This window comes from Amblyomma mixtum, chromosome 1 (assembly GCF_055824585.1).
Source record: "Amblyomma mixtum isolate Tamu chromosome 1, ASM5582458v1, whole genome shotgun sequence".
Taxonomy (NCBI): domain Eukaryota; kingdom Metazoa; phylum Arthropoda; class Arachnida; order Ixodida; family Ixodidae; genus Amblyomma; species Amblyomma mixtum.
Genome location: NC_143012.1, coordinates 23,361,081 through 23,503,101, shown reverse-complemented (window position 1 = coordinate 23,503,101; position 142,021 = coordinate 23,361,081). Strand labels below are relative to the sequence as shown.

Sequence of the window (142,021 nt, the reverse complement as noted above, 5' to 3'; positions counted from 1 at the left end):
ATTTCTGCGTTGTCTATGGATACCTGAATTTCGTATGACAGCCAGGTATCATTAACAAACACGATCACACCTCCTCCTTTTCTGTTTTCTCGACACCAAGTGTAATGAGAGTAACCAACAAGGCTGTAAATGTTTTGTTGTGTTGCGTCTAGATTAACCTCGGTTAGGACAATTACATCTTCTTTCTTCTGCCGGCTATTCACATAAGCACATAGCTGATCCCAGTTTTTTTTTATGCTACGTATGTTTACATGCAATAAACTTAGTTCCTGAATCAACCCTTCTTCTTTTGCAACCTGTTTTACATGAGAATCCCACTCAAAAAAAGACATGAACTCAGCCATTAATTCATTTTTTCCAAATCACTTTCCGTTGCAATGTTGATAGCAGTACTTCCTTCTTCCCGCCTTGCAAAGATTTTGCCATTGCGCATCCAGACAAACTTGTAGCCCTGCTGTTTGCCCCTCTGTTTACTCTGCCAAAATAACTTCTTTTGTGCTCGTGTCAGATTTTCATTTATGTAAATGTCATCAGACTTCAGTGCATACTTCTTCGAAATCCAAAGGTCACGATCAGCCAAGTCCTTAAATCTGACAATGATTGGGGGTATCTTATCTTTCTGCTCTTTTAACCTGTGAACGGCTTCTAGTGAGTGACGCTCGACTGTCGCTATTTCTAGCTTTGCGCTCAGTTCCGCTAGAACTTTGTACAGATCTTCGCCCTGCTTATAGGGAACGCCATGCAGCTCGACGTTTTTCCGCCTTGAGTACTGTTCAGCACTCTCAACGTTTTCCTTCAGTCGTGCGATTTCAGTGTCCTTTTCTGAAATCCTTTGCATCAGCTCTGCTGAAGTGGTTTTTAGTTCAGCAATATCCTTTTCTTGCCTTGCCATGGTGGCGATAACTTCGTCATATTTATGCGACAGGAGTTCCATCGATGCTTCTATTCCTGCTGTTGTCGTGCACTGGCTGTCTACCTTTGTTTCCAGCGCTTCCAGCCGAACCAAGACTGCAGCCATCTTTTGGCTAATCTCCTCAATCAGTTTTGCTACATGACTCATTCATGAGGAGCACGAGTCTTGGGATCTGGTTCTTTGGCGCGTTACGCGCCCTTGGTGCAAGCTTTGCCACATGCACATTTCAATTCAATGCAAGATCGGCTTTGAAAGATTTTTAATGCTAAAGCATTTTTTTGTTTCATGAGTGGCGATTACAAGACCTGTGGGCAGAGCATGTCGACAAAGCGTGTCGACAAAGCTTGTCGGCAGAACGTGTCCGCACGAAAATGATCATTCGAAAAAATTGCGGCTCGAACCCAGGCCCCCTGTATGCCAGGCGGGCACGCAACGCATAAAGGGGTTATCTCACAGCACTGTCATTTGGTGAACCTTCAGACATGTTCTTTGTGATTGCACTACACAGCCTGTGGAAAGCGTCAATTATGGACCGACACTGTGAATCTGTTGTTTGCACAAAAAACCGCTTCAAGCGAATGATTGTTCATCTGAAGGAATTGTACGCCCAGACTGAATTTGAACCAGTGTGACAACCACTCCTAGTGCTGTGCTCTTCATTGCCCTTCTCGTGCTTGTTCGTTTAGGTGTGTCGTATTATGCACTGTGTTGATTTGCCATTGTTTTCTTCGTGGTTTGTACATAGTTCATGTACGCAGAACATTGCTTCACTGTAGTAAATACCATGTTTAAAAAAACGCGACGCATACGTCACGAAGGGTCGTTGGTTAAAGCGTGTCAGAGGGGCACGAGGTGAACGCGTTGTGGTGTGTATGACGGTAAAGTGTGTTGGAGATGTGTAGTGATGTTAGACAACCATGACTAACGAAAGTTGCCGACGTCATCCAAGGGTCACGTGATAAGTGTCATGTGGCAACGATGACTTGCAAAAAAAACTTGCTGACGTTCAAACGCAAACGCCCTGGCATTTCTCCAATGCAGCAGACTGCAGTGCTGTCCAATTTTTTTTCTTTTTCAAACCATGTCGCTCCGGGCCAACTAAATGTACATGGGCTACATTACGCAGTCCGCATACGAAATATGGTTTTGAACCAGAACACTGGATGGTTTTCGACGCATTACGCAGACGAAGAAAAGGAGCAGCATCACATCCAGAGAGGTCTTTCACGGAAAACAGAAACAGTGACTTGCACGTGTTTATGCCTTCCGCGTCCTAATCTGGTTGACGCCAGAGCCCTTCGATCTTTCTAGTCGAGGAAACTTTTCCGTAACTCTACGGAAAAGCTTCATATGCTGCTCAATGTTCATTTTCTATGATTCAGGTTTGTATCATGAGAAATACATTGCGACACTTTACATCGCAAACGTTCTCGTCTTTTGTGTGTATCTTCATCTCTGGGTGCGCTTGAGCTCCTTGGTTGGGCCCATGCAAGGGGCATAACATGTAGTCTGTCTGTGTGTCGAATAGACTGTACAGGTTCCGGGACGAGTACTTCATCTCTGGGTGTTACTTGAGCTCCTTGCTTGTGCCGATGCAAGAGGCATAACAGCGTGAGTCTGCGTATCGGAGACAAGATTGAAACAAACCTTTCTTCATTTTTTTTATTTTCGTTCACATTTAGAGGAGCACGACTACGAATCTTTTCTCTTGCACTGAATTGAACTCGGCTGACGGTAGCAATGGTGGGGTTGATAGTGACGACGACGACGATGAAGGTGGTGGTGACTTCTGATTTTTTTTTTTATATATTAAGCGAGTACGCCGTTGCTCACAATAAAGGGAGGTTAGGATGTAGGACGCAAAGTTATAGCAATGGGTTTAGTTCTGTTTCATGAGGAAATCCGCTATGAGAGTGCTTTAATAATTGTTTGTAAAGTAGTGACTTATTATAGTGAGACGCATAATCCCACCGCAGACTCGCCGCCTTCCCGACGATGCGCATGCGCGCAGAAGCCGTCCACAACGGGTCGCCTATCACAACTGTCCGATGATGCGTTACAGCGGAGGCACTGGTCAGCCGACCACTAGCTCTAAAACATTTCAGCTGTGTCACGGTGTAAAAGTGAAATTTATGAGGATCTTGGCTACGGCTCACGAATCTAGTAAATGGGCGTAAGACAGGGAAAGGTGTACAAAGTGCAAGAATGGACTGCGTAATATGGAATGTGTGACGCACCGCCTTACGCGGTTTAAGGCGGTCTACATATAGCTGGTGAGGTAGCGAGCGTAAAAGAAGCAGGGGCATTGCCGATCACAAGAGTTGAGGTGAGGATGTGAGGAAATATAGACAGCAGTAACTAGTTCCCCGCTGGGCTATGTGTGACGCAACGGTATAAAGTAACCAGGCTGCACGGTTTGCTTCTCTGCCGTATATTAAAGCTATTATGCCAGCCCTCAAGCTCTAAATCTCTTTGTGGTGAGGAGAACCCCTGTCCTTACCTTCAAAGAACTTTTTGAACTTGAAGGAAGCCATGAGGACTCTACTATACGGATGAGAAGCAAACCATGCAGCCTGGTTACTTTTGGCAAAGAGTGTACATCTCGAGCAGTGGCGAGGATGACAAGACCGGTCGATGGCTCGTAGTATTGGTTTGGGGAACCCTCGAACTTGACCTGGCTGCACGAGACATGCAGCGCCTTCTATGTAGCGTCTGCAAGTTTTATACAAAAACGTATGCAAGCGTCTTGTGGAAGATTGTCTGTGCAGTGCCTACGTTACCTCTAATGGCGACAATATACTCCGACGTAGCGCGCGCGCGGTACGGCGACGTTACGTCGGCGAAACGCGACCCTCTGTACTCCAGCGGCGCCCGATCGCCGGCGTGTTCGGCGGCTTCCGGCGCGGTCTGACGGCGCCCGGCGCGGAATGCAACCGGCTGCATTTCGCGCGGGCCGCGCCGAGAGCGCGCCGAAGCCGCCCACCCAGAATGCACCGCGCGCGCCTCCCACGCCACTCCTCCCCTCTACCCCCTTCGCCACTCGCCTCCTCTCCCAGCCGGTTTTCGAACGAAGAACGTTCTGCGCATGCGCTGCCTCGCGTCGGAGCGGCTTGAGTGTAGAGCTCCCGAACTGAGCCTGGCGTACCGTCGCCGATCTGACGTATCCGACCACAACCGGCTCTCGCCTGCGCGCGCGCTACGTCGGAGTATAACCGCGCCTTAAGTGACTTCAAACCAAGTCCTTAAAAGCGTCGCATATTCACGATCTCATCGCTGGTAAATGCAGAATCTCTTATCTTGCGTGTACCGGCGCTGGTATATTTTACCTTTTCAATTCCACACCCATACTGGGGCCACTCTACATCCGGTACCTCATACCAGCTAGTGCAATACAGTACAAGCTGCTTTAACAGCGTTGTTTCTTCTTACGACCAAACCTTCTTCCTACGGTCAAACCTTGAGCATCTGTACGAGCTCGTCGTCGTCCTCTGTGGGACACTTTGCAAAGGCCACACAGGCAACGCTATTTTTAGCTGGGCGACTGTCAGTACCCTAAAGCGGAAAGAGGCAGGCACTGGTATGGGTAGAACGCTAAAAAAAACCCTATTGACGACGAAACTATAGCACCGATTTTGAGTGCATGTGTGTGCGTGAGTGCGTGTGTGTGCGTGTGTGTGTGTGTGTGTGTGTGTGTGTGTGCGTGCGTGTGTGTGTGTGTGTGTGTGTGTGCGTGTGTGTGTGTGTGTGTGTGTGTGTGTGTGTGTGTGTGTGTGTGTGTGTGTGTGTGTGTGTGTGTGTGCGTGTGTGTGTTAATTTCGAAACAATCTTTGACTTCAAGGGAAGCGCTTTACTTCTTCAGATTGTAAGGTTCGTTGCTAAGCAGACAGGCTGCAGGCAAAAGATAGAAAAGATATTTGCTGCTGTTTCATGTAGCACAGAAAAACTGTGGCACACATTCCAACACGGTGATCCCCCTTTTCCTCGTTCGCTGGTCTCCTATAGCTCCAGCCCGAAACACATGAAGCAATGGGAAATTTGAGACATTTTTTGCACTAAACGCAGCCAAGGCAGTGAAGATAAGTAAACGGGAAACAGCTAGGACTAGAAAACACAAAGGCGCGTATAGAACAGATTAGCACATTTTTTGCACTAAACGCAGCCAAGGCAGTGAAGACAAGTAAATGGGAAACAGCTAGGACTAGAAAACACAAAGGCGCGTATAGAACAGATTAGCACATTTTTTGCACTAAACGCAGCCAAAGCAGTGAAGACAAGTAAACGGGAAACAGTTAGGACTAGAAAACACAAAGGCGCGTATAGAACAGATTAGCGTGAGGGAACAATGAAATTTCCATGGGGAGAAAATACTGGCCCTTGTGCACTTAACGCCAAAGTAACAACTGCCACCGCCTAGATGCGGGATTGTTAACCTTGAGAGCTGAAAGGTACAACCTATGAACTGGTCCCACGCAGTGAAAAAGCGTCCTTCTCGACTGCCCAGTCCATGCCTTGCATAATTCGTTAAGTTGGCTTAGGTTCATAACGCTTTGCCCCAAACAGGACAACATTGGTCTTCAATAAGTCGAGGATAAAAAGCTGAGCACGCAGTGCTCTACAGGAGCACGTGTTGTTGTCGCGGCAACCACCTAGACGCACTCCGCTTCACAGAGCACGCAGATCACGCCTAGGTATTCTGGTTTCAAAATTGGCAGTTCCGCCATTAGAGGGGCACGCAACATCGAGGAACGCTGACAAAAGCTAACATTCCAACATGGTGAACACCAATGGACAATTTGAAGAAGCTTCTTGATCTTTCTTTTTTTTTCCCCGCAGGCGATAATTCCCATTCATTCTGGCGAATCGGCGGGAGATGTAATGTTTCGTCACTGGATTCAAAGCGAGTTGATTTTGCGCTTGCGAAGCGAGCAAATCACTGTGCGCCGAACCCAATTGGCCAGCACAGTTCTTATGCGTGTAGCGACAAGGAGTTGCGCCTACACGAGTGAAATTAGATAAGGATAGGTCATGTCATAAAGAAAGGGATGGCGCGGTAGTTGTCCTATCCTAGGCGGACATCTCACCCATTGCGTGAGGGACAGGTTGGAAAGGGTCAAAATTTCGTAGAGAGAAAACGCATGCCCTTGAGAACAGACCTGAGGGGTGACCAATGAAATTCACGTCAACAATGGCCAATATCATTGGTAAGCGCTCAGGTTACTCAGGTTTCTCTGGTCGTGTTTATGACCCATGACGCTTCTACATCGAAGCACTCAAAAACCTCGTCGGGCAAGGTTACATGTTATGGCTTCGGCCATCCTGGGCGCTCTTGAGGCAAATCACATTCACCCCGACCGTTTGTTCCTCTCACACCATTTCCAGGAATTGTATTCCGCACAGTCACTGCAATTAGGACGGTGTAATGGACTTGGCCGTAGGGGCTGATGCTACCAGGGCCACATCCCGCTCACGCACTCCTACATCGCGAGGACTCTGGGCGACGTGAATTGTTTCGGGGCGTGGCACTGAAACAGGCAGAGGTTGCGGGTTGTCGTGACGTCGCGTCTCATCGGCAGAAGTCTATGCGCCAGACATGCGGGAGGCGCCGCAAGGTCAGCAAGCCAAGGTCGTCTGAAAAACTTCTTATGCGCGCTGCGTACTTCTAGAGCGCTGACACGAGGTCAGCTTCTTTTCGTTGAACTGAATTAACATACCGCAGAGATATTTCATTTGCTTGGCCGGAAAGAGCACTCCAGGAAGAAGGTAAGGCTATGAAAGGGACAGAAGGTGTACAGTACACCCATCGATGTCACCTCTTCGCCGTGAGAGAAGGCAAAAACCCGAACAAATATTGTAATTTCATTCCCTTGGCCACCCGATTTTCTGCCGACCCCATCTACGTTTACCATCCCTTGGAATTCATACGCCATCGCTCATCTGCGCTTTGCTCATATACAACCCATATCACCCTGCTTATTTCCCCCAGGATGCGAATGAGTATAGCAGAGGTTTTCAAACTTTTTTGCATCAAGGAAACTCAACAGCCTTCACTATGTGCCAAGAAACCAAAATAGACCGGTGCTGCCTGTTAATGGACCTGCCGTATTTATTTTTTCGCTTCGTTCACTTTTGCAAACATTTATTTGTTTTCTTACTTTCAGCGATCAGTTTTCTCTATTAAATGTCCATGTGTCACTACTGCTCAGACCTGTAACGCTAAGACGAGGTCGCAAAAAACTGGACACAAGACAAATGTTCCATCGCATTGGCCCGCTTGGCCAGCTGCACTCCATACAAAATCACGTGACAGCTCACCCGGTTTTCATTGGCTATCAACCGCCCTCCGCTCCAGCGGCAGCTCAACGTCGACGTTTTTATCTGGTTCTTCGGTGTAAACGGGCTCGCTGGCGGTAAAACTCCGTTCCAGCATCGCCGACTGCAAAAGCACCCCACGCTGGCCAACTTTTTGTTATTGTTGTCTTGGCTTGGCTCGGCTAGCTCAACGGTGCGCCCCACGCCTGCAGTCGCCACACGTTAGAGTTACTGTATATATATAGGGTTATTCGTTTTCGGGTTTTATATTTCTTCGAATTCGGGGGGTAAAAATCGGGCGTTATTTTTCGGCTTCATAATAGGGGAGAAATCGGGTTTTTCGTGGAAAAACTCGGAAGTTCGGGTTTTATCGGGTTAAATTTACAAACTAATAATTTATTCGATTTGCTCTAACCGGTGGGTAATATTTAGGGCTATATTTTGGGCTGCCTTCAAGAAAGTACTGCAATGTTTGGCGTTTCTTTGGTAATTATTACTCGCAGTGAGAGGCAACGGTAGGTTTTGAGAAAAAAAAAACATTTTATTCACGAGGGCTGGTCATCGACGTTCTAAACGTCCTTATTAACATACATAATCATCTGCATGCGCAACATCTAGGTTTCCATCCGAGACCTGTCTGGTCTCTGCAAGTACCTTAGCTGAGAGAAAGTTCGCTCAACATCACAGCTGCCATTAGCTAGGCACAACAATGACAACGCTGCATTTGCTAGCCGCCTTGTCGGCCGCCTTGGCCGCCTCTATCCTCCGCGCCAGCTGGAGGCACAGCAATTCTGTGGGCACAATTGTTTCAGAAATCGGGAAAAATCGGGTTTTACCCGATATTTTAGGAACACGTTCGGGGTGCAAAAATCGGGTAAAATCGGGTTTTACCCGAAAACGAACAACCCTATATATATACAGGAACTCTAGCCACACGTGTGCGTGCGGCGCCATCTTCCGACGACGAACAGAAACGCAAGAAAGGGACAGAGGGGGAGGGGAATTGGCCAGTGTGAGTGCTCCCTGAACCCCCAAAGGCGGCCCTTGGAACCAATTTTGAGAAGTCATGGAGCAGAGGTAGAGCATTCGCCTCGCGTGAAAGAGAACCGTGGTTCGAATCCCGGTGCCGCGCAGTTCTCCATCGGATAAAAAAAAAAAAACGAGTGTCGACGGAATTGAAGAATCACATCTGGGGTGCGACCCGTAGTGAGCAACGCACCCTTACACCAGAGCAAGATTTGGATCCACGCTTGGAAGCTTCTTGAAAGGGAACGAGAGCTTACGATAAGCAGCGAAGTTGTCAAGAGATACATCTACTTAGGGCAGGTCTTAGTGACCGCAGGTCCGGAGCGAGGGAGTGAAATAAACAGGAGATTAAGAATAGGGTGGAGTGCTTTTGGCCAGCACTCACAGGTCGGGAATAGCATCTTACCAGTACCCCTCAAGAAGAAGGTGCATCTACGACAGTGGTATCTTGTCAGTGCTTCCCTAAGGGGCTGAAACTTGGAAGGTAACGAAAAGTCTTGAAATTAAATTGAAGATATCGCAGCGAGCTATGGAAAAGAAAATAATAGGTGCAACGTTAACAGCAGAGTGGGTTAGAGAACAAACGCGCGATATCCAAGTCGAAATCAAGTATAAATCGTCATGGGCAGGGCAAGTAAAGCGATGGCCAGGTAATTAATGATTCCGAATGGATTCCAAGAGAGGGCAAGCGTAGCAGGGTGCGTAGAGAGAGGCCTTTGCCCTGCAGTGTAGTTAGGTTGAAGATAATGGAGATTTCCTCTATATTTAACTCTAGGAAGCCTGGGTACTGGACTTAGGCTCATAAAGATACTTCTTGCCGTCAAATGCCGTGATGGATACTGTGCCTGTGGGCTGGGGGGCGTCTTCGGTAGACGGCATTGCTCGTCGACCACTGGTAGTGTCGTCCAAGCGACATTTCGTTCACGGAGCGGCTTCCTGGCTTGGTGCTACCGGCAATTGTTTTCACAGCGTCTGCTGTTATAAACGGACATCAGCTCTTATGCAGAAAATTGGATTAGGGAAGCACCCTACATCGTACGCCGCATGCACATATCCCAGCGCACTGGTCATCCGCTTCAAGTTGTTCGTCCACGCTCCCGTACCACTGCATTCTCGGCCTCGTTTTTTTGTCCGAGCAGCATCCGACTGGAACGGCCTTTCCCACCAAGTCGCATCCATTACCTGTCCATCAAGATTCCACCAAGAGTTAACGCAGCTGATGTTAGATTTAACCAAACCTCATGTTATATCTGTAGCCCCACTCCTTATGTAATACCCCTGAATAGGGGTCTTTAAGGAAATAAACTGAAACGCGAGTTTATGATTTAGTTGGTGAAATGAAGACGCAGTTAACATGGGCAGGATATTGCGGGGAACTGAATAGCAATGGTCTCTCAGGGTAACGGAGTGGATTCCAACAGGAGGCAAACTTGGGGGAGCCTACAGTCAAACTGGCGGACGATATGAATAACTGAAGTTTGGAACCGAAGTTTGAGGGAATAGGAGGCCGTACTCGGAGCAGGCCAGACTTAATTGGAGGTCAGTGGAAAGGCTTTTGTCCTGCAGTAGACATAAGCTGACCATGACGTCCAGAAGGGGCTAAAAATGCGTAGACCATAATGAGATCCTGGGTAGAGTGTATCCCCTCTATTTTTCTTTTATTCCGTAGAATTACTACTGCCGCCGCAGTGGCTCAGTAATTATGGTGTTCAGCTGCTGACCCGAAAGGCGCAGGTTCGATCCCGACCGCCACGGTCGCATTTCGATGGAGGAGAAACGCTAGGTGCCCGTGTACTGTGCGGTGTCAGTGCAGGTTAAAGAACCCCAGTGGTAGAAAATATCCGGAGCCCTCCACTACGGCGTCCCACATCCCTTTAACGTCCCTTTGGGACGTTAAAACCCCATAAACCAAACCAAACCAGAATTCCTACTAGAAGTGTTGATAATACTACTACTGCTACTGCTGCTGCTACTCTTGTTCATTTATCAAAATACCTCACAGGGTCCAAAAGTGCAAGATTACAAGGCGGAATAAAAGCGACATAAGTACAAGATGAACAAGTAGTGAGATAAAACGCGAAATACACTACCACACATTCGCGTTCCAGCGTGCACCAGTTCCCCAGGAGTAGTTTCATTCAAATGGTAAGTTAAAAGCAAAGAAGCTGCCAAGACGACAACCGCTGCTCTGTCTATCCAGTGCAGTTCTAGGGCACCTACAGCGAAGCTGCGACTGATTCAGGGCACCTGTCTAACTAGTACCAGTCGCGGTCAGGTCACAGTCTCACGCGTGTCAGGGGCGCACAAAATGGGTGAGGACTGTCAGTCCCGGCGGGTCCCACGATCGCGTTTCTTCTGTCAGCAAGTGCGTTCTTCCATTTTTTTTCCCCTACTCCCTCGTCTTTCCGCGGGAAGCGAAAGAAAAAGACAGAGAAGCAAACAGGTTAACTTCGTCTCGCCGTTCAGATTTAGGTTGATGTGTGGCGTCGCGCCGTGCCTACGACGTCACTGAATAGACGCCGGTGGAGAGTGCGGATGACGCAAGAGGGGGGAGGGAACGGGGAAAGAGTGTGTTGACTCAGCAGGCAGGAGCATGCGGGGCAAATATAGAAACGCTCCCAAAGCGGAGGAGAGGGGAGAGAGTGAGAGAAAGAGATGGACAGACGTGAAGAGCAACTGTTTGTCACGGACTCGCTAGCGGCACAGGCAGGTCTCGGTGGCTGCTCTCGTGCGTTATCAAAGACTGGGGAGCAAATAAACAGAGAGGACGAGATGATGATGACGGCCGCTGCTGCCGCATAGCTGTTCGTTGAGCCCTGGTGCCCCGGGGAGAGCGCTGCTGGCACACTGTTTTTGTGGCGGAACCAGCGGCATTCTCGCGCCGTTGACTCATGGAAGGTGGGCCACACGGAGATACGTGCTCTGGTTGGCATCGCTTTGGGGAAAGAACGGCTGTAATTAAGAAGGCAGCGGCTTTTCCCCGTCAAAGCATCCCCTTCCATCCAATGGCGTCGGACAATTCTCATGACCCTGCCACTGTAACCCTCCTTGGGTGACAATGCAGGGAGCGGTGCCACAATAGAGAGAGGGGTCTATCCCTGACTATGGAGGGAGAGGACTATCACCTTTTATCGACCACTCCCTGCTTTGTGACACAGCATGGTCATGAGAATCGGCTGACGCCATTGGCTGGAAGGGATTCCTTTGACGAGGAAAAGCCGCTGCCTGCTTAAGTTGTATCCGACCATAGAACATACCGCCATAAAAATTGCCATAGCACATAGCTTGTTTTTCCGCAAATTTACATGCATGACGTTCAGCTTTTGCTTTTTCTTTTTCCTTTACTGACCCCTTCCTGCTCGGGGATGTTACGTAGGCGGTGCCATGTCCTTACCAGCCAGCCCATGATGAACCAACAGAATCTGTTCACGTGGTCAGCTCACACGGAGACAGCGCCATTGAGAATATTCACCGAGTTTAGCGGCGTTATTGGTGCACGATTATATGTACCGGATGCAGATTATTTGGTGAAACCCGAAGCAGAACTGAGCCGGGAGCCAGAAATGAGCCGTGTGGACTAACACTATACTCACGGGCTGTGTACCCGAAATTTTGGTACACTATTAACGAACTGCTTCAAAGCATAGCTAAAGTAAAAGAGAGTAAATGAAAAATATATAAGTCAAGTGCATGGCTGAGGAGAAGGCTCACTTGAAAAAACACGCCGTTCCACATGCCTCTGTAGCCACAATAAAATTGCATGAATCAGGCTTCGAGTATGTTCCTCCCTCCCTTTTGTTCCTGACCCCAAGTTATATTTTCTTGCATACGAACTTGAAAATCTGGCTCGGTGGGAAGCAGTTCTCTTCCAACGGAGATGGCATCGCCGCCGTGAATGCACGCCTCGCATCCTTTATAACAATCCGTACTTTACAGGCAGTACGGTAAGCTTGTAAATTAGGAGAACATATAGACGGCAGCCCTCAGCTAGAGTAGACTACCTATGTCGAGAAATACCATAAATATTTCTTCGGGAAAAAAATGCGGATCTTGCATTTTCACCGGACCTATAAGTCTACTTTAGAAAAAAGTCCGCCGCGGTGGCTCAGTGGTTATGGCGCTCGGCTGCTGACCCGAAAGACGCGGGTTCGATCCCGGCCGGGGCAGCCGAATTTCCATGAAGGCGAAATTCTAGAGGCCCGTCTGCTGTGCGATGTCAGTGCACGTTGAAGAATCCCCAGGTGATCGAAATTTCCGGAGCCCTTCTCTACGGCGTCTCTCATAGCCTGAGTTGCTTTGGGACGTTGAACCCCAATAAACCAAACCAAACTTTAGAAAAGCGTTTTGTCGATTCCTGTCTTATCGTCCGCCATGCTGACTACGAGATCTCGCGACATCTCACGAGACGGCGCGAGTGTGCGTCGCTTGACACCGTGACGAAGAGCAAGAACAACGAAAGTAGGAAGTGGGAGATATCTGTTATATCATACCGACCCCGGTCTACGGTTGCCTGACAATTAATATGCATTTTTCGGACTCTCCGCACACGTCTCTTGCGCATTCAGTAGCAGCCTGCAAAGATATATATTACACACAAAGATTGGTCCAAAAAGCCACCGACGGCCACGATATTTTCACCGCTCGGCTGACCACGGATCTCTCCAATGGTCCTCTCGACCCAGCCGGCCGTGTCGCAGGCTATTGACAAAAGCGAACCAACGGCGCGCGCGCATAGCCGCGCGGCCGTGACCGGCAAAAAGACCAAACCCGAAGAAGAAGCCCCTCATGTCTTCACCAAAGGTGCCCCATGAAGCCATAACTCTCGAAGGCGCCCGAGAGCTGGGTGAAGGTCGGAGCCCTCGCAGAAAAACCGTGCAGCACTTGGAAGCTGAGCAGCCGGCGTCTGCCATTGGCGGGTCGAGCTCCGCAAACAGGTTTGGGCTCGAAAACGACTCCCTATTGGCTGCAGCGCCTTGGCCATTGGACGCATACTGACCAATCACAACCGGCTAGCTTTCACTTGTACGAGCGAACTGTATGTGACTTCGATCGTTTCATTGGCTTGACGCCTGGATGTACAAGTTTCAGCCATGCTGCACACTTTTGAGTGGAGCGGGGTAAAGAAAACCAGCAAGATCGACCGTTGCGCCCTGAAGCCGACAAGAAACAGCGACGCCGTGCACCTCAGGCGGTGGGCGTTCGTCTAACGGCGTGCTAGGCGCGGGCGTCACTCACCTACTGCTCGGCACTGAGGTAAGAAAGGACAGAAAGAAAGAACGAAATGAACAAAAAAGAAAAGAGAAAAACGAAAGATATAGATCGGGGTGTAGTGAATAAAAAAAAAACCGTCTAAGCGGGTTGCACCCGCAGCTCAAAAAACGTTACCGTCCTCCTCCTCCACGAACTAGACGTCGAAATAGAGAGAGAGAACGTGGCTTTCTATTTGAAGCTGGGCCAAGGGGTTTCCAGCTCCGGTTCTCGCGTCTGCTTTTGGAAACACTGCCCCCCATTTTCTTCTTTTTCCTCCTCTATACACCACCCGCATTCTTTCCTTTCTTCTTTCACTTTCTCCGCCTGCTGTTCTGCCAACAAGTGGTGAAACAGGCCGGCAAGCGGGGAGCAATATGCGTATGCATACGTCGGCTATCCCTCACCGTGACGTCACAGCGGCTGCTGAAGCGGGAAGGGGGGTTTGCTCTTGCGGGCCACGAAACGTCAGCCTATTGTGACCGCGAGATTTCAAGCTTCGGCGCCTCGTTTTTGCAATGGACGCCCAGTAACGAACGGATGAGTCTGGTGTCTGCAAGGTCTGCATGCTTCTCTTCTAGAGGATTGCGGAGTCCGTGTTGTTCTGGTCTGGGGTGGCTTTTTCGGCGGCCTCGGAATAGTGCAAAACAGGGGTCGTATTGCGGTCCAACAGGAGATGTTGTCATGGTGTGGTTGGTACGCTGTTTGCTGCATGTTACTACAAAGTGGGCAGAGACATCGAGGAAAGAACAAGAAGACGTGAAGCAGAGGACGACTGAACCTCTCGGATACAACACATGGCGCTGAACGCGGTTAGTCGGCGCTGTGTTGTGTCTTAGCTATGCGCCAACGCTGAGCTGCGTCTATTCGCAGGTTCCGCCTCCGCCCTTCCCGTGGTACAGGTCTGCACTCAAGGGCGTCCGCAGAACTTTTTCCAGGGGGGTGCACCCGATGGCCGGTTATGGGGGAGGCGGCAGCTATGTAGTTGTTTTCTACTAGTGCATAAATATCCGTAATTCCAAGGGGGGGCAACCGCCCCCCCTTGCCCCCCCTTCCGGACGCCCATGTCTTCACTGTATACTGGGCTCATGAAACACGAAATGAAATAAACGCGAACTGTTGCCAGTTAAAGCAACGAAAGCATGGAATTGCAGCTCTTCAACTCTAGTTGAGAAATTATTGCGGATGTTACTTGTTAGAAAGTGCGCATTGAAAAAAAAAAGAGTTGGAATAAAACGGGTCACCGGCTGGGAACCAAACGAGAGACCTCCATTAGTCCCGTACGGCGGTCTTCTTTTCTTCTTTAGTTAGGTGGTGTAACAAAAAACACCACTCCATTATATTTGCACGCTATTCAAAACTATACCGTTTCAAGTAGCCATTCACACCCGCTGAAAGGAGGGGGGGGGGGTACACACCCTCTCGTTTTTCTAAAGGCAGCCCCTTAATTCGTAACGATTTTTTTTTATTTCCACACGATCTGGCTTGTAGTAGACGAAACCACGAAATAACAGATTAAAAATGACTACCGCCTCTCCTCTACCCTCAATGTCAACCTCCTAGAAATTTTTACCTCTCCCCCTCCCTAATTCCAGTTCCTCGGGAAACCCCCGTCCTTATAAAAATGGTCTATAGACAGTCTATAGACTTCTTAAAGACTCTACTGACTTTCAATAGATATTGCTTTTTTTCTATTATAGTCTATAGACAAAAGTCTACTAAAAGTGTATGGCCATAAATCTATAGATTGTCTATAAACTGTCTATGGCATTTGTCTATAGACAGTCTACAGACTTTATAGACAGAAGTCTATAGACATTATATAGACTGTCTAAAACTTTTTTGTAAGGGCGGTTGCAAAAAAAATTTCCTTGCCGCCAATCACCGCAAGAGTACCTTTGGCACAAGAAGCCAGGTGTAGTGTTTGTTGATCAGTTCCGCACTAGCTACAGAGTTAAACTTGATGTTCCCAAGCACAACTCTAGATTCTAATCTTAGCGGCATGCAGTAAAAAAAAGACGGCAATGCTTCTGGCCGCGTGACGCAAAATATTGCTGCACCGTTACTTGCATCCGAGTGGCGAAGTCTCGCAAACCGTTACACCGTCACGCATCACACGCGTCAGCTAAATCGGTGCCGGGAAAATAAGCGTAACCTGTTTTCGGGCCTCCCAAGAGATAAACTGCGAAACAAAGCGCGCGCATCGCAAGTTTCCCCGCTACCAAAGGCGCGCGGCGCCTAAACTTAGGCCAGAAGTTTCCTGCCCCACCACTTCCCACGCCCGTTGTGCGATCATCGCCAACGCGACCCGCCTCGGCTAGCTGGGCAAAGACGGCTGAAACGCGAGCTCTTTAATCATTCCGGTTGCGAGAACATCGCACAACATTCAAGCGACGCGTCCACTGGGCCAGAACGTGGCCTTCCGCAGACAGTGCTGCCACCTGTGGGCAAAAGGGCGAAATGCTCAGTCTCTGCTAATATTAGCGTACAGGTATTAGTGTCAACGTTTTCAAACAATCGAGTGGCCACAGTTCAAGTCGCATGATTTAAAGACTTTAGACCATGCCAAACTGGCCTCTCGATTACGAGAGGAGCGCACGTCGCTAGTGCATAAAAAAATTGTATTGAAATAAACTGACAGTGGCTTAGCTCGGCTATGCCAGGATATATGTAGCGAAAGCGAGCGCAACGACGAGGCAAGCGGTGTGACGTCATACCAAACGGTGGCGGCGGCTCCGCGGCGAGGCGCGCGGAGTGACGTGATGCCAGATGGCGCGGCGAGCGCGCGGTGTCTGCCAGCTGCGGCGGTTGCTAGGCAACGGCTCAAGGTCGGTCTCTGTGCCTCCTCGGAGCACCGCCACAGCGAAATCGCAACTGCGTGGCCAATGTAGCTTTCGCTACAAAAAATGGCGAATTTATGGACCAATTTACACATAATTAAAACCGTTAAATAAATGGGAAAAAAAAGCCGAATATGGTGGCAACTGTCACCACCCCATTTCAAAGGGTATGCTCCTACCTCTCATCCATGCACCCATCCACGATGATAAGGAATTAGGAAGTGCGCCACAGTGGGCAGCTCGTATGGTAACCGAAATTTGTAGCTTTAGACGACAGCATTTATATTGAGAGACTGGGAACGCCCGAAGCAGGCTTTTTTGCCACCGGCAGAAATGGAGTACGCCACGAAGACGACGATTGGAGATGATGAATATATACAAATGAAGATAAGGATCACGCACAATGCTTACACTAATGCCCCCCCCCCCCCTCGGCCAAAAACGACCATCCTGGTCGCGAATTAAGAGGATGAGCGACGGGGACGTGCGTTCAAGCGCTGTATAGGGACCAATATAGCGGCTCATAAATTTTTCGCATGACCTTAGGGTGCGCACGGGTGTCCAGAGCAGAACCTGTAATTATGTCCAATTGGAACAATGAATTCTTGCTTCAAGCATGTTAGCTCCAGCTGAAAAATGTCACTCCAGCTCGAAAACAAGCTACAAAAGTGTTTTTCCAGTTGAAATGGGTACCCCTAAAGAATGTCTGCTGAGTCTTCATTTTCATCTATGCTTTTAATTTTTTTTTTTGGGGGGGGGGGGGGAGGAAATGGCGTGGCATCTGTCTCACATCTGGGTAGACACCTGAACCGCGCCGCAAGGGAAGTGTTAAAGGAGGGAGGGAAAGAAAGGAAGAGAAGAAAGGGAGAAATAGGTGCCGTAGTGGAGGTCTAGGGAATAATTTCTACCACCTGGGGTTCTTTAACGTGCACTGACATCGCACAGCACGCATTTTGTGCTTCGCCTCCATCGAAATGCAGCCGGGTTCGAACTCGAACTCCGGCTCAGTAACCCAGCGCCCTAAACACTGAGCCATCGCGGCGGGTTACTTATCATCGTTTTCTTTTAAAGGAGTTTTCAGTTGTCTCGCCTGTCTGCCTTTTGTCCGTTAATAATTTGGTGCTGCTGTTTCTAGGGAGCTCGCCCATTGTATACACAAGCCACGGAAGCGGCGACCCTGACAAAGAAGAACCTGCGAGTGGGCAGGGAGGAGCTCGCTCGCAGCGTCAAAAAAAGAAAAATCAAATAAAAAGCTGGCCACAAAGACGACGAGTGGGTAAATTACCATTTCACAACGGACGGCCCTTCCAACGCACACACACACACACGCTCAATGAACTGCCTTCCGGGTTTTTTTTTTCTCTCTCCACATTCCAAAGCAGACACTTGTTCTTCTCGAACCCACGCGCCTTCATCTTCTCGCCTTTCGGTTAACTGTCGCCTCTCGCCTACTTACTAGGCCTCCGCACTTTTGCAATAACGACGCCGAAGCACTAGCTGGGAGCGGACAGCCGATATGCAAAGCAGCCATACTGCGAGTGTAAACCTTTATAGTACTTCATAGCTCCTTCTGGCGCCATCTCGAGGAAACAAACGCATGCTCTTTCTCTGGAGTACCGGTTATGTAAAGTCTATAGCTGGCGCATGCTAATATAAAGTGGTGTATGTATAGCAAGCACGTTCGCACGTACAAACCACAATGTGTCTGGGCGCGGTCATGCCGAATGTACCGTTGGATCGATTCGTGGTGCGGAACTGGATGCGTACCTGTTACGGCCGCCGCCTGATGGACCGGCTTGTTCGAGTGCGGTTCTGTCATGCGGAGTCCCTGAGTGCTAACGGACATGGAGCCGACCCTCCATGAATTAGAGCTGTTCTATGGGTGCCATGAATTAACGTCAAGCGCCAAACAGAACACTGTTCAGTGAAACAGCCCGAGAGGGCAAATGAAAATTGATTTGTCTCACTCCTCTGTGGACACCTCAACCGCGCCGTGAAGGACGCGATGGAGTGAACGAAGAAAGAGAGAAAGAGGCACCGTAGCGGTTGGCTACGGATTAATTTGGACCACATGGGATTCTTTGAGGTGCACTGACATGGCGCAAATAAACGGGCGTATTTTGCACATCTATAGCCGCTAATGAGACGCGGATGCCGCTGCCGAAATTTGACAATGATGTTCCATGACGTGACCAAAAATTCCGTCATTTAGACCCAGAAATCTCTATTTCATCATCATCATCATCATTTATTTGACCCTTAAAGGCCCCTGGGGGGGTATTACATAAGGGGGGGGGGGGGGAGTAGTACATTCAACATGACTCACATTGGTGGGAAAAAAAAGAATTAAAAAAAGAACAAACAAGAAAACACACACACAACAAAAGCATAAAGAGAAATAAAGTCACGAAAGGGAAATGAAACAATTTATACAGCAAGATAACACATCAGACGTTCTTTAAACCTTAATGGATCGCATTCAATGACAACCGATTCTAGAAGCCGATTCTGGAGCTTCTTACCAGCAGCAGCTTGAAATCTCCCACAGTTTATAAAAAGCGAGCCAAAAAATTCCCTGAAACTCCGCAAAATTCTCTTGTCGCCAACTTTTAGGTCTAAAATTCTCTCAAAAGGGAAAAATTCCCCGAATGGAACAGCCCTTATATTTGACCCCGCGTACTCGCGCTCAGTAGCCGGACAATGTATACCCACTGAGCCACCGCGACAGGTGAAAGCGAATAAGTGAGAAAAGATCGAGATCGCAGCATGACACCAACCTACTCCTTAACGCCTCAACTTCTCGCACATACCATGCAGCAGGAAGCGCTATAGTTGTTAAGCACGTACAGGCGCGGACAAAAGTAAACGGAGCACGCAACTGTCTTCGAATATTTTTCACTCGTCACCTAGTTGAAATTTCCAGCAGTGGTACACGCATGCTGGTAGCGGAGGTTGGTGGGCTTTCTTGTAGACAAACAACGCTTCTTCATTACCAATGGAGAAAGCGTGATTGCACTACGAACGCAATAGCGCGCTCCGTTTACTTATGGCCGCGCCTGTACAGCCTCTCTCGAAAGTTAAGAGACCAGGGGGGTTTTGCATATGGTTCACATTGTGTCGTTATTCGTGCACTGCGTTCCAAACATCTCGGAAGTAAGAGGAACTTTGATTCTACACCCTTACAAAGTCAGCACTTCGACAGATGCTACAAAAGTTCCACAACGCGGTAGAAGCAAAGCCTTCTAGGCTCTAACTTTTGACAAAGGCTGTACTTTACGCCTGTTCTGCTTTCATGTAGCACTAGACTATAAGATCCATATTAGCCCTCTCTCTGAAAGCTTACGTTCGTGCCCTACAGGACGGAAGATGCTATATGGGTCGGTGAAGGAGAAACCCAGCTCAGGGGAACACGGAGAGAGTGAGAGGGGTGGCTGAAAAAAATGAGCAGGCCGAAAAGTTGTCCTTGTTGGCGATGGTTAATGGCGAGTCCTATATGTTCCTTTCTTAAGTGTCCTGTATTCGTTGTGCTGTACCCGTCATGAGAAAATAAGGGTGTCGGGTATTTGCGACAGACCACGCAAACCCGACTATACACTGAACTGTGGGGTCAGCCGCTAAAAAAAATAGTGAAGATTAATTATTACGTGAAGCCACGCCAGCGATGGCGTTCAGAATAGCAAACTGTGCGCTAGCTAAACACGCCGCTTACTCTGCAAGCAGGTATATATTCACGTGGCCGTAAAGCTAATGTGCAGGATTCAACATCGAGGGAGAGGAACACATTGAATTCTAGCTTAATTCTGTTCTTTTTCGTTCTTCCTCCCTGATTAATGACGCGCCGACACAACTCCGCTGCCAGATCCAGGTGAAAAAAGTTTCCCTTTAAAGCTGCATGGTTACATTCAACTGGAAATCATGCCCTACCAGCTGGGAACCATTCAATTCCAGCTGGAATGGCTCTTACCTTCAGATGAAAAAAAGTCATTTCCAGTTGGATTATTGAACCGGAAACCGCGTCCAGCAGGAACAGATTTTATATCGGGCTGAAAAAATATATTCACTTTGAGCTACCTCTCTGTTCATAATTTTCACTTCCAGTTAACTTTAGCTGGAATCTATTTCACTTCCAGCCGGAAAGCTGCCCGTTCGTCAAGACTTTTGTGGCACTGCAGCGGTGGCAAAAGTGGTTTGAGCGTCCGCCTCGCATGCGGGAGGAGGGGGGTTCGATCCCCGGTGACGCCGGGCACCCACCGGTGATACAATGGGTACAAGCTTTCCCTGGCCTGGTGCTCGGCTTATTTAGGATGAAATACTTGGGAAATGAATCTCTGACCCCACCTTGAGCAAACGAAAATACCTTGTGCCATGGCGCTCTTTAGCCACAGATGCACTTGCACCATAAAAATTCACTGTCATCAAGACCTCTGTGGCTTTTAAAACAGCCGTTGCATGAAGGAATCGGACGTATGTCACGCAGGCTGTGCTAGGAGCCGGGAAAGCCGCGTCCTGCTTGTTTCGTCACATTAAAGGCACGGGAGTACATGTGTGAACGCGACCTCAGTAGAATCCGAATAAAATTTTAGCCGCTTGTGTCGTAATGCTGCTTTTATACTACTGCACCATTCACCCGCGTCCGATGCTGGTTGTTTTGTTTTTTTTTGTACGCTTTTTTTCCCCCTGGTACGCATAAACCACTCAATGCATCCAGATGCTACGTGTGCTGTTTCTTTTGGATTTGCTCTTTTGTTGAACATGTTGTTGTTGTTAGTGGCTATTGATTATTAACAAAAATAAAAGTGGAAGCAAAAGATGTTGCTAGCCGAAACATCAGAAATTCAAAGCATCGAAATATGAAGCATCTGAGCTGCGGCTAGCGGGAATAAAAAGACAAGGAGAGGGAAAGAAAGGGGACAGCGGTAGAAGAAAGGATAAGGGTAGGGTGGCAATGTAATAAAGGGTATTTTTTGGTGTTGCGTCTTTTCATTTACGCGGCGGCAGCGGGCGTTGGCGCCAACATCAAGCTTGCAGCGCGCAGCGCGCAGCTGGGATATATTGTGTTTATATGTACTGGGTTATGCGCGCATATTGCAGCGTGTTTTATGGTTTATGGGGGTTTAACGTCCCAAAGCAACTCAGGCTATGAGGGACGCCGTAGTGAAGGGCTCCGGAAATTTCCACCACCTGGGGTTCTATACCGTGCATTGACATAGCACAGTACACGGGCCTCTAGAATTTCGCCTCCATAGAAATTCCACCGCCGCGGCCGGGATCGAACCCGCGTCTTTCGGGTCAGAAGTCGAGCGTCATAACCACTGAGCCACCGCGGCGGTTATTCGCTGGTACAAAATGGATGCTTGAAATCATATTGTAAACGTCTTCTAAATTACCGGCAATCCAGGAAAGGTCTTGCTGTAGTTGATTTCTAAACGTTTTCTGACGACACCTCAATAGGTCCTCCTCTAGCCCATTTCTAAATGTTTTCTGACAACGCCTGTGGTAGGTCCAGCTCTAGCCCATTTATAAACGTTTTCTGACGACGCCTTGTCGTGATTCGAGGCCCAGCCAGCGGAAACAGGCGAGCCAGTCAGGCGCCATCAGGCCACTGCGGCCGAAAGCGCTGTTGTTCGGGGGAGACGAAAGAGGCAGCAACTGGCGACGGCGTCGGCGTGCACAAAGGCGTCTAATCCCCTTCGCCGGGGAGGCTGAGTGCCGTGTTTCTCCCGGACTGCCCGTGGACCGACGGAAGAGACCCAGTGGCGGCGACGGCGGAGGCGACGGCGCCGCCAATTCATTGCCCGCGTGCGCCCTGAGCCGCCGACAAAGCGGAGGGGCGACACGGCTGATTTGTCCCTGAAGAGGTCACCGGTGTGAGCCGTCAGCACTCGCGTCTCCATCGATCAGGATCATCACACAGCAGCAACGACCTTTGGGCCTGGTCGGCCCGCGGCAAACCAAACAGTTCGCGACTGAGAGACGTCAAGTTCCTCCTTGCCCGTGTGTGTCTGTGCGGTGCGCGCGGTCACGTGGGCAGGGTGGAGCCTAAGAAGACGCTAGCGGCCCATTGGACGCTCAACCAGAGATCAGATTCCCTAGCTGGGTGCCTGGGGAATGTGAACTGCATTTAAGCAGCAATCTGCGGTGTGCCAGATCATCCTCCCCCATTTTCTGACTTTGGTCTACTTGTTGTTTTGTAAATATGTAAAATAAACCTTCAAGCTTGCTATTCCTCCCGAAGGCTTCCCTTCGTAGTCTGCTGCTTCGTCCTAATGCGGTGAAGACCCTGGTCCCGATCCCCGAGCATATCAGCCTGCAATAGGTTCAGCCCTAGCCCATTTCTAGAAGTTTTTGACAGTGCCTTTAAAGGGCGGATTCGGCATCGTCTTTCCACCCGGACCTTAGACAAGTTATATAACCCATTTAAGACGTTCGAGATCTGAAAACGGAATTTCCCCACTCGTTTTCAAGTCGTTCGTTTCAAATAGTTCCTTTGGAGACGTCTTTTTTTCATTTTATGCTACCTAGGGTGTGACGGGGCAATCAATAGGCAGATGTACTGGAATTCGTAGAACAATATCGATCCTTCTATCAGGTCCGTTTGTTGTTCGTGTCAGCTATAAAGCGACGCCACATACGTAACAATTAAGGACGAAAAAAAGGTCGGTGCAAGGTCTCACGGGAGTGATAATTTTGGCGTACCCCTTTCGGCATGTGTCAGGTGAAATGTGGGAAGATAGCTGGCGACGCCTCTCATTCACAAGTCATCCAAACCTACCATTGAATTTAGCGTCTGTACTCTGGCACGTGGGTTCAAAGTGCGGGCGGGAATGTACGCGGCATAGCGTAGCGAACTGCGTAGCAATTTTTTTCTTTTCGCGTCGACCGGAGACGTACACGGGCGGACTACCGAGGTCATTGCCGCGCAACGTGGGACTTACACGTTCTATCTAAGGTGACGTATGTCTGCTCAACGAGCTGTGTAATTGCAATCCCGTAATGAACACCCCTCAAGAGCGAGGCGAGTTAATAAACGGAGTGTAGGCGCCGTACCGTATCCGTTCCATTTTTCTTCCATACGACAACTTCGCTCTGTGGCGCCACCGTGAAAGATACGGCAACCGCCGAAAACATGCAAATGTATGCCGCTGGCTCACAAGGCTGGCTGTGCGCAATTCGTGTAGGCCGAGGAGCTAGTTACAACACGACGAAGAGAAAAAAAAGAGACAATTCTTGCGAGGAATGTTTGGATAACAGCCAATGGCAGGAAATATATGCGCACAAGAAAACGAAGCTCCCGTCAGGTATTTGAACGTAAGTTGCTATCTCGAACGATGATCGTTTGAGGGACGGAGGAGTCTGGAGATTATGGCAGCAAATTAAAAAGGATAAGGAAAGGTTGCCGCGCAAGCTCTGTTTTTCCTTGACAGCCTTGTTATCGTCTCTCTTTTTTTGCAAATTATTGCTGACAAAATTCAATTTAATACTATCATTTCTTCGTTATTTCTTTCCGACCCACCACATTTTTTAGATCATTCCCGCAATACAAATAAAGCAAACAAAAGAAAATGGAATACTTGGTATCGCAGGGCCACTGGCTTGGTCAGAAATGCTTGTAAAAAAATATTGGAAGCCAGAGCGCAGCGTAACTAATTCCAAGTGATTTTTGCAATCAGTTCCGTGAGTGTCAGAGCGTGGCTTCTGCGAGACGTCACACTCAGCAGGCTGCAGTTATTTACTCCATGGATGTAGCCACGAAGGAAGAAACATTCAGGAAGGAGCGCCGCGTGTCAGTTTTGAAGCCTAGTTGTAAAAATTAAGAGAGAGAAATTCGGTCCCCACGTGGCCGCCTGTGGCGCGTTTTATTGGCCAGGGCCGGGTATCGGCCCCCACGTGGGACCGACCTTGGCGTGCCTGGGCCATGGAGGAAAAAAAACTAAGGAGGGAGCGTCCGGCGACAACCTTGAAGCCTAGTCTAAACAAGTAAAGATATAGCAAAAAAAAGAGTGTGTCCCCCTGTGATCGCACCACGTGATAACGTGCGGTAAAGTCTAGCCCCGCTGAGCGCGCGCATGCGCCGATTAGCGCGGCAGACTAACTGTAGATCAACTTCCTTGCTGTAGACGCCCGCGCCGCGGGTTGCGCATACGCGCGCACTAAAACATACCAGAACCAAAACATAAAGGACTGCCTCGGAGAGCGAAAAACTGAGGGAGAAAACGACTTCAAAACAACTCGGCTTGCGAACGCTGGCCGCGTGACGTCACGCTCCCTCCTTAGTTTTTTTTCCTCCATGGCCTGGGCATGGCCAGGGGCAAAAGAATGAGGAAAGGGAATGGCTTCAAGAGGTTTGGCTTGCGTATGCCGGCTACACTGACGTATCGCTCCTTCTCGAGCTTTCTTCTATGGGTGCTATAGTACTATAAAGAGTAGGTGATCATGTGGGCTAGGAAATCTCTGAGATGAGAACTTCGTCAGCTCTTGTCTAGAACACGCGCCGGCATGCAGACTGTCAGTTTCCACTTCACCGTTTTTTTTTTTACAGACACAGAGAAGTCCAGACAGTTGTTTTGCTAGGAATGCACGTCACTCAATCGATTCCACGTCGATTTCATTATGAATGGAAATGCCGAAGCTGCTGTACGGCCTAGACTAGAAATTGCAAATGATATTCAATGATGCTTCATCTACTCAACGCCTGCGAACGAAACTTGCTTTGTGACATCAGTAACAATCGAGGAAACAAATCACTGCTGCTGATAATTAACCCTTTGACAGTCGCTGCCGTAAGATTGGATTGCGGAGCATTTATTTCGTCAGAAAAGGCAAAATGCAGATGATCCGTGCTAGGTGGCTATCAGTCCACGGCCGACTGGTGTGCGGCGGTGTTCGTGTGGTCAAATGTTCGCGCCATACTGAAAGTAGACGGTCACGGGGAGGTAGCACCCTCTCTTGAGAATTACTAAAATCATTTTGTTTTCGCTACTTTCTTGCAGAAAACTAATTTTTGCCATGCACGGCGTTTCGCGCGGTTTACGATCCAACTCTCGCGTAATCTTGGTTTCATCGCGTGCTTTGTGCACTTTCCATCCCTCCATCGTGACCCACGCACCTCGACGGAGGAGTACTCTCGGTACACATGCGACAAGCTCCTCCAGTCGAGAGCGGTTCTGTTCGTGCGGCTCCGCATCGCTACGCCTGGACGCCTTCAAGGATGTACGTACGTCTCCGCCCGGTCTGCTTCCCCTTGCCTGTCCCTACTGCAGTGAAACTGTAGCTTTGGGGCATCTGCTGTGCGCGTCCAGTCCATACTCCGGGCTCTTGGACTCTCTGCGGACACAGAGGCAAACCTGCTGCCCGCTGTCGGCCAACCTAGAGTCTCTTATCCAGTAATTATATAGCCTCTCCCCTATCAAGGCCCCCTATTATGGCCGGCAGACGTAGCAGCATGTATCAACCCCCACCCTCTCCAGAATACCCCGTATGCACCACCACCACCCTGCGTTCAAAAGTTCGCGCCATACTGAGATACGCGAATTAAAGCCCCTAACGCGAATGAGGAGGTGGCGCCCTCTCCCGAGATTTACTAAAACCATTTTGTTTGTGCTGCTTTCTTGAGCGTGGCCTCCGCGATCGAAGCGCGCCGCCGGAGCAGATCGCGGCGGCCACGTCTTGAGGAAGGAAAGCCCGGCACTCGCGTAGTTTCGGTTTCTCCGGGCGCGTCGTCTGCTTAATGAAGGCGCGTAATAGCTGTGCCAGTGTGATAAACGATTCTGCAACAGATTTCATGCCTCGACCCACGACGTTATTATTATATTTTTTTTTGCACACGACGGGAACTTCTTGTCATCCTTCTCATGGGTATCGGGCACCGAAGGCGCTAGCGCTACGCGACACGTCAACGAGACAAATAAAAATAAAAATTAACTCCTGTACCTTCAAATTTCAATCCCTGGGAAACCCCTGGCCGCGGGAAATGTCTAGTGGCCAGGCAAACTCGCCTATTCTTTGTCACACTAATCGAGTGAGCGAATGCGCAAGCATTCGTGAAGCTGTCCAGAACAACAGGTGGGAGTAGGCTTCCCATTTTCACGCAGGCTGGCATGTGGCCACTCCCACAGCTATAACGAGAACGCCTCCCCCCCCCCCCCCCCCCCGCGCGCACGCACACACACACAAACAAACAAAATACGCTATCACTCCCCATAACGTTTGCGCTGCATGGCATGCCACGTAGAAAATGAGTTTGATAGCCTAAAAGCATTACCTTCAACGACAAATGTGTAGGCCTGTGCGTTCGGTGAACTGTTCCTCAAGTTGCATTCAATACACAAGGCGGAGTGCAGTACCTACTTCTTAGCCTAATAGCGTACAACTCGCCTTTTCTAAACAATTTGGGACACCACGGCAAAAAAGCAATGGAAATTTGGGCCTTTTCCTCGCTGGTTTTAAGCTAGCGCTACAAGTTACTTTTCTTCATTTTTATCATAACGCACTGGGTCTGTTACGAACTGCACTGCGCCAGAGCTGGCGGAAACAGAAGAAAATAAATTAGCGGCAGTCTCTTACCTTCAGCTTTTCATCGTCAAATAGTGAATATCTGCTTCAGTGACAGCGTCCAGTGATTGTCTACACAAACAGCAACGTTGTGAGCCAAAATCGAGGAGAACGAGAGCGAAATGCAACCGCGACGAGTAGCAGACGATCCGCAACCGAGCGCCGGGCAGAGAACAGCAGCGCCAGGTTTGTTGTCATGAGGCGGAGGAGCGCGGAACTACGCTTCGTCTCATGCCGGTAGGCACGGGTCCTTAGTCCTTAGCACGGGGTTGGGCGTTTGGGTTGACGGCGGCTAAGTAGACGTTTTCAGTCTGCATGCTTAGCCGATCTTGCACGCACGCTTTGAATATAGTACTCATGTGATGCGGTGAGGCCATCAAAGCGCTCGAGGTGCTGCCCTTCAGCGCACTTTTGCGCAGTCTTTCGCGCCATCATGAGCGCAAACTGATGTACCGTTTGGTAGGCTAGGTTTGAGGGCATGCGACTTGTAACGCTTGGAACGTTAGCATTTACGCGCAAGATCTACTACGCAAAAACTAATGGAGGTGGCACTGATGTGAAGGCTTCATTGCACGCGCTTAGCGAAGTTTTGAGCCATCATGAGCGTGCTTCCGACGTCAGTACGGACGAATGACTTGAGCCGCCTCCCGCGGCTGTCGGCGGACTTTGTTCATCTCGAGTATACGACTGGGGCAAAGAAGGGAGGACGACCCAACTACAAGCTGGTTACGGAGAGCTACGTTGTCGCATCGACTGTTTGCGCCAACTACTATCAAGCAGCGTGATTAGGCGACAGGTGGCTTAGGAGGTCATGGCTTGGGAGAAACGCGCCTACTTCTGAGCCAAAGCCACACTAATACATATGCAGCATGAGAAAGCCACGCAGAAGCAAAGGCACACAACAGACACAACCCAATGCCATAGGGGCTCGGATATCCTTTCGGGTCGAATAACCTGATCAACAGGTGCGCGGTAGCGGCAAGATCTCGAATCTGCTGCCCTGGACTAGGGGCCCATCCACCCTCATCAGCCGAAGACAACCCGTTTGTTACTGAGCAATAAATGTTTTCAACCATTACTGGACACTGCGTTTACTTTTAGGCCCGACTGGACTCGACACAGAAAAAGGCAAAGTACAGTGGCGGGCAGAGAAATATATGGACCCTGCTTAGGCGGTTCAAGCCTTCTGACGCGTTGCATAGCTAAAATTAAGGGGTGTCTAATGCATATGCCACTAAAATTTACTTTTTGCACATTCACATCAAGGCAGTAAACATACCTATTTCTTTTATGATATGCGACAGAAAAGTTTGAAAGCCAAAGGATGATCCACATTCTGTCAACGACTGTACAAGGTCTGCTGTTCTTGCATTCATTCATTTAAGAAGCCGTAATTTTATGAGGCACAGTAGAACATTAGCAGCACGCCTTCTTGTCATCCTTATCGCGGTAGCCACGCTGCTTACACAAGGGCATGCAACATGTTTCAATCATGTCTGTAGCAAACTCAACATCCACTCTACAGAACATCCGCGGCTGCGAGGTGTCAAAAGCAGGCGAACAGCTATATGGGCAGCGCTCACTATGCGCAGCAGACGACAAAGCACGTGTCTTCTGCTTTTTCAGCGGCTGCTGTCCTCACGAAGCTATAACGAAGCCGTTGCAGGCTGATGATGATGACGATAGAATGACATTCGTGATTTTGTGAATTTAGTGATATCAAATGAAAAGTTCCTGACCCGACAGGCATATGGGATGCCCAACCAAGCAATTTTTCCGGCCTCAATAATTCCAGGTGTGCCCACATCTTTGATTAAAAACAATTAATGGATGAGGGGCTTACGTTTATGCTGCACATTTCAATGCAAAAAATCGGGTCTTTCACCCTTTCGTTCACATTTTTTTGCACCGTTCCCGTGTAATGTATGCTGTTACATCAAATGAATAAGCAAGCTGAATAGAAGAAATGTGAGCATTTTAGGAGAACCCTGTAATTTCAAAGAAACCGAAAAAAACAGGCACACATAATCCAGTATGCTATACGTGAAGGTCTCGCCCCGCCGCAAAGGGGTATGTGCATAAAACACTATGTTCTTAGCTGGTCCTTGTCTTCCGAGGCTAGTTAAAACCGAATTTTAGTGCAGCAAAGAAAAGGTGAACGATGGCATGGAAATCCCGATGCTCAAAGAGCCACTCATTCTACAGCTGCTGCAGTTTCAGCTTGGAGGCTGCCAATGTCTCGTCTCCTCGATAGCGGGCGATGCTTATTGCTTTAGGGTGTCATTTACCTTCCAGACGTGTTTTTAACCTAACACAATAGCACAGCCATATTTCAGTTGCACAGCGCAAGAGAAACGACTGGCGAGAAAGACGAATGCTACAGCGCTCGTGACAGGTGCTGTTAGAAATCAACTGCACCAAGCATCAAGAATAAAAGTCCGTTCAGGCATAATTTGGTACAGCTACGAAACAGTACTTGATACACTCCCATCAAAAAAGCAGTACCATACCTTTGGAGGCGCTAATGTGAACCAGCAGAACACTGTCGGCACCTCAGCAAATAGTAGCCTCGCAGCCGTTCTGGTTCGGTCGTAATACAATTCGGTAAAATGGTCACTGCAAAGTCGGCTGAAGGTTTCGAACTATTCTTTCTTAAATTATTACTTTACTATCAATTATTACTTTACCCAATTATAGCTTGAACTTTTCTTTCTTAACAAACCAAACTGTGCTCAATTAAAAAAGAGCCTCCTTCAGGAAGCAAAAGCTGGACTCCCAGCTCCACTTCTTTTATTGAGGCCCTTGAATTGTTCTTCAGGTCCCCCTCTTTCAGGGAATCGACACTGTACATACATTAAAATAACATGTGTTCACTTCTCTCCCCATACTTTTCGGCTGCTACATTAAGATAAAACATATACAACCCTACTAGAGCACCACGTCCCAACTTCAAATATGAAACAGAATAGTTTTTGGAGCAAGTTGGCTTTGGTTTCCCCATCAAGCCAAAACCCAAAACAGTGACTTGGATATTAGCCCAGTTCACACTGGCACTCAGACCAGGCACACGTAAGTAGTTGGATGGGAGCACTCAACACACGTTGCAACTTTAGAGATTGTGCTTGGAACTTTAAAGCCTTTTTTTGTTTATTTGTAAATAAATCTACACGTGCGCATAATGCTCCCTATCTTGGACCTTTTTCAGGGCAAGTACCTTACACCAGGAGTTGGGATCTTCGTCGCCCTGTGAAAGAATAACACAAATGCCCAATAAGCAAGGGTGTTGGCAGTGTTTTTACTCAAGCAAGAGTCATGCCTTCACTTCCTTCAATACAAAGCACACTTTCAAAGATAACTGCATTGGCACATGCAGTGTGGTTGGATGGCTTTTGAGACACATTTGCATTGCTTTTTTTAAAAGCTGTCTTAAAAGCAGCTTTTAAGGACATATTTGCTCCTCTTTCTGTGAGCACTAAAAGAGACACTGAGGAGAGCTTCATCCAATTTTTGTTTTTTGTTAAAATCAGATTCTTTGGCTCCCTGTGGCCGTTCTGATGTCTGTTTGGCAGCAAAAGATGCATTTATTGCTGAGAAAATTGGATTTGAAATTAAACTTTCTTCTTCTTAGCACTCGATTTGAACTCATGAAAACAAGACCAAAAAGGGCCTCGTGAACACAGTTTTAAAATTAATGGTAGTATAGCCTAGCTTCAAGGATCCATACACAAAAAACTGTCTTTTCATTATCACTGTTAGCTTGTGAAGATGGTCGGTGGTGGAAATACCAGCATTTTCAATCAATGTAGCTTCTTTGTCATTAGAACACGGTAATCTATACATACACGCCAGCTTCAATTTGTTCACACTGTCCCTTGTATACTACGATGCTTCCTGAACTTATGGTGAAACATGCACCATGGCACAAAACCCTTTCCTTAAAAGCCAATAGAACAGAAATCGGTTCAAATATTTGCAAGGCTGTCCCAATTACTTCATGACCTGCATCAGCATCTCACAGATGGGAAAGCACCAGACAGGCTACTGCTACAAGGAAAAAACGACGACTGGACTTTGCATTCCATCTGTCAGCGCAATGCACAGCATAAGATGATACAACTTGGTTGAGATGATGCGATATGTTTCCTTGCCATATTCAAAGCATGCTTCTGGAGCACTGTAACACGTGCACACACAAAATAGGTGCCAATGCTAGTTGCTTTATACTTTACCCTTTGCTAGCATCAGCAATCTGCTTCAGCGGTACCGTGCCATCGGCAATGACTTTCGGGGGTGCAACCTCCCTCCTGGCGTCTCTGGTGTAGTAGTAGTTATCGGCAAGCTTGCAAGCTGGTCCCGGTGGCAGGTTAGGTGGCGGCGGGTTCCTTTAAAAGTAAAAGAAAGATGGTCGAGAAAAGCACATCTTTCGGACAGCGTCAATTAGGAAAAAAAAAAATGTACCTGTATGCAAACAAGGACAGCCAACAGCACAAAACACAAGCTGCATTTTCAAGCCTACTTGCTTGCTACACAGATGAGCTGCTACTAAACTTGTGATTGCGTACTAGCCATGACACAAATGAGTATTCAGTAGTTTTTTTTCTATATACGCCAAGCCGTTCTCCTACGAAATGCCTTCGGCTGTATGAGCACAAGCTTGAACAAGGGTGGGGACGTCCACTGACCATTTCAACAAGAGGACTTGGCTTCACACCTTATCAAAAGTCCTCTTGTTTCTGTCAGATATGAAATCCGAGACGTGTCCCCTTTCCGTAATGTTGCTCAGTGTTTTCTCTTCCCCCTTTTCTTTCAAGTTGGTGGTTTGAGAACCACCTTCCTTCAATTATCTATTCTACTTCTTGTGTGCAAGTCGAGCTAGATGCAAATGGCAAAGCACACTGGCGCTGAAGTTTGTAAAATACGAAACTCATACTACATGCATCAGCAAGCACACCAATGCCACCCTGGTGAGCACATACTACGCCCTCGAATACACAATACTCTGGTCAGTGTTGTAGTGGACGACATGCAGCAATTCCTTCTGCCGAGTCCATGTTCTCCTGACGAGTGTCAAACAGGGTTGTGCAACCTGTCATGCTAGGATTGCCATTGGACAGCGGCGTTCGGGTTCCATTTCGTAAGAGATCGCGTAACAAAAGCTGCCCACAGGACAGTGGTCTTTCGGGGTTGTGGTAGGAAATGCAATATTTCTTTGACGATGAGACATAGGCGGCGAGACTGCCGACATATTTATTGCAAACGCATAACTACCACCGCTGACACGGCGCAGTTAAACCGCGAAACCGTGCAAAGGACCGGATATCAAGGCTCTCCGATTGTTAAAAACAGCAAGCGAAGGCGAGGATCGAACGTGCTTCCTACCTAGTAGAAACAGCGTCGGGATACCTCAGCTGACCGTTCCACTGGCGCTGTAAAAGAAAATGTTTTAGTAACCAAGATGAAATAAAGTTCGCAGAGCAGAACCAAGTATCAGTCAATCTCGCTGTGCGAAGCCATGATTCAACAAACACCGGTCATCTCAGTGTACGTAACAGGAGCTATGCAAGCGCATAGATATGTTTCCTTACTCCGAGCAAAAACTCCCGGATCATTGCCACCGCCGGCGATACACTGCGCCTTGTAGCCATCGCAGGGTCGTCCTTCTGCGATCACCTCGCAACGTGGATTCATTCGGATCGCTAGAATTTTTGACTTGGATTGCAGTGACATTTTTGCGTTGTCTTACAAACAAACGTAAATCAATAATTTGAGCATAAAATTAATTTCATCTAAAATATTTTTGTTATTAAGGTTTATTATAATTTTAAATTAATCAGTTGGTTATGTACTAAGAAGTTTAACCTTTTCATTAAGTGGCTAGATCTCGAGCTACCTTGTTTTGGTCGAATCTTCGGCCGAGGCTACGTCGCTGTCTTCCTTTCGCTTCCAGCCGCCGACATGGAGAAAGTCAAATTGGCACGTGTGAGTACAACTATGCTTATTATTGCATGAATACGTCTGAAAACTGAATACGATAAGACTCGTATGTTCAGTTAGGTCGTCTGCGGTCTGTTCGTGCGTTATTTGGCTTTTCTAATTGATTTTTGGCGTCTTGGCGTCAAGCGTTCGGTTAGGCTTAATTCAGAGAGTGCTCAACGTGCGTGTTTCGCGCCGCATGCTTCGTGCAACTGTCTGACAGGCTTGTTCCGTCTCACTTTGCAGGTGACCAAAGTGCTGGGCCGTACCGGATCCCAGGGACAGTGTACCCAGGTAAGTCTGTGCGCAGCCTATTGTCGGCGCCGTACGAGCCATTCACATAGCTTCGTCTCACGTTGACACCCTTACAGCCCTGTAGGCATCTTGGCTTCAGGCGCAAATGCGTTCGAAGCTGCACTGAGCGCGTGTGCAAGATCCCTTGTATAATCGTGCCTTTGTTGTTTTCGTGACTTGAGTGTTTACGGGTGTCGGCATTGTTCAGAATGTTCTCGTTGCATGCCCAGACGCTAGGCAATATATGCCTTTCGTAGAGTAAAGCCGGTAAGCATCCTCTGCACATGGTTCAGTCTTTGCTTACGGGAAAACTTTAACTGGAGCACGCTTTTGAAGGAAACGAGGCCTTTTGTAGAGTAAAGCCGGTAAGCATCCTCTGCACATGGTTCAGTCTTTGCTTACGGGAAAACTTTAACTGGAGCACGCTTTTGAAGGAAACGAGGTTTTTTTTTTGTAAGCGCAGCATTACCCATTACCACCTAGGGTGGTGCAAGAGTTGGCCCACTGTAAAGTGCAATCCTTTTGCTAATGGTAGTTGTGCCGGTTAGGAGTTATTTCAGCAGCCGCCATCGCTACAGGGACAGTACGTGGAAGTGTTCTGGGCAAGCTTAGTAGGCGGCCTGACCAGTTTCCGTGTTGTGCTGGTGTATTGAACTTGCCGGTCTCCACGCAGGTCCGCGTCGAGTTCTTGGACGAGTCCAACCGGTCCATCATCCGGAACGTCAAGGGCCCCGTGCGCGAGGGCGACATCCTCACCCTGCTCGAATCTGAGAGGGAAGCCAGGAGGTTAAGATGATGTGAGTTGCATCTGGTTCTCCCTCAGTGTGTCGTCACTAGTTTTAATGTTTTCAAGGCAGCTAGTCGTGTAACGTCTACGCGTATTTGAATTCACAGCTGTGTACCTGTAGAGCATTCGGAACTATGCACTGCTCAGCAAACAGCAACACCGTCCTGCAGGTTCTATAGACATGCACGAGAGCAAGGTGTACAATCATGATTGGCATGCTATCTGTAAAATCGTGGGAGGTATGCACTCTTCAGCTCTGCTCAAATTTGATGCCAGCCGTCAGTCATTGTGATGGTGCTTTTGCGGTCTGCAGTTGTGGGCAGTCTGACAGCATGTGGTTGATTGAAATGTATGTGCGTGGCCAATGAGGCATGCTATCATTGCTAAGGGAGTCGTGGCTTGTGGACAGACAGGCAATCATATTGACGAGGTATTCCATGTGTTTGTCAGTGTTGTAGACGATTGTGAGCGTGTTGAGCACCGGTAGCACCACTTCTTGGAAACTGCAAAATTTTGCTAAGGTGAAAGTGTTTCAAGTTGCTTATATTGTGTCTAGTTTGACCAATGCACATAGATTCTAATTGGGACAGTAATTTTAGCAAACCACCTTTTTTTGTCAATTTTATGTTGCCTTCTCTTATGTTGTTTACTTTTTTCTATGGCTTATTACCCTTGCCCTGTTTTGATTGTTTGTATTGAATTGGGAAGCAGAAAGCTTTCAGAATTTTTCTTGTACTTAGGTCTGTTGTGTAGTTGGTAGTGTAGCACCACATTTATGTATTGCTGGTTGAACTGCAGGCATTCAAAGTCGACTGTCTAATCCCTAAAAATATCTTACTGTTCTGCCATTGTCTCCCAGTTTTTCCAAGTGATGAGGTAGGCTTAGTTGGCATGGATTGAGATGATAGTGCACACATCAGTTGTGCCTTTCCCAATCCTCTTCTTTTGAAATACAGGATCTAAATTTAGGGGTGTTTCGCACGTGCTTAATCAAAAAGAGACTGCTTTGCCTTTTGTTAGTGTTCTTTTGCTCTTGCTGCAAATATTTTGAAATTGCACGTAAGTTCGGTGCTGGAAATGAGTTTTGGTTATATTGGTAGAGATAGTCATTTGGTGTTTGTTAGCGAGCTCATGAGTTATATTGGTCTTGTGTGGTTCAATTTGTCATGTTTTGCTTTCAGACCGTGGCGCTGGAGAATGACAGGATGACCTCAGGCTTCTTTGGCGACCACAAATAAACATGCTACACCCCTGCCCCTGCCTTATGGGCCATTCTGTGGAGCAGCTTTTGCTGCCTCTTCGCAGCTTTGGTGTAGTTGTAGTTGGAAAAGCCCCAAAGACGATGTGGAGGTTTTCGGAAAGGTGTGAAGTAATATAAGATGGTAAGGTGTCAGATTAGCTTAGACTTGCAAGAGGGAATGGAAGAAACTAGGGAGGAAGCCCATCGACGAGTTCGCAGTTAGAGGGAAAGTTGAATTCAGGATCTCTGCCGAACAGATATTTGGCTTGAATTGAGGAAGACGGCCTTAATATTCAAGTAGTGAACAATATCTCTACAATTATGGAGCGCATAGTAGTAGGCGGTAGGATGGTTGCACGAGAGACCGACAAGCTCTCTCGAGAGATGATTGATCGGATTAAGAACCTCCTGAGCACGAAAGTGTCTAACCTCAAAGACAACTCGCAGAGCTATCAAAGCTGATAAGGGCAAGGTTACCGACGTGAGAAAGTTCAATAGAAAATCGAGCGTGCTGCAAGATCGGAGGTAGCCTAAAGGCGGTCGAGAGGAAAGTGGGTATAGGCAGAAATCTGGTGAATGCACCGAGAGACAAGGAGGGCAATGTTGTTAATATGAATATAAATGTGTGTTGGCAGGGGGGAAGCACTTTCATGGCCAGATTTTGAATCCAATGGTGTTGCATGCAGGGAATCTTCACAAGCCCTCCCAAGCTGACATACTAAACAAAAATAGGAACAAAAAAAATTTCACAATTCATTCACCTGCTTTTGGACTGGACGCCCATTGTATGGCACCACCGTCGCCTCAGCTGAAGAGTGCCGCCTGTGGCAAAGTGCTCGTCAGCGGAATGCCAAGGTAGCGGAGCAGCGTAGCCAGTTGCATTCGAGGTGGTGTACTCGAGCATGGATGTACGCACCGTTCTGGAGTTGGCATTGAAAGCTTAGGTAATCACACGGAGTTTTTTCGATCAGGCAATGGTGAAAAAGGGAAGAGGCATTTGCGAGGCAAGCCACGTATGTCATGCGAAAGTGTCAAGGAGTGGTTGCGCACATAATAAATGCATACTACAGACGAAGCTGAATGCGCCAAGCTACGATGCGGACCTGGAAGTAAGTGCAACTTCATTCCTTTGGGTAAATGTTGAATCGTCGAATGAAGCTTGCTGGTTTGCCATTTGTTCATGGAAGTCCAGCATTAGCAATGAAGATAAGCTGTTAGGACATAACATTTGTACATGAGAACAAAGCAACTGCAGATATGGCTGGATGACAACTCTCTTTTTATTTTTCAGATACTGTGATTAATACGTCCTTTGTACAAGGAGTAAACGAAACGAACAATTGGTCTAGCTGTCTCATAATTCAGTTTACCTTTAGGTCTACAGATTCTTTTGCAGAGCACCTGGAGATGCCCTGTATGCAGGGTTTTTGTTAAATATCGTGGTTTCTCTCTTGCATGCGAAAACAAATCTGGAAATATTTCTGCAGCTCACTGTCGCGGGGTTCTTTACAAGCTGCAAATTTATTTTGAGAGCACGGAAAATCAGCTGACGCAAGCTTGTTCGTACAGATTTTGTGGTTGAGGTTTATTAACTATAAACGAAATGTGAAGAATACCTCGAACAGAATATCGCACTTCCTTTTTTTTTTTTACTGTAAACCTACACATCTTTCAGAAGCAAGCTTTTTTTGTAAACAATGCGAAATAAGGTACTGTTACATCAAGAAAACTTATCGCCCAACTTTTATCCGGCTGAGAATCTTGTTTCGAAAATGTCTTTTAAGAACACAGAAATCCCGCGTAATCGAGCTTTTGTTGGTAAACACTGACTAAGGTATTAGTACATCTAATAAAAGCATGAAAGTTTCCTTCAGCTGATATTAGTACATCTAATAAAAGCATGAAAGCTTCCTTCAGCTGACTGTCATACTTTTTTTGAAACTGAAACAACCAGCTTTGTTACTCTGTCTGCAGTTAACAAATAAGATTACTTAGGATGCACGCCTCTCTCGCAGGAGTATAGACACCTAATTATAGTGGCATGTTTTCTTCTCTATAATTATGCGGAAGACTACTATGCATGGATCACCATGTGGCATTCGCCTATGACCGCTAAATAATTCATAATGAATTTTTCTGTCATGCTGTTTCGGTTTCAACAGCCGAACGATGGCTGTGATGTCAAAGAGGCTACAGGTCATGTGAGGCATGAAAAAACTGATATAATCACTACTTCATTATATTGATTCACTACAGCGCTGAAGCCAGCCTTCAAGAGCTGGAATGACAACGAATGTAGAAGCAGTGGTTATATTGCAGTTTTTCATGCCTCACGTGACCTATAACCTCTCTTAAACGTCACAGTCATTGTTAGGCTGTTGAAACCAAAACAGCACGAGAAAGAAATTTTATTATAAATTATTTAGCAGTCATAGGAGGATACTGCGTGGTAATCTATGTATAATAATGCCTTACGCATCATTACAAAGGAGAAAACACGCACCCAAAAGTTACGTGTCTATATTCCTTTAAGCTCCCAGATGTTTCTACCACCTATGGTTCAATAAATGATAGCTCCGTTGCTTGCGCTGCAGAGAAACCAAGTTGTACTGTGCGTTTAAGAGAAGCACTGGACGTAAAAAAAAACTGGTTGACGTTCATCAACGCACTACTGTTACCTTTCGTAACGCCCTTGGCAATTATACATGCTGGCCTTTTCTTTAATACAGGCGGGAAAATGCTAGGGTTGTAACATGGGCTGTTCGATTCTTCCGATTTCCGATTGCCAATAAAACGACTACAGATGCAGGAGTGTGGCTTCGGCTCCCTTGCCATCACTCCTGGGGAATAGAAGGCACAAAGCTTTCAGTTATAGCAAAATTTTTAAAACTGCTGCAAAGTTTCTACGACCAAATAGTAACCAACCCCGTGCATACTTCTTCGAACCAATTGTATCCAGGTGACCCGCTGTTCATGCTGGTGCAAAAACCGGTAGAAATGAATCGGCTTACAAGCATCAGATGAGTTTGTCTAGCTGTTAGTGCAGCCAACAACACATGTCTGCCTAGACTTCGTTTCACCAGACATATTCACGCACAACACCACCTAAACATTAAAAGCACCGAAGCAAACTCCACACTAACCAATGACAGACCGCACACTCCAATGCACCGGGCCATTCCGGTAACGAGGGAAACGCTGAGAGGCGGCGCCACCAGTCCAGCTGTCCGGTCCTTATACTAGTGCTACTTGTATGACCAGCAATTACACAAACAATGTAAGTTGTTGGTTCTGGCACCAGAGGTGGGGTTCACAGATGCTAAGGAATGAAACACAAAGAATTCTTACAAAATACGGCCCCAGCATAGCAATTTCATCTATTGCAGTCAACTTAAAGGCTGACTTGAGCCAGCAGCAGGCTTTTGCAATTTGTTTGTCACTGAAAAGCCCACAAGCCTGTTCTGTGGTATTGGATTGCTTGCATATTTTATCGGATGGATTCCTCCGTATTTGCTTTTACAAGTATGTTGTCTTGTTACACAACAAAAATCCAGGAATACCTCAGTATTTGCAAAAGCCTAGTAAGCGGCTCTGATCTAATAAAACTGGCAGTAATTAAATGTAAACCTGTCACAAGCGAGTCAGCAATATTCAGCAAGGAAAAGTGGTTTGACAGCGCCGTTGATGCCGTGTAGCTTTCAAGCACCAGCCTAGCACCAATGAAAACAAGTCACTGTGAACAGCAGCTCAAAATAACTGACACACACGCATATGCTGTGGCACCATGGCCTTCTGTCTTTATTTGCAACCCATCCAAAATAAACGGACAATGCCGCGTACAAAATTAATGCACACACCAAAAATAAACTCAACTCCTCTGAAGAGAAAGAGATAACATAAGAACCGCCATGTCTAAAATGCTTACGCAGTTAGCCAGTGTTAATAAATACCCATGAATTAGTTCTTTAAAACAGTGTATACGAAAATATCACGTACAGTCAATCGACTAGAAACAAATACTTTGCATGTCTTGACCTCGGTGCTTTTAGATTGTTCTCATAGTACTTTGAAAAAAAAAAAATCCACATAACATTACCGACACAGTCCAGCTGCAATGTGTTAACAAAGGTGCCTGGGTAAAAAACAGGCCTTCACCGTAACAAAAAAAGTCGATGCAAAGCTGCGCAGATGGCATAAGATTGCATGCCACACAATTGGAGTGAAAAAATAGATGCTAAAAAAAAGCCATGAGCATGCTGAAGTTGGCGGAAGCTCTCCGTTTCCTGCATGCAAACCTCAACACATGAGCAGTGTAAAGCGCTAAACAGACCTCAAAAATTTACTCTTATAATTAAGGGGCAGTCCTAAAGCACATTTCAACACAATCAGTCCCTAATGTCCCCTCTCCAACTCGTGGCCAATCATGCAAGCGTATGCTTAACCTTTCATTCAAACACTCTCTTCTTTCCTAAAGAAAGAATCCAAAGGTGGCATTCAATTTTCACTGCTCCATCAGAATCTATTACCGTAAAAAAATCATGGGAATGCTAAGAAACTGAGAAGTGTTTTGACAAGAGTGCTTCATGACATTTCCCTTATCAAACAAGGATTTGTCGCTGAGTCTTAATTGCTCACAGAGTACGCTATCACACGAAACACATCTCACGCATTCTTTTTTTCCTTTTTGTACAGTGCTATTGTGAAGTAGCTTTTGAGAGCCGAAATTTTGGTGTGATTGGTTGCTACCCACACAAAAAAAGGCAAGAAAATTATACTTTTTATTTTATATTTTCTATCCTAGTTTGCTCTGTAGTCCTTTACAGCATTCGGCAAAATGACTGCAACCTGCAACACTAGCTAGAGATTTAGATTGGAATGCACGTATGAGGCTGGGACTGAATGCTCACAATAACAAGCACAGTCTCTGTAATCGCCACTTCATCCCTCAGGGTGCTGACAGGATACATGGGAGTGAAAACATGGACGCGATAAGCTACACGTGCCCAGAACTTACTAATCTGAGCCACTATCTGGGGCATTATCTGGGGCAAGCGAAAAATCATTACTCTACAAAACAGCTTTAACACGCATATACAAATGCGTTGATCCCACCATTGATAACAACTGCCAAATGTGCCAGTGGTGACAGCTTAAAGAACCCAATTAAACGCACTTTCAATTGCATCACATCACACACCAGCATTTCGTCTAGCACGACGCCAAAAAGCGATTATTTTGTTTCTGTCTTCAGCATTACAAAATTTGGACATTCACACTCAAAAGTTCTAGTTTTCCAGCAAATACTCGTCTTGGCCTCGTCATGGTTAAAGGGACAATGAGGGCAAATCGAGGCTCTCCTGCATAGACGGATTACCGCGTTCCAACCACTAAAAGGCCACTCTCACCGAAAATGGAGCTTTTATCAGTTAAAGAGCAAAAACTTAAACATAAATGTTGCCATCACCGACCGATTTCCCAAGTGAACTGCATGGATCGGCACAGATTTTCAGGCGCGGGTCCCAGAGGCTAGCTAATGCTGCGTTTGGCATTCTCTTCAAAATGACAGTCACGGGGTCCTTTTCAATGTAGACGCCACGAGTTTGAATCGAGTATAGTGGGAAAATTTTCAAATGCAATCACCTTAGCAATAAACGTTTCTTTTGCTATCAGATAAACGGCAACACACCCAGAAAGAGCCACAGATCGACTATACTCCTCAGTGTCTCTTTAATTTCATTTCGCCGATAAATCTGCGCAAAGGTGTTAAATACTCAGTCTAAGTACAATGCTATAAGGTAGCAATGGCATGCATGTGTCGTCAATGAACCATGCAAACATCTGTGACAATCTAGTACTACCACAAACTATCCATACACATTTACACTTTCAGCTTTGGCTGCTGTTTATCACAGCTTAGGGTTCGCCATCGCGGAGAGAATGATATGCAAGCAGTACCAAACTGACATCCGAACTGGCCTAGGAAGCGTGCACAGGCATAAACTTGCAGGCATTCATTATTTATTTTTTTCAGGCACATTGCTGCTATTTCTGTCTACGCGTATTCCGGCTCTGTCTAATCTAGCAGGAGCGCATTGCAGTAGAATTCAAGAGCATAGCTGCATCAGTTCACTGATAAGAGATAATGGAAAAGGTGCGGCTTAGTATTTTGCAGTAAGTACCGACAGTAGCTGCTAGAACATTGTCTTTTTTTTTTAAAGCAGCATCGACACCAAATTTTTGGTTGCATATTTGCTTCTTTGAAACAGTGCATAAGTCATCGCTATACATAAAGCACTTGGTAAATTATTTATTAATGAATTCCTTCTCTTTACGTTGTTTTGGTTTCAACAACCTCCTTCTCACTGATGAATATCAAACTGAAAACACATAGGATGGAAATTCAACTATAAATTGTTTACTGGGAGTAAGTGGATTCTATGCAGCAATGCATGTTTACTGGTGTCTCCCATGCGATTAGAAAAAAAGAACACACTACCAACATTTGGTGCCTCTACTCCTTTAAACTAGCTACTATACACTATGTGTATCGAATAAATAATGCTATAGTAGCATTGCACTGTGCAAGTAAAAGGCTTTGCATCTTGGTGGGGTAGACAGTCTACAGTAGAGACACCTATAAAGACGCACATCACATGCTCTAGCATGTTTAACTAGCACATTGCAGTTCTGTTTCACTTATGAGTTCGCTGCTTTCACGTGCGTCCCGAATGCTTTCTCCTAAGTCTAAACACAAGTGAGCAAAGTACGTTTTGCTAGACCGCATTCACTTTACAATGCACTGGTTGGGTTACCAGTGGGCTACACATCATGCCCGAGATGTGATTTGTGCACGACTTGAATGTGCAAGAAGACGTCAACCATGCATTGTATTAATCACACAGATAGCCCCTCGGTGCAAATATCTGTTTACAAACCCCAAGCCAGCATACTTTTTCATCGCAGCAGCACTAAGTAGCACATTGACGCTTTTGAGCCTCAAAAATGAAGCGCTAAAATAAAACCATATCACTACAAGTACCTTGCTTTGCATCTTGCTACATGCAGCATTTCTAGTTGAGATGACACGTGCAAAGGTCTTGCACGGCAAGCACATTTAGATGACCTCCAGCAAGGACACGCTTCGAACTTTGGAATGTTTGCATGACACAATCGATAGTTATTGAAAATTATGTAGATATTCTGCATGGAATCAATCCATGAGGACATTCTGCATTTCGCCTGTGCACGAAAAGAGAGTTTGTGTCCAAAGACATCTCGTGCTCGGCACACAGCAAGAACATCTCACTGGAGCGTTCTTGATGGAGCATCAATGGCAACGTGTTCAATATTGAACTATATTTCATCTACAAAGTCGTATAAGCCATACATCACAACCAATATAGCCAAATTTTCAAATAATGGATGCTTATGATGCCTAGTTCTTTCGCATCAGTATATATTCGGCATACTGCAGTTCCACAATTATTTTTTTCCTCCACCTTTCCGTTCGCGAATGTTTGTTCACTTGTGTGATGGTACCAAAAGCAGCAGGCTCACGCCACATCACCTTCAAATGTACACCGTTTTTTCTTATTGTTGGGGCGAAGAAACTAGCTAGGCCACCGTATGACGTCCTGCGTCATTGAGTACGAGTGCCAGACAACCACATTAGCCCCCACATAAAATTCATCGTGACTGAGTCGCTCCAGGCATGTGACAATGACACTTCCTGGAATCTAGCTCTCCTGCATGCCGTCACATTTCAGGCCAGGACACCGGTTCTGTCACTAACTTGGTCGCAAATACATGCAGTTGAGAAATCTCACTTATCACACAACTGCGTGGTGGCAGTTTTCGTCTTGTGTTACAAAAAATGCAGCCATCTTCGGCTTAAACATGTCTGCCTTGAACTGCGACACAAGCAGCAGCAGACTCAGCCGCATCATTCACCCATTCTTCTTGCCTAGAGAAAAGAATGCGCCGCAATAAACGCGCACTGCCGTGACGGTCCACCACCGTCACAAACTCACGGCCTCCTCATCCGCGCAGTGAGCATTCGAGGCAAGCGGCAAACAGCAGCAGCAGTTGCACTAGCAGCAGAAGAGTGGCCGTTCTCTGGGGATCCTGTAGGGGCTCTGACATTCACTTGGGCACCAGTCCTCTTGACTCGGGGTAGCAGTCGCTTCCTGCCGCCGATGACGACGACGCTTCTGATGTTGGCTCTGACAACTCCTGGTGACGGTGGCGTGCGGACTTCGCTCTGCACGTGAAGACACGTCAAGCATCAGTTTTTAAACCTTAGTTTTGAGACAAGTCCCACTTCGCTTCGTTCAGTGCTTTCTGACAGGTCGTTTCCTAGTTATAACACTATCGAAACTCAAAATTAAAAGTGCATACAGGCTGACAGAGAGGTGCGGTGCAGAAAAAAACGTGTGCCAGAAAAATTGTTGTTATAAGCTAGCATCACCTTGCCATCAGTATCATGGTTCGTTTTGCACAGAAAACATCCAAGAATGTATAAGCCCCTCCTTAGAAGCCGGCACTGATTAGGCGTTCTCCTTAGAAGCCGGCACTGATTAGGCGTTAGGTGTGCCGAACAGTTTGTGGACTTGAATTTTACCCTTTGCCCTCAAGAAAAGTAAATAGTACAAATTGTGGCATCTGAAAGCAACATATGGGCTATGAGGGATGCTGGTGGGCTCCGTATTAATTCAGTCCACCTAGAATTTCTTAATATTCATTGATATCGTACAACACATGGGCACCTTACGGGGTTCTCCTCCATCGAAACATGGCCGCTGCGGCCGGGATTGAACCCACAACCTTGGGATCAGAAGCCGAACACGCCAACCGATGAGCCATCATGATCGGCTAGACTGACTCCTTTCCTCAAACCATAAGTGAGTAGCCATCAATCAAGCGCCTCCGCCTTTTTTTATTTCCTCTCCGTCTGGCTGGTACCATTCGTTGGGTCCCTATTTAATAACCTAACTAAGGGACAGCGTGACAAAGGACACTGCCTGCCTTTACTTCACTGTGTGGAGCAGTTTACCACATTTCAGCAAGGCTGTCAAGATTGCACTTAACAAGCTTGACAACAAGCATTGAGGACATAATGAAATGTACTTGATGCAGCTTGTCGCAACAGCACAAGCTCAGCTGAGTTTTGCACAAAACTTTGAGGACAGCATGTAACATCACACTATCACAAAAACTGGTGCAGGTTGCAGTACTGAAACTAAAGCAGTGTTGTGAATGGTCAGAAATGAAAAGTTGAAGTACTATACTCTGTGAAAGGTATGAAAGTAGTCCGCACAGAAAAATAATTGGAGGTGTGTTACTCCGCGCTTATTCTGTGGCCAAGTGGTCTAAGGCACGAGAAAGCGACAGTGTGTCATCAGCAGTAACAGTGTACTTAATCAAGCTCACAACAAATGTGTCATGTAGTAAGCCTGCAGGCAAAGCATTTACTATGTTTCACTCACCGCAAGGAAAACACTACTTTTCGGTCGTGGATGCAGGCAGCGCAAACAAGAGCGCTAGCTCTGACAATGTTGCACCTGATGTATGAAACGGATAGGTGCCTCAGTGAGATAATAATGAATAATTAAGGTTTTTCAAGGGTTTGCATGTTTGGAGAAGGCTCGAAGACCAAAGTGCTTCTAACTTAAAGGTGCACTGAAGAGGATTCTGAACTTGGCTTTTTGCCGCAGGAACTCGATCTACACGTTCCTAGCATTCTTAGAAACAGTGACTTATTGCCCTGTGTGGCCGATTTCCCCAATTAAATCGAATTAACGTCCGGCTCCCGCCTTTTTTTTTTAATTCTCCCTCGTATGGTGGGCGGAGTCGACCAACGCGTGGAGCGCCTTTCACCCAGTCCCGTGGAGGCTTTGCTTTCGCTTTATTTTGTTTTTTAGGTTTCCATCAATAAATAGTTTCATTCGCAGATAATATAGCCGCAAAATAAGCCCGAAGAAATAAAAATACGCGCGGACTATTTGCTACTACGGACTACTACGTATTACTCCGCCGATGGCAGAGCGGCAAGCCGCCACGGGACTGGGTGAAAGGCGCTCCACGCGTTGGTCGACTCCGCCCACCGTACGAAGGAGAATTAAAAAAAAAAAGGCGGGAGCCGGGCGTTAATTCGATTTAATTAGGGAAATCGGCCACACAGGGCAATAAATCGATGTTTCTAAGAAAGCTCGAAACGTGTAGATCAAGTTCCCGCGGCAAAAAGACAAGTTCAGATTCCTCTTCAGTGCACCTTTAACATCTCGTGCAGCAACCTATGGACATTCCAGATGCTTAGTATTCATCCGAAACAAAGCGGTTCTATCCTCTGTACTCAACTCAATTCTATTTTCAACTGGTAGAAACCCCAAGGTAAAACTCTTGGCTATATAATGTTGCAGGAGTGCCACAATGGGTGCATTTAGAACTGTGCCATGTGCAAGAAGGAAAAAAAGTGTTGCACCTAGAAGAACGATGGCTTTTCTCCCTCCGGCTATGCCTGGGTTCACCGTGCAGTTGAAAGATGCTTAGACTGTGGAGAAGAGAAGCACAGGGCGGTGTCCCTTTGTGAAAGGCCACACGCAAACAAGGCAGAAAGGCAGACTCCCACCTCCGCGTTGTCAGTCAGCACACTGTAGTGCATTTATAAATTAACTGCCTCAAAGTCACTGGTTTGCACAAAACATGTGCACTACCAGCAGAAACAACAGCAAACATGCCAACTCAATTAAGGGGGACCACTGGTCTTGAAAAAAACATTTTTATTAGTGAAGTCACAGTTATGAAATCTTCAGGGAATATGCATTTTTGTGTACTGATTCTAAATATGTCATTTAATTTCATGTAAAACAATTCCTTGAGCGCTTGTGCACCTTTTATGCTAGTATTTTGCGGAGTTTTGAAGAAAATTTGCTGCGGGAAACTCGCTGAAATGTGTGCCATTGGGTTCTCCTGATGCCAAGGAATACAATAAGGGTAAAATTGTCTTCCTGCCTATCATAGAACTTAAGTTATAGAGTTTTGAAGTTGTCGCCTCAGAAATGAGAAGGAAAGTGTGTATTCCTGTTTCTGAAGTGGCAGCTTCAGTATCCTATTACTCAAGTTCTATGAGAGCCAGGGTGATAATTTCACCCTTATTGTATTCGTGGGTGTCAACAGAACCCAATGGCCCACATTTCAGCGAGTTTCCTGCAGCAAACTTTCTTCAAAACTCTCCGCAAAATACTAGCACAAAAAGTGCATAAGTGCTCAAGGAATTGTTTTACATGAAATTAAATGACATATCTAGAATCAGCACACAAAAATACATGTGCCCTGAAAATTTCTTAACTATGACTAAATTAATAAAATTTTCTTTCCAAGACCAGTGTCCCCCCTTAACTGAACATCAGTACATTGCTGGCTGGATGTGTTTTCAGAAGCAAACCTTGTCACTGCTAACACCCACAGGGATGCAAACAAATTCCAAATTACGCAGAATACCTTTTAGGATTAGGTTTTCAAAATCATAACAGCAAAGAAGACAAACCTTCACAGTATCTCTAATGTAGCTGCGTGGAAGTACTGAAAAGATTGACATTGCTAAGAATTGTTATTCTTATTTTGTTGTTATTCTTGTTTTGCTTGTCTGTTTGTTTTTGCCCTGTTAATCTATTTCATTCTCATTATAAAAATGTTACTTATTTAAAATACTATTGTTATTACTGCTAATTGTACCTGTCTGTGATGCTGCTTGTTTTTTAATCAAGTTAGTATTAATCTACCGGGGGTCCCGTGACAGTCGCTTGACTTTGGGACCCTCACCTGTATACTGAATTTATGTAACCGATTTGTACACAATAAATTCTTATCTTATCTTAATTTCCGGTCCTTCCACTAATATGCGGAAAGCACTCTCCTCGTCGCATGACAGTAAGTGTGATCTCATTCGTGCATCTCCACATGGTAATCGATAAAAGACCAACCAATGAAAATGTGTCACCAGAAATGGAAACAGAAATGGAAACAGAAATGGGAGTGCAGAATGTATGCTTGGGCATTCAGGTTTCCCAAGTTCTGACTTTGCCCACCTAGCATCGATGTCCAGATCTTCCTCTTCCCTCAGAGCATCGTCCAAGACAGCCCTGAGGTGCGGCGACATGGCCGGCGCGTCATAGTCTCGTGTCGTTCGGACAGGCATGTCCAGCTCCACTTGGAGGATGTGCTCGCCCTGCGTACACATTGCACCAACAAAGGAAGCTGACTTCGTGCAAGTCTCGAAAAAAAAAAAGATGTAGACAACGTTTACAAAACAAAAAGGCAGACAGAATACATAGTGTATCCACACGATTATAACGCAAGTTTTTTAGTGTGAGAGCACTGGTACTGTCTGAACGTAGCACAATAAGAGACAAGAAACACATTGGCAAGAAGGCATGAAAGAATGAACCTGCATGAACAGGAAGCCAGGCCAGCATACATGAACTTGAAGAGGCACTACGCTAAAAGAGCAAGGCCAAGAACATAAAGATGAAATGGACAAATGACGAGGCAGTATAGCACTGACCACACATAAAAATGAGACACAGCTCACAGAAGAACAAGAAAGTGAATTTTTGAAAACGCCTTCAAAGTAAAGTTAAAAGAAGACATTGAAAGTGGCAACACTAAATGACGGCAGAAATACAGGAACTAAATAAGAACTAACGTATTTTATGCTTTTTTCAGGCTGTGAATCATATTGTGGTATGCATTTTTTTTTCAATTCAATTCAATTCAATTCATTTTATTTTCCAGAAAGATTCTGGCGGATTCATAGGCAAAAAGCTGTTCCTGACAGCTTGACAAAGGCCTATAAAACCACCAACGAGGCAGCAGGTGATGACCTACTGCCTACTGATCATCTGTCATTATAAACTAATGACAGATGTCATGCTCATGTTGCTCTCAAGCAGGTTCTCTCCAGCATCTATCTGGTATGGCATGCAATGTATCTGAAAGCATGACTTTACCTTGGACTTGAGGCTTGACTTGGCTGAAGGCGGTCTCAGTGGCTCCATAGCCCTGAAAAGCAGACACAAAGAATCAGGGAGAAAGCACGGCTGCATTGACAGAACTAACAAAACCCGTATGCAGAAGCACCGAAAATGCATTCACACAGATATGTTTACAGCTGATTGAATTTATTATGGCCACGCGCCACTGTTTACTGCGACGTTGGCATATGCGGGCCGCATGAATGACGATCATAATGTTGGCAATATGCGGGCAGTGCTATATTAGTCGCAGCTCGCACGCTCGCATAATCCATAGTGGCACGAGAGGGTGTTCAGAATATCCGAAATTCAAATTCTATCCGTTGTAAACAATGCACTCCGGCCAGCGGATTGTGCAAATTTGTACCACCCTGAAGGTCATATTAAACATGACTGTATCATTAAGATTCTACTTACAGCACTCAGTTTAAGCAGCAAGCTTTGCACAGTCCATTTGGTGAAGTACTGATCACGCAAAGCAATATTCTGAAGGTTCAAAAACAAATATAAACAAATATAGAAAGAACGGGAAACAGCAGGCTGAGCTATTGGAATAGTGACCGTAATAAATGACAATCTCCAACAGTGTCAGCTGGGCTTCCAAAAATAAGATTTGCTCAAAATATTTTACAATGCGCTTATAAAACCGATGAACGATAAGTGCTTTCTAGCTTACATACAGCTCCATTTCCTGTTTAAGTAGCTTCGTTGTAATTGTAACGCAGCAGTCCCAACCGATATAGGTCCTCAGGATCTTTTTATGTATGCTGCTCACAATTTCTTTGTAAGGCTTCAGTGCAAAGTAGCTCAAAAGGTGATGCTGAAAAACCAGCCATCAATTAAACAAAACAATCTAAATGTGAGCATAAAAAAAAAGGGTGCAAACATACCCCGGCACTTCAGAGAGCGGCAGCAAAGACCACTGATCCTCATCTTCATCGTAGACAACCCGCGACAGGATCTTGACTTTCTCCTCGGGTGGGATGAAGTTTTCAATTATGAGGTACCTGGATTCAAAGAGTACACGACAGGTATAGAATCCTAACAGACAGAAGAAAAGATTTAGACAAAACACTTGCATGAAGGAAGTTCACACACTGAAAGCAGCAGACAGTGTCACGAACATAGAGACTCAGAAACAATCCATAGTTCAAACTAAATAAATGTTTGCGTTACCCTGTTGTGCAACAAACAACATCCCCCTGCCAGCTTGAAACAAGGTTTCTTAAGCGATGTTATGGCAGCGTATTACGAATATAAAACTGACCTACTCTAAAACCTGCCACAGTGGCTTAGTGGCTAAGGCATATGGTTACAGAGGCGGCGTTTGCTGAGGCGGCGTTTTGCTGAGGCTGAAATGCAAAAGACACAAGCTGTGCGATGTCAGTAACCGTTAAGGACATCCACGTGGTTTAAATTAATCCAGAGCCCTCCAATATGGTGTCTCTCATACCCTGCGTGCAGCCTTAGGCAACATTAAACCCCACATACCACACTTCATCTCACCGTACCATAACAGACTCTACAGTGAATTTTTGTGTTAAAGGTCTGCACAGTCAGCTGAAATTTCATATGCACTCGATGATGATGATGATGTATTTTTATGACGGAAGGGCAGCTTTGGCCAAAAATTGTCATGGCACAAGACATTCTTGTCTACACAAGGTTGGGCCAAAACAAAGACCCGTTTGGCCAGCATTTCACCTCAGATTAGCCGAGCACCAGGCCGGAGAAAAGCTTGTACCCACTGTATTATTGGCGAATGCATGGCGGCACAGAGGATCAAACCCCGTACCTCCCGCATGCGAAGCAGATGCTCAAGCCACTAAGCTACCACTGTGGTCGCACATGCATGAATTCAACCAAGCTTGCATCAAGGAAAAGCGGACGTTTTGAGAAGGACATAAGCAACTCAGCCTCCCTTCCATAAAGTTTTCACCTTGTTGTATTCGTTTGGTTTCTGCTAGCCAGCAAGGCAGCTGCGCGCACACCCCATTTTGGCCTGACTTCCTATCGTTCATTCCCTTTCTCCCTTTCTGGAACCCTCTCAGTAAGCGAGGGTATATAATCGCGGTCCTCAACAATAAATGTTGTTGTTCACTGCCGACCAGCGTTCATGTTGCTGCGCAGTTTACACGAATGTTACTACACAGTCTTTCCCTCAAATAGGCAACTTGAATTGCACTGTTTGAGTCACTGCCAAATTCAAATCCAGTTAGTAGTCTGAATGTTTACTAACAGCACTCACAATTAAATGCATTAGACATGCAAGGTATTGATTGAAATCACAGAATTCAAATTTAACAAATAGGAACCATAAAGAGAAAAGGGGAAGTAACAACAGTATTCATGGCATAGGGGTTGTTATAAAGTTAAGTCCAACCTGTAAACCACATGGTCAACATAATAGGTGCTCCCACTGGAGCTATTTACCACAATTACTATATACTACAATGCCTAGTCAATGGTGCCTAAACATTTACGAAAAACAGCTGCAGATATCTCACATCTAAAACTTCTCTAAAACATTCTCATCTTGAGTTGCTACGACTCAGTGCTTACTTGAGCTTGAGTTCCTTGGTGAGCTCATTCTGAGTCTGCTCGAGGTCGCGTCGCTCTTTCGAGTGCTCCTCCTGGAGGTCCTGGATTTCCGTCTTCACCGACTGCAGCTTGGCAAAAAGCTGTTCCCCACGTAATAAGAAAAGAAAAAGAAATAATTAGGAGTTCGCCTTCTCACTTGGAGCAGTGCAGTTTGGAAACAACAAAACTGAAAAGCAATGTAAACCTTTCTTTACAGCTAATTAAACTTCAAAGCAGGTGTCTGAGAACTCCTTACTTTTCTGAGCTTCTTGGTCTTGATGTCCACTTCCTGCTGGAGAGATGTGTATGTCTCTTTTATCTCTGAGGTGCCCTCCTCTTGCTGTTCCAGTTGCTGCTGCATCTCTCGCTCCCGCCGCTGCAAGCAGAAGACAAAATCCGTTTAGCATACGATCCGTGGAAAAAGTCTATGCAATAGCCTATAACAGACGATCTGCATGAAGCAACAAGAAATATGGCACTATGTCAACCTGAGATTGCAATCAAACACCAGAACAGGACAACACGGGGTTAGATGCATAATGTCACAAAGAAACAGTCGAACACTGACATACAAAACCACCTTGCATTCTGACAGGCTTGCTGACAAGTACCTATATGCTCTTAATCTCAAGGGGAGAATAGGAACACACTCTGAACTCTGTCAGGCTACATCTCACTATGGGTGAATCCAAATTTGCGCTTTAAGGCCTTACACTATGCACTTGCTCAAAGGCATCAGGTGATCCTCCTGACCAGTCAGTGGAACCTGCCTTTTCAAAGCTTGTCACCGTCATTACCGTTCGTATCTGTATGGTTGCGTTCAGGTGGATGCAAACGAGTAACAGTCATCACCATCAGCTTCGTTATGTTAAGCTACGGGACAGAGACTTCTCCCTGCAGCCCCTGATCCCGATACTTCTGTTCCGAGCCAGCCTCACCGAACTGTGAGTTTCCTAACCACATCACCATATTTTATCTAATCCTCAGCTACATCAGCCTGCTTTTCCCGTGCTTTAGCGTCTTCACTCTAATAGGCTGCACAGCCAGACTTCAAGTCAATATAAGACAAAAAAATTGGAGAGGACACTCTACTTTGAGGGTATGACATAATAGCGTAATTGGTTAATTAATACCCATACAGTAAAAGCTCGTTAATTCGACACTGACGGGACCGCGAAAAATTGTCGAATTATCCGAATGTCGAATTATCGAATGAACAACAAAAACAATGTTTGCCGCAACAGGACGTATACCTTTAGTTGGCAAGGAAATCTGTAATCACCGTCCGCTTTTTCGAGCGAATTTGAGCGACTACAATAGCTCTAACAGCTGCCAGGTGCTCCGCGGCACACGCGCCGTCAGGGATTTGTTCACAGAAGTCCTCCCGCACGGACAAGGCTTCTGCGGCTTCTTTCACCGTGCACTTCGGCATTTGGTGCAACTGCTCACAATCGTAAATCGTCGTCGTTGTCAGCGCCTGTCACTTCAATTATTTCATCCTCGGTCAGCTGACAGGACACGAAGGCGAGGCGGCGCGCAGGCCCTGCGCGCTACCCACCGGAAAGCAGCGCGGGGAGGAGGTGAAGGGAGCGCCGCTCCCCGCTTATCTGTTTTTTCAACCAGCGTCCGCGGGGACGGCGTTGTTGCTGGGACACGCGTCTTATCTTTCCTCTGATCTTTTAACTCTCCTCTTATCTGCACGGGGACTGTGGACGGGTGTCTTATCTTTTCTCTATCTTTTTCTCTGATCTTTTAACTCTCCTCTATCTGCACATGGCAGCCGTGGTGGCTGAGCCAGTAGGCAATCCCTTGCGATTTCCTTTCACCCTTCCCTCAGTCGCAACAAAACAGCAACAAGTAGCGCAGTAAACACGCTGACAAAGCGCGCATTTACCAAAAAAGGCGCCGTAAATAACCGTGATAGCGACTGCTGCGACACAACAAAGCACAAAAAAAAAAGACGCCAGCCGCTTCGGCCGCCGCTAACTCGCTTCCTCGGATGGATGGTGGGATGGATGGATGATATGACCATAGGGATGGCCTATCAGCCGTACAGTAGCGCCGCTCATGACAGTGTTTTTTTCTTTTTGCTCTCGGCACACCGGGTTGGCGGGCTGCGGAGTGAAGTCGAATTAACCGACGCACGGCAGAATTTGTTCGAATTAACGAGAGTTTCGCCCCATAGACTCCTATGTATAATTGTAGGGACCTCGCGCGCGCGTCGAATTATCCGATTTGCCGAATTAACGGGGGTCGAATTAACGAGCTTTCACTGTATATGCAAAATTGGTCTTTCTCGACTTTACATTTATAGATCTCTGGGAGTCCTCATACCACTCCTTGTGCAGTGGTGGAGCGGTTAAGCAATGTGCCATGCCGTGCAATGGCAGGTGCTGCCACCTGTGGGGCTTGTGCAACCCGAGTTGCTCTTCCAGAGCGAACATTCATTAATTTAACGGCCACCTGCCACTGTGGTCAGTTTGCTCTCAATACGGTGGGCAAGCTGCGATGATGCCACAAAGTCACGTGACTTAGGTGGCCTACCTAGTTGCTTCTCCGGGGAATTTTTGCTCACAACGCCGACACCTCCACATTTTCTGCAGAACAGGAGCCTCAATACTATTGCATTAACCCCTTAACCGTTTTGGACGAGCTGCGCTCGTCCTTGCCAGGCCGTCCCCAAACCGTTTTGGATGACTGTAGCTCGTCCTCATTGAATAGGTTCTTCCCTTCAGCATTTCAGACGAGCAGCGCTCATGTGTGTCTTAAATGACATTTTGGTCGACAGATGGCAGCACGGACCTGTTAATTTTGTTTTCTTCTACCGCTTAAACTTTTTTTGTATGGTAACCTGGGTTTTAATAATGGCATCCAGCGAAAATGAAGTGTGTTTTGCTGGCCTGTCTTCTCAGAAAAGACGCTCTTCTTCGTCGTCATCTTCTTCAGACGATGGTGGTTCAGAGAGCGAGGACGACAGTGATGACGCGCGTCAGTGGATGAAGATCGACGTCAGTAACATCCCTACGCGACCCGTTCGGTTTCCTTTTCTGGCAGTTCCTGGTAAGACGTTCGCTATAAGCTCGCCTGATGACTTGCTTGAATGTATTTATCGCTCATTACCAGGAGGAAGTTGGTTTTCTGTATTGTGAGAAATAATAAACTTGAATATGCTAATATGACTTCGTGTTTGCTTCAAATATTTCTTATTGATCGAATGCATGCTTTTTATTGCAATAATAATAGAAATCAGGAATAAAAAAATAAGCAGTTTTGTTAAGAAATTTGTTTATATAACAAAACGGTGAACGGGTTAAGATGAGAAGCTGGAAGTGTGTTAGACTTCACTGGTAACATGGACGAGATCAATAAAGCAGATGACACCATCAATGCCCCCTTAACTGTTGTGCTCCGTGCTTTCTTTAACCCTTGCCAACGAAAACAAAAGAAGGCGCCACTGCACCTTCTGCTCGGCGATCTCCTGGCGCCGCTGCTCCAGGGCACGCTGCTGCTCGTTGGTGTGGTCGACGATGTTCTTGCCACCCGACAGCAGCTTACTCTCCATGGCCCGCACCTTCAGGGACAGCTTGTCGGCTGCCTCCTGCTCGCGCAGCAGCTGCTCCTGACGCTTCTGCACCTCACCCAGGAGGCGCTCCCGCTCCTGCACATTAAAGGCCACACCGGGTCATTTAAATGCTGGTAAGGCAACTAATCTCATTTCAAGAGTGAGAGAGAATTTCCAGTGTTTACTGAGTAGCTTTGCCAGGTCATGCACTTGGCAGGTTAGTCTGCGTGGTGACAATCGTACACAAATTTCACATCCAACATACACACAAACGCATGCATTTAGGGCTACTCGCATGACATGGATGCGCCTTACGAATTATCAAGGACAAAATAATCCAGGACACAAGAAAAGCGACCAAGACGCATGGGTTATACGTTTTTAATGATCGCCCTGTTTGAATAATACACGCTACATGTTGTGTCCCCTTATTGCTTTTGTGTGTGTGCGCCCCCTCCTAACGACCACTCGCATTCCCCTCCTAACGACAGTTCGCATCCTCCTCCTAACGACCACTCAATCCTCCTCCTAACGACCACTCAATCCTCCTCCTAACGACCACTTAATCCTCCTCCTAACGACACTTGCCCCTCGTCGCACGCTGTCACCAGATGCCCCCCCACGGTGCGCCCCCGCACCCTCCTCCTGTTCTGGGAAGCCACTCCCTCCCGTGGACGCTTCTCAGCTCCCTCCTTTCTTCGGGCGGCCAGTTCGGCTCCTGCCTCGGTCGACGCTGGTCGCACCCTCTTCAGCTTTAAATAAACGAAGTCTAAAAGTACCGTGTGCGTCTTTCGCTGCATTCAACACAGCGACCGGACACGACAGTGGCGACGAGAAAGTGGATTCGACCCGCGCTACGCAACGCTATTGACAAGCCATGGCTACGCGAGGGTTTCCCAATCAGATACCAGAATTCAACGGCTCATCGTGGTCATCGTGGGTTGGACGCCTTCAGTTCTACTTTGAAGCTAACAACATCACAGACCCAGCCTTGAAGAGGGCCAACCTGCTGACGCTGTGCGGGGAGCAGACCTACGATACTGTCTGCGCCCTTATTCAGCCAAGCACACCAGCGGCAGTGTCTTACGACGACATCGTAAAAGCGCTGCAAAAGCACTACGACCCAAGGCCATCCGAGGTCTACAGCCGGGCTCGCTTCCAACGACGAGATCAACTGGGAGGAGAAACTGTGAGCGCCTACGTAGCCGCGCTCAAGAAGCTCGCTGCCGACTGCAATTTTGGAACGCTGTCGACAACAGCTACCGGGCAGGAGGGAGACGCAGCTTCTTCTGCTAACACCACCATGCTTCCCTTGGACGTGATGTTACGCGACAGATTTGTGTGCGGACTGAGTGACGAGTCACTGCAGCAGCGCCTGTTCGCTGAGAAGGACCTCACATTCAGCAAAGCTTACGACATCGCCGTTCGAGCGGAGAGCGCCGGTCACCAGCAGAGAGGGATTCGCCGGAACACCGAGCCGGTACACCAGACAAGCAACCAGGTGCGCAAGCCTTCTGTTGTTGTAAAATCGGTCAAAAAGGCACAACGCTGCTGGCGGTGTGACGACCAACACAACCCCCAGGGATGTCGATTCCAGTCAGCCACGTGTAATTTTTGCCACAAGCGAGGGCATATCGAAAGAGCATGCATTACGAAACGGAGACTTGCCAAGATAAAGTCACCTTCCCAGCCTAATCACAGCGTCAACGCCTCAGAGAATACGCCGCTATCTGATCTCCATGGAACAACATCAGCAACACCATCTGTGTTGTACGACCTGAACACCATGAATCTCGGCACGCGACCGAAGATTTTTACAGAAGTAAGCGTACATCACCAGCTGATTAAGTTCGAGGTGGACTCCGGCGCAGCCTGTACTCTGATCAGTGAGGACACGTTCCGAACTTCATGGCCATCTGACGCACCCGCCCTGCAACAAGACGACACGCACCTGCGAACGTGGTCAGGACAGAATCTGCCACTATTGGGCTCTGCCAACGTGCAGGTTAACTACAACGGCCAGACCCATACGCTACCTCTGCTTGTTGTGAAGGGCACAGGATCAAGCCTTCTAGGGAGAAATTGGTTTTCTCCACTAGGCGTGATGATATGCGGCAAACATCAAAACGCCGATGCGCTAAGCCGTCTGCCACTAGACGCAACTGTTGACGAACCATTTCCACCAGGAGACGTTCTGATGTTCGAAGCACTGCCAGAACCTCCGCTTACAGCAGGCACAGTTGCAGCATCTACGCAGAAGTGCGCAGATCTCCGGCTAGTTTACACAGCTGTTCAACAAGGCAACGTGCATAAACTCAAAGGGGACAACTTCGACGCTTACCGCAGGCGAGCTACAGAGTTGAGCACCCATCGCGGCTGCATCATATTTGGGTCCCGAGTTGTGATGCCGAGAGAACTACGCGCACAAGCTATGTCTCTCATCCACGCCGGACATCGGGGCATCGTTGCAATGAAAAAGTGTGCCAGAAGCTACATGTGGTGGCCTGGCATTGACAACGACATCGAAACAGTGGTGCGAGAATGCAAGCCTTGCCAGAGCAGCCGGAGCGCCCCGCCGAAAGCTCCTGTCCCAGAATGGGAAAAGCCAGACACACCATGGCACACACTGCACATTGATTTTGCAGGACCAATTGAGGGCTGCACTTTCCTTGTGGTCGTAGATGCCTACACAAAGTGGCTTGAGATAAGGCAAATGGGACAGACGACTTCGGCAGCAGTCATTGACAACCTCCGATCACTATTTGCAACGTTCGGCCTGCCGCGCAAGGTAGTGTCGGACAACGGAACACCGTTTGTGTCTGCGGAGATCCTCAAGTTTTATCGCGACAACGGGATCTCATCAGTTACATCGGCCCCCTACCACCCAGCGACAAACGGACAAGCCGAGCGCTACGTAGCCGAGCTAAAACGCGCCCTTGAAAGAGATCAGACAGGCTCGCTGCAGCGCCGCCTTGCGCGCTTTCTCTTCAAGCAGCACACGACGGTTCAGAGCACAACAGGCGAGACCCCCTCGAAAATGATGTTCGAGCGTGAAATGCGAACCCAGCTCACAGCCATCCTCCCCGAGCCAAAGGCAGAGACGTTCCGGGAAGAAAAAGCAATTCCGCGCTGCGGCACGCTTAATGAGGGGCAGCGCGTCCTCGCCCGACAGTTTCTGAAAAAGCCACGCTGGGAGGAAGCTACAATTGTCAGACGCATAGGCCTGCGCTCTTGGCTCGTCAACATACATGGCACAGTAGCACGCCGACATCTCAACCAGCTGCGTAGATTTACGACGCCGTCTGAGAGCTGTCCGCCAGCGGAGAGAACACGTGCACGATCTTCCCACATAGCCTGGCACCCCTTCCCGGAAGAAGAGACTTCGCCCAGGACAGACCTAGGAGACACAGCGAACAACAGCCAGCCTACAAGTGTTTCTCCCCCGAGCGCACAAAGCCAGCGCGCCTCCACGCGTGAGCGCCGACCCCCTGCACGATACCAGGCAACTTTCTAAGGGGGAAGGAAGTGTTGTGTCCCCTTATTGCTTTTGTGTGTGTGCGCCCCCTCCTAACGACCACTCGCATTCCCCTCCTAACGACAGTTCGCATCCTCCTCCTAACGACCACTCAATCCTCCTCCTAACGACCACTCAATCCTCCTCCTAACGACACTTGCCCCTCGTCGCACGCTGTCACCAGATGCCCCCCCACGGTGCGCCCCCGCACCCTCCTCCTGTTCTGGGAAGCCACTCCCTCCCGTGGACGCTTCTCAGCTCCCTCCTTTCTTCGGGCGGCCAGTTCGGCTCCTGCCTCGGTCGACGCTGGTCGCACCCTCTTCAGCTTTAAATAAACGAAGTCTAAAAGTACCGTGTGCGTCTTTCGCTGCATTCAACACAGCGACCGGACACGACACTACAGCACATGAGTCCAACTGTCACGTTCACAAATGTGATCTTGGACAACTACAAAAGCAGAGCTGTTTGCTTCATTCGCTGCTCACATGTCTTGGGAGATATTTGTCCCAATAGTACCCCCCCCCCCCCCCCCTACAAAACACAAAACAAAAAAGCGGAAAATGCCCAGATGCTCAGAGGCTCTGCCTACATGCCCCTTATATGCGGAACTGGTCAGTATCTACCTTGCATTCATAGATCATGGAGAGTCCTCATACCACTCCTGGCACAGTGGTGCAGTGGTTAAGTGATGTGACACTGGCCTTGGAGGTGGCTGTTTCAAACTCATCCACCAGTGAGGCTAGTGAAACCCAGGTTGCTCTTCCCGAGCGACATCTCGCGGCCACTCATTAAATTAACTGCCATTTGCCACAGTGGGCAGTTAGCTCACAATCCGATTGGCACGTTCCCACCCGCCATGGTGAATAAGTTGTGATGACATCACAAGGTCACGCAACCTAGGTGGCAGGTGACCCACCTGCTTTTCTCAATACGTTGACGAAGCTGGGGTTGCAGCTGAATGGGACCCTTAATGCTAATGCATTTATATAGTGCAAGAAGTGATTATGCTTGTGCCCCTATGATCAGGACTTCATTTGTTCCTATTGGAACCAGCGATGGCGTACTGTTGCCTGGTCAATTATGCTCGGAGCTCCAAGATCAGTTTGCTTTGACTTTTGTGGAGTTTTGATCATATCAGTAAGGCGTCACTGTGGTGAATTATAGTTTGAGAGTTAGAAATGAGAAACGAAAATAGGTGGAAAGCAACTTGCCTCTGCTATGAGGCTGTGGTCGTTCATGATGGCCACCCTCTCCTCGTCTAGTATCAGTTGCTGTGAGGATGGAGAGCAGGCACGGTCGTCGTCCGTGTCTCCGTCGCCCACTTCGTCCGAGCCTGGCGACACCTCCTTGGATGAAGGTCGCTTTTTTTTCCTCTTGGTGTCCCGGGCTGCCAGCTGAGCCTTCAACCTGTTGCACAACATGTTTAAAAGTGTGGTACTGCAAGGTGAATCTCATGCAAGAGGGCTTACACATCACGGTTTCTCTACTGCACTAAAAGCCTTATTCTTTTGAAAAAGTCAGCTGAGGAATTACAAAAGCAAAGGCAAATCAGTTCGCGTCATTTACAACCGTCAATATGCCAGGATTTCAGACTTGAAATAATTAAGGAAGCAGCGGATGCCTTCCAAAATAAGAAGTTTATGAAACCACAAAGGCCTGCGGCTTTACTGCTAACTTCAGTGAAACCATAACTTCTTTGTTTAATATTGCCGCGAATCTTTGTTGTGTTTATTTGTTCATGCTTCAAGGCTGCCGGCACGCCGCTTTATCGCTTGGTTTGTGACGCAAGACGCGCCTAGATTTATCTCGATTGATCGCATCCAGGCGGAGCCGATTCTACTTTGTGCCAGAATGTTCTAGTAACTTCCCAAGCTTTATCTCGAATGTTCGCTATCAGCTTTAAAGAGAGCACGGCCGACAGCGGCGGGTATTCTGTTCGACGACCGCCAAGCACGCTTGTTGCTGCGCCGCCGCCGAGTTCTTTGCGGGTGTAAGTCTTCCCAAATAAAGAGTTTCGTTCGAAGACATTCTCGCTGTGTTCCTGTTCGCCGGACTGCAGTCACCACTACGTGACAATATACATACCTGGGTGAGCGTGTCAATCTATGAGTGATGTGCCATCACTGATAAACATAGAAATAAGTAAAGGCTGCAATTCTTTTGTTAATGCAGTTTTAATGTAACATTTCAAAACATTAAATCTGCTCACATTACAACAGACACAGCAGTGTCAATCCTTTGGCATCCTCCCAAACATAACCACTCTTCTTTCCCCATAAATGAAAAATAATAAGAGGAGGAGGCATAAGGAATCAACCTAGTTGCTCTGTTACACTTATCATTGCATGCTGTTTTGCAAGAGAAAAAGTAAACAGCACTGCTGATGGGAAAAATAATGCATGCTAAATGTTGCTTATAGACGAAGATTACAAAAGCACATCGCCTCCATGCGAACTCACCTTGATATCTCTTGCTGAAATTCTCTCAGTAGTGCATCCTTTGGGTCTTCGTTCACTCGAGGCCTGTTCCTAATGTTCTTTGCCCTGTTGGCGTACCTATTTCAAGTCACAATTAAGGACAAAGAAAACACATTCAAAGCAGTCAGATGTGAGGGTGCAGATGTTTTTAACAACAGCAGTTAAGCATCCCTGATAAAGTGGCAAGACTGGATCATCGTACCTTAGCGTGGTCAGGGTCTCTTCATAGTTGTAGCTTGCTGGTCCAATGTTGGCCACCATGATGGTTTTTGCATTGCCCCCTAGGGAGTCTAGTCAGAGTGGGTGACCAAGAGCACAACATGTGGGAGCACTGGTTAATGAACATGAACAAATCGAAAAAAAAAAAAAGAAACAGTGGCGAAGCGTCAACAGTGAGAACAATCAGATCAATAACAACCTTGCAACAGCCGTGTCAACTTGGAGTCCCTGTAAGGCACGTGAGAACTTTTGCCATCAACAAGCGCCGATATGACGTTGCCCAGCGCCGACAGCGAAAGGTTGATCTTGATGGCTTCTTTCTGCCTGTCACCCTGGCCACAAACAAGAAACGAGCATAAAAGCAACATTAGAAAAGCAAAACAAATGAAAGCACATCAAATGTATAAGTCAATCGAAAGTGCAAAGTGGATTCAACAGTGATTGATAGAGCAAAGCAGTGATCTGCTGCAACGTTACTTTGTCTTGGCGCATCATTTACACAACGCTACACTGAACATCTGTAAAGCAAAGCAAGTTACATATCAAACAAGAACTTCATGCATGCTCAATCTTTATATGCATCTGCGAATTTGCTGAGATAATCTGTACTACTGCATGCATTAAATAATGACAAAGGCAAATTTGATCGTGGAGGGCAAGCAGGCTTAAATGAACAAAGACTGGATGTGCAAGTGCCTTACAGACGTTCCTGTCTTGGCTTGCCGCTCGCTGCCAGCCAGGTCGACGAGGTTGAGCTTCCCTACTCGGATGTGATGCTTGCCATCTGGTCCTAGCTGTTGGAACCATTTGAAACAGTGCACTTTTAGTGACATTTGTCCTCATGCAATGAGCTTGACAGTACACTGTTCAATACTACTCCTCAGCAAGGGTCTCAAACATGAGGCCCTCGAACCACATGGGGCCCATGAGGCACTGGGGTACAGCTCACTGGCATGAACTCCATTACAGAAGTGCCATGCCAGTAACACCTTGGTTTCCATTCCACTCACATCATATCTTTTTATTACTGTTCACTGCGTGACAGTGTACTGCTCACCACGGTTGCTCACGTCTTACACACTGGCAATCAGACATATTCTCTGCACATACCAAGGAGCATTATCTCTCATAACTGTGCACTATCCCTAACTATGAGTCACAGCTCAACTTTTGCAGCATCCGAGCCAACACAGAAATTTAAATGATTAGTATAAGGGGCATAAAAAATAGGCTGCTCTTTCCCCGTCAGCCAACGCGGCCCACGTGGGAAAATTAGTTTGAGATCCCTGCTGTAAAGGAAACAAACGTGTACAGTCGAGCCCACTTATAATGAACCTGACGGTCACGCACATTGCATTCGTTCTATCTCAAGGTCGTAGTAAGTGGACTTCGCCTCTTAAAGTCAAAACAAGTGGCAGGGTTTTAATGTATTTAAACCGAGTAGAGATGAGAAAGCCCGTGTTCAGCCTGGTTGGTGGCCCATGGTTTTGCTTTACTGGGTGATTGGCACGTCTGGCGATGACATTAGGCTCATGCTGAGCTCTAGTCGAGGTTAAGCTGATCTGATCTGTTCAGGCCATAAATCAAAGTTTGTGCAGAAGACAATGTGCAATGCATAGTGTGAGAGTGTGTTGCCGATTAACACGAGGCGTGATCGGCTGCAGAGATGGCATAGTGCTCTCGAGTAGTGGGCAGTGAAACTGATTTGTTTACGCTGCCGCAGGTTTGCAAGCCAGTCACGGCAATATTTATTTTATTTCTGCACCCTCAAGGTGAGGGTCACCACAAGATTCTTGGTTGTGTTTGGCCCTGCGAAGTAGTGCTTTTGCACTAAACGAGTTAGTCAGACAAAAGTGGCATTTATTTCTTTCAAAGGTTCACTGTGCATGTGTTTTTTTCAAAGCAGACCCTATCAAGATGCTTTTTCCCTGTCGCGCAGTCATGTGCTCCTGGCCGAGGCACTTGCTGTGGACGCAATAATAACCACAGTAAATTGAGGTGTTCATGGCAACTGGTGCTATGTCGGCAACCTCGTCTTCAATCTTCGATACAGTTGTAAGGATGCAGCAAAGAAGCTACCGCAGCACATGCGCGCCCAGGATGTACAGTAGCATTACCGTTGCATGAAATGCCAAAATTAAAGCGACACCTTGCCACAGCTAGTGCACTCTTCTAAGCAACCGTTGCGTGGAAGTGGAGCTGCATAGGTATACAAACCAGTTGGGAACTAGCACTGTATCTGAAAGCTATCGCTACTGTCTGATTTCAGTTTTAAGGCGAAAGCCTTTAATGTCTCATCGTTGTAAGCAGCAGTTGTCGACAGAAATGACACGCTTTTCAGTTGGTCGAACAGGTCCTGACATCACAGTGCGCGAATTTCAAACGGGGCCAAGTGTACTTTGGCTAGTAACCATGCAACCAATTGAAGGGATCGTATAGTGATGCCCCAAGTAAGTGAGACTGAGCTTAGTTAATTCCTTAATTACACAATTAGCCTAATTAACTTTTCTAGTCAGGCCATATATACAGTGAAAGCTCGTTAATTCAAAACTCGACAATTCGAATTTTCGGATAATTCGAACTACGGATAATTCGAACGGGGGGGGGGGCCGTGACAGTGCTGAAAACGAGGCTTGCGCAACCGAACAAGCGCTGGCACTCTGCCAAAGTTCGCTTCCCCCTTGCTGGAGCTAACGTCAAAAGTGATGTTATCGCTGCGCAGCATCTTGGCGCAAGAAATGCGTTGTGGGCCGTGATGGTGCCAAACGGAGGGAAGCGTTAAAGGCTGACGCTTTTTTTTTTTCAGATTCTTAGGCAGAAATCGGGGGTGGGTGGGTTCATTATGTGAGTGGGTTCGTTACGCGAGTAAATACCCTACATACTCCGTAATGCAAATGGTTCTTGTTGGTTTTTTCCCGGCCATTCGATAATTCGAACATCGGATAATTCGAACGTTTTTCCCGGTCCCGTGAAGTTCGAATTAACGAGCTTTTTACTGTATAAATAAAACCGAGTAGGAAATTGGTCGAGCTCGGGAATCGAACCCCGGTCTTCGGAGTGCGAGACGAGCATGCTATCCACTCCGCCATGCCAGCTCGATGGTTAGGAATGAACAAAGGCGCCTCTAGTGAATACCGTGTCTTCGCTAACTCCCATCCTCCTCCCTTCCCTTCCATGAGGTGTAGGTGTCCACCGAGATACCAGAGACAGTTACTGCGTAATTTCCCTTCCTCAAATACAATTTTCATTTTCTTCATTGTCGCGTCCCACTCCTAAAGGCGAAGCTTAAGCGTCATTAATTAGTTGTTAATTAGTATTCAGACATTAATCAACAATTAACCATTAATTAGTGACTTGTCATAACTTAGTAATTAGTACTCAATTATATGTGACGCCACCAGTGCCACAGAGGCAGTCAAAGTGGTGCAGTAAATGCTTTCGCCTCTACGCACTTTAGACAGGCAAAGTGCCCCCTGAAATTTTTCATTGATTTGTGCACACTGCTCGACTGCTTACACAAGGGTGACAAAGAAGGGCTGACCTCTGTGTGCTGCCTGCACGTGGCAGCAGCGCAGAAGGCAGAGTTCCAATTGAGCAGGTGATGCACACCACGTGACTGGCAGTGCCAGTCAGGTATGACACATTACCACTATTCAAACTTCTCAAATTGCTGTCATTAGCTGATTAGCGGCCATGTGCAGTAGTTTCACTTTCAACGCTGCCCCTGTCTAGAGCTTACCATGCTTCTGATTCCAATTTTCAGGCACACTTGGCCGGTGATAAGCTTCAGTTTCAATACCTTTCTTTGGTGAGATCACGAGCACTCAGAAACCCTCCTCAGTCTCTGCACTGGCGGGAAACATGCGTTTTTAGACTGTGGGGGAGTTTACAGTGCCTCCTCGTTCGTTATAGTCAAGTTGCGCGGCCGCGGCTGTCTTTTTATCTGAGGTGCATTACCATGGCCATAATACATATTTTGGCGGTAGCTCCACCCGTGTTCATAACAAGCGGGCATTTGTTATAATACTAATTTGTTATAATTTGTTATAACTTCGGCCGCTATAAGTGGGCTAGACTATAATTCAGAAAAATAATAAGTCCTTCTGTGCAAGATGACTTACTTCACTGTGCTCCACGGTGATTATAAATATAGCGTGCGATCTCGAACTGTGCAAGTTCATGTTTGTAGCCCTGCAAGGAAAACGAAAACAAAGGTGGACTGCAGAACACCAAATAACATCTTCAAGTTCAAACCCAAGAAGCTTGCATAAGGAATAAAATACAAGCATAAACATGCAGAATCAAAAGGCTTCAGCAGAAATCAGATATGTAACAAAGCCTCCTTCAGATAGACATATAAATTAACTTCGTTAATGATCTGAATCAAAGCCTAATAGCAGCAATGACTACGAGCAACAAGCAAAGAGGTGAAAGTGATAACATTAAGGTGCACTGAAGAGGGATCTGAACTCGTCTTTTTGCTGCGGGAACTCGATGTACATGTTCCGAGCATTCTTAGAATCTTCGACTTATTGCCCTGTGTGGCCGATTTCCCTAATTAAATCGAATTAACGCCCGGCTCCCGCCTTTACTTTTTTAATTCTCCCCGTACGGTGGACGGAGTCGACCAGCGCGTGGAGTGCCTTTGAGCCAGCTCCGGAGGCTTTACTTTCGCTTTATTTTTTTTTTAGGTTTTCGTGAATAAATAGTTTCATTCGCAGATAATATAGCCGTAAAATAAGCCCGCAGAAATAAAAATACGCGCGAACTATTTGCTTCTACGGATTACTACGTATTACTCCGCTGATGGCAGAGCGGCAAGCCGCCACGGGACTGGGTGAAAGGCACTCCACGCATTGGTAGACTCCGCTCATCGTACAGTGAGAATTTTTTAAAAAAAAAGGCGGGAGCCAGCGTTAATTCGATTTAATTAGGGAAATCGGTCACACAGAACAATAAATCGAAGTTTCTAAGAATGCTCGGAACGTGTAGATTGAGTTCCCACGGCAAAAAGAGGAGTTCAGATTCCTCTTCACTGCACCTTTAAGCTTCTTGTGTGAGGTACTTTCACATTACAGTTTTTCAGTATTAAAGATTTGTACAAATATTATTTATCAGTCTGTAACCTGCCAGTCTGTAATACCCTCGAAGAAGGTCTCTCAGGAAAATAAAGTGAAGTGAATGGAAGTATTTCTTGAATTACTGGGGCCAACATGGTATATCAGAAGGAGGCTTATTAAACAAAACCCAGTCTATTGGCCACAAGTTCTAACCCAAGCTCTGATCTCTACTTACTTGCTAATTAGGTGCTTGCTGCAAGGTTACGCACCCACCACTAAATGAGCACGAATGAGTATTATCGACTGTTTTGATTAAGAGACAAATACCATGGCTTTAAGCCGACCAAAGTTTTCCCTTTTACAATTCAGAAACGCATACCTCAACAAAAGTGCCTGGAAGTTTAAAATGCGAGGGCAGTTAATCGGAACAGAGTGAACTTCTGAACCTGGGATGAAACGCTATCTTGCGGCTCTAGAAAGTACACTCAAGCCACTGTGTAAAACTAAGCCCACGGTGTTCAACGAAATAACAGAGTAGTGCGCTGGGATGACCCCAGGGAAGCATGCAACCTCAGAAGAGTCATAATCTGCTTGCTGAGCCCACAAACTCTGGGTTTGATTTGAAGCACTGATTCGGATTACATAGAAGTTTAATGCACCAAAGGCTCGGGCTTTACATTGGCTCCGTCATTTTATATTGGACAGTGAAATAGACTAAAAACGTAACAGGAAGTGTTCATACCCTACGGATCGGTTCTGGTTTCCAACTGCCATGACATGCTCAATCTCCTTGATGCTCTTGCAGACAAACGAAGACAGGTCCTGCATTGCAAACGTGACAGTTGCAATAAAGACAAGCTGTAGCATATTCATTACCATTTGAAAGAGAGTCCTTACCTCAACATAAACGCCAGTGTCAAGCTGTAGCATATTCACTACCATTTGAAAGCGAGTCCTTACCTTCACATAAACGCCAGTGTCAGGTCTCTCCTTCAGTTCCAGCCTCTTGGACTGGTCTTTTGAGATCAGGTCCCTAATCTCCTCCTGCCGTAGACAATGGGAAGTGAACGTTGCTCATAGGAAGGTCACTTTATTGATGCAGCATGCGAACAACAGAACACTACAAGAGTTAGCGGGAAGGAAAAAGTGCACAGCTCACCTGATAAATCTCGAGATAAGAGGCCCTGACAAGGTACTGCTGATTCTGAGATCTCGCGATGTGGCTAAAGATGTGCTCGAAGGAATTGGGAATGACGCCCCGGCACTCCGGGTTGTTGGCGATGCCTGTCCGAGGGAGGGGAGTGAGGTTTGGAGCAAGAATAAAACAAGCTTGATACGGGGAACAATAACGCGACATGAAAATGTGAAAAAAAAACAAACAAACAAGATAGGCATTTGAATGAACCTACCCCCAGGACAAAATGAAAAAAGAGAATGTGTATGCCTGCCATGAATTGGAACTCTGCCTGGTGAGAGGCATCGAGTGTCAAAAGAATGTACAGACTGCTTCGGCCTTGATTGTAACAGTCACATGGCTTTTATATCTTTAGGGCAACAGATATGGTATACTTCATGTACAAAGAGATAAAAATCTCAAAACAGCAAACCACCTCAGAGATAAGCGCATATAATTACAACATTTATAACTAGCATTCTGACATTTATAACTGTTCACTATAATTGCCATCTTGAGATTCCTAACCAATTCATAACTAATTAGCAAGATCACCAACAACTTAGTCAAGGTTGGTGATTTGAATAATATTATGACATTCACTCACAGTATTTTGGTGATAGCTGAATACAAAAGTAAAAGATCAGCTTATTCTGCTCAGATTACATTACCTCTACTTACTGCCCCAAACAAAAAGATAGCACGGCTTTTCCAGTGATGATAGTGTAAGATTATACTTCACTTATTCCTGGATAAGAATGTGTGAATGGGAACTTGATGCCCGAGCAAAGTCCACATATGAGGAACAGACAATCACTGTTTTGAGAGCTAGTAAATTCTTTGTCTGATTTTGTTACCACAACGGTTTTTACTAAAACAAAATAAAAGCAAAATGATAGCAGGAGAGAGACTTGCACACAACCTTCCATAGTGTATGTCTTCCCAGTGCCAGTCTGGCCATACGCGAAAATAGTGCCATTGAATCCCATCAGCACAGAGTCGACCAACGGCCTGAACGTCTCGTCGTAGAGATCCATCTGTTTCGAGCTGTACAGAAAAAAAAGAACAAGAGCTTTTATATCTGAAACAATAGCAAGAATTCACTAATCCAGCCAATAAAGGACATCAAAGCTCCAAGTCTGTTATCTAGATATTCCCAGTTAAAAATTCAAGTACTGTATAAGCAAAGATCTTGTACCAGGTAACATTGAAATTTGGTCTTGTTGGTTCATATTTCTGACCAGTAGCACAACAAGCCAAAGAACCAGCGAACGAGTAGACAAACACAGCGATAACTTCCAACAACTTTAATGGAAAAGACATACAACATTATATACTTGTAGCAATGCCGTGAAATCACAAGATATGCGAAAATCAGCCCGAACATAGGTAGGCAATTTCTTTTTTAGAAAGTCTGACAGAAGGTGTGCTTACACAAGCACTTCCTAGTCTGGCTATCTTTTCTGCTTCGACGATATCACGAGTGCACAAGTGTTAGGTAGTTGAATTTAATCCAGAGCACTTGACTACAGCACCCCACACAGCCCACATGCATATAAATACACATACATACAAATAATCATCAGCCTGTAAAACTGATGTAAGCATATTATGAGGTCAGACAGCTAACTGCAGTGAAAAAGGATATGCATGCATTAGAAGCCTAGCACATGAAAAGGTACTTCAGGAACTGCGCGGAGGCGAGTTTCTTAAGAAGTATATGCAATGAAGCCTAACATTAGTACCTTCAGTGAGTGAAATATTCAACTCACGAAAAAGTATTTCGGAAGTTGTGAGGCAGTGTGCTAAGCACATGTAGTGAAGAGCCAGTAGTACCTTCAGTGAGCATAACATTCAACTAAGTGACCAGTGCCCAATGCTACATCCCTATGCAGCCAACCCTTTTGCAGATGATCAGAAGGACCAGGACTTACTTGCAATCGTATACTGCATCAAATGTGTATTGCTTCAAAGAATCAACATCTCCTGCTTTTGGATTGCGTATGGTTACAATTCCAGTGTCTGGGTAGAGGTCGACAATCCTGCATATGCAAAGGGCAACTTATGGGACATCGTGCAGCTACTCTGGACGTTGCATGCTACTTTGAAGCTTCAGCAGCACAGTAAGACACAGTATGCCAAAAGCTATAGCAACATGTGATGAAGCCAGTTCACTATGGAATGCTGTAAAGTAACGCACCACATTAATGAAACTCACCAAACAAATAAGTGACCTTATAGTACTTTATATATACATATATATATGTGTGCGTGTGACCCACTAAGTGACCCCACTTAGCCTGTTGACACTCAGCCACACATTACAATGTACAAATGTAACCTCCGAACACAGTCAGCAGATAAAAAGAATATTAATACGTTGAAGGATATAGCAGGTCGGCTAAAAATGAGCTCACATGGCCGTTCACAAGCCCAACCATTGCATATAGCAGCCCAATTCCAATTTTATTTTTTGGAAAAGTGCTCGAACCTGTGCTCAAAATCTACAGAAACAAACAAGCAAGGTTGGGAGCATCACCTTTCATGGCCGTTGGCAATTTCCTGCTCACTAAGCGGTCGACATCTGACAACAACTTTGACAGATTCGGACTTTGCTGACCTCGCCTGTGCGACAAATTCACAAAAGAAGCAAACATTTCACAATTAGGCCACATCAACAACATGAAATCGGGCATCTATGCCCAGAGATGCAAGGACAGTCAAGTTCCTCACCATATCTACAGTTTTGCCCATCTCTTCCCAGGTTTTTAAAGGTCACTGGCCCATACGTGGTAGAGTGTTCGGGAAGATAAGAATATTGCTAGACTTAAACGAAAAGCATCTGAAAGAAAACAGACACGGACAATGGCAAGGTAAAGAGCTGCACAGCAAATGATAAATACCTGGAAATGAAAGCACAGTAAAAGAGTGGGCCAACAAGGTTAAAGACTACTCTAGTGCATCAAAAAAAATATTTCCTCCTCACCTCGCTAATTCTCTGAAAAATTCGAAGCAACATAGGGGTTGTGAGCTTCGTCAAGCCGCAATTACGGCTTTTTTCCCCTTCTCCTCAGCCATGTATTTGACCGAAAAATAAACCTTAAACCTAGAACCTCTTTAGAAACTCAAGTGACACTGATGATAAAATTCTATCGAATTACTGTTCTCAGTAAAAACTGATTCTATGCCTCGTTCTGGGTATGTTCACGTTTGTCCCGAAGCAAAACAGACATTTGTAGCTGAGAAAATTCATTTAACATTTTTCCAACCATTCGATTCAAACTCAAGATGTCTGCACCAAGAAGGAGTGCTGGCCACCATTTTGAAATGAATGGCAGTGTAGCTAACCCTTGGGATCAATGGCCAAAATTCGGTGCCGACGCATGCAGTTTACTCGCGAAATCAGCTGGTGATGGTGACACCTATATTTAGCTTTTTTTGTTTTTGCCTTTTCTAGCTTAAAAAAAAGCTCTGTTTTCAGCAAGAGTGATCTCTCTGCCGTCAGAATACCGCAGTCTATCAATACAGGCCAACTCTAATTACTGCGGACAACTCCTCAAAATTTTTTTTCCTAGTAAAAATACAATGTTTGGCTCTTTGTAGCTATGCTGCTGTTTGTTTGGCAGCAAAAGAAACATTTATTTCTGCGAAAATTAAATTTAAACATGCAATTTTTTTTTCTGACACCACTTAATTGAGACTCATGACACTAATGATGCAAAAGGACTCCATGATCACCAAATGGAGGTGAATAACGGTGTGACGTAGCCTCTGAGATCTATAAATAAAAAGAACAGCATTGGTGCCATAACACTTTGCTTGCAACAATGGTCATCGGCAAAGGTAACTGTACTCCATTTTCTGGTCTTTCCCAGTTTATAAAACCTCCGCTTTAAGTTAATACAGCCTCTTTGTCATTTTAACATACAAGCAGTCCAGGCTCAATTTGTTCTCAGTCCACAACACACCACGTGTCAGCCATGGACATAGCTTACTGTTTAATGCTGAGAAGCTAATATTTTAGTCAAGCTGTCAATATTTACAAAATCAAATCTTTTTATGAGGTAACTTCAACCAGCCTGTAGGTAGACAATACAAACTATGCGATGCATGCTAGTAAAGTTTCCTCAATTTAGGATGAACTTCACAGTGCCGAAGCAACTGTACAAAGCCTACAGGTGTGCACGATATCTGACAAGTGATGAGATGCCAAGGTGTCTTTTCCATGAGCGATCACAATAAGCATGGCAAATGCACGAAAGACTGAAAGAAGCACAATTTGTCATGTTAGTCGAGACTTAGCAAACCATGCTTGAAGGTGTAGGCTCAACAAGGAGAACTAAAGCAGACAAGGCAGTCTAATTGAATTTCAGATGTGACTTGCTGCAGCCACATACTTACATTAAACTCATGACAAATTTTAACAGTAAGCATTTATCAGTCATTCATCAATGATTACATAGCATGATCCCCACTCCGTCCCTTCGCAGGTAATAGCGGAGTTCTGGAACTTTAATTTCAAGGTCGATGTTGTTTATAAATAGGCAGCGCCACACTCATTCACACACTACCATAAATGGTCAAAAAGCTTGCTGGTAAGTGCATAACTGCTATTCACCCCAGACACATTTTACCATTGCTGCAAAACAGCAGTGATACAAACCAGTGATATGGGTTATAAAGAACGTTAGAGTACAGGTACAACCGGTCAATCCTAAATGCAAATGATAACTTTTTTTTTGCTAGGGCCGTCTCGCTCACTGCGTTAGATATAGTAGCGCGTAAGAACTGGTCAGATATATCTCGTCACAAGTACACGAGGCGTGTTCGTTGAGTAGAGGGCTTCATGCAGAGTGGAAGCTTATATATATGGTAATAACGCGCAATCTAGATGAGTTGCATTCTAGGCACGTTCACGCACCATCGGCAAGAGACAGATGAACGCCGGCGTTAAAAACACACGCAAAGAAAGGGGGTAAGCGAATCCGAAGAATAACAGTCTCACTTTATTCAGACTTGAACAGAGCGAATCTCTGCAATCCATACATTTGAAACACAATCCCCGTGCGACGATCAAGAGCTAGATACTCCTATGCTAAAATCTCATGGTTGACTTCGTCTATCCAAAGGAGTGCTACGCCGAAATGTGGAGCAAAGCCCCAGTAAAGAAGTATCACCTCGGTCAACAAATCAGCGCAACACGCTTAGTACTGCAAGGATTTAAGCGATATCGGAGGTGTGTAATCGTTCAATCTGCGCCCTGCCAAGTGGTGTCTGCAAAGTGAAGCAAAACTCCCATTCAGTCAGAAAGGCCATGACGTCACCCCGAATCTCCTGCAGAGGGCTTGCGAGTAAACCGCACGGACGTTATAACGTACCTTTACGTCGGTTGAGACATCTTGTAGAGATCCCTCTTTGGGCGAGGATCACGGACCGCTGCCAGCCATGACAGCGGAGCCGCTGGTTTTCCGTCGCTGCTGGTTTATAGGTTCCTCTTTATTTTTTTCAGCGACGGCTCAGCAGCGAGAGCGATGCCGTGCCCCCTCCCTACTACCAGTGAGCGGTGTGTGACTTTCGTTGCCATGACAACGAGGATACAGCTTAGGCTGCGTCTCGAACTTCTGTTGGCTTATTGAAAGCTTCCCAATGACACTGTAGATTCTATTTTTATGGCTTCTGCAGTACATTACCTACCTACAATACCTAAAGCCAGAGACTTTACTGTAGTAAGTCTGGCCTACACAGACGTCACGGCGCTCTGCGTTACGTCAGGTACGACATGCGTAAATTGATGCCGCCTGCCGCCATTGCCAGGAACCGAATCCGTTGGCTGCGCATGTTCTCCCCGTTCTCTTGTTTATTTCTTACGGCCTGACCATGCCGATTTGTGCAATGGTCGGCTGTCGGACCAGAACCGGCTCTGCTGATAGGCCGGGCCATAAACGCCCTTTGGGCATAGGGATGTTCTGCTTGCCTAAAGTAATAACTTGGCAGTGCGAGCGTACAAGAATGCTAAGCGAAAAGCGTCGTGCCTTGTGGTTTGAACGCATAAACAGAAGAGACTTGATGAACCCAAAGCATCTTCGTGTCTGCGGTCGCCATTTCATCACAGGTAATATGAACATGTGTCAACAGACTTCCCCCGATTGCGTCGGTGGCTTGCGCCGACGTTGTAGCGGTCGCCATATTGGTGAACCGGGACCGCGGTAAATGCCTGTGCGCTTATCTAGCCCGCCCGTTGCCACTCCGCCGATGTAGAAGTTATGCGTGGTCCACCGTTATGGCGCCCGCGACGTCGCTTGCAAGGCATGAAACTGCACGGGATTAGCGTTAGAACGTGCAGAAGTGATCACGGTTGTTGTTGTTGTTGTCATTTGCTATTTATTATTAATAAAAATAAAACTGTAACGAAAATGTGTTGCTAGCCGCGGCATCTGCAATCGAAACCTGAAGCACCTGCAGCTGCGGCTGGCGGATAAAAAAACTCAATAGAAGAAAGGACAGGGGTAGGGCGGCAATGTACACTATGTACTACAAATACAGAATATTGAAATAGAGATACTGATCACGGTTCCCTCAAGGTGCTGCGTGCGTAAAAAATGTTTTTGCACTTTGAAAGTTTTCTTACAGAAGTGATTGGTTCAGCTCATTTAGTTTACGCACCATTTATTTCGTTTTTTCATAATATCGTCAATAACTGATGTATGCATGCACCATCAGATTTGCTTCATCTGCAGCAGTATCAGATGTTTATAGCATAATGTTTGTAACTATGACGATTGCCTCACGCATATCTATTGCTTTGCAGGTAGACCTTCGAGGCTTATGGATGACAAGAGCCCTGATTGGGCACCATCTCTACATCTGGGCTATGATTCCTCTCAAGGGCTGCCCACAGGAGAGTTCTGCAATTGTTTTCAGTGCCTTAATAAGCCCAAGGGAAAGAAAGTGCTTGCAGTTGTACCAGGAATGAGTTCCTGCCAGTCCTTTCTGCATGATGAATCCTTACAAGTGTGCTGCATGGATTCAAAAGCAGGTATGTTTTTACGTACCATACTTTCGTTCTGACGAACTCCCGTGAGGGTTCTTTTCTACTGGCATAATCACAATACGCGAAGTACTCCTTGTGTTATTATGCTTTCAGTGTCATCTAAGACCAACTGTTGGTTTTCATTGCAGTACTGCACACGTGAAAATGTACTATTGTAGTTTGGCTGGAATTTCTCGGCTAGAGACTACATATGTGATTGAAGATGGCTTCACACTTGCAAGGTGGTCATGCATGGCTTGAAGAGCTTTCAGGGAAAAAGCCGTGACAGAGGAAAATAGCTGTTGAAGTTCAAATGCAGTGGGACAAAATATGTGTTGACATGATCATGTAGGCTGCTGATAGTCTGCGGGTTCGAACTCATTAGCTACCTACTGCTAAGCACGAGGCTGCATGTTGCTCAAGCTATTATATGCACAGAAAAATTGTGCACATTTGTATAGTGCACATTTGTATAGTAAAGCTCCGCCCACATTTGTGACTTCCACACAGAATTCCTCCATGACAAAAAAAGTAGTTTGTTGTTAAAAACCTTTCTTGTTATGTAAACAAGAAGCTAATCACGAGAAAAAAACTTTAGGGTCTAAACTTTTGGCACCTGGTTTGTTTAATATAGACAAATGTTAAAAAGCTTATTTTGTTTACTGTTGTCATTGGCCAGTGGAGTAATACAGGATGCCACAGACCATGGCCCAGCGTTACCTCCTGGCAGGTCCATGAAGGACCTGCCAGGAGCCAGTACCTATCAGCAACCAGCTGCCAGTGGGCATTTTATCAAGTGGGAACAAATGCTTCTGTGTTTACACCAGGTCACATTCAATTCCAGCAAATTTTTCCTGGTGTTGTGTTGAACCAGAACGTTAATGAACACATGGTGGAATTCTTTTCCCACCTTGCACCTGCTGTACAGCACGCAGGTCATCAAAAAATGCAAAGGCTGCAAGACGATCATCGCAGAAGAGTTGCGCTGTAGTTGGATGCAATCACACCATGAGGAAGCGCAATCTTCTCCTCCGGGAAATATGCCCCAATCATAAGACACCCAGAAGCAGCTGCATGTGCGGCGTCTACAACCTGCACAGGTTCCCGTCAACGCCAGAGAGCCTCCATGACTGGATCACAGCATTGAACAGGGAGAACTACATTCCGAGTAAAGGCTCTCGGGTAGGCCGTGCACATGTTTTTTGAACATTCTCAGCTCACATTAGGCAAGGTGTTGTTTGCACAAGGCATTATGGTTTATGAATTACGTCCATGTGAAGGCAGAATTAAGCTCAATCAAAACTGGTTCGTTTTGAGGCATTTCAGCTGGAAATGTTGCTCTCAGTGCCATTTCTGCTGTTTCCATTAATCAAAAACAGCAGGAGTTTATACAGGATTTCAATTCTTCAAGGACATTACCATAAATATGCTGTGGCTCTCAAAAGGAATTTGAGGAAGGGTCTATCTGAGGCCATGTGTTAATGGATGTACGTCACCGAAAAGTAGGTTGAACTGCTGTCCCCTTAGTTCAGTTGTGTCCATTCACTCAGCAGTGGATAAGGAGTAAAAGTAGGCAAAAATGGAATTTTTTGTGCGTTGCACATCTACTGCAGGTTTGTTCCATTCATTTTGTTGATGGCAAGCCAACACCTGCGAATCCAGTGCCAACATTGTACCTGGGCCATTCCGGAAAGGTAGGATTAGCATGCTACCCTCATAATGGGCTTTAACCCTTTATTGACGAGTGTTGCCCACAGGCAACACACCAGAAAATATTTTTTTCTTGTACAGTTTCAGTTTCGAAAGCTTCTTTTTTACTCCAAGCTCCGCCCATGGTACTAGTACATGGGTATGTGGCGCCATCTGATGTATATTAAGGAAACTGAGGAAGAAAAAAAAGAAGTTTGGCGCGCAAACCTCTGCACAGCAGTGGACTGCACGACTTCAGTTTGTAACCGCCAATTTCCTGGTAAGCACTCATTTTTTCCTTTGCGGCTTTTCGCAGTTGTTTAGAAGAATGCCTGGGTTTTCTTTTTGTTGAATTACATAAGTGGCACTGCTGTTTTGTGCCCGTAGGGCCGCGTCTCGTGTTTGTTGCCCACAGGCAACACCCGGCACTAAGCTGTGTTCTACATCCCGCTTAGTTTACGGTGTGCTGTTTTTTTATTGATAGTGTGCTACATTGCCTACGCCGGTAACAAATGAGCTGCGCGGTCTCATGCAGGACACACGGACCTATCAACAGGTGCACAGTATGGATCCGAACCTATTTTATGGAAAAATAGCCGCAAAGGTGCCCCCTGAATGCAGTGACGACTCTGACCTGGAGTCATCGAGCGATGAAGAACCAGAGAATGCTGCTTCAGCCCGGGCATGTAAGCATTCCTTTTGTTGCCACAGCCAGTTTACACAAACATTCGAGCCGCAAATCAAGTAGCCTCTATTGCAGAAGAAAGGGGTGCATTATGAAAGGAGGGAGGGGGGGGGGGGGGGGTTGAACAGCAAGAGTGCGTTTGGCTCAGCGCTCCCGCGTTAGCAGCGGACGCCAGTCATGAGAGACGCAATCACGTCTTCGCTATTTCCTCGGATATATATATGGGATGCCTGGTAGCGTGTGGCGCTCATTTATGCAGCACAGTAGGAGTGCCTTTTGTGCGTTTGAAACGTCATCTTTGCTTAGCCCATCTATAAATGCAGCAAAACTTTCAGCTTGTCTGATTATGACTGCGTAATTGACATGGGTACTTCATGTACTAATTTCTAAATTAGTTTGCCTTTTGTTTCAAAATATGTTTATATCGCATCTGATTTCTGTTCAATTTTTACAGCTCTCTCAACTGACTGTCAAGATGAAGACATCGCTAGAACTCCAAGCACAGGCAATAATGAGACTACAAATGAAGAAATTCCCAAGCCTTCGAAAAACGGTCCTGCATGGAGCGTTGTCCAAGGCTCGTCTGGTAGTACCATGCCAAAGTGGAAGGACGTACCGCCCTATCCATCTCCGGTGAAGTCTCCCATCAGCTATTTCAGACAATATTTTGATGCGGATTTCCTGTCTCTAATCTGTGAGCAGTCTTCCCTGTATAGCGCTCAGAGGAATCCCAACAAAGTTACTTCAATCACAGTAAATGATTTAGAGCAGTTTATCGGTACAGTGCTCACTATGTCGATTATGAAGCTGCCTCAAACACGCATGTACTGGTCGGAGAGGTTCCGCATCAGTCAAGTTGCTGCCACCATGACGAGAGACAGATGGGAAGAAATCAAACAGTCACTTCATTTCAATGACAACCAGGAAGCACCGGACCCGAATGACCCCGAACGTGACAGGTTGTACAAAGTGCGGCCCCTATTGGACCACGTCGTCTCCAAATGCCATGAAATTCCAAAATCCCAAAAACTATGCGTTGATGAACAACTGGTTCCTTTCAAAGGCCGCAGCTCATTGAAGCAGTACTTGCCAAACAAGCCAAAAAAATGGGGCTATAAACTCTTCCTTCTATGCGACGAGTGTGGCATAATGTACAACTTTGAAGTGTACACAGGCCAAATTTTTCCTCAGCCGGGTTTTCCAGACATTGGCGCCAGCGGCAACATCGTTCTGAGAATGGCGAGCGACGTGCCTCGCGGTCTAGACTACATTCTGTATTTTGACAATTGGTTTTGCAGTGTGGACTTACAGGTAGTGCTCAAAAAGGCTGGGATCAGTTCTGTAGGCACAGTACGTGAAGGTCGCTTGAAAGGATGCAAACTTCCATCCGACAAAGAGCTGAAAAAGAAAGGGCGTGGCTCTTGCGTCGAGATGGAGACAACATTTGAAGGAGTGAGTCTGAGGGCAGTGAAATGGTTTGACAACCGTCCCGTGACGCTGCTGTCCACATTTGCATCAGCCGCACCAGAGAACACTGTGAAGCGCTTTGACAAGAAGACCCGAACGACGGTGAGCGTACCTCGTCCTTTTATTGTAGGTGTCTACAATGAAAGCATGGGTGGTGTGGATCTAATGGACATGCTTGTGGCGCTGTACCGCATCCACTTGAGATCCAAAAAGTGGTATAGGCGGCTATTCTTCCATTTATTGGATGTCGTAATCGTCAACTGCTGGCTTCAGTACCGCCGAGATGCCACCGCGGATAATGTGCCACGCAATCAGCAAATGACCCTACTGTCTTTCAAAGCAGAGATTGCATGCGTTTTGAAACAGCAGGGAAAGGTTGCAACACCTTCTAGACGGCGACCATTGGGCCCATCAAGAGTCGAAAATGAACTACAAGCGAAGAAGCGGCGTGGGCCAGCAGCTCTTGTACCTTGCAAGGAGATTAGGCTGGACACTATTGACCACCTCCCGATGTTCTCTCCAAATAAAGGTCGATGCAAATACCCCAACTGCACGGGTATTACACGTGTAATGTGCAGAAAGTGTAATGTACATCTCTGTTTCACTCCAGGAAAGGAGTGCATGTACAAGTTCCACACTAACCCGTAAGAATCGCGGAATGAGGCCTACTTGAGGACTCATGCCTACTGTTGCCCACAGGCAACAAAGCTGTATCTCAGTTGCTATATGTAGGAATTTTTTTGTGATTAGAAAATATGCTTTGTCATGCTGTAATGAGTGCAGTTGTAGAAAAATAAAAGATTTTTTCAAATATTTTATTGCCTCGTCAATAAAGGGTTAAGGGGGGCGGGTTTGGTGGCTTTCAAATTCCAAAAAAATGACTAAAAAAATTGATTTTTGAAAACTGTTGTACCGGCTTGTCTCCGTCGTTTTTAAGCTGTCCCAAAGTTTCACTGTTGCAATCGACCAGGAAGTATTCTGAAAAAAAATTATTTCATGAACTGCGGCATCTGTGCATTGCGAGAAAATGCTCAAATAATAGGCATTTTTCTCCATGACAGTTTTCTGCCAAGGTACTCCTTGCATTCCCCTTGCAGTAGCATAGGGGAATGTTTCTATTTTTGTTTTTGTAGTTTGTGGGATTAATCAATGGGATACTAACAGTGTGTTTATTTTATCAATGAAAGATAACTGATTGCAAAGCAGAAGAAAAAGCAACCACATGCCGCCGGGATCCGAGCCCACAACCTCTGAATTTATTTTATTTATTTATAGAATACTGCAGACCCTAAGATGGGTCCAAGCAGGAGGGGCAAAAGTACATAAAAAGAAGTGCGGCAAATTACATACTGCAAAACTAACATATGAGTAATAGAACATAGTAAAGAACAAGGAAAAACAACGTAGCAAGTATCAGTAAGCAATTTTGTCAATAGCGTCGATGCTGTTTACAACCTCAGGTGGGAGTTTATTCCATTGAGTTATTGTGTGAGGAAAAAATGAGTATTTAAAAGCATTGATTCTAGCGCTGTACGGTGCTAGTTATTCCGTGTGACGATGTCGTGTTGGTTGCGTTGTGATCGGTTTAAGAAATAAATCAGGGCTCATGGAGAGTATTATTTTTGAGTAGGAAAAGAAATTTCAATCGTTGCATTGTTCTTCGTGTTTCAATGTCTGTATGTTGTTTTGGGCCATAAGAGTGTAAGAGTGGCCATAAGAATTTCTCGACAGGTGCTCTACCAACTGAGCTACAGTTGGTAGAATTTGTTTTGTTACAATCCTAGGACCATAGATCCAGTTAAGATATTCTTTGCTTTTAAAATTTTTGTATTTTAAATTTATTGTATGAAAGTTTCTTCTATCTCTAGATATGTCAATGGACACTGCATCACAAAAAAATTTGAAAGCAGAATTTGTGCTTTGGGAAAAAAAAAAAAAACATTCCAACAATGGTTTGACCTGTGGCTCAGTAGGAATAAAATAAATGTACCAGCTTTCTGCCACATTTTCCTAACTCTGCCAGCCTGTTCTTAAGATTCAGAGGAAAAAATTGCAGTTGTATCTCCAGCAAATTCAGAAAAGAATGTGCTGAAGATATAACTGTGACATTTTGTGAGAGTGCTTATAAAATTAATTTTAATATGCTCAAAAAATTTCATATAAATGCATCAAGAAATAAAAAAAGTTTTGCTGAAAGGAGCATCCTTCCTTAAACAAGGGACCTAAAAGTTTGGTACTGTATTTGCCAAAAGTAACCTGGAAACAGGTTGTGTTTCTCAGCTGTGTAGTGGAGCCCTCATGGTGCCCCAAAAAGACCAAAAGATCTCTCAAGGTAAGGACAAGCGTTCTCCTTACATTGCATATATTTAGAGCTTAGGGCTGCCATATGTGTTCCACCATACAGCTGAGAAGCAAATCCTGTTTCCGGGTTACTTTTGGCAAAGAATATACATGTGCAACTGCTTCACTGTTTGTTTGTTTTTTGCCATGATTTTTATTGCTTCAAAGAATACGACTTAAGTGGGTGGTAACACGTGCCATCCATGGTGCTTGAAATAAAAAAAAAAACACTTGCATATGTCACACATTTACTCATACTGAATACACCCTTTTTCCTGACAAATGTATTAACACTGGGGAGTGCATTCATTACATGGATTAATGTGAGCTAAATTTAACATTTTTACTGCTAAAATAGTGGTAGCATTCATTATACAAGTGGTATATGCATGCTTGCAGCTTTCTGGTTAGCACATGTGCATTCAATTTCATTCAAGATCTGGCAAAGAGAAATAAGATACAACAGTGTAGCTTGTTTGGCAGGTGCTGCTTCAATGCTGCTTACCCATTAACAGGTGCTGATCCTTTCTGACAACTAACTGCGCCTTTATTTGCAGGTGGTTGTTGCAAGAATGCATTACGTTGAAGACCCTCAACTCCTGCCCACAGCAGCAGCGTCAAGTGACAAACACCTAGAGACGGACAGTATTTTGAATCATGCCAATTCATTAAGGCAGATAGCACAAAAACTATCTCCTAAGTGTTCAGAACCCAAATTTGGTGCACACCAGGCATCGGTTCACACACAGTGCAGCGATCTCGACCTGTCCCGGTTGAAACGAAACACTTCGACACAGGTGCCTATCCCCCTCAGGTGTGATGCCAAGTGCCAGGCTGATTTAACGGGGAAAGATGCCTCTGTCCAGTGCAGAGGACTGTATGAGAGTGTGTTTGTTGAACATGCCTATGCTAGCATGTGCTGTTGACCTCGCCTAGACGCGTCCCTTTGTCTTTCTCACCAGGTTTGGAAAAAAATAATAAAGTATACGTACTTGTTGGCAAAGTATTACGGTAGAATAAGGAGCACTTAAGTGGTGTGCTGAAGGAAATGCAGAGCTTTGTGCGGATTACACTTCACTGGGGAAAGTGATGCAAGAACACTTTGATCCAAACACTACAACAAAGTGCGATGACAAGCCTGCAGGTAACTCTCCTTGAGAGCAACCCCCCTAATTGGTATGGGGCAGGGAGGTGCAAGTGTTGTCCCCAATAGTTCCCTGTTACCCACAAGACATGAACATGGACTACTATGAATTTCAGACCCAACCCTTTTAAGAGACCTGTGCATGCGCCTGGAAGGTATTAATAGCAGCCGAAGCTTGACTAGGTAGTGGACTCTGCCTGCCCCTGGCGCGTCTCTAGAGTATGGGAGCGTTGCCATTAATCAGATTCCAATGTTACACCGCACTCCTGGCTTCAAGTACTTCGGTTAAATTTGTCTTTGAGAGTGTTGTAACCTGTGCTTTACAGCCAGAGAGCTTTGGCCTAGGTCTCAAGGATAGCGACCTTCAGTTAAAACAGTTTCAAAAATTGAACTTCAATATACTTTTACTGGAGCAAACCAAAGAGTCTGATCTCTGGTTATGGATTATGGCCACTCACCTTCAGCACCAAAACAGTACACAAGCACTGTAGTAAAAATGTCAACACGAATGATGCATTTGGCTATCACCTTGATGCGTTTTTAGTGCTTAGAACACGGTAGTCAAAGAAAGCTACAGTACCCTCACTATTGGAGGCAACACATCTCATACCTATTTACAAGGGTTTCTTGAGAGGTAAAATTTGTGCAAGGTATAGACCTTTCCATTGAGGGTTTTCTAAGCATCGCCACATTGCTCGCTGGGCTGTCGTATGCGGCTGTATTCATCCCACGCGAGCGTGGTGGAAATGGCAGCGGAACCGATTTGGAACAGCTCAGAAAGGGGGCGCCTCGACAGCCTCCCGATGGCAAGGTCTATATGCATTGTGAGGTTTGGTGTCAGGGCAGACAAGCCAACATCACCTAACCAATAATGCACAAGCCACAAGTTAAAAAAAAATGCATCCCTTTATTATGGCATCTGAGTAAACAGCTGCTACCAGTACAAAAAATAATTTACATGACTATGAGGGTATGGGCAATAAATTAACATGAAGGGCGAATGACGACTAGCTATCACAGTTTGCGGCTCAGTCCACTTCTTCGATCGTGGGTCCCGAATGGTGTGGGGCTGCCGAGGCATGCTTAGGTCCCTGCTGCTGCTGCTGCTGCTGGTGGAGCTTGCTCATGATGGGCATGCAGGCCTGCTGCAGCTCCTTGAGCCGGTGCTCGTACTCGTCCTTCTCGGCCAGGCTATTGGCGTCGATCCAGGAAATGGTCTCTCGGCACTTGGACAGGACGGATTCTTTGTCAGACGAAGACAGCCTGTCCCCGGCCTCTTCGGCCGCTTGCTTGACCCCGTAGACGTAAGACTCGAGGGAGTTGCGAGCGGTCACCCTCTCTCGCTGTGCGTCGTCCTCCTGCTTGAACCTCTCTGCCTCGGCTAGCATGCGCTCAATGTCCTCCTTGGAGAGGCGGCCCTTGTCGTTGGTGATGCGGATGCTCTCCTGCTTGCCCGTGCTCTTGTCCCGGGCCGACACCTGCAGGATGCCGTTGGCGTCCAGGTCGAAGGTCACCTCGATCTGGGGCACGCCGCGGGTCGCCGGCGGGATGCCATTGAGGTTGAACGTGCCCAGCAGGTGGTTGTCCTTGGTCAGGGCGCGCTCTCCTTCGTACACCTGGATGGTGACCGCCGGCTGGTTGTCAGCGTAGGTGGTGAACGTCTGCGACGTCTTGCAGGGGATGCGCGAGTTGCGCTCCACGATGCGCGTCATCACTCCGCCCGCGGTCTCGATGCCCAGCGACAGCGGCGCCACGTCCACCAGCAGCACGTCGCGGATCGTGTCGCTAGAGTCGCCGCTCAGCACGGCCGCCTGCACCGCGGCTCCGTAGGCCACGGCCTCGTCCGGGTTGATGCCCATGGACAGCTCCTTGCCGTTGAAAAAGTCTCGCAGCAGCTTCTGCACCTTGGGGATGCGCGTTGAGCCGCCCACGAGCACCACGTCGTGGATCTGGGATTTGTCCATCTTGGCATCGCGCAGGGCGCGCTCCACGGGCTCAAGGGTGCTGCGGAACAGATCCATGCACAGCTCCTCGAATCGGGCGCGGGTGATCTTGCTGTAAAAGTCGATACCTTCGAACAAAGCGTCGATCTCGATGCTCGCTTCGGCCGAGCTGGACAGGGTTCGCTTGGCGCGCTCGCAGGCCGTACGCAGTCTCCGCACCGCCCTCGGGTTTACCCGCAGATCCTTGCGGTGCTTGCGCTTAAACTCTTGCACGAAGTGCTCCACCATTCGGTTGTCGAAGTCCTCGCCTCCCAAGTGGGTGTCTCCCGCCGTTGAGCGCACTTCGAACATAGAGCCTTCGTCGATGGTCAGCACTGAGACGTCGAAGGTGCCGCCTCCCAGGTCGAAGATGAGGACGTTCTTCTCGCCACGCAGGTTCTTGTCCAGCCCGTAGGCCAGAGCGGCGGCAGTGGGTTCGTTGATGATGCGCAGCACGTTGAGGCCGGCGATCGCTCCGGCGTCCTTGGTCGCCTGCCTCTGCGAGTCGTTGAAGTAGGCTGGCACCGTGATGACGGCGTCGCTCACTTTCTTGCCCAGGTAGGCCTCCGCCGTCTCCTTCATCTTGGTCAGAACCATGGCGCTGATCTCTTCAGGGTTGAAGCGTTTCCGCTCGCCCTTGAACTCGACGCTGATCTTGGGTTTGCCTCCGTCATTCTCCACCTTGAAAGGCCAGTGCCGGAGGTCGTCCTGGATCTTAGGGTCGTCGTAGCGGCGTCCGATCAGCCTCTTGGCGTCGAACACCGTGTTCTCCGGGTTCATGGCCGCCTGTGCCTTCGCTGCATCGCCGATAAGCCGCTCCGTGTCCGTGAAGGCCACGTAGCTTGGCGTCGTCCGGTTGCCCTGGTCGTTGGCGATGATCTCGACGCGGCCGTGCTGGAAGACACCCACGCAAGAGTACGTGGTGCCCAGGTCGATGCCGATTGCCGGCACGTCTGCCATTGTTCGGCTAGGCATGGTGACTGTGTTTGTTGTGAGAGTTGCGTTCCGTTCAGAACACTCGTTCGCTTGTTGCAGTCAGTGAAATCTGCCAAACGCTTGCGCGGCGCGGCATTTATACGATTCGCGCGCTTTTCTAGAAGCGCCCAGAAATTTCGCGAGCAGAGCCAACCAATCGAAGCAAAGTGGGTTATTGACGTCACGCGAGCTGCTCTGCGATTGGTCGCCAGCTGTAAGAATGCTCTGGAAAGGTCTCGCGTCGTCTCCTTTCAGCTTACAAAGAGTAACAAAAAAAAAATAGTTTTGATGCGGCGACGTTGGCCGCGTTTGTTTGCTTCTGAGTTTATTGTGCCGCCCTTACTGCTGTGTCGAAGTGAAGTGGGCACAAAAGTTTGCTTGCACTAAATATTCTCGGAATGCCTGGTTTCTTGGCCTTCGTAGCCATTTGTAGCCATATCCGTACGAGAGCACGCGAGAACGTTCGAGACCTTGCGGGATCATAACAATCGAGGCAGAGGAAGATGGCCGCGGCCACTCAAACCGTCTCGAAGTTTCGCTATGTTCTAGGCACTATAGTTTCCCCTTGCAGTTATTGTTGCGTAGTCGTCGGCTTGTCGACCTGATATTTGTATTGCTGTTTATTGTAAGGCCATTGAAACCATGTTTTGTCGCAGCCGGGATCGAAACCGCGTCTTTCGGGCAAGGGCGTCCGCAGAATTTTTTGCAGGGGGGGGCCCCGTTGGTGCCCCGGGGGGGGGGGGGGGGGTATGTTCGTAGCAGAAAGGCGCTATTTGCGGAGTAAATTTATTTATTTATATATAAATAAAAATTAAACAAAATGCACACATGAAAGAAAAATTACAAACAGCAAATTAAAGCGCGGCTAGGAGAGGTACATTGGAGTTTATCAACGAAGAAACAACTAAAATTAATAAAAATGCAAAAAGATGCTATATCACTTCGTGGAGAAGAGTGCTCAGTCTTGCTGCATACGGGTTCTCGACTCACCCGGATTGATGACCAGCACACAGCACAATATGTTCACAAACACGCAACTACAGTCACTCAGTCAGTCTTCCTTGAACAGCAACTGTAGGCGCCTCGGATTTTTCTGGGCGAATTGCGTAATTACACGTGTGATAAATTCACTTCTGTGCTTCATTACACGCTCTCGGTGCACACTCATCATACACATTGATTGGAAAAACTGTTGAACGCGTACGTTGAAAACAAAAGATGACTATATATACAACGAAAACTTATTTACAAGATAAATGCACGCTCGCAGCTTCATACACCTCGCTCCATCTTGCTTGCGCATCCGCACAGTCGAGCAACCGCACACACACTGCTCTCCGCTCGTCGTTTTCTCGTCCGCTGTCTTGGTTGTTCTCAGCTTCGCTGACAACCGGCCACTAAAAACACCCAAGCACAAACACAGAGGCGCGCACACGTGCAAGGGCTTACTTGCCGCAGTATCCCCGAATGCGCACTTTGGGGGTGAAAGGAACGCCGCGCAACTTCCGAGGGGAAGGGACACTCGCCACTCCAGTCGGAAAATTTGTTTTTGTGTTTTTATGGGGTTCAGAGCCCCAAAACGACTCAGGCTATGAGGGATGGAGTAGTACAGAGTTCCGGGTAATGTCGACCACCTGGGTCTCTTTACCATGCACTGACACGCACAGTACATGGGCGCTGTTGTGGTTTGAGGCCCAGCCAGAGGTGACAGGCGAGCCAGGCAGGCGCCATCGGGCTGCGTTGACCAAAGGCGCTGGTTTTCGCAGAAGACGCAAAGAACGCTGGTGTGGGGGCGCCTCGGGAGACTGCGTCGCCGTGAACAAAAGCAGCTAATCCCCTTTGCCGGAGATTCTGAAAGCGGCGCTTCTACCGAACTGCGCTACCCGTGGATCGGAGGAGACAGCGAGCGGCGGCGGCGCCAACTCATCGCCCGCTTGCCCCTGAGCAGCCCGACAAAGCGGGGGTGGACACGGCTGATTTTACCTTCCCTCCTTCAGAATTCATCGGTGACCGGCGTAACGATAGGCGAAAACAAGATGCCCCGTGCACTGTCTGCCTCCGTGTCGCTATCTCTCTAGAGATCAAAGAAACAGACACCCATCTCAAGGCGGCTCGAAACACATGCTCGCCGGTGCCGCTGTATGTCTGGAACAGGTCGCCCTTCAGTAGAGCTAACGATGGCGTGGTTTGAAAACGGCGGAACGACGCACGCCCGGACGCGGCATTTCGCAGATGTGACCATGCGGGGCTGCTTTTACCCTTTTGACTGAGCGCACCACCGCCCCTGGCGTGCGGCCATCACTCACGGTTCGAGTGAGTGATTTTCCAGGGGGGTGCAGCCCCCCCCCTTGCCCCCCCCTCCGGACGCCCATGCTTTCGGGTCAGCAGCCGAGCGCCGTAACCACTGTGCCACCCGAGCGGGTTCAGCTAAGCTGAGCTTCTAAATAAAACACACTGCCAACTATAGACACCAAATATTAGAGGCGTGTTTTCTTCTCTCAAATGACGCGTTAGACATTAATACACAGGAGCGCCCCTTGCCACTCGCCTATGACCACGAAACTATTTACAAGTGGATCTCTTCTTGACACCGTTTCGGTTTCATCAGCAGAACGATGGCTGTGACATGCAGTTGATGCTTAGGTCATGTGAAACATAACATAATCGCTGAAACGAAGTTTTTATCTACTAAAAAACTTGAGCCAGCCTGTTTCAAGAGCTGGAATCACAACATGGGGATCAAACAATCGGGTACTAAAACGCGATCATTATGATAATATTGTTGCAAGAAAATATGATTTCAATGGCCTTACAATAAACAGCAATACAAATATCAGGTCGACAAGCCGAAGACTACGCAACAACAACTACAAGGCGAAACTATAGTGCCTAGAACATAGCGAGACTTCGAGACGGTTCGAGTGGGCGCGGCCATCTTCCTCTGCCTCGATTGTTATGATCCCGCAAGGTCTCGAACGTTCTCGCGTTACTCGCGTGCTCTCGTACGGATATGGCTACGAGTGGCTACGAAGGCCAAGAAACCAGGCATTCCGAGAATATTTAGTGCAAGCAAACTTTTGTGCCCACTTCACTTCGACACAGCATTAAGGGCGGCACAATAAACCTCAGAAGCAAACAAACGCGGCCAACGTCGCGGCATCAAAACTATTTTTTTTTTGTTACTCTTCGTAAGCTGAAAGGAGACGACGCGAGACCTTTCCGGAGCATTCTTACCGCTGGCGACCAATCGCAGAGCAGCTCGCGTGACGTCAATGACCCGCTTTGCTTCGATTGGTTGGCTCTGCTCGCGAAATTTCTGGGCGCTTCTAGAAAAGCGCGCGAATCGTATAAATGCCGCGCCGCGCAAGCGTTTGGCAGATTTCACTGACTGCAACAAGCGAACGAGTGTTCTGAACGGAACGCAACTCTCACAACAAACACAGTCACCATGCCTAGCCGAACAATGGCAGACGTGCCGGCAATCGGCATCGACCTGGGCACCACGTACTCTTGCGTGGGTGTCTTCCAGCACGGCCGCGTCGAGATCATCGCCAACGACCAGGGCAACCGGACGACGCCAAGCTACGTGGCCTTCACGGACACGGAGCGGCTGATCGGCGATGCAGCGAAGGCACAGGCGGCCATGAACCCGGAGAACACGGTGTTCGACGCCAAGAGGCTGATCGGACGCCGCTACGACGACCCTAAGATCCAGGACGACCTCCGGCACTGGCCTTTCCAGGTGGAGAATGACGGAGGCAAACCCAAGATCAGCGTCGAGTTCAAGGGCGAGCGGAAACGCTTCAACCCTGAAGAGATCAGCGCCATGGTTCTGACCAAGATGAAGGAGACGGCGGAGGCCTACCTGGGCAAGAAAGTGAGCGACGCCGTCATCACGGTGCCAGCCTACTTCAACGACTCGCAGAGGCAGGCGACCAAGGACGCCGGAGCCATCGCCGGCCTCAACGTGCTGCGCATCATCAACGAACCCACTGCCGCCGCTCTGGCCTACGGGCTGGACAAGAACCTGCGTGGCGAGAAGAACGTCCTCATCTTCGACCTGGGAGGCGGCACCTTCGACGTCTCAGTGCTGACCATCGACGAAGGCTCCATGTTCGAAGTGCGCTCAACGGCGGGAGACACCCACTTGGGAGGCGAGGACTTCGACAACCGAATGGTGGAGCACTTCGTGCAAGAGTTTAAGCGCAAGCACCGCAAGGATCTGCGGGTAAACCCGAGGGCGGTGCGGAGACTGCGTACGGCCTGCGAGCGCGCCAAGCGAACCCTGTCCAGCTCGGCCGAAGCGAGCATCGAGATCGACGCTTTGTTCGAAGGTATCGACTTTTACAGCAAGATCACCCGCGCCCGATTCGAGGAGCTGTGCATGGATCTGTTCCGCAGCACCCTTGAGCCCGTGGAGCGCGCCCTGCGCGATGCCAAGATGGACAAATCCCAGATCCACGACGTGGTGCTCGTGGGCGGCTCAACGCGCATCCCCAAGGTGCAGAAGCTGCTGCGAGACTTTTTCAACGGCAAGGAGCTGTCCATGGGCATCAACCCGGACGAGGCCGTGGCCTACGGAGCCGCGGTGCAGGCGGCCGTGCTGAGCGGCGACTCTAGCGACACGATCCGCGACGTGCTGCTGGTGGACGTGGCGCCGCTGTCGCTGGGCATCGAGACCGCGGGCGGAGTGATGACGCGCATCGTGGAGCGCAACTCGCGCATCCCCTGCAAGACGTCGCAGACGTTCACCACCTACGCTGACAACCAGCCGGCGGTCACCATCCAGGTGTACGAAGGAGAGCGCGCCCTGACCAAGGACAACCACCTGCTGGGCACGTTCAACCTCAATGGCATCCCGCCGGCGCCCCGCGGCGTGCCCCAGATCGAGGTGACCTTCGACCTGGACGCCAACGGCATCCTGCAGGTGTCGGCCCGGGACAAGAGCACGGGCAAGCAGGAGAGCATCCGCATCACCAACGACAAGGGCCGCCTCTCCAAGGAGGACATTGAGCGCATGCTAGCCGAGGCAGAGAGGTTCAAGCAGGAGGACGACGCACAGCGAGAGAGGGTGACCGCTCGCAACTCCCTCGAGTCTTACGTCTACGGGGTCAAGCAAGCGGCCGAAGAGGCCGGGGACAGGCTGTCTTCGTCTGACAAAGAAGCCGTCCTGTCCAAGTGCCGAGAGACCATTTCCTGGATCGACGCCAACAGCCTGGCCGAGAAGGACGAGTACGAGCACCGGCTCAAGGAGCTGCAGCAGGCCTGCATGCCCATCATGAGCAAGCTCCACCAGCAGCAGCAACAGCAGCAGCAGCAGCAGGGACCTAAGCATGCCTCGGCAGCTCCACACCATTCGGGACCCACGATCGAAGAAGTGGACTGAGCCGCAAACTGTGATAGCTAGTCATTCACCCTTCATGTTAATTTATTTCCCATACCCCCATAGTCATGTAAATTATTTTTTGTACTGGTAGCAGCTGTTTACTCAGGTGCCATAATAAAGGGACGCATTTTTTTTTTTAAACTTGTGCCTTGTGTGTTAATGCTTTGGTGACGGGTGAAAATTTGCCTTGACACCAAGCTTTTTAAATGTGCTGCTTGCTCAGCGCAGCAGCTAAGAGTGCTTAGAATTAAGTGTGGGCCGGCTCTTTTCATTGGTTGGCCTGCGCTGGTCTCTTCATTTGTTCGCACAGAGATTCGTGTGCGTAAAACTGAGTTACATGGTAAGTATAGGTGTTGCTGGCACTCTTGTCCAGCTAACTCGGTTGTGAGGAACTCTGCAACATTCACTTTTCAGAATTATAATGGACAAAGAATTGTGTGCGAATATGATGATTATGGCAACAGCCTTGCATTGATAGGTGGCAATAATTCGCAGAGAGAAAATTTAGGCGTGCTGTTACCAACAGTGTATAGATATGCACAGGTCTCTCCTATAGTGACGGTCAAAGTTAACTGTACCGCTCGTAATGTCTACTGCGTCGCTCCTCCTTACACTGTGTGCTCAGCTATGTAGCTGCGCATTTGTATTAGTTTTATATACAATGGCCGTGGAGCCCTTGAGAGGGCTTGTGGTTGGAGTAGGGAAACTGGTCGGAGCTAATCCCAGACTTGCAAAATCTGCTGGCTGTTTGCTTCATGTAGTACATGTGTTCGTCTGAGGTGCAGCACTTTCAAGTACAACATAACTGGAAGCATCTGAGCTCTTTCCACCTAACTGTGAGAGAGCAATAGGCCAGAAATGTGGTATTTCATAGTGAAGGAGAAGAGTATCTTGCACACTTGGTGAACTACTCAGTGACATGGCTTGGAAAGAGAGTAGCTATGCACCTGTAATCTAGTTCCAGAGATAATCATGCCACATTACAATTATCTATTTATTCACAAAGTACTGCAAATCGAAATCACTTCAGGCAGGAGAGGAAACAATTTTTAATCACCAGTAAGTGCTATGCATTACAAACAAAAAGTCCAACAACAAAGTCTACATACATACAAGTATTTGATACTTTAGGCTCCAAAAAATGACTGAAATGTATTGCAACGTTTAGAACTTTTGGCTGAGCACTGGAAAATGTACTAAATGAAGAAAATGACAAAATTTCCAAAGGAGAAAAAAAGATTATAAAGCTCCTCTTTGCTCCACTATTACCAGCACTATTAAGTGCTTGAAAGTGCTTAAAGCCTACTGGAATTTTGTGAATCTTATAGTTTTTGAGCCATGGTGCAAAATGCACTCGCACCGACTCATACCTTTTTGATAGCTCCTGAAAAGGAGGGAAAGAATTTATTTTTGACTGTACTCGCTAGATAGCATCACAGGTCCTTATAGAAGCTAGGAAAGACTTTTTTACAGTACTAAACTTCCTTCCATTGCTTCCATGTGGGTGATTCCCACAGTCCAATATGCTGGACAAGTTTTACGTTGCTGGGTCTTGGGACGATATGACAGCTGGAGGCTGCTGGCCTTCCACCTGGGGTGGGGCTGTAGTGAGACTAAGACAATAAAATGTGGTGCACACAACCTACTGCTAATCACTGTTTCTCGAGGGTGGTTATGTAAGGGTGTGCCTTGCTTGCTGCTAGTATTTTGCTTCGTGACATGTATGGAAACTTTATTACGAGAATCTTCTGCACTTGTGTTGGTAGCTTTGTGTGCATGAAAGCACCACATACAGCATCAGTGCATAGGTCACCGCATGCACAAATTGCTGTTGCTGCATTGGGTGTCAAAAAATTTTGCCACATAATCATCCATGTAATCAAACGTGTGCGGCTAGGCCCCACCTGGCAGCCACACCAAGCGCACCTGCCGTAAATCCCGGCATTCTACGGCAATAAAGTTGTTCCTCGCTCTCTCACCAACTAGATGCCACGAAAAATAGCCATGGCAGACCTGAAATGGTGCTTAAGTAATAAAAGTTCAACTAATGCCTGGTCTGCTCTTTCCTTCTTAACTGATAGAAGGCAGGGTGTCGGTGGATGGCTTCACGTCACTGTTGGAGCAGTGACGTGAAGCAGTGGCATCACTGCTCCAGCGACTGCTGAGCCGTGACGCCACTGTTGGAGGAGTGTGATGTCCACTGCAACACCTTTTGAAGCCCATAACCTTAAAGGGGTGGAGACACCAAATTCTCAGTTTATAAAAAGCCTGCTATGGGATTCCTCTGTATGCAAGAGCAATCAAGGCCAGGTGTTGGACACAACAAACGTTTAAAAAAATATTTTAATTCGGTTCCAAAGATTGCCTAAATGCTCACTCTCACGGGTAAAAATCTGGAATGCGATACCCATTTGTCTGAAAAACTCGCACAATTTTGCTGGTATGTTTAAAAAGCACTGAACTGAAATAATTGATTTAACCTGAAATTCTTTTTTCGTCATAGTTTTCTGTTATTATGTACTTTGCATGTAACATGACAGTTTTTACTAACACTCGATGTCTGAAAGTTCTCTTTGCATGTCATGTTTTCAAGGCTATTTTCTTTCTTATTTTGTCTCATCGAATGTTATCTATTAGTGTTATTTAGACTGCTTTGCTTTTAATCTTGTACTACGCTTGTGCTATTCTGTACAAGTCCGTCATTTTTCAATTTGCTTTTACATATTTTGTGTGCTTGGACCCGAACCAGCCGTTGACTATGGGTCCAAAAAGTGTTTTGTAGTTCCTGTAAAAGAAATTCGAAATAAATTGAATTAAATTCATCCACACCACCATCTAGGGTAGTCCGATTGCCCTTATGCATATTTTGATGGTAGCACCAACCTCGTTAAATAAGCGAGCGTTCGATATAAAAATAGTTATATCAAACGCTCGCTTATTGCGAACTAAGGCAGCGATGGTGTAGAGGTAGAGCATCCGCCTCGCGTGCAAGAGGACCGGGGTTCGAATCCCGGTGCCACGCAATTCTCCACCGGATTAAAAAAAAGAAAACAAAACTCCGCGTGCCGATGGAATTGCATAACCAGGCTTGGAGTGCGGCCTGATTTCGGTGACCAGAACCGACAACGCACTTCCTCACCAGAACAGGATTTGGTCACCCTGGTTTAGTACTTGGCCACAACCTTCTATGAACAAACCAATTAACCCTCGGCCCTCAGTCCCCAGCGGCTGCGGAGCAACTGACCAAGGCGGCGGTCAGACCTGTGATGCAGCGGAGGGTGCCAAGAATCTCTGGCTCTGGACAGGCCGCCATTGGAAACTGAACCTGGCAACATGCAACGCAAGAACCTTATCAAGTGAGGCTAGCTTAGCAGTGTTGTTGGAGGAATTAGCCGGTATTAAATGGGATGTCATAGGGCTTAGTGAGGTTAGGAGGACAGATGAGGCGTATACAGTACTAAAGGGCGGGCATGTACTGTGCTATCGTGGATTAGCAGATAGGCGAGAACTAGGTGTGGGATTCCTCATAAATCAGGATATAGCTGGCAACATCGAGGACTTTTACAGTATTAACGAGAGAGTGGCAGCTATCGTAATTAGGCTTAATAAGAGCTACAAGATGAAGGTGGTGCAGGCCTACGCGCCTACATCAAGCCATGACGACCAGATAGTTGAAAGCTTCTATGAGGATGTGGAATCGGCAATGACCAAAGCAAAATCACAGTACACTGTACTGATGGGCTACTTTAATGCAAAGGTAGGTAAAAAGCAAGCTGGAGACAAGGCGGTAGGTGACTATGGCATAGGTTCTAGGAAAAGTAGGGGAGAGTTATTAGTAGAGTTCACAGACAGAAATAATTTACGGATTATGAATACCTTCTTCCGCAAACGAGCAACCAGGAAGTGGACGTGGAAGAGCCCCAATGGCGAGACTAAAAATGGGATAGACTTCATACTGTGCGCTCACCCTGGCATGGTAGAGGATGTGGAGGTCCTGGGTAAGGTCCGTTGTAGCGACCACAGAATGGTAAGGTCTCGTATTAGCTTAGATTTGAAGAGGGAACAGAGGAAACTGGTGAAGCGAAAGGCTATTAACGAGTTAGCATTAAGAGCGAAGGTAGAGGAATTCAGAATGTCGCTGCAGAACAGATTTTCCACTTTAACTGAAGAAGACGACCGTAGTGTTGTAACAATGAATGATAATCTCACAGCTATCGTTACAGAGTGCGCCGCAGAAGTAGGTGGTAGGATGGTTCGACAGGGTACCAGCAAGCTATCTCAGGAGACTAAAGATCTGATTAAGAAACGCCAAAGCATGAGGACGTCTAACTCCACAGACAGGATAGAACTAGCAGAGCTATCGAAGTTAATAAATAAGCGCAAGGTAGCCGACATAAGAAAGTTTAACATGGAGAAAATCGAGCATGCTCTAAGGAACGGAGGTAGCCTAAAATCAGTGAGGAGAAAACTGGCCACAGGTAAAAACCAGATGTATGCGCAAAAAGACGAACAGGGCAATGTCATCAGCAATATGGATAAGATAGTTGAATTAGCCGAAGAGTTCTACACAAATCTATACAGTAGCGAATGTGATCATCAAGTTACTGACGGAGGCAGTCGAGCACAGCAATGGGACGTCCCGCCAGTAACGAAGGAGGAAGTAAAGAAAGCCTTAGGAGCAATGCAAAGAGGGAAAGCAGCTGGTGAGGATCAGGTAACAGCAGATTTGTTGAAGGACGGAGGAGAGATTCTGCTACAAAAACCAGCGACCCTGTATACGCAATGCCTTGTGACCTCGAGAGTACCAGAAGCTTGGAAGAACGCTGACATTATCTTAATTCATAAGAAAGGAGACGTCAAGGACTTGAAGAATTACAGACCGATCGGGTTATTGTCCGTCGCCTACAAGGTATTTACTAAGGTAATCGCTAATAGAGTCAGGACAACCTTGGACTTTAGTCAACCAAATGATCAGGCAGGCTTTCGTAAAGGATACTCGACAATAGACCACATTCACACTATCAATCAGATGATAGAGAAATGCGCAGAATATAGCCAACCCCTATATATAGCCTTTATTGATTACGAGAAAGCATTTGACTCAGTGGAAACCTCAGCTGTCATGCAGGCATTGCGGAATCAGGGTGTGGAAGAGTGTTATGTTAAAATATTGGAAGATATTTATAACAATTGCACAGCTACTATAGTTCTCCACAAAGTCAGCAATAGAATTCCAATACGGAAAGGTGTCAGGCAGGGAGACACGATCTCGCCAATGCTCTTCACTGCCTGCTTACAGGAGGTATTCCGGGGACTGGAATGGGAACAGTTGGGGATAAGAGTTAATGGAGAATACCTGAGTAATTTGCGATTCGCTGATGACATTGCCTTGCTAAGCCACTCAGGACAAGAACTGCAAAGCATGATCAATCAGTTAGACAGGCAGAGCAGAACGGTGGGGCTAAGAATTAACATGCAGAAAACCAAAGTAATGTTCAACAACCTAGCATGGGAACACCAGTTCGCAATTGGTAGCGAGGTGCTGGAAGTAGTAAGAGAATAAGTCTGCTTAGGGCAGGTAGTGACCGCAGATCCGGATCATGAGAGGGAAATAACTAGGAGAATAAGAATGGGGTGGAGCGCATATGGCAGGTTCTCTCAGATCATGAATGGTAGCTTGCCGATATCCCTGAAGAGAAAAGTATACAACAGCTGTATCCTACCGGTACTCACCTATGGGGCAGAAACGTGGAGGCTAACAAAGAGGGTTCAGCTTAAGTTAAGAACAACGCAGCGAGCTATGGAAAGGAAAATGATAGGTGTAACGTTAAGAGATCGGAAGAGGGCGGAGTGGGTGAGGGAACAAACGCGGGTTAATGACATCTTAGTTGAAATCAAGAGGAAGAAATGGGCTTGGGCAGGGCATGTAATGCGAAGGCAAGATAACCGCTGGTCCTAAAGGGTAACGGAGTGGATTCCAAGAGAAAGCAAACGTAGCAGGGGACGGCAGAAAGTTAGGTGAGCGCATGAGATTAAGAAGTTTGCGGGGATACAGTGGCGGCAACTGACAAAGGACTGGGTTAATTGGAGAGACATGGGAGAGGCCTTTGCCCTGCAGTGGGTGTAGTCAGGCTGGTGATGATGACCCATAGCTGGTGGTACACCCGTGTACCAACCCTGTAGGTGGCAAAGTCTGACACCGCCGGTGGGTGCGGTGACATGGGGCTCTTATACCATTGCACAATAAGTTGCAAATGGTTTTGCACACGACATTCATTAGGCTCATCCTGCTTTTGTAACCCTCAGCGATATGAGGGCTGCAGACCTTTTGTGCGATGTAGGCTATATAGATATATCCTCGAGTGCGACCAGTGAGCGATTGTCACAGAAAAGACTACAGGGTATGAAGTTAAAATGATTGACTACAATTAGTGTTTTTGGACCGTTATTAAATGTTTCCTTGGAAGCTCCTCCTGTATAGTGCCGGCTGACCCTTGGTGCCTGCATCTTCTCATGCAACCTTAATGTTTCAGCAAGTAGAACGTGTTGTCGGGCTAGTTGGTTCAATACTTCAGACATGCCAGTAGCGCGAAACACGCCCACAAAAGACAGGGTACGTACGGGACGAGCGCTGGTATCGTACCCTGTCTTGTGTGTGTTTCGCGCAACTGCCATGTCTGAATTATGTTTCAGCCACATCAGCTAAGCTGAGCTTCTAAATGAAACACACTTGCAACTATAGACACCAAATATTAGAGGCGTGTTTTCTTCTCTCAAATGACGCGTTAGACATTAATACACAGGAGCGCCCCTTGCCACTCGCCTATGACCACGAAACTATTTACAAGTGGATCTCTTCTTGACACCGTTTCGGTTTCATCAGCAGAACGATGGCTGTGACATGCAGTTGATGCTTAGGTCATGTGAAACATAACATAATCGCTGAAACGAAGTTTTTATCTACTAAAAAACTTGAGCCAGCCTGTTTCAAGAGCTGGAATCACAACATGGGGATCAAACAATCGGGTACTAAAACGCGATCATTATGATAATATTGTTGCAAGAAAATATGATTTCAATGGCCTTACAATAAACAGCAATACAAATATCAGGTCGACAAGCCGAAGACTACGCAACAACAACTACAAGGCGAAACTATAGTGCCTAGAACATAGCGAGACTTCGAGACGGTTCGAGTGGGCGCGGCCATCTTCCTCTGCCTCGATTGTTATGATCCCGCAAGGTCTCGAACGTTCTCGCGTTACTCGCGTGCTCTCGTACGGATATGGCTACGAGTGGCTACGAAGGCCAAGAAACCAGGCATTCCGAGAATATTTAGTGCAAGCAAACTTTTGTGCCCACTTCACTTCGACACAGCATTAAGGGCGGCACAATAAACCTCAGAAGCAAACAAACGCGGCCAACGTCGCGGCATCAAAACTATTTTTTTTTTTTTACTCTTCGTAAGCTGAAAGGAGACGACGCGAGACCTTTCCGAAGCATTCTTACCGCTGGCGACCAATCGCAGAGCAGCTCGCGTGACGTCAATGACCCGCTTTGCTTCGATTGGTTGGCTCTGCTCGCGAAATTTCTGGGCGCTTCTAGAAAAGCGCGCGAATCGTATAAATGCCGCGCCGCGCAAGCGTTTGGCAGATTTCACTGACTGCAACAAGCGAACGAGTGTTCTGAACGGAACGCAACTCTCACAACAAACACAGTCACCATGCCTAGCCGAACAATGGCAGACGTGCCGGCAATCGGCATCGACCTGGGCACCACGTACTCTTGCGTGGGTGTCTTCCAGCACGGCCGCGTCGAGATCATCGCCAACGACCAGGGCAACCGGACGACGCCAAGCTACGTGGCCTTCACGGACACGGAGCGGCTGATCGGCGATGCAGCAAAGGCACAGGCGGCCATGAACCCGGAGAACACGGTGTTCGACGCCAAGAGGCTGATCGGACGCCGCTACGACGACCCTAAGATCCAGGACGACCTCCGGCACTGGCCTTTCCAGGTGGAGAATGACGGAGGCAAACCCAAGATCAGCGTCGAGTTCAAGGGCGAGCGGAAACGCTTCAACCCTGAAGAGATCAGCGCCATGGTTCTGACCAAGATGAAGGAGACGGCGGAGGCCTACCTGGGCAAGAAAGTGAGCGACGCCGTCATCACGGTGCCAGCCTACTTCAACGACTCGCAGAGGCAGGCGACCAAGGACGCCGGAGCCATCGCCGGCCTCAACGTGCTGCGCATCATCAACGAACCCACTGCCGCCGCTCTGGCCTACGGGCTGGACAAGAACCTGCGTGGCGAGAAGAACGTCCTCATCTTCGACCTGGGAGGCGGCACCTTCGACGTCTCAGTGCTGACCATCGACGAAGGCTCCATGTTCGAAGTGCGCTCAACGGCGGGAGACACCCACTTGGGAGGCGAGGACTTCGACAACCGAATGGTGGAGCACTTCGTGCAAGAGTTTAAGCGCAAGCACCGCAAGGATCTGCGGGTAAACCCGAGGGCGGTGCGGAGACTGCGTACGGCCTGCGAGCGCGCCAAGCGAACCCTGTCCAGCTCGGCCGAAGCGAGCATCGAGATCGACGCTTTGTTCGAAGGTATCGACTTTTACAGCAAGATCACCCGCGCCCGATTCGAGGAGCTGTGCATGGATCTGTTCCGCAGCACCCTTGAGCCCGTGGAGCGCGCCCTGCGCGATGCCAAGATGGACAAATCCCAGATCCACGACGTGGTGCTCGTGGGCGGCTCAACGCGCATCCCCAAGGTGCAGAAGCTGCTGCGAGACTTTTTCAACGGCAAGGAGCTGTCCATGGGCATCAACCCGGACGAGGCCGTGGCCTACGGAGCCGCGGTGCAGGCGGCCGTGCTGAGCGGCGACTCTAGCGACACGATCCGCGACGTGCTGCTGGTGGACGTGGCGCCGCTGTCGCTGGGCATCGAGACCGCGGGCGGAGTGATGACGCGCATCGTGGAGCGCAACTCGCGCATCCCCTGCAAGACGTCGCAGACGTTCACCACCTACGCTGACAACCAGCCGGCGGTCACCATCCAGGTGTACGAAGGAGAGCGCGCCCTGACCAAGGACAACCACCTGCTGGGCACGTTCAACCTCAATGGCATCCCGCCGGCGCCCCGCGGCGTGCCCCAGATCGAGGTGACCTTCGACCTGGACGCCAACGGCATCCTGCAGGTGTCGGCCCGGGACAAGAGCACGGGCAAGCAGGAGAGCATCCGCATCACCAACGACAAGGGCCGCCTCTCCAAGGAGGACATTGAGCGCATGCTAGCCGAGGCAGAGAGGTTCAAGCAGGAGGACGACGCACAGCGAGAGAGGGTGACCGCTCGCAACTCCCTCGAGTCTTACGTCTACGGGGTCAAGCAAGCGGCCGAAGAGGCCGGGGACAGGCTGTCTTCGTCTGACAAAGAAGCCGTCCTGTCCAAGTGCCGAGAGACCATTTCCTGGATCGACGCCAACAGCCTGGCCGAGAAGGACGAGTACGAGCACCGGCTCAAGGAGCTGCAGCAGGCCTGCATGCCCATCATGAGCAAGCTCCACCAGCAGCAGCAACAGCAGCAGCAGCAGCAGGGACCTAAGCATGCCTCGGCAGCTCCACACCATTCGGGACCCACGATCGAAGAAGTGGACTGAGCCGCAAACTGTGATAGCTAGTCATTCACCCTTCATGTTAATTTATTTCCCATACCCCCATAGTCATGTAAATTATTTTTTGTACTGGTAGCAGCTGTTTACTCAGGTGCCATAATAAAGGGACGCATTTTTTTTTTTAAACTTGTGCCTTGTGTGTTAATGCTTTGGTGACGGGTGAAAATTTGCCTTGACACCAAGCTTTTTAAATGTGCTGCTTGCTCAGCGCAGCAGCTAAGAGTGCTTAGAATTAAGTGTGGGCCGGCTCTTTTCATTGGTTGGCCTGCGCTGGTCTCTTCATTTGTTCGCACAGAGATTCGTGTGCGTAAAACTGAGTTACATGGTAAGTATAGGTGTTGCTGGCACTCTTGTCCAGCTAACTCGGTTGTGAGGAACTCTGCAACATTCACTTTTCAGAATTATAATGGACAAAGAATTGTGTGCGAATATGATGATTATGGCAACAGCCTTGCATTGATAGGTGGCAATAATTCGCAGAGAGAAAATTTAGGCGTGCTGTTACCAACAGTGTATAGATATGCACAGGTCTCTCCTATAGTGACGGTCAAAGATAACTGTACCGCTCGTAATGTCTACTGCGTCGCTCCTCCTTACACTGTGTGCTCAGCTATGTAGCTGCGCATTTGTATTAGTTTTATATACAATGGCCGTGGAGCCCTTGAGAGGGCTTGTGGTTGGAGTAGGGAAACTGGTCGGAGCTAATCCCAGACTTGCAAAATCTGCTGGCTGTTTGCTTCATGTAGTACATGTGTTCGTCTGAGGTGCAGCACTTTCAAGTACAACATAACTGGAAGCATCTGAGCTCTTTCCACCTAACTGTGAGAGAGCAATAGGCCAGAAATGTGGTATTTCATAGTGAAGGAGAAGAGTATCTTGCACACTTGGTGAACTACTCAGTGACATGGCTTGGAAAGAGAGTAGCTATGCACCTGTAATCTAGTTCCAGAGATAATCATGCCACATTACAATTATCTATTTATTCACAATGTACTGCAAATCGAAATCACTTCAGGCAGGAGAGGAAACAATTTTTAATCACCAGTAAGTGCTATGCATTACAAACAAAAAGTCCAACAACAAAGTCTACATACATACAAGTATTTGATACTTTAGGCTCCAAAAAATGACTGAAATGTATTGCAACGTTTAGAACTTTTGGCTGAGCACTGGAAAATGTACTAAATGAAGAAAATGACAAAATTTCCAAAGGAGAAAAAAAGATTATAAAGCTCCTCTTTGCTCCACTATTACCAGCACTATTAAGTGCTTGAAAGTGCTTAAAGCCTACTGGAATTTTGTGAATCTTATAGTTTTTGAGCCATGGTGCAAAATGCACTCGCACCGACTCATACCTTTTTGATAGCTCCTGAAAAGGAGGGAAAGAATTTATTTTTGACTGTACTCGCTAGATAGCATCACAGGTCCTTATAGAAGCTAGGAAAGACTTTTTTACAGTACTAAACTTCCTTCCATTGCTTCCATGTGGGTGATTCCCACAGTCCAATATGCTGGACAAGTTTTACGTTGCTGGGTCTTGGGACGATATGACAGCTGGAGGCTGCTGGCCTTCCACCTGGGGTGGGGCTGTAGTGAGACTAAGACAATAAAATGTGGTGCACACAACCTACTGCTAATCACTGTTTCTCGAGGGTGGTTATGTAAGGGTGTGCCTTGCTTGCTGCTAGTATTTTGCTTCGTGACATGTATGGAAACTTTATTACGAGAATCTTCTGCACTTGTGTTGGTAGCTTTGTGTGCATGAAAGCACCACATACAGCATCAGTGCATAGGTCACCGCATGCACAAATTGCTGTTGCTGCATTGGGTGTCAAAAAATTTTGCCACATAATCATCCATGTAATCAAACGTGTGCGGCTAGGCCCCACCTGGCAGCCACACCAAGCGCACCTGCCGTAAATCCCGGCATTCTACGGCAATAAAGTTGTTCCTCGCTCTCTCACCAACTAGATGCCACGAAAAATAGCCATGGCAGACCTGAAATGGTGCTTAAGTAATAAAAGTTCAACTAATGCCTGGTCTGCTCTTTCCTTCTTAACTGATAGAAGGCAGGGTGTCGGTGGATGGCTTCACGTCACTGTTGGAGCAGTGACGTGAAGCAGTGGCATCACTGCTCCAGCGACTGCTGAGCCGTGACGCCACTGTTGGAGGAGTGTGATGTCCACTGCAACACCTTTTGAAGCCCATAACCTTAAAGGGGTGGAGACACCAAATTCTCAGTTTATAAAAAGCCTGCTATGGGATTCCTCTGTATGCAAGAGCAATCAAGGCCAGGTGTTGGACACAACAAACGTTTAAAAAAATATTTTAATTCGGTTCCAAAGATTGCCTAAATGCTCACTCTCACGGGTAAAAATCTGGAATGCGATACCCATTTGTCTGAAAAACTCGCACAATTTTGCTGGTATGTTTAAAAAGCACTGAACTGAAATAATTGATTTAACCTGAAATTCTTTTTTCGTCATAGTTTTCTGTTATTATGTACTTTGCATGTAACATGACAGTTTTTACTAACACTCGATGTCTGAAAGTTCTCTTTGCATGTCATGTTTTCAAGGCTATTTTCTTTCTTATTTTGTCTCATCGAATGTTATCTATTAGTGTTATTTAGACTGCTTTGCTTTTAATCTTGTACTACGCTTGTGCTATTCTGTACAAGTCCGTCATTTTTCAATTTGCTTTTACATATTTTGTGTGCTTGGACCCGAACCAGCCGTTGACTATGGGTCCAAAAAGTGTTTTGTAGTTCCTGTAAAAGAAATTCGAAATAAATTGAATTAAATTCATCCACACCACCATCTAGGGTAGTCCGATTGCCCTTATGCATATTTTGATGGTAGCACCAACCTCGTTAAATAAGCGAGCGTTCGATATAAAAATAGTTATATCAAACGCTCGCTTATTGCGAACTAAGGCAGCGATGGTGTAGAGGTAGAGCATCCGCCTCGCGTGCAAGAGGACCGGGGTTCGAATCCCGGTGCCACGCAATTCTCCACCGGATTAAAAAAAAGAAAACAAAACTCCGCGTGCCGATGGAATTGCATAACCAGGCTTGGAGTGCGGCCTGATTTCGGTGACCAGAACCGACAACGCACTTCCTCACCAGAACAGGATTTGGTCACCCTGGTTTAGTACTTGGCCACAACCTTCTATGAACAAACCAATTAACCCTCGGCCCTCAGTCCCCAGCGGCTGCGGAGCAACTGACCAAGGCGGCGGTCAGACCTGTGATGCAGCGGAGGGTGCCAAGAATCTCTGGCTCTGGACAGGCCGCCATTGGAAACTGAACCTGGCAACATGCAACGCAAGAACCTTATCAAGTGAGGCTAGCTTAGCAGTGTTGTTGGAGGAATTAGCCGGTATTAAATGGGATGTCATAGGGCTTAGTGAGGTTAGGAGGACAGATGAGGCGTATACAGTACTAAAGGGCGGGCATGTACTGTGCTATCGTGGATTAGCAGATAGGCGAGAACTAGGTGTGGGATTCCTCATAAATCAGGATATAGCTGGCAACATCGAGGACTTTTACAGTATTAACGAGAGAGTGGCAGCTATCGTAATTAGGCTTAATAAGAGCTACAAGATGAAGGTGGTGCAGGCCTACGCGCCTACATCAAGCCATGACGACCAGATAGTTGAAAGCTTCTATGAGGATGTGGAATCGGCAATGACCAAAGCAAAATCACAGTACACTGTACTGATGGGCTACTTTAATGCAAAGGTAGGTAAAAAGCAAGCTGGAGACAAGGCGGTAGGTGACTATGGCATAGGTTCTAGGAAAAGTAGGGGAGAGTTATTAGTAGAGTTCACAGACAGAAATAATTTACGGATTATGAATACCTTCTTCCGCAAACGAGCAACCAGGAAGTGGACGTGGAAGAGCCCCAATGGCGAGACTAAAAATGGGATAGACTTCATACTGTGCGCTCACCCTGGCATGGTAGAGGATGTGGAGGTCCTGGGTAAGGTCCGTTGTAGCGACCACAGAATGGTAAGGTCTCGTATTAGCTTAGATTTGAAGAGGGAACAGAGGAAACTGGTGAAGCGAAAGGCTATTAACGAGTTAGCATTAAGAGCGAAGGTAGAGGAATTCAGAATGTCGCTGCAGAACAGATTTTCCACTTTAACTGAAGAAGACGACCGTAGTGTTGTAACAATGAATGATAATCTCACAGCTATCGTTACAGAGTGCGCCGCAGAAGTAGGTGGTAGGATGGTTCGACAGGGTACCAGCAAGCTATCTCAGGAGACTAAAGATCTGATTAAGAAACGCCAAAGCATGAGGACGTCTAACTCCACAGACAGGATAGAACTAGCAGAGCTATCGAAGTTAATAAATAAGCGCAAGGTAGCCGACATAAGAAAGTTTAACATGGAGAAAATCGAGCATGCTCTAAGGAACGGAGGTAGCCTAAAATCAGTGAGGAGAAAACTGGCCACAGGTAAAAACCAGATGTATGCGCAAAAAGACGAACAGGGCAATGTCATCAGCAATATGGATAAGATAGTTGAATTAGCCGAAGAGTTCTACACAAATCTATACAGTAGCGAATGTGATCATCAAGTTACTGACGGAGGCAGTCGAGCACAGCAATGGGACGTCCCGCCAGTAACGAAGGAGGAAGTAAAGAAAGCCTTAGGAGCAATGCAAAGAGGGAAAGCAGCTGGTGAGGATCAGGTAACAGCAGATTTGTTGAAGGACGGAGGAGAGATTCTGCTACAAAAACCAGCGACCCTGTATACGCAATGCCTTGTGACCTCGAGAGTACCAGAAGCTTGGAAGAACGCTGACATTATCTTAATTCATAAGAAAGGAGACGTCAAGGACTTGAAGAATTACAGACCGATCGGGTTATTGTCCGTCGCCTACAAGGTATTTACTAAGGTAATCGCTAATAGAGTCAGGACAACCTTGGACTTTAGTCAACCAAATGATCAGGCAGGCTTTCGTAAAGGATACTCGACAATAGACCACATTCACACTATCAATCAGATGATAGAGAAATGCGCAGAATATAGCCAACCCCTATATATAGCCTTTATTGATTACGAGAAAGCATTTGACTCAGTGGAAACCTCAGCTGTCATGCAGGCATTGCGGAATCAGGGTGTGGAAGAGTGTTATGTTAAAATATTGGAAGATATTTATAACAATTGCACAGCTACTATAGTTCTCCACAAAGTCAGCAATAGAATTCCAATACGGAAAGGTGTCAGGCAGGGAGACACGATCTCGCCAATGCTCTTCACTGCCTGCTTACAGGAGGTATTCCGGGGACTGGAATGGGAACAGTTGGGGATAAGAGTTAATGGAGAATACCTGAGTAATTTGCGATTCGCTGATGACATTGCCTTGCTAAGCCACTCAGGACAAGAACTGCAAAGCATGATCAATCAGTTAGACAGGCAGAGCAGAACGGTGGGGCTAAGAATTAACATGCAGAAAACCAAAGTAATGTTCAACAACCTAGCATGGGAACACCAGTTCGCAATTGGTAGCGAGGTGCTGGAAGTAGTAAGAGAATAAGTCTGCTTAGGGCAGGTAGTGACCGCAGATCCGGATCATGAGAGGGAAATAACTAGGAGAATAAGAATGGGGTGGAGCGCATATGGCAGGTTCTCTCAGATCATGAATGGTAGCTTACCGATATCCCTGAAGAGAAAAGTATACAACAGCTGTATCCTACCGGTACTCACCTATGGGGCAGAAACGTGGAGGCTAACAAAGAGGGTTCAGCTTAAGTTAAGAACAACGCAGCGAGCTATGGAAAGGAAAATGATAGGTGTAACGTTAAGAGATCGGAAGAGGGCGGAGTGGGTGAGGGAACAAACGCGGGTTAATGACATCTTAGTTGAAATCAAGAGGAAGAAATGGGCTTGGGCAGGGCATGTAATGCGAAGGCAAGATAACCGCTGGTCCTAAAGGGTAACGGAGTGGATTCCAAGAGAAAGCAAACGTAGCAGGGGACGGCAGAAAGTTAGGTGAGCGCATGAGATTAAGAAGTTTGCGGGGATACAGTGGCGGCAACTGACAAAGGACTGGGTTAATTGGAGAGACATGGGAGAGGCCTTTGCCCTGCAGTGGGTGTAGTCAGGCTGGTGATGATGACCCATAGCTGGTGGTACACCCGTGTACCAACCCTGTAGGTGGCAAAGTCTGACACCGCCGGTGGGTGCGGTGACATGGGGCTCTTATACCATTGCACAATAAGTTGCAAATGGTTTTGCACACGACATTCATTAGGCTCATCCTGCTTTTGTAACCCTCAGCGATATGAGGGCTGCAGACCTTTTGTGCGATGTAGGCTATATAGATATATCCTCGAGTGCGACCAGTGAGCGATTGTCACAGAAAAGACTACAGGGTATGAAGTTAAAATGATTGACTACAATTAGTGTTTTTGGACCGTTATTAAATGTTTCCTTGGAAGCTCCTCCTGTATAGTGCCGGCTGACCCTTGGTGCCTGCATCTTCTCATGCAACCTTAATGTTTCAGCAAGTAGAACGTGTTGTCGGGCTAGTTGGTTCAATACTTCAGACATGCCAGTAGCGCGAAACACGCCCACAAAAGACAGGGTACGTACGGGACGAGCGCTGGTATCGTACCCTGTCTTGTGTGTGTTTCGCGCAACTGCCATGTCTGAATTATGTTTCAGCCACATCAGCTAAGCTGAGCTTCTAAATGAAACACACTTGCAACTATAGACACCAAATATTAGAGGCGTGTTTTCTTCTCTCAAATGACGCGTTAGACATTAATACACAGGAGCGCCCCTTGCCACTCGCCTATGACCACGAAACTATTTACAAGTGGATCTCTTCTTGACACCGTTTCGGTTTCATCAGCAGAACGATGGCTGTGACATGCAGTTGATGCTTAGGTCATGTGAAACATAACATAATCGCTGAAACGAAGTTTTTATCTACTAAAAAACTTGAGCCAGCCTGTTTCAAGAGCTGGAATCACAACATGGGGATCAAACAATCGGGTACTAAAACGCGATCATTATGATAATATTGTTGCAAGAAAATATGATTTCAATGGCCTTACAATAAACAGCAATACAAATATCAGGTCGACAAGCCGAAGACTACGCAACAACAACTACAAGGCGAAACTATAGTGCCTAGAACATAGCGAGACTTCGAGACGGTTCGAGTGGGCGCGGCCATCTTCCTCTGCCTCGATTGTTATGATCCCGCAAGGTCTCGAACGTTCTCGCGTTACTCGCGTGCTCTCGTACGGATATGGCTACGAGTGGCTACGAAGGCCAAGAAACCAGGCATTCCGAGAATATTTAGTGCAAGCAAACTTTTGTGCCCACTTCACTTCGACACAGCATTAAGGGCGGCACAATAAACCTCAGAAGCAAACAAACGCGGCCAACGTCGCGGCATCAAAACTATTTTTTTTTTTTTACTCTTCGTAAGCTGAAAGGAGACGACGCGAGACCTTTCCGAAGCATTCTTACCGCTGGCGACCAATCGCAGAGCAGCTCGCGTGACGTCAATGACCCGCTTTGCTTCGATTGGTTGGCTCTGCTCGCGAAATTTCTGGGCGCTTCTAGAAAAGCGCGCGAATCGTATAAATGCCGCGCCGCGCAAGCGTTTGGCAGATTTCACTGACTGCAACAAGCGAACGAGTGTTCTGAACGGAACGCAACTCTCACAACAAACACAGTCACCATGCCTAGCCGAACAATGGCAGACGTGCCGGCAATCGGCATCGACCTGGGCACCACGTACTCTTGCGTGGGTGTCTTCCAGCACGGCCGCGTCGAGATCATCGCCAACGACCAGGGCAACCGGACGACGCCAAGCTACGTGGCCTTCACGGACACGGAGCGGCTGATCGGCGATGCAGCAAAGGCACAGGCGGCCATGAACCCGGAGAACACGGTGTTCGACGCCAAGAGGCTGATCGGACGCCGCTACGACGACCCTAAGATCCAGGACGACCTCCGGCACTGGCCTTTCCAGGTGGAGAATGACGGAGGCAAACCCAAGATCAGCGTCGAGTTCAAGGGCGAGCGGAAACGCTTCAACCCTGAAGAGATCAGCGCCATGGTTCTGACCAAGATGAAGGAGACGGCGGAGGCCTACCTGGGCAAGAAAGTGAGCGACGCCGTCATCACGGTGCCAGCCTACTTCAACGACTCGCAGAGGCAGGCGACCAAGGACGCCGGAGCCATCGCCGGCCTCAACGTGCTGCGCATCATCAACGAACCCACTGCCGCCGCTCTGGCCTACGGGCTGGACAAGAACCTGCGTGGCGAGAAGAACGTCCTCATCTTCGACCTGGGAGGCGGCACCTTCGACGTCTCAGTGCTGACCATCGACGAAGGCTCCATGTTCGAAGTGCGCTCAACGGCGGGAGACACCCACTTGGGAGGCGAGGACTTCGACAACCGAATGGTGGAGCACTTCGTGCAAGAGTTTAAGCGCAAGCACCGCAAGGATCTGCGGGTAAACCCGAGGGCGGTGCGGAGACTGCGTACGGCCTGCGAGCGCGCCAAGCGAACCCTGTCCAGCTCGGCCGAAGCGAGCATCGAGATCGACGCTTTGTTCGAAGGTATCGACTTTTACAGCAAGATCACCCGCGCCCGATTCGAGGAGCTGTGCATGGATCTGTTCCGCAGCACCCTTGAGCCCGTGGAGCGCGCCCTGCGCGATGCCAAGATGGACAAATCCCAGATCCACGACGTGGTGCTCGTGGGCGGCTCAACGCGCATCCCCAAGGTGCAGAAGCTGCTGCGAGACTTTTTCAACGGCAAGGAGCTGTCCATGGGCATCAACCCGGACGAGGCCGTGGCCTACGGAGCCGCGGTGCAGGCGGCCGTGCTGAGCGGCGACTCTAGCGACACGATCCGCGACGTGCTGCTGGTGGACGTGGCGCCGCTGTCGCTGGGCATCGAGACCGCGGGCGGAGTGATGACGCGCATCGTGGAGCGCAACTCGCGCATCCCCTGCAAGACGTCGCAGACGTTCACCACCTACGCTGACAACCAGCCGGCGGTCACCATCCAGGTGTACGAAGGAGAGCGCGCCCTGACCAAGGACAACCACCTGCTGGGCACGTTCAACCTCAATGGCATCCCGCCGGCGCCCCGCGGCGTGCCCCAGATCGAGGTGACCTTCGACCTGGACGCCAACGGCATCCTGCAGGTGTCGGCCCGGGACAAGAGCACGGGCAAGCAGGAGAGCATCCGCATCACCAACGACAAGGGCCGCCTCTCCAAGGAGGACATTGAGCGCATGCTAGCCGAGGCAGAGAGGTTCAAGCAGGAGGACGACGCACAGCGAGAGAGGGTGACCGCTCGCAACTCCCTCGAGTCTTACGTCTACGGGGTCAAGCAAGCGGCCGAAGAGGCCGGGGACAGGCTGTCTTCGTCTGACAAAGAAGCCGTCCTGTCCAAGTGCCGAGAGACCATTTCCTGGATCGACGCCAACAGCCTGGCCGAGAAGGACGAGTACGAGCACCGGCTCAAGGAGCTGCAGCAGGCCTGCATGCCCATCATGAGCAAGCTCCACCAGCAGCAGCAACAGCAGCAGCAGCAGCAGGGACCTAAGCATGCCTCGGCAGCTCCACACCATTCGGGACCCACGATCGAAGAAGTGGACTGAGCCGCAAACTGTGATAGCTAGTCATTCACCCTTCATGTTAATTTATTTCCCATACCCCCATAGTCATGTAAATTATTTTTTGTACTGGTAGCAGCTGTTTACTCAGGTGCCATAATAAAGGGACGCATTTTTTTTTTTAAACTTGTGCCTTGTGTGTTAATGCTTTGGTGACGGGTGAAAATTTGCCTTGACACCAAGCTTTTTAAATGTGCTGCTTGCTCAGCGCAGCAGCTAAGAGTGCTTAGAATTAAGTGTGGGCCGGCTCTTTTCATTGGTTGGCCTGCGCTGGTCTCTTCATTTGTTCGCACAGAGATTCGTGTGCGTAAAACTGAGTTACATGGTAAGTATAGGTGTTGCTGGCACTCTTGTCCAGCTAACTCGGTTGTGAGGAACTCTGCAACATTCACTTTTCAGAATTATAATGGACAAAGAATTGTGTGCGAATATGATGATTATGGCAACAGCCTTGCATTGATAGGTGGCAATAATTCGCAGAGAGAAAATTTAGGCGTGCTGTTACCAACAGTGTATAGATATGCACAGGTCTCTCCTATAGTGACGGTCAAAGATAACTGTACCGCTCGTAATGTCTACTGCGTCGCTCCTCCTTACACTGTGTGCTCAGCTATGTAGCTGCGCATTTGTATTAGTTTTATATACAATGGCCGTGGAGCCCTTGAGAGGGCTTGTGGTTGGAGTAGGGAAACTGGTCGGAGCTAATCCCAGACTTGCAAAATCTGCTGGCTGTTTGCTTCATGTAGTACATGTGTTCGTCTGAGGTGCAGCACTTTCAAGTACAACATAACTGGAAGCATCTGAGCTCTTTCCACCTAACTGTGAGAGAGCAATAGGCCAGAAATGTGGTATTTCATAGTGAAGGAGAAGAGTATCTTGCACACTTGGTGAACTACTCAGTGACATGGCTTGGAAAGAGAGTAGCTATGCACCTGTAATCTAGTTCCAGAGATAATCATGCCACATTACAATTATCTATTTATTCACAAAGTACTGCAAATCGAAATCACTTCAGGCAGGAGAGGAAACAATTTTTAATCACCAGTAAGTGCTATGCATTACAAACAAAAAGTCCAACAACAAAGTCTACATACATACAAGTATTTGATACTTTAGGCTCCAAAAAATGACTGAAATGTATTGCAACGTTTAGAACTTTTGGCTGAGCACTGGAAAATGTACTAAATGAAGAAAATGACAAAATTTCCAAAGGAGAAAAAAAGATTATAAAGCTCCTCTTTGCTCCACTATTACCAGCACTATTAAGTGCTTGAAAGTGCTTAAAGCCTACTGGAATTTTGTGAATCTTATAGTTTTTGAGCCATGGTGCAAAATGCACTCGCACCGACTCATACCTTTTTGATAGCTCCTGAAAAGGAGGGAAAGAATTTATTTTTGACTGTACTCGCTAGATAGCATCACAGGTCCTTATAGAAGCTAGGAAAGACTTTTTTACAGTACTAAACTTCCTTCCATTGCTTCCATGTGGGTGATTCCCACAGTCCAATATGCTGGACAAGTTTTACGTTGCTGGGTCTTGGGACGATATGACAGCTGGAGGCTGCTGGCCTTCCACCTGGGGTGGGGCTGTAGTGAGACTAAGACAATAAAATGTGGTGCACACAACCTACTGCTAATCACTGTTTCTCGAGGGTGGTTATGTAAGGGTGTGCCTTGCTTGCTGCTAGTATTTTGCTTCGTGACATGTATGGAAACTTTATTACGAGAATCTTCTGCACTTGTGTTGGTAGCTTTGTGTGCATGAAAGCACCACATACAGCATCAGTGCATAGGTCACCGCATGCACAAATTGCTGTTGCTGCATTGGGTGTCAAAAAATTTTGCCACATAATCATCCATGTAATCAAACGTGTGCGGCTAGGCCCCACCTGGCAGCCACACCAAGCGCACCTGCCGTAAATCCCGGCATTCTACGGCAATAAAGTTGTTCCTCGCTCTCTCACCAACTAGATGCCACGAAAAATAGCCATGGCAGACCTGAAATGGTGCTTAAGTAATAAAAGTTCAACTAATGCCTGGTCTGCTCTTTCCTTCTTAACTGATAGAAGGCAGGGTGTCGGTGGATGGCTTCACGTCACTGTTGGAGCAGTGACGTGAAGCAGTGGCATCACTGCTCCAGCGACTGCTGAGCCGTGACGCCACTGTTGGAGGAGTGCGATGTCCACTGCAACACCTTTTGAAGCCCATAACCTTAAAGGGGTGGAGACACCAAATTCTCAGTTTATAAAAAGCCTGCTATGGGATTCCTCTGTATGCAAGAGCAATCAAGGCCAGGTGTTGGACACAACAAACGTTTAAAAAAATATTTTAATTCGGTTCCAAAGATTGCCTAAATGCTCACTCTCACGGGTAAAAATCTGGAATGCGATACCCATTTGTCTGAAAAACTCGCACAATTTTGCTGGTATGTTTAAAAAGCACTGAACTGAAATAATTGATTTAACCTGAAATTCTTTTTTCGTCATAGTTTTCTGTTATTATGTACTTTGCATGTAACATGACAGTTTTTACTAACACTCGATGTCTGAAAGTTCTCTTTGCATGTCATGTTTTCAAGGCTATTTTCTTTCTTATTTTGTCTCATCGAATGTTATCTATTAGTGTTATTTAGACTGCTTTGCTTTTAATCTTGTACTACGCTTGTGCTATTCTGTACAAGTCCGTCATTTTTCAATTTGCTTTTACATATTTTGTGTGCTTGGACCCGAACCAGCCGTTGACTATGGGTCCAAAAAGTGTTTTGTAGTTCCTGTAAAAGAAATTCGAAATAAATTGAATTAAATTCATCCACACCACCATCTAGGGTAGTCCGATTGCCCTTATGCATATTTTGATGGTAGCACCAACCTCGTTAAATAAGCGAGCGTTCGATATAAAAATAGTTATATCAAACGCTCGCTTATTGCGAACTAAGGCAGCGATGGCAGCGATGGTGTAGAGGTAGAGCATCCGCCTCGCGTGCAAGAGGACCGGGGTTCGAATCCCGGTGCCACGCAATTCTCCACCGGATTAAAAAAAAGAAAACAAAACTCCGCGTGCCGATGGAATTGCATAACCAGGCTTGGAGTGCGGCCTGATTTCGGTGACCAGAACCGACAACGCACTTCCTCACCAGAACAGGATTTGGTCACCCTGGTTTAGTACTTGGCCACAACCTTCTATGAACAAACCAATTAACCCTCGGCCCTCAGTCCCCAGCGGCTGCGGAGCAACTGACCAAGGCGGCGGTCAGACCTGTGATGCAGCGGAGGGTGCCAAGAATCTCTGGCTCTGGACAGGCCGCCATTGGAAACTGAACCTGGCAACATGCAACGCAAGAACCTTATCAAGTGAGGCTAGCTTAGCAGTGTTGTTGGAGGAATTAGCCGGTATTAAATGGGATGTCATAGGGCTTAGTGAGGTTAGGAGGACAGATGAGGCGTATACAGTACTAAAGGGCGGGCATGTACTGTGCTATCGTGGATTAGCAGATAGGCGAGAACTAGGTGTGGGATTCCTCATAAATCAGGATATAGCTGGCAACATCGAGGAGTTTTACAGTATTAACGAGAGAGTGGCAGCTATCGTAATTAGGCTTAATAAGAGCTACAAGATGAAGGTGGTGCAGGCCTACGCGCCTACATCAAGCCATGACGACCAGATAGTTGAAAGCTTCTATGAGGATGTGGAATCGGCAATGACCAAAGCAAAATCACAGTACACTGTACTGATGGGCTACTTTAATGCAAAGGTAGGTAAAAAGCAAGCTGTAGACAAGGCGGTAGGTGACTATGGCATAGGTTCTAGGAAAAGTAGGGGAGAGTTATTAGTAGAGTTCACAGACAGAAATAATTTACGGATTATGAATACCTTCTTCCGCAAACGAGCAACCAGGAAGTGGACGTGGAAGAGCCCCAATGGCGAGACTAAAAATGAAATAGACTTCATACTGTGTGCTCACCCTGGCATGGTAGAGGATGTGGAGGTCCTGGGTAAGGTCTGTTGTAGCGACCACAGAATGGTAAGGTCTCGTATTAGCTTAGATTTGAAGAGGGAACAGAGGAAACTGGTGAAGCGAAAGGCTATTAACGAGTTAGCATTAAGAGCGAAGGTAGAGGAATTCAGAATGTCGCTGCAGAACAGATTTTCCACTTTAACTGAAGAAGACGACCGTAGTGTTGTAACAATGAATGATAATCTCACAGCTATCGTTACAGAGTGCGCCGCAGAAGTAGGTGGTAGGATGGTTCGACAGGGTACCAGCAAGCTATCTCAGGAGACTAAAGATCTGATTAAGAAACGCCAAAGCATGAGGACGTCTAACTCCACAGACAGGATAGAACTAGCAGAGCTATCGAAGTTAATAAATAAGTGCAAGGTAGCCGACATAAGAAAGTTTAACATGGAGAAAATCGAGCATGCTCTAAGGAACGGAGGTAGCCTAAAATCAGTGAGGAGAAAACTGGCCACAGGTAAAAACCAGATGTATGCGCAAAAAGACGAACAGGGCAATGTCATCAGCAATATGGATAAGATAGTTGAATTAGCCGAAGAGTTCTACACAAATCTATACAGTAGCGAATGTGATCATCAAGTTACTGACGGAGGCAGTCGAGCACAGCAATGGGACGTCCCGCCAGTAACGAAAGAGGAAGTAAAGAAAGCCTTAGGAGCAATGCAAAGAGGGAAAGCAGCTGGTGAGGATCAGGTAACAGCAGATTTGTTGAAGGACGGAGGAGAGATTCTGCTACAAAAACCAGCGACCCTGTATACGCAATGCCTTGTGACCTCGAGAGTACCAGAAGCTTGGAAGAACGCTGACATTATCTTAATTCATAAGAAAGGAGACGTCAAGGACTTGAAGAATTACAGACCGATCGGGTTATTGTCCGTCGCCTACAAGGTATTTACTAAGGTAATCGCTAATAGAGTCAGGACAACCTTGGACTTTAGTCAACCAAATGATCAGGCAGGCTTTCGTAAAGGATACTCGACAATAGACCACATTCACACTATCAATCAGATGATAGAGAAATGCGCAGAATATAGCCAACCCCTATATATAGCCTTTATTGATTATGAGAAAGCATTTGACTCAGTGGAAACCTCAGCTGTCATGCAGGCATTGCGGAATCAGGGTGTGGAAGAGTGTTATGTTAAAATATTGGAAGATATTTATAACAATTGCACAGCTACTATAGTTCTCCACAAAGTCAGCAATAGAATTCCAATACGGAAAGGTGTCAGGCAGGGAGACACGATCTCGCCAATGCTCTTCACTGCCTGCTTACAGGAGGTATTCCGGGGACTGGAATGGGAACAGTTGGGGATAAGAGTTAATGGAGAATACCTGAGTAATTTGCGATTCGCTGATGACATTGCCTTGCTAAGCCACTCAGGACAAGAACTGCAAAGCATGATCAATCAGTTAGACAGGCAGAGCAGAACGGTGGGGCTAAGAATTAACATGCAGAAAACCAAAGTAATGTTCAACAACCTAGCATGGGAACACCAGTTCGCAATTGGTAGCGAGGTGCTGGAAGTAGTAAGAGAATAAGTCTGCTTAGGGCAGGTAGTGACCGCAGATCCGGATCATGAGAGGGAAATAACTAGGAGAATAAGAATGGGGTGGAGCGCATATGGCAGCTTCTCTCAGATCATGAATGGTAGCTTACCGATATCCCTGAAGAGAAAAGTATACAACAGCTGTATCCTACCGGTACTCACCTATGGGGCAGAAACGTGGAGGCTAACAAAGAGGGTTCAGCTTAAGTTAAGAACAACGCAGCGAGCTATGGAAAGGAAAATGATAGGTGTAACGTTAAGAGATCGGAAGAGGGCGGAGTGGGTGAGGGAACAAACGCGGGTTAATGACATCTTAGTTGAAATCAAGAGGAAGAAATGGGCTTGGGCAGGGCATGTAATGCGAAGGCAAGATAACCGCTGGTCCTAAAGGGTAACGGAGTGGATTCCAAGAGAAAGCAAACGTAGCAGGGGACGGCAGAAAGTTAGGTGGGCGCATGAGATTAAGAAGTTTGCGGGGATACAGTGGCGGCAACTGACAAAGGACTGGGTTGATTGGAGAGACATGGGAGAGGCCTTTGCCCTGCAGTGGGTGTAGTCAGGCTGGTGATGATGACCCATAGCTGGTGGTACACCCGTGTACCAACCCTGTAGGTGGCAAAGTCTGACACCGCCGGTGGGTGCGGTGACATGGGGCTCTTATACCATTGCACAATAAGTTGCAAATGGTTTTGCACACGACATTCATTAGGCTCATCCTGCTGTTGTAACCCTCAGCGATATGAGGGCTGCAGACCTTTTGTGCGATGTAGGCTATATAGATATATCCTCGAGTGCGACCAGTGAGCGATTGTCACAGAAAAGACTACAGGGTATGAAGTTAAAATGATTGACTACAATTAGTGTTTTTGGACCGTTATTAAATGTTTCCTTGGAAGCTCCTCCTGTATAGTGCCGGCTGACCCTTGGTGCCTGCATCTTCTCATGCAACCTTAATGTTTCAGCAAGTAGAACGTGTTGTCGGGCTAGTTGGTTCAATACTTCAGACATGCCAGTAGCGCGAAACACGCCCACAAAAGACAGGGTACGTACGGGACGAGCGCTGGTATCGTACCCTGTCTTGTGTGTGTTTCGCGCAACTGCCATGTCTGAATTATGTTTCAGCCACATCAGCTAAGCTGAGCTTCTAAATGAAACACACTTGCAACTATAGACACCAAATATTAGAGGCGTGTTTTCTTCTCTCAAATGACGCGTTAGACATTAATACACAGGAGCGCCCCTTGCCACTCGCCTATGACCACGAAACTATTTACAAGTGGATCTCTTCTTGACACCGTTTCGGTTTCATCAGCAGAACGATGGCTGTGACATGCAGTTGATGCTTAGGTCATGTGAAACATAACATAATCGCTGAAACGAAGTTTTTATCTACTAAAAAACTTGAGCCAGCCTGTTTCAAGAGCTGGAATCACAACATGGGGATCAAACAATCGGGTACTAAAACGCGATCATTATGATAATATTGTTGCAAGAAAATATGATTTCAATGGCCTTACAATAAACAGCAATACAAATATCAGGTCGACAAGCCGAAGACTACGCAACAACAACTACAAGGCGAAACTATAGTGCCTAGAACATAGCGAGACTTCGAGACGGTTCGAGTGGGCGCGGCCATCTTCCTCTGCCTCGATTGTTATGATCCCGCAAGGTCTCGAACGTTCTCGCGTTACTCGCGTGCTCTCGTACGGATATGGCTACGAGTGGCTACGAAGGCCAAGAAACCAGGCATTCCGAGAATATTTAGTGCAAGCAAACTTTTGTGCCCACTTCACTTCGACACAGCATTAAGGGCGGCACAATAAACCTCAGAAGCAAACAAACGCGGCCAACGTCGCGGCATCAAAACTATTTTTTTTTTTGTTACTCTTCGTAAGCTGAAAGGAGACGACGCGAGACCTTTCCGGAGCATTCTTACCGCTGGCGACCAATCGCAGAGCAGCTCGCGTGACGTCAATGACCCGCTTTGCTTCGATTGGTTGGCTCTGCTCGCGAAATTTCTGGGCGCTTCTAGAAAAGCGCGCGAATCGTATAAATGCCGCGCCGCGCAAGCGTTTGGCAGATTTCACTGACTGCAACAAGCGAACGAGTGTTCTGAACGGAACGCAACTCTCACAACAAACACAGTCACCATGCCTAGCCGAACAATGGCAGACGTGCCGGCAATCGGCATCGACCTGGGCACCACGTACTCTTGCGTGGGTGTCTTCCAGCACGGCCGCGTCGAGATCATCGCCAACGACCAGGGCAACCGGACGACGCCAAGCTACGTGGCCTTCACGGACACGGAGCGGCTGATCGGCGATGCAGCGAAGGCACAGGCGGCCATGAACCCGGAGAACACGGTGTTCGACGCCAAGAGGCTGATCGGACGCCGCTACGACGACCCTAAGATCCAGGACGACCTCCGGCACTGGCCTTTCCAGGTGGAGAATGACGGAGGCAAACCCAAGATCAGCGTCGAGTTCAAGGGCGAGCGGAAACGCTTCAACCCTGAAGAGATCAGCGCCATGGTTCTGACCAAGATGAAGGAGACGGCGGAGGCCTACCTGGGCAAGAAAGTGAGCGACGCCGTCATCACGGTGCCAGCCTACTTCAACGACTCGCAGAGGCAGGCGACCAAGGACGCCGGAGCCATCGCCGGCCTCAACGTGCTGCGCATCATCAACGAACCCACTGCCGCCGCTCTGGCCTACGGGCTGGACAAGAACCTGCGTGGCGAGAAGAACGTCCTCATCTTCGACCTGGGAGGCGGCACCTTCGACGTCTCAGTGCTGACCATCGACGAAGGCTCCATGTTCGAAGTGCGCTCAACGGCGGGAGACACCCACTTGGGAGGCGAGGACTTCGACAACCGAATGGTGGAGCACTTCGTGCAAGAGTTTAAGCGCAAGCACCGCAAGGATCTGCGGGTAAACCCGAGGGCGGTGCGGAGACTGCGTACGGCCTGCGAGCGCGCCAAGCGAACCCTGTCCAGCTCGGCCGAAGCGAGCATCGAGATCGACGCTTTGTTCGAAGGTATCGACTTTTACAGCAAGATCACCCGCGCCCGATTCGAGGAGCTGTGCATGGATCTGTTCCGCAGCACCCTTGAGCCCGTGGAGCGCGCCCTGCGCGATGCCAAGATGGACAAATCCCAGATCCACGACGTGGTGCTCGTGGGCGGCTCAACGCGCATCCCCAAGGTGCAGAAGCTGCTGCGAGACTTTTTCAACGGCAAGGAGCTGTCCATGGGCATCAACCCGGACGAGGCCGTGGCCTACGGAGCCGCGGTGCAGGCGGCCGTGCTGAGCGGCGACTCTAGCGACACGATCCGCGACGTGCTGCTGGTGGACGTGGCGCCGCTGTCGGTGGGCATCGAGACCGCGGGCGGAGTGATGACGCGCATCGTGGAGCGCAACTCGCGCATCCCCTGCAAGACGTCGCAGACGTTCACCACCTACGCTGACAACCAGCCGGCGGTCACCATCCAGGTGTACGAAGGAGAGCGCGCCCTGACCAAGGACAACCACCTGCTGGGCACGTTCAACCTCAATGGCATCCCGCCGGCGCCCCGCGGCGTGCCCCAGATCGAGGTGACCTTCGACCTGGACGCCAACGGCATCCTGCAGGTGTCGGCCCGGGACAAGAGCACGGGCAAGCAGGAGAGCATCCGCATCACCAACGACAAGGGCCGCCTCTCCAAGGAGGACATTGAGCGCATGTTAGCCGAGGCAGAGAGGTTCAAGCAGGAGGACGACGCACAGCGAGAGAGGGTGACCGCTCGCAACTCCCTCGAGTCTTACGTCTACGGGGTCAAGCAAGCGGCCGAAGAGGCCGGGGACAGGCTGTCTTCGTCTGACAAAGAAGCCGTCCTGTCCAAGTGCCGAGAGACCATTTCCTGGATCGACGCCAACAGCCTGGCCGAGAAGGACGAGTACGAGCACCGGCTCAAGGAGCTGCAGCAGGCCTGCATGCCCATCATGAGCAAGCTCCACCAGCAGCAGCAACAGCAGCAGCAGCAGCAGGGACCTAAGCATGCCTCGGCAGCTCCACACCATTCGGGACCCACGATCGAAGAAGTGGACTGAGCCGCAAACTGTGATAGCTAGTCATTCACCCTTCATGTTAATTTATTTCCCATACCCCCATAGTCATGTAAATTATTTTTTGTACTGGTAGCAGCTGTTTACTCAGGTGCCATAATAAAGGGACGCATTTTTTTTTTTAAACTTGTGCCTTGTGTGTTAATGCTTTGGTGACGGGTGAAAATTTGCCTTGACACCAAGCTTTTTAAATGTGCTGCTTGCTCAGCGCAGCAGCTAAGAGTGCTTAGAATTAAGTGTGGGCCGGCTCTTTTCATTGGTTGGCCTGCGCTGGTCTCTTCATTTGTTCGCACAGAGATTCGTGTGCGTAAAACTGAGTTACATGGTAAGTATAGGTGTTGCTGGCACTCTTGTCCAGCTAACTCGGTTGTGAGGAACTCTGCAACATTCACTTTTCAGAATTATAATGGACAAAGAATTGTGTGCGAATATGATGATTATGGCAACAGCCTTGCATTGATAGGTGGCAATAATTCGCAGAGAGAAAATTTAGGCGTGCTGTTACCAACAGTGTATAGATATGCACAGGTCTCTCCTATAGTGACGGTCAAAGTTAACTGTACCGCTCGTAATGTCTACTGCGTCGCTCCTCCTTACACTGTGTGCTCAGCTATGTAGCTGCGCATTTGTATTAGTTTTATATACAATGGCCGTGGAGCCCTTGAGAGGGCTTGTGGTTGGAGTAGGGAAACTGGTCGGAGCTAATCCCAGACTTGCAAAATCTGCTGGCTGTTTGCTTCATGTAGTACATGTGTTCGTCTGAGGTGCAGCACTTTCAAGTACAACATAACTGGAAGCATCTGAGCTCTTTCCACCTAACTGTGAGAGAGCAATAGGCCAGAAATGTGGTATTTCATAGTGAAGGAGAAGAGTATCTTGCACACTTGGTGAACTACTCAGTGACATGGCTTGGAAAGAGAGTAGCTATGCACCTGTAATCTAGTTCCAGAGATAATCATGCCACATTACAATTATCTATTTATTCACAAAGTACTGCAAATCGAAATCACTTCAGGCAGGAGAGGAAACAATTTTTAATCACCAGTAAGTGCTATGCATTACAAACAAAAAGTCCAACAACAAAGTCTACATACATACAAGTATTTGATACTTTAGGCTCCAAAAAATGACTGAAATGTATTGCAACGTTTAGAACTTTTGGCTGAGCACTGGAAAATGTACTAAATGAAGAAAATGACAAAATTTCCAAAGGAGAAAAAAAGATTATAAAGCTCCTCTTTGCTCCACTATTACCAGCACTATTAAGTGCTTGAAAGTGCTTAAAGCCTACTGGAATTTTGTGAATCTTATAGTTTTTGAGCCATGGTGCAAAATGCACTCGCACCGACTCATACCTTTTTGATAGCTCCTGAAAAGGAGGGAAAGAATTTATTTTTGACTGTACTCGCTAGATAGCATCACAGGTCCTTATAGAAGCTAGGAAAGACTTTTTTACAGTACTAAACTTCCTTCCATTGCTTCCATGTGGGTGATTCCCACAGTCCAATATGCTGGACAAGTTTTACGTTGCTGGGTCTTGGGACGATATGACAGCTGGAGGCTGCTGGCCTTCCACCTGGGGTGGGGCTGTAGTGAGACTAAGACAATAAAATGTGGTGCACACAACCTACTGCTAATCACTGTTTCTCGAGGGTGGTTATGTAAGGGTGTGCCTTGCTTGCTGCTAGTATTTTGCTTCGTGACATGTATGGAAACTTTATTACGAGAATCTTCTGCACTTGTGTTGGTAGCTTTGTGTGCATGAAAGCACCACATACAGCATCAGTGCATAGGTCACCGCATGCACAAATTGCTGTTGCTGCATTGGGTGTCAAAAAATTTTGCCACATAATCATCCATGTAATCAAACGTGTGCGGCTAGGCCCCACCTGGCGGCCACACCAAGCGCACCTGCCGTAAATCCCGGCATTCTACGGCAATAAAGTTGTTCCTCGCTCTCTCACCAACTAGATGCCACGAAAAATAGCCATGGCAGACCTGAAATGGTGCTTAAGTAATAAAAGTTCAACTAATGCCTGGTCTGCTCTTTCCTTCTTAACTGATAGAAGGCAGGGTGTCGGTGGATGGCTTCACGTCACTGTTGGAGCAGTGACGTGAAGCAGTGGCATCACTGCTCCAGCGACTGCTGAGCCGTGACGCCACTGTTGGAGGAGTGCGATGTCCACTGCAACACCTTTTGAAGCCCATAACCTTAAAGGGGTGGAGACACCAAATTCTCAGTTTATAAAAAGCCTGCTATGGGATTCCTCTGTATGCAAGAGCAATCAAGGCCAGGTGTTGGACACAACAAACGTTTAAAAAAATATTTTAATTCGGTTCCAAAGATTGCCTAAATGCTCACTCTCACGGGTAAAAATCTGGAATGCGATACCCATTTGTCTGAAAAACTCGCACAATTTTGCTGGTATGTTTAAAAAGCACTGAACTGAAATAATTGATTTAACCTGAAATTCTTTTTTCGTCATAGTTTTCTGTTATTATGTACTTTGCATGTAACATGACAGTTTTTACTAACACTCGATGTCTGAAAGTTCTCTTTGCATGTCATGTTTTCAAGGCTATTTTCTTTCTTATTTTGTCTCATCGAATGTTATCTATTAGTGTTATTTAGACTGCTTTGCTTTTAATCTTGTACTACGCTTGTGCTATTCTGTACAAGTCCGTCATTTTTCAATTTGCTTTTACATATTTTGTGTGCTTGGACCCGAACCAGCCGTTGACTATGGGTCCAAAAAGTGTTTTGTAGTTCCTGTAAAAGAAATTCGAAATAAATTGAATTAAATTCATCCACACCACCATCTAGGGTAGTCCGATTGCCCTTATGCATATTTTGATGGTAGCACCAACCTCGTTAAATAAGCGAGCGTTCGATATAAAAATAGTTATATCAAACGCTCGCTTATTGCGAACTAAGGCAGCGATGGCAGCGATGGTGTAGAGGTAGAGCATCCGCCTCGCGTGCAAGAGGACCGGGGTTCGAATCCCGGTGCCACGCAATTCTCCACCGGATTAAAAAAAAGAAAACAAAACTCCGCGTGCCGATGGAATTGCATAACCAGGCTTGGAGTGCGGCCTGATTTCGGTGACCAGAACCGACAACGCACTTCCTCACCAGAACAGGATTTGGTCACCCTGGTTTAGTACTTGGCCACAACCTTCTATGAACAAACCAATTAACCCTCGGCCCTCAGTCCCCAGCGGCTGCGGAGCAACTGACCAAGGCGGCGGTCAGACCTGTGATGCAGCGGAGGGTGCCAAGAATCTCTGGCTCTGGACAGGCCGCCATTGGAAACTGAACCTGGCAACATGCAACGCAAGAACCTTATCAAGTGAGGCTAGCTTAGCAGTGTTGTTGGAGGAATTAGCCGGTATTAAATGGGATGTCATAGGGCTTAGTGAGGTTAGGAGGACAGATGAGGCGTATACAGTACTAAAGGGCGGGCATGTACTGTGCTATCGTGGATTAGCAGATAGGCGAGAACTAGGTGTGGGATTCCTCATAAATCAGGATATAGCTGGCAACATCGAGGAGTTTTACAGTATTAACGAGAGAGTGGCAGCTATCGTAATTAGGCTTAATAAGAGCTACAAGATGAAGGTGGTGCAGGCCTACGCGCCTACATCAAGCCATGACGACCAGATAGTTGAAAGCTTCTATGAGGATGTGGAATCGGCAATGACCAAAGCAAAATCACAGTACACTGTACTGATGGGCTACTTTAATGCAAAGGTAGGTAAAAAGCAAGCTGTAGACAAGGCGGTAGGTGACTATGGCATAGGTTCTAGGAAAAGTAGGGGAGAGTTATTAGTAGAGTTCACAGACAGAAATAATTTACGGATTATGAATACCTTCTTCCGCAAACGAGCAACCAGGAAGTGGACGTGGAAGAGCCCCAATGGCGAGACTAAAAATGAAATAGACTTCATACTGTGTGCTCACCCTGGCATGGTAGAGGATGTGGAGGTCCTGGGTAAGGTCCGTTGTAGCGACCACAGAATGGTAAGGTCTCGTATTAGCTTAGATTTGAAGAGGGAACAGAGGAAACTGGTGAAGCGAAAGGCTATTAACGAGTTAGCATTAAGAGCGAAGGTAGAGGAATTCAGAATGTCGCTGCAGAACAGATTTTCCACTTTAACTGAAGAAGACGACCGTAGTGTTGTAACAATGAATGATAATCTCACAGCTATCGTTACAGAGTGCGCCGCAGAAGTAGGTGGTAGGATGGTTCGACAGGGTACCAGCAAGCTATCTCAGGAGACTAAAGATCTGATTAAGAAACGCCAAAGCATGAGGACGTCTAACTCCACAGACAGGATAGAACTAGCAGAGCTATCGAAGTTAATAAATAAGTGCAAGGTAGCCGACATAAGAAAGTTTAACATGGAGAAAATCGAGCATGCTCTAAGGAACGGAGGTAGCCTAAAATCAGTGAGGAGAAAACTGGCCACAGGTAAAAACCAGATGTATGCGCAAAAAGACGAACAGGGCAATGTCATCAGCAATATGGATAAGATAGTTGAATTAGCCGAAGAGTTCTACACAAATCTATACAGTAGCGAATGTGATCATCAAGTTACTGACGGAGGCAGTCGAGCACAGCAATGGGACGTCCCGCCAGTAACGAAGGAGGAAGTAAAGAAAGCCTTAGGAGCAATGCAAAGAGGGAAAGCAGCTGGTGAGGATCAGGTAACAGCAGATTTGTTGAAGGACGGAGGAGAGATTCTGCTACAAAAACCAGCGACCCTGTATACGCAATGCCTTGTGACCTCGAGAGTACCAGAAGCTTGGAAGAACGCTGACATTATCTTAATTCATAAGAAAGGAGACGTCAAGGACTTGAAGAATTACAGACCGATCGGGTTATTGTCCGTCGCCTACAAGGTATTTACTAAGGTAATCGCTAATAGAGTCAGGACAACCTTGGACTTTAGTCAACCAAATGATCAGGCAGGCTTTCGTAAAGGATACTCGACAATAGACCACATTCACACTATCAATCAGATGATAGAGAAATGCGCAGAATATAGCCAACCCCTATATATAGCCTTTATTGATTATGAGAAAGCATTTGACTCAGTGGAAACCTCAGCTGTCATGCAGGCATTGCGGAATCAGGGTGTGGAAGAGTGTTATGTTAAAATATTGGAAGATATTTATAACAATTGCACAGCTACTATAGTTCTCCACAAAGTCAGCAATAGAATTCCAATACGGAAAGGTGTCAGGCAGGGAGACACGATCTCGCCAATGCTCTTCACTGCCTGCTTACAGGAGGTATTCCGGGGACTGGAATGGGAACAGTTGGGGATAAGAGTTAATGGAGAATACCTGAGTAATTTGCGATTCGCTGATGACATTGCCTTGCTAAGCCACTCAGGACAAGAACTGCAAAGCATGATCAATCAGTTAGACAGGCAGAGCAGAACGGTGGGGCTAAGAATTAACATGCAGAAAACCAAAGTAATGTTCAACAACCTAGCATGGGAACACCAGTTCGCAATTGGTAGCGAGGTGCTGGAAGTAGTAAGAGAATAAGTCTGCTTAGGGCAGGTAGTGACCGCAGATCCGGATCATGAGAGGGAAATAACTAGGAGAATAAGAATGGGGTGGAGCGCATATGGCAGCTTCTCTCAGATCATGAATGGTAGCTTACCGATATCCCTGAAGAGAAAAGTATACAACAGCTGTATCCTACCGGTACTCACCTATGGGGCAGAAACGTGGAGGCTAACAAAGAGGGTTCAGCTTAAGTTAAGAACAACGCAGCGAGCTATGGAAAGGAAAATGATAGGTGTAACGTTAAGAGATCGGAAGAGGGCGGAGTGGGTGAGGGAACAAACGCGGGTTAATGACATCTTAGTTGAAATCAAGAGGAAGAAATGGGCTTGGGCAGGGCATGTAATGCGAAGGCAAGATAACCGCTGGTCCTAAAGGGTAACGGAGTGGATTCCAAGAGAAAGCAAACGTAGCAGGGGACGGCAGAAAGTTAGGTGGGCGCATGAGATTAAGAAGTTTGCGGGGATACAGTGGCGGCAACTGACAAAGGACTGGGTTAATTGGAGAGACATGGGAGAGGCCTTTGCCCTGCAGTGGGTGTAGTCAGGCTGGTGATGATGACCCATAGCTGGTGGTACACCCGTGTACCAACCCTGTAGGTGGCAAAGTCTGACACCGCCGGTGGGTGCGGTGACATGGGGCTCTTATACCATTGCACAATAAGTTGCAAATGGTTTTGCACACGACATTCATTAGGCTCATCTGCTGTTGTAACCCTCAGCGATATGAGGGCTGCAGACCTTTTGTGCGATGTAGGCTATATAGATATATCCTCGAGTGCGACCAGTGAGCGATTGTCACAGAAAAGACTACAGGGTATGAAGTTAAAATGATTGACTACAATTAGTGTTTTTGGACCGTTATTAAATGTTTCCTTGGAAGCTCCTCCTGTATAGTGCCGGCTGACCCTTGGTGCCTGCATCTTCTCATGCAACCTTAATGTTTCAGCAAGTAGAACGTGTTGTCGGGCTAGTTGGTTCAATACTTCAGACATGCCAGTAGCGCGAAACACGCCCACAAAAGACAGGGTACGTACGGGACGAGCGCTGGTATCGTACCCTGTCTTGTGTGTGTTTCGCGCAACTGCCATGTCTGAATTATGTTTCAGCCACATCAGCTAAGCTGAGCTTCTAAATGAAACACACTTGCAACTATAGACACCAAATATTAGAGGCGTGTTTTCTTCTCTCAAATGACGCGTTAGACATTAATACACAGGAGCGCCCCTTGCCACTCGCCTATGACCACGAAACTATTTACAAGTGGATCTCTTCTTGACACCGTTTCGGTTTCATCAGCAGAACGATGGCTGTGACATGCAGTTGATGCTTAGGTCATGTGAAACATAACATAATCGCTGAAACGAAGTTTTTATCTACTAAAAAACTTGAGCCAGCCTGTTTCAAGAGCTGGAATCACAACATGGGGATCAAACAATCGGGTACTAAAACGCGATCATTATGATAATATTGTTGCAAGAAAATATGATTTCAATGGCCTTACAATAAACAGCAATACAAATATCAGGTCGACAAGCCGAAGACTACGCAACAACAACTACAAGGCGAAACTATAGTGCCTAGAACATAGCGAGACTTCGAGACGGTTCGAGTGGGCGCGGCCATCTTCCTCTGCCTCGATTGTTATGATCCCGCAAGGTCTCGAACGTTCTCGCGTTACTCGCGTGCTCTCGTACGGATATGGCTACGAGTGGCTACGAAGGCCAAGAAACCAGGCATTCCGAGAATATTTAGTGCAAGCAAACTTTTGTGCCCACTTCACTTCGACACAGCATTAAGGGCGGCACAATAAACCTCAGAAGCAAACAAACGCGGCCAACGTCGCGGCATCAAAACTATTTTTTTTTTTTTACTCTTCGTAAGCTGAAAGGAGACGACGCGAGACCTTTCCGGAGCATTCTTACCGCTGGCGACCAATCGCAGAGCAGCTCGCGTGACGTCAATGACCCGCTTTGCTTCGATTGGTTGGCTCTGCTCGCGAAATTTCTGGGCGCTTCTAGAAAAGCGCGCGAATCGTATAAATGCCGCGCCGCGCAAGCGTTTGGCAGATTTCACTGACTGCAACAAGCGAACGAGTGTTCTGAACGGAACGCAACTCTCACAACAAACACAGTCACCATGCCTAGCCGAACAATGGCAGACGTGCCGGCAATCGGCATCGACCTGGGCACCACGTACTCTTGCGTGGGTGTCTTCCAGCACGGCCGCGTCGAGATCATCGCCAACGACCAGGGCAACCGGACGACGCCAAGCTACGTGGCCTTCACGGACACGGAGCGGCTGATCGGCGATGCAGCGAAGGCACAGGCGGCCATGAACCCGGAGAACACGGTGTTCGACGCCAAGAGGCTGATCGGACGCCGCTACGACGACCCTAAGATCCAGGACGACCTCCGGCACTGGCCTTTCCAGGTGGAGAATGACGGAGGCAAACCCAAGATCAGCGTCGAGTTCAAGGGCGAGCGGAAACGCTTCAACCCTGAAGAGATCAGCGCCATGGTTCTGACCAAGATGAAGGAGACGGCGGAGGCCTACCTGGGCAAGAAAGTGAGCGACGCCGTCATCACGGTGCCAGCCTACTTCAACGACTCGCAGAGGCAGGCGACCAAGGACGCCGGAGCCATCGCCGGCCTCAACGTGCTGCGCATCATCAACGAACCCACTGCCGCCGCTCTGGCCTACGGGCTGGACAAGAACCTGCGTGGCGAGAAGAACGTCCTCATCTTCGACCTGGGAGGCGGCACCTTCGACGTCTCAGTGCTGACCATCGACGAAGGCTCCATGTTCGAAGTGCGCTCAACGGCGGGAGACACCCACTTGGGAGGCGAGGACTTCGACAACCGAATGGTGGAGCACTTCGTGCAAGAGTTTAAGCGCAAGCACCGCAAGGATCTGCGGGTAAACCCGAGGGCGGTGCGGAGACTGCGTACGGCCTGCGAGCGCGCCAAGCGAACCCTGTCCAGCTCGGCCGAAGCGAGCATCGAGATCGACGCTTTGTTCGAAGGTATCGACTTTTACAGCAAGATCACCCGCGCCCGATTCGAGGAGCTGTGCATGGATCTGTTCCGCAGCACCCTTGAGCCCGTGGAGCGCGCCCTGCGCGATGCCAAGATGGACAAATCCCAGATCCACGACGTGGTGCTCGTGGGCGGCTCAACGCGCATCCCCAAGGTGCAGAAGCTGCTGCGAGACTTTTTCAACGGCAAGGAGCTGTCCATGGGCATCAACCCGGACGAGGCCGTGGCCTACGGAGCCGCGGTGCAGGCGGCCGTGCTGAGCGGCGACTCTAGCGACACGATCCGCGACGTGCTGCTGGTGGACGTGGCGCCGCTGTCGCTGGGCATCGAGACCGCGGGCGGAGTGATGACGCGCATCGTGGAGCGCAACTCGCGCATCCCCTGCAAGACGTCGCAGACGTTCACCACCTACGCTGACAACCAGCCGGCGGTCACCATCCAGGTGTACGAAGGAGAGCGCGCCCTGACCAAGGACAACCACCTGCTGGGCACGTTCAACCTCAATGGCATCCCGCCGGCGCCCCGCGGCGTGCCCCAGATCGAGGTGACCTTCGACCTGGACGCCAACGGCATCCTGCAGGTGTCGGCCCGGGACAAGAGCACGGGCAAGCAGGAGAGCATCCGCATCACCAACGACAAGGGCCGCCTCTCCAAGGAGGACATTGAGCGCATGTTAGCCGAGGCAGAGAGGTTCAAGCAGGAGGACGACGCACAGCGAGAGAGGGTGACCGCTCGCAACTCCCTCGAGTCTTACGTCTACGGGGTCAAGCAAGCGGCCGAAGAGGCCGGGGACAGGCTGTCTTCGTCTGACAAAGAAGCCGTCCTGTCCAAGTGCCGAGAGACCATTTCCTGGATCGACGCCAACAGCCTGGCCGAGAAGGACGAGTACGAGCACCGGCTCAAGGAGCTGCAGCAGGCCTGCATGCCCATCATGAGCAAGCTCCACCAGCAGCAGCAACAGCAGCAGCAGCAGCAGGGACCTAAGCATGCCTCGGCAGCTCCACACCATTCGGGACCCACGATCGAAGAAGTGGACTGAGCCGCAAACTGTGATAGCTAGTCGTCATTCGCCCTTCATGTTAATTTATTGCCCATACCCTCATAGTCATGTAAATTATTTTTTGTACGGGTAGCAGCTGTTTACTCAGATGCCATAATAAAAAGATGCATTTTTTGTTTAAACGTGTGGCTTGTGTGTTAATGCTTTGGCGACGGGTGAAAGTTTGCCTTGACACCAAGCTTTCTAAAAATGTGCTGCTTGCTCAGTGCAGCAGCTAAGAGTGCTTAGAAGTAAGTGTGGGCCGGCTCCTTTCATTGATTGGCCTGCGCTGGTCTCTTCATTTGTCCGCACAGAGATTCATGAGCGTAAAACTGAGTTACATGGTAAGTATAGGTGATGCTGGCACTCTCGTCCAGCTTACTCAGTTGTGAGGAACACTGCAACATTCACTTTTCAGCATTGTAATGGACAAAGAATTGTGTGCGAATATGATGATTATGGCAATAGGCTTGCATTGCTAGGTGGCAATAATTCGCAAAGAAAAAATTTAGGCGTGCTGCTACCAACTGTGTATAGATATGCACAGGTCTCTCCTAAAGTGACGGTCAAAGTTAACTGTACCGCTTGTAATGTCTACTGGGTCGCTCCCCCTTACACTGTGTGTTCAGCTGTGTAGCTGTGCATTTTTATTAGTTTCATATCCATTGGCCGTGGAGCCCTTGAGAGGGCTTGTGGTTGGTGTAGGGAAACTGGTCGGAGTTAATCCGAGACTTGCAAAATCTGCTGGCTACTTGCTTCATGTAGTACATGTGTCTTTCTGAGGTGCAGCACTTTCGAGTACAACATAACTGGAAGCATCTGAGCTCTCTCCAGCTAACTGTGAGAGAGCAATAGGCCAGAAATGTGGTATTTCATAGTGAAGGAGAAGAGTATCTTTCACACTTGGTGAACTACTCAGTGACATGGCTTGGAAAGAGAGCAGCTATGCACCTGTAATCTAGTTCCAGAGATAATCATGCCACATTACCATTATCTATTTATTCACAAAGTACTGCAAATCGAAATCACTTCAGGCAGGAGAGGGAACAATTTTTAATCACCAGTAAGTGCTATGCATTACAAACAAAAAGTCCAATAACAAAGTATACATACATACAAGTATTTGATAATTTAGGCTCCAAAAAATGACTGAAATGTATTGCAACGTTTAGAACTTTTGGCTGAGCACTGGAAAATGTACTATATGAAGAAAATCACAAAATTTCCAAAGGAGAAAAAAAGATTATAAAGCTCCTCTTTGCTCCACTACTATTACCAGCACTATTAAGTGCTTGAAAGTGCTTAAAGCCTACTGGAATGTTGTGAATCTAATTGTTTTTGAGCCATGGTGCAAAATGCACTTGCACCGACTCATACCTTTTTGATAGCTCCTGAAAAGGAGGGAAAGAATTTCTTTTAGACTGTACTCGCTAGATAGCATCACAGGTCCTTATAGAAGCTAGGAAAGACTTTTTTACAGTACTAAGCTTCCTTCCATTGCTTCCATGTGGGTGATTCCCACAGTCCAATATGCTGGACAAGTTTTACGTTGCTGGGTCTTGGGACGATATGACAGCTGGAGGCTGCTGGCCTTCCACCTGGGGTGGGGCTGTAGTGAGACTAAGACAATAAAATGTGGTGCGCACAACCTACTGCTAATCACTGTTTCTCGAGGGTGGTTATGTAAGGGTGTGCCTTGCTTGCTGCTAGTATTTTGCTTCGCGACATGTGTGGAAACTTTATTACGAGAATCTTCTGCACTTGTGTTGGTAGCTTTGTGTGCATGAAAGCACTACATACAGCGTCAGTGCATAGGTCACCGCATGCACAAATTGCTGTTGCTGCATTGGGTGTCAAAAAATTTTGCCACATAATCATCCATGTAATCAAACGTGTGCGGCTAGGCCCCACCTGGCAGCCACACCAAGCGCACCTGCCGTAAATCCCGGCATTCTACGGCAATAAAGTTGTTCCTCGCTCTCTCACCAACTAGATGCCACGAAAAATAGCCATGGCAGACCTGAAATGGTGCTTAAGTAATAAAAGTTCAACTAATGCCTGGTCTGCTCTTTCCTTCTTAACTGATAGAAGGCAGGGTGTCGGTGGATTGCTTCACGTCACTGTTGGAGCAGTGATGTGAAGCAGTGGCATCACTGCTCCAGCGACTGTTGGAGCAGTGGCGTCACTGTTGTAGCAGTGTTATGCCCACTGCAACACCTTTTGAAGGCCATAGGATGAATGGAAGGGGACGCGGCAAGGCAGTGGTTCTCTCAAGCGAGCTGCCTCAGCCACGTCTTGAGGGAATATGGAAGGGTGCACGTTCTCTTGCATGCACTCGCTGCCACTTACACGCTCACATCTACCACGCACACGACGGCTGCCAGACAACTGTGTGGGCCTGCACCTCCTTCTCTTTCTTCTTTCACTCCCACCTTCCTCACTTCCCTCACGGTGCGGTTCAGGTGTCCACCGAGATCACGTTAACGAACCCCCTTCATGAGAGAATAAATTTTATTTAGAGACAGATTCAGTGCCAAAGCAACAATGGGCGGGGACAAATGGGGACGACACAAGGACTGTCTGGCAACTGAAGGCTTTTTGAGAACTCAAGGACTGTTTCTGTAGCAACTATACAATACAAAAAGATCAGGATCAACATGACAGGGCCCCATAAATCTTTCCCAATTATTAAAGGCCAGCCTAGCTGAGGTGTCTGAAATACATTAGGTTGTACAGGAGAGAATATGTAGGCACCAAGAGTGGTAATGAGATGATCGCAAATGAACTTGCAAGAAAATGTGGCTCAAGCAGTTTAAAAATCGCTCCAAAAAACACCATCTGAAGTCAAATATTTAGTTGTTGGGGGTTTTAGGCTTTCCTTTAGACAGCTGCTTGACTGTCATGCAAGAGGGATTTGTCCAACTTACATTATGTACAGGGGTTGGTCATTTCGGTTTAAATCGAAAAAAAAAAACCGAGAAAAGCCCGCCGAATTCAGTTTTCGAAAAACCGATAAAGGACAGCATTCTTGGCATGCAAGGCATAGTTAGCTGGCTGTCGAATGCGAGTTACACTCAAAGCTGAAATTAAGTAAGCGGGATGCAAGGGGCATGATGCAACAATGCTGTTGAATAAACATCGTAGTTATTTGATTTGAGGTAGTGCTCCGCTGACATATGCACGTCTGATGACCTAGAAGCACCATATCCTTGCTGCCAGCCAGCTAAGCACTGTTTTTGGATTATCATCACCTGCTTAGAGCATTTAGTCAATTAAGTAGGTTAATAAAATGCAAGACACCGGCACGAAACTGTGCATGGCTGTGACAAGAAAGTACGTTCTGGCTATCGCAACAATTCAGCATCGCTACCACCAAAACACAGACCTTGTGATGTTCTGCCCTCGCGATCTACCCAGCACGAGAACCCAACACTAAGATGTCAACCTAGTTCATAAAAGTAAATTTCCACTTGCGATTTTGTCTTCTGGCTACCTCATTTAAAATGACGATAGTAATTTCTTCAACAAGAATAGCTCAAACTACTGCCACCGACATGCTAATTGCTGGTAAGTAAATTGTTCATGATGACACAAAAACCGAGATAGACTTCAGATGACTTTTGACGACACAGGATTGCTGCATTAAACCCCCGAAGAAAGTCCGTTGTTCATTTCTCGAAAATATTACCCGCCGAAAAAACTGGAACTTTGACTCTGAAATAAATACTGAAAAAGTCCACCGAGTTTATAGAAAATAAAAAACTAAGTCCGACACTCTTAATTATGTGAAAGATATGTACAGCTGTGATGTTGACAGCAGTCATGTTCCTGAAGAAATTGTTCTATGAAAAAGACTAGAGAATGTGCTCAATTACTTGTCATATGGGTGAGGCCATTTGCAAATCATTGTTGCTCTTTCAAACGTGTTCAGCTACGCACCCAGCTCTTGGCGAGTGGAGAGGAGGCCTTCTGCTATGTTCGGGCTTAAGCACAGATGGTGTTGGGGTTGCTTTCTGAGAAAAAAAAGCAAAATTTTTAGAATAATAAAACAGGGTAATCTCATTCCCCAACTGTTTCCTGACTGCAGTGTACCGGATTTTCCATTCACTTTGGTTAGTTAAAATTTCAACTGATTCGAACTCTGCGTTGGCGTCCCTATACAACTTCAACTTGCCAAAACATACAGCTTTCTTTACTTAAAAATGCAGAAACTAAAACCATGTGGAATGTGGTGAACAGCTTTGAAAGAAATGTAGAATGCCCGGTGAATCCCAGTTGTATAAGCAAGCTGTCATCACTGCTGAAGCGATAAAAGCAGAATACTGTGGTGCCATCTAATATCAATTGTGCAAAGCACATAAACTTAGCTATAGATATATGCTATGGACTATTTTTTGCACTGAAAGATGCATTTCAGGATGCGCAAACCATGGTAAAATATAACATACTTTTCAAAGAAGTCTACAATGCCCTCTGAACTGCAGTGCATATGGTTCACGTGAGCAGAGATGTCAACCTGAAACGTCAAAGGTAGCCCTGTGAAGGAAGCGGTGAGGTTAGAGGCCCCGAGTGGGCCCCAGGAGGTGTGGGTTTGAATCCCACTGAAGACAGAGCCTTGCCACCTCTTTCTTTGTTTTATTTTTTGCAAGTTTTCTCATGGTGTGGACAGGTAGATGTACAAAAATTTGCAAAGAGAAGTGAAAATGTAGCCGTTATATGCATTCCTGCATCAACAGCTATGTCACCTAACCTACAGTTTTTTGAAGAGAGATCGAAAATGTTGAGGTTGCACTTGGAACACAAATGTGCCCACCATATGCAACACGGAGGAAGTCATTTGACAAACGACACAATATGGTGCAGTGAAGTCTACATTTTATTTATGTAATTAGGAGAGAACTTCTGAGGATTGCTAAACAAACAAGGCCATGTCATATAGAGGCCAGACTTTCTTTTCTCATTCCTCCTATTAATACACCGAGAACATCAACACAAAAAGGTTATAACAAGGCTAGGATTTTCTAGCGCACACAAAACACAAGGCGGTATGTGAATACATAACCACCAAAATACAAATATAAAAGGTGCCCCCATTGTGAAATGCCAAGGCCTTCTTTTGTATTCGGCCTCCACACTTTCACAGAGAGGAGGCTCAGAATTGCATACGATATGTATTGAATGGGTAAATTTGTTTCATTGCTGAAAGCCTTGTTCCGGTCAGAAATGACAACATGCAATCGATTTTAATTTCCCTCATGTATGTGTAGGAGCTTAGTACGCTTACGGTTCTTACGGAAAGAAGGTATCTAAAGAGCATAGCTGTGTTCAAGAGTACTTTTAAGAAATGCATAAAAAAATTATGGAAAAGTAGCTTTTCAGTGAGATTAAAATCTGCCGACTGAAACCACATAGATGTCAGCAGCAAGGCTTTTCATTGTTAATGCAATAAAAGCTTGTTAATTCGAACTTTGAGACTGGAAAAAATGATCGAATTACCCTAAAGTTCAAACTGTCAAACGACCCTGAAAAGACCGACAGGAACTGCTTGCATCATGGTAAATTTATTCGGTGAAAGACTGGGCAATGGCAATGGTTGCCTGATTTGAGATGAGAACAATGTGGCAATGATTGTTGTTCAAATTTCCATCAATGCTTTATTGCATGCATACTGTTGGTAGCATCGAAGCAGAACTGCTCCAACGTCGTAAGGGCCTTCGGCATCCTTCACGGTGTGACGCGGCAGAGCTCCACCGCTTCTGCATCATTCATAGCACAAACAGTGAACGGCATGCGACGAGTGCAGTTTTTATGCACTGGGGGAACAAAAATGAAGGAAATGGCTCAGTGGCACGGAAGCGGCGAGAAAAGAAAAGCAGGAAAACAAGCAACTCGCCAATCAGCGTCCAAAACGGTGCTTAAGCAACTCGCCAATCAGCGTCCAAAACGGTGCTCAGTTGGGTTGCGTTAGTCTAGCGCGAGGCTCAGAAAAGTCAAACTGTAACTAAGCAGTTGGCCTGTTTTCGAAGACGGGGCTGTCTGCTAAATATCCCGCCTGCAGTTTGCCCACACCAGAAGTATGTGACCGGCTCTGCAGCATAGAACTCAGGTTTTCAGCAGGGCTATTTTGATGATTTCTTGCCATGCCGGTCATACCCGGATGCCCTTCGGAGCCGTTCGAATTAACCGGTGCGAGACCGGTGGCATCCGAATTAGTGAGTGTCCAACGCCATAGATCTGAGGTTGGCTGGAACCGAGCTGGACCTTTGAATTATCTGGAATACCGAATTAACCAGGGTCGAATTCACAAGCTTTTACTGTATACAGAGAAAGCACCAACTTCAGGCAACTTCAGTTTTTACAGCATGCTCTCTCTGTTCATGGCAGGTTAGATAGTGCTGCCCTACGAACCTCTTTGGGCAGAAGCGACACTGGAATGGTAGTTTTGCACCCCTGTGGGTACTCATATGTTTCACGCGGTCTCCACGGCGTGCAAAGACCATGGGACACTGCTCGCATTTGAATGGCTTTTCACCTGTGTGTGTGCGGACGTGTTTCACAAGGTTCTGTTTTAGAGTAAAACATTTGTTGCAGTAGTTGCAACGGAATGGACGTTCACCAGTATGGGTGCGGAGATGATGTGTAAGGCTTTGTTTTACTGCGAAGCTGCTGCCACAGTAGCTGCAACTGTATGGACGTTCACCTGTGTGGGTGCGGAGGTGACCCACCAGGTGGTGTCTATTTGGAAAGCTGCAACTGCAGTGGTCACAGCGAAACGGACGTTCACCCGTATGGGTGCGGAGGTGTGCAACCAGGTTGCTCTTCTGTGAAAACCTCCGACCACAGTGGTCACAAGGGTAAGGGCAATCGCCGGTGTGGATTCGAAGGTGGGCCATCAGATGGCTTCTCTGCTTGAAAGCCTTGTTGCAGTAGCTGCACTGATGTTGGTGCGGGCCTGCGCTTTCACCCTGTGGGTTTCCCGTGGTGGTATGAAGAGCTGCCCCAGAGCACTCTCCAGACTGAGAATCCTGTCCAGAAGGAGAGCCATGCTCAGGTTCAGTTTTGACCCTTATTCCTGCATTGAAAAAGCCAAAATATTTTCAATATACTGGCTATCTCAACACAACTCATCTAAGCTTACTTGGCGTTACAGCAACAACCCGGAAAATGTAGACAGCAATCTACATAACGTGCCAGCATGTGCAAATTAAAATCAATAGGGTGATCTTAAAGGTGCACTGAAGAGGAATCTGAACTCGTCTTTTTGCCACGGGAACTCAACCTACAGGCTCCGAGCATTCTTAGAAGCTTCGACTTATTTCCCTGTGTGGTGGATTTTCCTAATTAAATCGCATTAACGTCCGGCTCCCGCCTTTATTTTTCGAATTCTTCCCGTACGGTGGGCAGAGTCGACCAACGCTTGGAGTGCCTCTGCCATCGGCGGAGTATGACGTAGTAATGCGTAGTAGCAAATAGTCCGCGTGTATTTTTATTTCTGCGGGCTTATTTTGTGGCTATATTATCTGCAGATGAAACTATTTATTCATGGAAACCTAAAAAACAAAATAAAGCGAAAGCAAAGCCTCTACGGAGCTGGCCGAAAGGCACTCCACGCGTTGGTCGACTCCAGCCACCATACAGGGAGGATTCGAAAAATAAAGGCGGGAGCCGGACGTTTTAATTAGGGAAATCCACCACACAGGGAAATAAGTCGAAGTTTCTAAGAATGCTTGGAACGTGTAGATCGAGTTCCCGCGGCAAAAAGACGAGTTCAGATTCCTCTTCACTGCACCTTTAAGTGGTATCAGCTTGGAGAAAAAAATTTAACATCAGTTAAACCTGGATGTAACAAACCTCCATGTAGTGAAATCCTTGTTTTATGAAGTTTCTCAATGCTCCAATACCATCCACTTGCAGAATGTGCATTTGTGAACTTCATGTAATGAAGATGCTGCAGGGGCTGACCTTAATAACTCATTATGCTGACACCCGTTTAGCTATTACTGTGTTACTTGGAATCTGGGCCGAACCATGCAAAAGTTTCACTGCGATAAACCGCAAACTATACTCCATTTCATACATAAGGTGTTTGCGCTGCCTACATACGCGATCAAAAATAGTGCATTCCTTGTGGTGAGTGAAAAATAAGTGCTTTGCTTGCAGGCTTATTACTAGGGCCCGGAAATTTAGGTGCTAAAGAACCCCGAAATAGGCAGGCATCTAGGCTCTAAAAAATATTGAAATAGGCGCTATAAAGCAAAAATAGGCGCTTTGAATAATACTCTTTATTCATAAGTGCAAGATTTGTAAGTCGAGCACGGAGCGTACGGAGTCCTCAACTGAAGCAATAAAGCACATTCTCAGGTTTTCGAACTTGAAGCGCCTTCGGTTTTCGCTAAGCATAACTTTGTACTTTAAAAGGCCTCTTTGACATCGCATGAACTTAGTGGCGCGAACCTAAAACATGAGTTGATAAAGGCTTAGGCCTTCAGGTGATGTGGTCGTATCGTCTCCGCGTAGAAAGTCTCTGATTTGGGAAATTGTTTCTAGGCATCTATTTTTTTCTACCAATTGTTGCATCTTCGTAGAAACAGTAGCGCCCTTTACTTCCAGTCCCCGAAGTGCTGCTGGTACTTCTGCCACTACCTTCAACAATTCATCTATTGAGAGCCAGCCTTTTCCAACTTTGTCATCCTTTCCGTCAATTTTGAGAAGTTTGCACTAATGTATGTCGGGCCTCTTTCCAAACTCGCCTCTTGCTACACTTCGAGATAAACACTTTGTTACACTGCGTTCAAGTTACAATTCGAGAAAAAACGTTCGGCGAGACCGGCGCCTTTTGTGCGTGCATCGGCGCGCGCCTTTCATCATACATAGACAGATGTCTCAAAATTGAAAAACGGCACCGAGGACTGAAGTGGCGGATTTAGTCATTTATAGGCAAAAAGTGTGGTTAAATAGGTAGTATTTAATAAAAAATGAGGAAAAGGCAGGCAAGTGCAAAAAAACGCCGTTTAGGCATTTATAGGCATGTTTAGGCAAATGCCTAAATTTCCGGGCCCTACTTATTACACAACACATTTTTCATGAGGTTGATTAAATGCATTCTTGCTGACAACACGCTGTCGCTTTCTCGTGCTTTACAACACTCTGTCATAAAACAAGGGCGGAGTAACACGCCTCCCGCTATTTTTTCATGCGGACTAATTCCGTACCTTTCACAGCCTTGCACCTGATGTATGGTTTGGTTTATGGGGGTTTAACGTCCCAAAGCGTTCAGGCTATGAAGGACGCCGCAGTGAAAGATGCGGGAATTTCGACCACCTGGGGTTCTTTAACGTGCACTGACATCGCACAGCACACGGGCCTCTAGAATTTCACATCGACAGAAATTCAACCGCCACGGCCGGGATTGAACCCGCGTCTTTTGGTTCAGCAGCCGAGTGCCATAACCACTGAGCCACCGCGGTGGCTGCACCTGATGTATGAAAAGGAGTATAGTATAAGAAGGACACATATGCGAACACAACAAGCAAACGCAGTTGACACAATGCACTGTGCTCCACCACCATAGGTGCTTCTCCATGGCAAACACAGCAGTCTTTGCAGCTTTTGCACTTGTAACGCCACATCAAGAGACACTATAACAGTTCATGTGCAAAAACAGCGTGAAACAACAGGGCACAGCAAGGAAAACACGAGAAGAGCAGCGTGCGCCAATCACTGCCACAAGGTTGCTGGCTTCTCTGCGATGCTGACAGCTGACATGTGCCAGTGAAGCGAGGTGCAGTGCACTTCCCAGGGTAGTGGCTGGGCAGTCCGAGGAGAGGAAATGCGGGAAGGAGGTGAAATCGCCCACCCCTCACATAATGGCATCATGCGAGTCGGGCTGGAGATTGTGACTGCTGCCACCACCATGTTATCAGCACGCTGGGAACGGTTTCTCTGCATTTGTGACTGAGCTACGGGGGTTTGCTGCGAACATTTGCAAATCGATTACACCTGCATTTATTCCTCATTCTGGTTTTCATTCTGCACTGTCCTTTAGAGTCTTCACATGTAAACCGCATGTAACGAAAACCTCTGTTGCGCATTATTCCTAAGAATGAAAACGAAACTAAAATTTGGTGTCTCTACCCCAGCAGCCAGCAATTCTGCAAGGATGAAAATAGTTTTTCAAGAACAAATCAGACGGAGCGAGCTTTAACTAGTGTCACAGCATGCTACTTGTGCTCCTTCTGTTGACTGAAGCTTTCATGAATTATTCTGCACACTTAAGAAAACCAAGAGAATCATTGCTCGAGAAAAATTGTGCGAAAGACTACCTTACCCGCGAGCCAGTACACATCTCATCAAACCATTTCCTGGAAGTTATTCCCGAGTTAGTGCTGCAGTGAATCTAAGACTGAAATTAAAGAAATCAAGTATATGGCATTTGCTTCTGCATACTGAATTGTATCAAGAATAACTTGTTAAGGCTTATGTTCGCTAGCAATCTTCAGCAATAGTTGCTTGTATGAACAAATTAAGCAGTTTTATAGCTGGTCTACAGAAAACCTGTGGAAGCTATCTTTCAAACAGCTCCATAATACAACAAAAGACACCCCTCCTCAACATAGGCTCAGAGGTGACCACCACCTTGGATTGCGATGAATACATGTTGCATACAAAAGTTAATAAATATTTGCGATAAACACACAAAAAAGCAAATTCAAAGAACACACTATGCTTATAGGGTCACTGAGGACAAATTGCACCTGGCTTGCATTAATAGACTACGGCATTCTAATAAAAAAAGGAGACCACTTTCACTACAAAACAGAGTTTTTATAAGCTAGAGAAGATTGAAAAATGAAATACATGTGTTGCCATAACTGGCCCATTTCGCAAGACAATTGAGTGCATCAACACTGAATTTCGGGGCGTGGCTCCCAAAGGCTATGCCGCAGTGTTATCCACTTCGAAATGGTGGCAATAAGTCCGTCACGATGTTTGATGTCACAGGTTTGAATCTAGTATTATTTAATTTTTTCAGCCATAAATGCGTATTTTGTGACCAAACACTAACACATTGGGAATCAACCAGAGAATCAATTGAAATCAATTTTTAATAAGAGCAATAATTCTATGGAGTTATCCTCAGTGCTCCTTTAACAAAGCAGAATGTGGCCTGCTGTTAGGAAAAAAATAAGAGGTCATCAGTTGCAAACTATATGCACGTGGCAACAGGCTCTGGTCAAGCACTGTCAGTTTTGTTATCGACACAATTAACCACAAACGTCTTTAATTTACGCCAAAGTAGACTAAACAAAATTACACAGTACATTTTCCTCCAGGAAATGGAATAGAAAGCATTCACATTGCAAGCTTCAGTCTCCAGCACTAGCAAAAAAAAAGGTTTGGTTTATGGCTTATTCGGGGTTAACATCCCGAAGCAACTCAGGCTATGAGGGGCGCCGTAGTGAAGGTCTCCGGAAATTTCGACCCCCTGGGGTTCTTTAACGTGCACTGACATCGCACAGTACACGGGCCTCTAGAATTCTGCCTCCATCGATGTTCGGCCACGGCGGCCAACGAACCCGCATCTTTCGGGCCAGCAGCCGAGCGCCGTAATCACTGAGCCACCGTGGCGAGGCCAAAAAAAAAAAAAAGGCTAAATTTTATCTTTGAAGATCTAACACCACAGGAAGGTACTAATACTGTTCTGAACTGGTTTCATGAAAGGGTCCAGGTGTAGGTATGCAGGGAGAAAAGCAAAAATAAGCCAACAAAATGTGTGAAAGGAAACCATCTACAAGGCTACAGAACAACACTGTGGATGCACACACCACAAGAAAGAAGATAAAGGATGATGCACAAAAGATAGGCGTGTAATGATTACATGATTACTTACAATGCATTTTTTTTACCAGAGCCTTCAGTTTCTGGGAACAAATTGGAGAATTATGAAGAAAAACAAAAAAAAAAATGCAAGAACCATTGCTCCCCACCAAATGACATAATTTCCTGTAAAAAATTTCCTGTGTTTCAACAGTTTAGCTGTGTTCTTGGCAAGCACTTGGGGTCATCAGAGATTGAGATCACTGGGTATGCTATCATAGAGACAGTTAATACCAAGCTGCTGAGTTTCTGAAGGAACGATGGCAGCTGTTTTTAAGGACTCTTTCTCTGGAAATCTGTACTCCTTCGCTTCCCGATGTTAGTTCCAATGCCTGCAAAATGAAACAGAGTAAAGCAGCTTCAAGCACAGGAAAAAATCCCAAAAGTACAACAGTGATCAAGCACGTATAAACTGTGGCTGTTGCAGTGAATTAAAATCAGGTGCTGCTTTCTTCCCACTGTTAGCACTCATGAACAATTCTTCAAAATGTTGAAAGAAGTCCACAGCGACTCCCCCCCCCCCCCCCCCCCTTCCCTTCTCCTGGGAGAAGTGAGAGCAACAGCTACCGCTTGCCCCATGAACCTGTCCCCTCCCAAGCCCGCTGCTCAATACCATGAAAACAGACAACACATTCCTGTTCGTGCTGCCCAGCTTCTGCACCACATGGTGTTTCGTGGCTCAGGTCCACCTGCGCAGTACCCTTTCACCATCAACAGAAGCCCTCCTCTCATTGTCACACCTGCCATTACATGCATGTCTGAGGTGCGCGGGTTACAATGCACAAAGTAATAGAACAGATTTTTACGTGATCGTTTTTCTTGCAAGTGACACCTCGATGTGATCCCTCTTCGCGAGCCCCATGAAAAGTTCTGCATTCGACTAAAATGAGAAGGTGGAGCTCGGGCTTTACGTGCTGTAAACAGATGACAAAAAAAAAATGTACGCTTTCACGTTGCGATTGTTTGAAGTTGCACACATACATCATCATGTGCGATATGTGCGTGCACATACATCCTCACGTGTGATAACTTTACATCATGTGTGATATGTGGAAAAGGTCACTTGCGCAATTTGACGTGAGGTCTAAGGCTAGCAACATCCGAATGTGATCAGTTCATGTGATAAATTATGGAGAAGAAAGCGAGGAGGACCTCTTTCTATTGTTTTCCTGAAAACTCAATCTTCAGATAATTTGCCTACGTATTATGGTTTGCCATCGTTGGATTGATAAAAGTTAATGTGCAGTATTAGTTTTCTCGAATCGAATACTTATTTTTTATTTGAAAAACTCCTAATGGCCCTTTCTACGAGGGCGTTATACCGTATTGTGCGTTTTTATCGTAAAGACTTTCAAAATTTTTCTTACCTCAACCGCTGGCTCGTTCGCGGTGGAACTGCGCACAGAGCTTGCGTATTATGGTAACTTTTGTATCGTAGCAAGTTTTACAGCGGTACTTACTTAGTTGAGCCGTGCATGATGCAAAAGCGTAATCGTCTGCGTCGAGATCGGTGAACTGAAACCCAAAACACCGAGTTTTTGCTGAAGGGCAGCAGTAGCGCCATCTGTCTTCCACAACGAAATTAAACAAAAAAAAACACAGCTCAGGACTTCGTGACGTTGTCCTCCGATGCTTTAGGAGAGCCACGAAAGCAGACGATATAAGCTGAAGTGGATAAAGTCATTGGACGAAAAGAAAGAAGACGTCAAACAATATTCTTTTAATGGCACAGCCTCGTTAAAATAGTGTTTTCTGGCATTTTTTCCGCTCAGTTGGCCGCAAATGTTGGAAGCGCTTCACTTGAAGCAGACGAAAAGGCCGGAACGGCGTATTCAAAGGACCTGCGCTCCTTGCAACGCTCGCCTTGGCGCCTTGTGACGCTTTCCACTGCAGAAGACAGATGGCGCTACTGCCGCCCTTCAGCAAAAACTCGGTGTTTTGGGCTTCAGTACGCTGACCTCGACGCAGGCGATTACGCTTTTGCATT

At 47.2% G+C, this 142,021-nt stretch overlaps 11 protein-coding genes across 13 annotated transcripts in view; 7 read left to right on the top strand and 4 right to left on the bottom strand.

The window, feature by feature from the left end:
• Positions 1-29,994: 29,994 nt before the first annotated feature.
• LOC149365740 (NADH dehydrogenase [ubiquinone] 1 alpha subcomplex subunit 7-like) lies at positions 29,995-32,575 on the bottom strand. Its single transcript, XM_089543173.1, has 4 exons — positions 32,472-32,575; positions 32,266-32,312; positions 31,116-31,268; positions 29,995-30,130 (listed from the first exon to the last, which is right to left on the bottom strand). Exons 1-4 carry the CDS (start codon positions 32,529-32,531, stop codon positions 30,088-30,090), a joined length of 303 nt encoding a protein of 100 aa, XP_089399299.1. The 5' UTR covers positions 32,532-32,575; the 3' UTR covers positions 29,995-30,087.
• Positions 32,576-32,758: 183 nt separating this feature from the next.
• On the top strand, positions 32,759-35,194 carry LOC149365739 (small ribosomal subunit protein eS28). The gene is made up of 4 exons (XM_089543047.1): positions 32,759-32,865; positions 33,106-33,153; positions 33,827-33,950; positions 35,122-35,194. The coding sequence occupies exons 1-3, from the start codon at positions 32,842-32,844 to the stop codon at positions 33,947-33,949; spliced, it is 195 nt and encodes a 64-aa protein (XP_089399173.1). The 5' UTR covers positions 32,759-32,841; the 3' UTR covers position 33,950; positions 35,122-35,194.
• Positions 35,195-38,952: 3,758 nt separating this feature from the next.
• On the bottom strand, positions 38,953-72,348 carry Klp68D (kinesin-like protein 68D). 3 transcript variants are annotated; one of them, XR_016283092.1, is made up of 23 exons: positions 72,176-72,348; positions 69,531-69,639; positions 69,337-69,422; positions 68,732-68,839; positions 67,720-67,844; positions 66,783-66,907; positions 66,584-66,667; positions 66,366-66,445; positions 64,685-64,754; positions 61,265-61,357; positions 60,763-60,895; positions 60,547-60,634; positions 60,327-60,422; positions 59,079-59,274; positions 54,252-54,449; positions 51,048-51,167; positions 50,774-50,892; positions 49,102-49,218; positions 48,188-48,239; positions 47,267-47,406; positions 45,661-45,729; positions 43,211-43,440; positions 38,953-43,143 (listed from the first exon to the last, which is right to left on the bottom strand). XR_016283092.1 is itself a non-coding variant. In XM_089545591.1 (22 exons), the coding sequence occupies exons 2-22, from the start codon at positions 69,549-69,551 to the stop codon at positions 43,323-43,325; spliced, it is 2,238 nt and encodes a 745-aa protein (XP_089401717.1). In that variant the 5' UTR covers positions 69,552-69,639; positions 72,176-72,348; the 3' UTR covers positions 38,953-43,322. The 3 variants fall into 3 exon arrangements, 2 of the variants coding, with proteins under 2 accessions (XP_089401717.1, XP_089401727.1); XM_089545591.1 differs by having other exon boundaries at positions 38,953-43,440; XM_089545601.1 differs by lacking the exon at positions 45,661-45,729 and having other exon boundaries at positions 38,953-43,440.
• A 226-nt stretch (positions 72,349-72,574) lies between these two features.
• Positions 72,575-81,014, top strand: LOC149365737 (uncharacterized). Its single transcript, XM_089545615.1, has 5 exons — positions 72,575-72,909; positions 73,606-73,833; positions 74,756-75,009; positions 75,441-75,521; positions 80,566-81,014. Exons 1-5 carry the CDS (start codon positions 72,675-72,677, stop codon positions 80,932-80,934), a joined length of 1,167 nt encoding a protein of 388 aa, XP_089401741.1. The 5' UTR covers positions 72,575-72,674; the 3' UTR covers positions 80,935-81,014.
• A 1,050-nt stretch (positions 81,015-82,064) lies between these two features.
• On the bottom strand, positions 82,065-84,649 carry LOC149365736 (heat shock protein 68-like). Its single transcript, XM_089545580.1, has one exon. It carries the CDS (start codon positions 84,107-84,109, stop codon positions 82,181-82,183), a length of 1,929 nt encoding a protein of 642 aa, XP_089401706.1. The 5' UTR covers positions 84,110-84,649; the 3' UTR covers positions 82,065-82,180.
• A 2,373-nt stretch (positions 84,650-87,022) lies between these two features.
• Positions 87,023-90,105, top strand: LOC149365735 (heat shock protein 68-like). The gene has a single exon (XM_089545567.1). The coding sequence runs from the start codon at positions 87,558-87,560 to the stop codon at positions 89,493-89,495; it is 1,938 nt and encodes a 645-aa protein (XP_089401693.1). The 5' UTR covers positions 87,023-87,557; the 3' UTR covers positions 89,496-90,105.
• A 6,907-nt stretch (positions 90,106-97,012) lies between these two features.
• On the top strand, positions 97,013-99,704 carry LOC149365734 (heat shock protein 68-like). Its single transcript, XM_089545558.1, has one exon. It carries the CDS (start codon positions 97,219-97,221, stop codon positions 99,154-99,156), a length of 1,938 nt encoding a protein of 645 aa, XP_089401684.1. The 5' UTR covers positions 97,013-97,218; the 3' UTR covers positions 99,157-99,704.
• Positions 99,705-106,673: 6,969 nt separating this feature from the next.
• Positions 106,674-109,365, top strand: LOC149365733 (heat shock protein 68-like). The gene has a single exon (XM_089545546.1). It carries the CDS (start codon positions 106,880-106,882, stop codon positions 108,815-108,817), a length of 1,938 nt encoding a protein of 645 aa, XP_089401672.1. The 5' UTR covers positions 106,674-106,879; the 3' UTR covers positions 108,818-109,365.
• Positions 109,366-115,653: 6,288 nt separating this feature from the next.
• LOC149365732 (heat shock protein 68-like) lies at positions 115,654-119,519 on the top strand. The gene has a single exon (XM_089545535.1). It carries the CDS (start codon positions 116,551-116,553, stop codon positions 118,486-118,488), a length of 1,938 nt encoding a protein of 645 aa, XP_089401661.1. The 5' UTR covers positions 115,654-116,550; the 3' UTR covers positions 118,489-119,519.
• A 6,142-nt stretch (positions 119,520-125,661) lies between these two features.
• On the top strand, positions 125,662-128,292 carry LOC149365731 (heat shock protein 68-like). Its single transcript, XM_089545523.1, has one exon. The coding sequence runs from the start codon at positions 126,220-126,222 to the stop codon at positions 128,155-128,157; it is 1,938 nt and encodes a 645-aa protein (XP_089401649.1). The 5' UTR covers positions 125,662-126,219; the 3' UTR covers positions 128,158-128,292.
• Positions 128,293-135,096: 6,804 nt separating this feature from the next.
• Positions 135,097-142,021, bottom strand: part of LOC149365730 (uncharacterized) — a gene marked incomplete at its 5' end in the record, with an annotated part of 11,490 nt that continues 4,565 nt past the window's right edge. The window contains 2 exons of the mRNA XM_089569162.1: positions 135,097-135,229; positions 140,269-140,366. The remainder of the gene's footprint in view (positions 135,230-140,268; positions 140,367-142,021) is intronic.

Coding starts and splice junctions, on each gene's coding strand:
- LOC149365740 (XM_089543173.1), bottom strand. CDS start 32,531: ATGGCTACAAGGCGCAGTGTATCGCCGGCGGTGGCAATGATCCGGGAG. Junction 32,313..32,471: donor TCCGGGAGTTTTTGCTCGGA/GTAAGGAAACAT, acceptor TTTCTTTTACAG/CGCCAGTGGAACGGTCAGCT. Junction 30,131..31,115: donor ATTGCTGATGCTAGCAAAGG/GTAAAGTATAAA, acceptor ATTCTTTCACAG/GGCGACGAAGATCCCAACTC.
- LOC149365739 (XM_089543047.1), top strand. CDS start 32,842: ATGGAGAAAGTCAAATTGGCACGT. Junction 32,866..33,105: donor AGAAAGTCAAATTGGCACGT/GTGAGTACAACT, acceptor CTCACTTTGCAG/GTGACCAAAGTGCTGGGCCG. Junction 33,154..33,826: donor CCCAGGGACAGTGTACCCAG/GTAAGTCTGTGC, acceptor GTCTCCACGCAG/GTCCGCGTCGAGTTCTTGGA.
- Klp68D (XM_089545591.1), bottom strand. CDS start 69,551: ATGGGCAAAACTGTAGATATG. Junction 67,845..68,731: donor GATGCAGTATACGATTGCAA/GTAAGTCCTGGT, acceptor TTTTCTGTACAG/CTCGAAACAGATGGATCTCT. Junction 50,893..51,047: donor AGACCAAGAAGCTCAGAAAA/GTAAGGAGTTCT, acceptor CGTGGGGAACAG/CTTTTTGCCAAGCTGCAGTC.
- LOC149365737 (XM_089545615.1), top strand. CDS start 72,675: ATGCCGATTTGTGCAATGGTCGGCTGTCGGACCAGAACCGGCTCTGCT. Junction 73,834..74,755: donor CTGCATGGATTCAAAAGCAG/GTATGTTTTTAC, acceptor CCTGCTGTACAG/CACGCAGGTCATCAAAAAAT. Junction 75,522..80,565: donor ACCTGGGCCATTCCGGAAAG/GTAGGATTAGCA, acceptor CTTTATTTGCAG/GTGGTTGTTGCAAGAATGCA.
- LOC149365736 (XM_089545580.1), bottom strand. CDS start 84,109: ATGCCTAGCCGAACAATGGCAGACGTGCCGGCAATCGGCATCGACCTG.
- LOC149365735 (XM_089545567.1), top strand. CDS start 87,558: ATGCCTAGCCGAACAATGGCAGACGTGCCGGCAATCGGCATCGACCTG.
- LOC149365734 (XM_089545558.1), top strand. CDS start 97,219: ATGCCTAGCCGAACAATGGCAGACGTGCCGGCAATCGGCATCGACCTG.
- LOC149365733 (XM_089545546.1), top strand. CDS start 106,880: ATGCCTAGCCGAACAATGGCAGACGTGCCGGCAATCGGCATCGACCTG.
- LOC149365732 (XM_089545535.1), top strand. CDS start 116,551: ATGCCTAGCCGAACAATGGCAGACGTGCCGGCAATCGGCATCGACCTG.
- LOC149365731 (XM_089545523.1), top strand. CDS start 126,220: ATGCCTAGCCGAACAATGGCAGACGTGCCGGCAATCGGCATCGACCTG.